Source organism: Bidens hawaiensis, unplaced genomic scaffold (genome assembly GCF_021521415.1).
Source record: "Bidens hawaiensis isolate Kalapana, Puna unplaced genomic scaffold, B.hawaiensis_p1.1 tig00031816_1, whole genome shotgun sequence".
NCBI classification, from domain to species: Eukaryota; Viridiplantae; Streptophyta; class Magnoliopsida; order Asterales; family Asteraceae; genus Bidens; species Bidens hawaiensis.
Genome location: NW_027495384.1, coordinates 1,796 through 145,974, shown reverse-complemented (window position 1 = coordinate 145,974; position 144,179 = coordinate 1,796). Strand labels below are relative to the sequence as shown.

The 144,179-nt window shown below is 35.4% G+C and overlaps 9 protein-coding genes and 2 pseudogenes across 13 annotated transcripts; 6 read left to right on the top strand and 5 right to left on the bottom strand.

The window, feature by feature from the left end:
* Positions 1-4,995: 4,995 nt before the first annotated feature.
* Positions 4,996-5,857, top strand: LOC143582627 (ASI1-immunoprecipitated protein 3 pseudogene; annotated as a pseudogene).
* Positions 5,858-53,714: 47,857 nt separating this feature from the next.
* Positions 53,715-55,412, bottom strand: LOC143582632 (anamorsin homolog). The gene is made up of 7 exons (XM_077065150.1): positions 55,242-55,412; positions 54,971-55,128; positions 54,799-54,885; positions 54,389-54,548; positions 54,153-54,289; positions 53,994-54,068; positions 53,715-53,904 (listed from the first exon to the last, which is right to left on the bottom strand). Exons 1-7 carry the CDS (start codon positions 55,378-55,380, stop codon positions 53,866-53,868), a joined length of 795 nt encoding a protein of 264 aa, XP_076921265.1. The 5' UTR covers positions 55,381-55,412; the 3' UTR covers positions 53,715-53,865.
* Positions 55,413-67,631: 12,219 nt separating this feature from the next.
* LOC143582625 (glutamate--cysteine ligase, chloroplastic-like) lies at positions 67,632-71,587 on the top strand (annotated as a pseudogene). The gene is made up of 16 exons (XR_013144007.1): positions 67,632-67,927; positions 68,024-68,174; positions 68,944-69,051; positions 69,151-69,243; positions 69,322-69,405; positions 69,510-69,578; positions 69,661-69,731; positions 69,828-69,896; positions 70,001-70,094; positions 70,181-70,270; positions 70,359-70,439; positions 70,549-70,641; positions 70,732-70,812; positions 70,902-70,971; positions 71,098-71,213; positions 71,302-71,587. The product of XR_013144007.1 is annotated as a glutamate--cysteine ligase, chloroplastic-like (transcript).
* Positions 71,588-78,406: 6,819 nt separating this feature from the next.
* Positions 78,407-80,117, top strand: LOC143582631 (tubulin beta-6 chain-like). Its single transcript, XM_077065148.1, has 3 exons — positions 78,407-78,824; positions 78,932-79,201; positions 79,286-80,117. The coding sequence occupies exons 1-3, from the start codon at positions 78,431-78,433 to the stop codon at positions 79,960-79,962; spliced, it is 1,341 nt and encodes a 446-aa protein (XP_076921263.1). The 5' UTR covers positions 78,407-78,430; the 3' UTR covers positions 79,963-80,117.
* Positions 80,118-80,719: 602 nt separating this feature from the next.
* Positions 80,720-83,497, bottom strand: LOC143582624 (serine/threonine-protein kinase BSK7-like). 2 transcript variants are annotated; one of them, XM_077065141.1, is made up of 10 exons: positions 83,378-83,497; positions 83,074-83,289; positions 82,747-82,878; positions 82,524-82,657; positions 82,336-82,441; positions 82,168-82,253; positions 81,881-82,069; positions 81,639-81,797; positions 81,454-81,567; positions 80,720-81,212 (listed from the first exon to the last, which is right to left on the bottom strand). In XM_077065141.1, the coding sequence occupies exons 1-10, from the start codon at positions 83,457-83,459 to the stop codon at positions 80,970-80,972; spliced, it is 1,461 nt and encodes a 486-aa protein (XP_076921256.1). In that variant the 5' UTR covers positions 83,460-83,497; the 3' UTR covers positions 80,720-80,969. The 2 variants fall into 2 exon arrangements, with proteins under 2 accessions (XP_076921256.1, XP_076921255.1); XM_077065140.1 differs by having other exon boundaries at positions 80,721-81,212; positions 83,074-83,292.
* Positions 83,498-97,777: 14,280 nt separating this feature from the next.
* LOC143582623 (lysine-specific demethylase JMJ17-like) lies at positions 97,778-106,980 on the top strand. The gene is made up of 33 exons (XM_077065139.1): positions 97,778-99,503; positions 99,625-99,682; positions 99,771-99,893; positions 100,014-100,071; positions 100,159-100,295; positions 100,668-100,826; positions 100,928-101,014; positions 101,112-101,288; positions 101,413-101,565; positions 101,661-101,852; positions 101,940-102,011; positions 102,091-102,186; positions 102,272-102,358; positions 102,452-102,568; positions 102,653-102,860; positions 102,947-103,011; positions 103,143-103,201; positions 103,323-103,454; positions 103,550-103,709; positions 103,796-104,131; positions 104,210-104,389; positions 104,473-104,534; positions 104,633-104,711; positions 104,787-104,936; positions 105,010-105,143; positions 105,225-105,330; positions 105,407-105,480; positions 105,552-105,696; positions 105,772-105,921; positions 105,993-106,088; positions 106,182-106,277; positions 106,373-106,602; positions 106,671-106,980. The coding sequence occupies exons 1-33, from the start codon at positions 98,161-98,163 to the stop codon at positions 106,888-106,890; spliced, it is 5,541 nt and encodes a 1,846-aa protein (XP_076921254.1). The 5' UTR covers positions 97,778-98,160; the 3' UTR covers positions 106,891-106,980.
* Positions 106,981-107,713: 733 nt separating this feature from the next.
* Positions 107,714-115,980, bottom strand: LOC143582622 (DExH-box ATP-dependent RNA helicase DExH12-like). Of its 2 annotated transcripts, none has more exons than XM_077065138.1 (5): positions 115,944-115,980; positions 112,211-115,225; positions 111,528-111,917; positions 107,989-111,209; positions 107,714-107,893 (listed from the first exon to the last, which is right to left on the bottom strand). In XM_077065138.1, the coding sequence occupies exons 2-4, from the start codon at positions 115,190-115,192 to the stop codon at positions 107,997-107,999; spliced, it is 6,585 nt and encodes a 2,194-aa protein (XP_076921253.1). In that variant the 5' UTR covers positions 115,193-115,225; positions 115,944-115,980; the 3' UTR covers positions 107,714-107,893; positions 107,989-107,996. The 2 variants fall into 2 exon arrangements, with proteins under 2 accessions (XP_076921253.1, XP_076921251.1); XM_077065136.1 differs by lacking the exon at positions 115,944-115,980 and adding an exon at positions 115,768-115,849.
* Positions 115,981-123,087: 7,107 nt separating this feature from the next.
* LOC143582630 (AT-hook motif nuclear-localized protein 5-like) lies at positions 123,088-126,633 on the top strand. The gene is made up of 5 exons (XM_077065147.1): positions 123,088-124,011; positions 124,464-124,531; positions 124,614-124,745; positions 125,448-125,609; positions 126,244-126,633. Exons 1-5 carry the CDS (start codon positions 123,627-123,629, stop codon positions 126,439-126,441), a joined length of 945 nt encoding a protein of 314 aa, XP_076921262.1. The 5' UTR covers positions 123,088-123,626; the 3' UTR covers positions 126,442-126,633.
* A 9,596-nt stretch (positions 126,634-136,229) lies between these two features.
* Positions 136,230-137,786, top strand: LOC143582629 (defensin-like protein 1). Its single transcript, XM_077065146.1, has 2 exons — positions 136,230-136,293; positions 137,583-137,786. The coding sequence occupies exons 1-2, from the start codon at positions 136,230-136,232 to the stop codon at positions 137,774-137,776; spliced, it is 258 nt and encodes an 85-aa protein (XP_076921261.1). The 3' UTR covers positions 137,777-137,786.
* Positions 137,787-138,312: 526 nt separating this feature from the next.
* Positions 138,313-140,068, bottom strand: LOC143582626 (putative phospholipid hydroperoxide glutathione peroxidase). The gene is made up of 6 exons (XM_077065142.1): positions 140,051-140,068; positions 139,864-139,956; positions 139,004-139,080; positions 138,855-138,916; positions 138,640-138,758; positions 138,313-138,558 (listed from the first exon to the last, which is right to left on the bottom strand). The coding sequence occupies exons 1-6, from the start codon at positions 140,066-140,068 to the stop codon at positions 138,346-138,348; spliced, it is 582 nt and encodes a 193-aa protein (XP_076921257.1). The 3' UTR covers positions 138,313-138,345.
* An 868-nt stretch (positions 140,069-140,936) lies between these two features.
* On the bottom strand, positions 140,937-143,674 carry LOC143582628 (tetraspanin-10-like). 2 transcript variants are annotated; one of them, XM_077065145.1, is made up of 11 exons: positions 143,614-143,674; positions 143,410-143,522; positions 142,855-142,909; positions 142,710-142,765; positions 142,052-142,099; positions 141,902-141,950; positions 141,725-141,808; positions 141,586-141,653; positions 141,379-141,504; positions 141,231-141,306; positions 140,937-141,126 (listed from the first exon to the last, which is right to left on the bottom strand). In XM_077065145.1, the coding sequence occupies exons 1-11, from the start codon at positions 143,668-143,670 to the stop codon at positions 141,061-141,063; spliced, it is 798 nt and encodes a 265-aa protein (XP_076921260.1). In that variant the 5' UTR covers positions 143,671-143,674; the 3' UTR covers positions 140,937-141,060. The 2 variants fall into 2 exon arrangements, with proteins under 2 accessions (XP_076921260.1, XP_076921259.1); XM_077065144.1 differs by having other exon boundaries at positions 140,937-141,306.
* Between the last annotated feature and the right edge of the window lie 505 nt (positions 143,675-144,179).

The following is a 144,179-nucleotide window of genomic DNA, read 5'->3' as shown; positions in this document are numbered from 1 at the left end:
AAACTCACTTGAAGTGCTTGGATTTCCATTCTGGACACCCCGGCATTCCAGACTTCCTGACAAGCCGTGACATGATTCTCGAACCTCGATAAGTATGCCATAGTCATGATACCCAACGTGACAATCAAGCGAAACTCCTACCTGTTGTGATAGTCTAGCTGTTGTGAAAAGTCTTAACAGCAAGAGAAATAAATGATTCATAAAGATTTTTAAACCTAATTTTTTTAACCCAAAAGGTATACTTCATATCTCATTAAACTCAAAACGATTACAATAACTTGTCAGGCAAACGGGAAACAAGTTGCGCCGCCACCCCTTTATGAATAGCAAAGCCAATCCTACTAAAAACGAAGCTTTGGACTTAGGAGCCGAACATATACCATGCAAGACATGTTGAACCATGCTAATAAAATTCACATTTTACGGCACCATAAAACCAAATGTATCAAAAGCAAATGGAGAAACACATGTTGATTTTCTAAACAAGTTTTCTCGTGTTTAACAACTTTGCTCGATTCAGCCTTCAACGCAGCTTGACCCACAACAAACCCATGGCCCATGAGCCCAATAAGAGGATACACTCCTGTAAGGTCCACACGAGCGTGTTTTTCCTGCCCACCCAAACACAAGAATATCAGTTGGCCGTAAAGTGGACCTCCCTTCAAGTGGACACGTAAGAAAGTTAACACGTGCCTCCTTTTTAGCAGAAATCCTTGCCCGTTTAAGAACATCACACATAACATCTCTAACCAAATCATGTATGTATTTAAAACCATGAATTATTTGATGTGCACTGCATGATCTCCAAAAGAATCCAAAATGACCTTGCAAAAAACTAGGCAAGGCTCATTAGTCGGGAACATATGGATCATTAGCCAGTAATTAAGGATAGCCCGGGACTCCAACCCCGACATATGTTGGCCCAATCCTTCAATGACAATGGTCGTTAGAAAATCCTGAGCCCGAGGAGCCCGAAGATATGCAAATACCGTCTTTTGGCGAGGGGATAGATCAAACTTCACTTCTAAATTCTAGACGATTCCACTAAATAAGGCACTCTCCATAGCATGTTGGGCGTTAGGGGGGGTGTCTTTATTAGAGAACCGCAAATATCAAAATCGGGGAGTGAAGTACGTAAACGATCCATCGCACACCCATAATCAGCGTCCAACCCATCAATATCACAGCCCCGAATAATGCGGTCCTGCAAATTCCATGATTGTGCTCTCGAAACCACAAAAGCATATGTAGATAGATACCTAATAAAAGAGAGAAACATTCTAACAAGGTTTGACCTTCAAACTAGACCCGAGAGGTATGGTATATCTAAATTACATCGATAGATCTAACATAAGCCTATGATTGATTATAAGTCAAAGAAACATATTCCTTTCCATGAAAATTGAATTCAAAGAAAACTACTTTCAGGTGAATACGTAACTCTTTTCAAACATGATTCAAAAATCAAACATAAGGCTTGAAGCGTTTTCAAAGCATTTAATGCGTAAAAGTAATCTATCGATAATGGCATTCAGACCATAAGTACACCTAGAGTTGGATCCAGGTTATACACATGCTACGCATGAACGGACAAAACGTGGCTAGTATGTGTTTAGTTATTAAAACTGAACGGAAATGCTAGTGTCTATTGTGGTTGTACTCTATGGTCAAACAGTCCTGATGAATGCATAGATGACACTAGAAGTTACTATTAAACAACTTTAGATTCATGCCATGATAAAGTATTTTATGTCTGTTAATGTTATTCACCGGTGATGTGTGTCTAAAGGGTGTTTCTTTCTACGGAACTCACAACTAAGCTTTAAATTTTTAAAACAGATTTTCCTAATAAAACCACACACAACCGGCAAGTGTACCGATCGTATGTAATATAGAACTAAGAAGTCCGAGTATCGAACACAAGGACACGTGAGAACGCCTATGATCACTAAACCCTAGACGAGACCTTCCTAAGAATAATATTTTTAATTAATTTTTAATAAATTAAACTACTTGACCTAGATTACTTACTAAATTAATTAACTTAACTTACTTAACTAGATTGACGAAACTGACAAACAAAAATTTCCTAACTTAGAAACAATGGAGAAAACGTCTACCTAGGCAAGAATCAAATTGATAGTCTAACAAGCTAATGAATTGAGTAATCAAATTGGTATCTAAATATGACACAACTAAGGTTCGCTCAAGAAAGCTAGATCACCTCTCGGTCTCACTAACAAACCCTAACTTACACTTAATTGATTTAAGAACAAACCGGAAAACGAATACTAAGGTGTTCTAATGTCGACTCTCCTCTCGGTCTCACCGACACACGACCCTAATGGAAACGAATACTACGCAAACAAGGATAGAGGAACAAGTTGTTTTAACTTAAACTAGACCAACTAATCGCTCACAAACCCAAACCTGACAAGAACCGAACCCGCTCTCGCGCAATCCTAATCCTAACAAGTAAAAGCTATGAGACAAATTTACTTCCTATCACCTCTCGGTCTCTAAGAAGGTGTTCACCCGCTGAATTATAATAATTAACAATCTCAACAAAACCCTACAAACTATAAACACAAAGTAAAGAATTGAACATGCAACTATCAATCAAAACCAATTCAATTAACCGAAGCACGAGATTATGAGATAAAACCAATAAAATCACAGCCACTAAACACAACCTAATTCATCATTAAACCAAACTTTCAATAGTAATTCAAGTCATATTGATCAAACAATCCATTTAGTTCATCAAAATCGTACAATAATCATCTAACTTAGGTAGAACAAAGAGGTTTAGCCAATCATAATCAATGAACGGTAGATAAAATAGATATAAATGATAAACATGTTTATATATATCTGATTACAAAAGGTTTGAATGATTAAAAACCAAAAACAAACTCACAAACGTTAAAATAGTCAAAACCGACAACCGAAGGATAAAAGATAGAACCGTAAGCTTGTCCTCCTTGGTTTCTCCTCTAGAGCAGGTGTGGTGGCTGGAAATATTATCTTCAATTCGTTCATAGGGTATTATCCCTATATATGTGTGTGTGTGTGTGTGTGTGTGTGTGTAAACACCTCCTTCCTAATATAAAATAGATTAAAACAAGCCCACAGGCCCACTAGAAGACAAAATAGACGGGGTAGCTGATTCCTGAACATTATTTGCAGCCTTTGGTACATGTGGGACGTCTCATAGTGCGGGCATGGATGCCTGACATGGTCGCGTAGAGCAGCCAGGTCCTGGGTGCTCGTTTATTCGTTTTCTAACTCGTTTATCTTCAAACGCGCATACCTGCTTTATCCGAATCTCGTTTGAGCTGATTCTTTCTTCATTAAACTCGTTTTTTCACTCTCTTCAACATGGGACCTATCTCATACACAAACATTTAATTTCATGCAAGAACAAGTTATATTCGTTAACGGTTTACGCACAAAACAACACAAAAACATGATAAAACGCTATGTGTTTTGCAACACATCAACCGGCTTTTCACTAACGTAAGTTTTCCAAAATGATTTCAAGTGATGAGTAACAAATATTAGTGATGATAGAGTATCAAGTAGATTGCTCATTAGAAGGATAAAAGAATTCGTTGCCTCATTTTGTTAAAAATGTAAAACAATGTTTTGGTAACAAGGGTATTTAAGTCCCTAATATATAAAAATAGTATTTTATTCAAACAAACTTCCACTACAACAAAATAAACTCAGATGTATTTATAAAACCTGTATCAACTACGATTACTCTCCTTGGTCCCTAAGGCTGGGTGTCAGAGCCACAGTTTTTGTGGATTAGATATCTGAAACTTATATGGGTTTTAACCGAAAAATTACAGATAAGATAGGTATGTATCTAGTAAATATTTAAGAGAGTGATAATGCATAGATAAGATAGGTATGTATCTAGTAAATATTTAAGAGAGTGATAATGCATGTCACTTAATACTCGCGTAAAGCATGTCAAAGAAAGAATACTCAAATATCAAAGTTCATGATGGATCCTTAAAGAATACAAGGGGAAGATTAAAGAAACAGTTAAAAACCAAGAAACAAATTCTATCCCTCCTTCAAATGATAAGGTTGTTTGAAAGGAGAAGATGCAACATGTGATTGCTAAAGGAATTGCCTTCTCTTTGTCTTCTTCTTCAACATCTAATAAAGTTATGTTAGAGGCATAAGCCTCCTCTTATTGGGGAAGTTTCAAATTCAATCCATGGACATAAAGTTAGTTTAGAATAAACTATGTTGTTAGGAGTAGTATAATTTATCGTTCCAAAGTAAAATAAATAAAGTTATACAACATATACAAGACTATAGAAATACGATAAACATATATGATGTGACATACACATGCATTTATACATATGTATGTATATAAATCCACATTGTTTTCTAATATGTTTTTAGGCCTAGATACGGTTTTGGAGTCTGGGTTTACCTAGAACAACCTTTCCATCCTTCTAGGATGGTTGGATGGTTTGCATACAATCTACCCTCCTAGGATGATCCTACCTATAGTTATGCTATGAGTGAAATTTTATAGGGTATGTATGTTATTGTTGCATACGGTTATATATAATATGTTAAATGCAACTTGTTATAAAAGATAACACTTTATAAAATAAAACATGTGACGAGAGATAATATGTTTCCCCATTTATAACATGTGATAGTGAGAATATATATGTTACATTTATGAAACATGTGATATACTATTTGCATACAACATATGATGACTATTGTATGTAACATGTGACTACAAAGAGATGCATATCATAGGTGAAAACATTAATACTATATAAATTCGACTCAAACCAGTCTTAAACATATAATTTGTTAAGAAAATAAAAGATAATAAGAAGTTCAAAAGGTTGTGTGTTCAAGAGCTATTAGAGACAATTTTAATCAAAGGTATGTGAGTTTTTGTCTACAAAAAATAGTGGATTTATTCTAACTTTCTAAAGTTTTTAGCAAATGGCAACGTTCAACAAGTTGTGTTCAACCGACATCACCAACGATAATGTAGCACAACCTGTCCAGGATGCTGCAAAGCCAACCGGAGGCGTACTTAAGATTTCTGGAGAGGGAAGTAACCTAAAGAATCGTTACAAAGAATTTGAATTCAATGGAGACACTAATGAGCTTGTGGGTTATATTTTCACAACTACCAAGTTTTTGATGTATTAATAGATACAATTACAAAAACTAGTGCTAATATTTATCTATACTTTTTTTTCCAAAATGTAGGGAGATATTGTTCTTTTAGCTCCTGATTCTCAAGGACAAATGGTGAAGCCGTATGTGGCTATAATAAAGGTATTTATTGTATGCTACATTAACGTCTTGATTGTCACATGTTGGTGCATATTTTGATTTATATGATACTATTGCTTAGCAAGAAACTTGTTGCTTATATGAGTTCTTAGGTAGCGGATTTTTGTGTGTACAGGATATCATGGCAAAGGAAAATAAAGAAATAATGTTGAATGCGCAATGGTTTTATCGGCCAGAGGAAGTAACACCAGGAAATGGTAAAAGTATGGAATCACTCGGTACAAGGGAATTATATTATAGTTTACACATGGATGAAGTTCATGCAGAGACTGTGATACACAAGTGTATTGCACACTTCATTACCGAACAAAATCATATCCCGTTGCGTAAAAAGTATCCTGGTTTTATTGTTATGAAGGTGCATAACCCTAGTTCTAATATGCTCACCACGCTCACCAATAGCTTTTTACACCCTACTAGACAACAAGAAATCGATGAGCTTGTTCGGACAACAATGTGTCATTTGAACATCCTTCCTGACATAGCGGATCGTGAAGATTGAGTAGACATCAGAACGCCTAAATAAAAAATCCTTTTTATTTTTGTTGAATGGTTTTGTTTTCATGAAATTTTATGTTCAATATATATATATATATGGTTGTTTCAATTTCAAATAAATATTGTAGTTCGTCTTGGATCTAGTTCAGTTGATATCAATGAAAAGTTTGCATGTTCTATACCAAAATTGTGCCTTGTATGTGAACAACTTCAAATATAAAAAAAGCGAAGAAACGTGTATAAAATAATATGTTGTCACAAGAGTTATATGTGAGATTTGCATACATTCTACCCTCTCAGATCCTGCCAATAACTATGCTATATGTGAGATTTTACTAATACATCTATTGTTGTTTATTTATAATATGGCACACGTAACTTGTGATAACAGGGAGTAGTTTATAACATAAAACATATGACGAGATATAATATATTTTACATATATAACATGTGTTAGTGAGATATATATGTTACATGTATGTAACATATGATATATTGTAAGCATTTAATATTTGACAACTATTGTATGTAACTTGTGACTAGGGAGATAAGTATTTTAGGTAAAAACTTTAATATTGTATAAATTTGACTCCAACAAGTCTAGAATTTAAATTATTTAAGAGGGTACAAGATTGTGTTCAAGGGATACTATAGATAATTATGCAAAAATGTATATGAGCTGTTTTTTTTTTCAAGAAGTAATGGATTATTCTAACTTTTAAATTTTTTTAGCAAATGGCAAAAAATTGATTATCAACAAGTGGCGTTTGGCCGATATTATCAGTGATGATATAGCACAACCTGCCGAGGATGTCGCGAAGCCAACTCGCGATGTAGTTAAGATTTCCAGAGAGGGAAGTCACCTGATGAATCTTACATAGCATTCAAACCAATGGGAACACTAACAAGCTTGCTGAGTTACATTTTTTACAAGTTTTTTTATGTATATATAGACACTCACAAAAATAAGTTATAGATTTTGTATATACATTATATTTTTAAACTACATGGAGACACTAGCGACACCAATATATACTAGACTTTCACTAAAAACTTAAAGAGAATGATTTAATTGATAAAGGGGTTTTTAAATAGTTATAATATAAAAATTTTAAATAAGAAAGAAAACTAAATCTAACACGCAAACTAGAAACGAGAAAACTGGTTTGTAATCAGATATGATAAAGACGAGCTATGGAATCCTAATTCTGATTACTGATTGAAGACCCGGCTCTAACTTAATAAACCTTCGGCTAAGGATAATAAAGAGTGTTTCAATCAACACCAATTCACATATAATCAAAATCAGTATCAAGGCATAAACATATAAATTATCATCAACCTAGTAGCTACAAACTGTTTTAGCTACTCATTATCAATAACGAAACAAAGACGCAAACAAAGCCACCGTGCATCATAAAAAGAAATAAAGATACATAAGTTACTAGTCTGCTTGCTTAAAATTAATTCACATGGTTGAGTATAGAGGTGGCAAATGGGTTGGGTTGGATTAAACGAGTCATGGGTTGAAATGAGTCATGGGTCAAAACGAGTATGAGTCAAAATGAGTTTGGGTCAAAACGGGTCAATTAAAAAAAGGGTTGTTTTGGTTTGGGTCGAAATATGTTAGGGTCGAACCGGGTTTTGAGTTTTTTTTTTTTTTTTTTTTTTTGTGAACGAGAATAACGGCGGAAACATTTTAGTTTTTTTAGATTTTTCGTTTTTTATTTATATTTTAAGTTATGATTTTTTTTAATTTTTTTTTTAGGGATTTTCTATTAAGATCAAAAACCCTCAAAAAAAATATTCAAAAATAATAATAAAAAAATTATAACTCAAAATATAAATCATAAACAAAATAAGTAAAAACACTAAAATGTTTCTTACGTTGTCCTCGTTCCATTAAAAAAACCACCTAGAATCGAACCGAAACCGAAAGAATCGACGAAAATGAAACAAAGAAACAAAAAGCCAAAACTGGACCACATCAATCGAAATCGAAAAAATCAATCAAAACGAAACTAAAAGAATTCAAACCGAACAAAAACGAGTCCAAAATCGACCAGAAAGAAACAAAAGAAACCAAAACCCAACACGTCACGGGTGAAAAGTCGTGTTGGCTTGAAACCTGAACCGAACCCGTTCAAATCTGAAACTCGTTTCATGCCGAAACCTGTCTTGTACGAAAACCCGTTCCGATCCAAAACATGTCACATTTCCTTATGACACTAACCCACATCGACCCATTTCTTTGAACTTGTCGACCCATTTTGCCCCGAAAATAAAATTATAGAATTTCAAATGACTCATTTTGACCCATTTAGTTAATACCTTTTACCCAAACCAACTCATTTAACTTTTAAAACAACTCAAATTGACTCATTTGAAAGGGTTTGGGTCAAGATTGCCACCCCTAAGTTGAGTAATAGCTTCCCTCACAACCGTCACAACTCCTCTCCTTCTAGAGGTGCACAAACCGGGTATTTTCAGGAACCGGAACCGGGTAGAAATAGGTTCCGGGTTAGTCAACAAAAGTCAAAACCGGGCCGGGTAGGAATCGGTTCCGGGTATAGTCGGGTATTTAACTTCTTTGTTACTAACAATTGTGTATCGATTCCTTTTTAATTTTTGCATGCATCAAACCGGTAAAAACAGATGTGAACCTTCCATTTAAATATATAAGATAAACAGAAAATAAGACACCAAACTTTTAGGATAACTAAAGTTTATTTGAAAGAATGTACAAGCTCGTATATTAATATATGATCGCTCCCGTAAAATGTTGCCGATGTTATAATATAATACTAATGAATGTAAAACTAAAACTAATCTATCTAATGTTCAAAACTAACATAAATATCATTAATATGCAGATTAAGTTATCATTAAATACGTTATGAGATCCACTACTTGTGGCCTAATGGGGTTATCCAGTGGAGACCCAACTTCAATCTCTACTTATGTCATTTTTGGTGGATTAAGACAATGAAGGATTTGAGATAGTCCTTGCGCAATGTTGTCAAGTCGAATCCCGAGCTCAATTGGGTTTTCGTCCCACTATGTGTTACGTTAGAGAGTTCTGTTCATGTGGTGACACAACGACGGTATGGTTTCCCGGGAAACGCCTAAGCCAAACTCTGAAGCTAGTGCGGACCCAGTTAAGACAATATAGTCTGGATATATTGAGGCAACGAGGCTCTCTAATTTGAGTGAAGTGGCCTATAAATAACATAAGAAATTCTTCATTCAAAAAACAAATTAAACGTTATGAGTTATAGTAGCCCACAATGACCCAACCTAGCAGCCCACTTATGGAGCCCAACAAGAGCCAGCTTGTTGTTGGGTTCTTATTTGTGTAATTTAGAATATTAATAAAAACCTATCAGATTTTATATCTATTTGTATTAGTTGTGAAATAATCATTCACAACAAAGTATCATTGATTAATATCGCATGAAGTTGTCGAATTAGTTTTATTTTTTTATAGACTTACTAGTTTTTATCCCCCGTATTACGGGGTTGTGTTTCTTTTTCGTGTTTAATATTCATATTATTTTGCATTTAATTTGATTTATTATAATAAAAGTTAATAATATACTTAGGGTTTGATGATAAAATAGTTTCACAAATAATTGACACGTTATATCCTGTTTAAAAACTATGGGTTTGGTGAGACACATGATCCGCTTATTTTTTTACTATAAAATTGTTTCTTATTATAAATAATATATTTTTCTTAAAAAATTGAATATTAATATTTAGTATATCCATATTTTATAGGATTCTCATATCAAATACTTGGTGAGACTTATTTTTAGAATAGTGAGATGTTATAACCCGTTTAAGTTTATCTGAGTATGGTGAGACCCATACCGTAAATTCGGGTAAAATGCATGAGAAGTCTTCATTTACAAATAAAACAATATGGTGGCTTGAGTAATGTAAGAAACAACCATAGAGCTTTTAAATGTTTTGTTTATTTACGGGGGTTGTTTTATATTATTTGTTTCTAATATTTATTTATTTTTTGAATTTTTATTATTTTTGTTGTATGAAAGTTAATAATATATATATGATTTGATGATAAATTGTTTCACAAATAAATGAGATGTTATAACCTGGTTTAAAAGCTATATTAGTTTGATGAGACCCAAGACCCATTTATATTTTTTTACTATAAAATTGGTTTTTTAATTATAAATAATATATATCTTTTTTAAATAAATCATATATTAATTTTTAGTATATCCCGATTTTTTAGGATTTTTATATCAAATATTTGGTGAAATTAGTTATTAATTTAATAAGATGTTATAACCCATTTAAGAAATATATGGGTTTGATTAGACCCATACCCATGAATTCGGATCAAATGCACGAGAAGCCTCCATTTAAAATCAAGGAAACCTGGTGACTCCAAAAAAAAGGGGAGCGACCACATCGCGACACGTAGGATTTTTATGTTTTCGTTTATATATATTATAGATATCAGAACAAGGTTACAACCTAAAATTTAGTAATAAACAAGTTAAAAACTCTCGCGTTGAGGTGGTTCAAACTTGATTCGCAAATGAATCCTAACGCCTACGGCGGTTACCTCGCCGGAAAATCCGATAGCATCCAAATCCTCTCTCTATAGATGCCTTAAACTGGCGGGTTGCAGTGGGGAGCGGGGACACGGTGGTAACTCGAGCCGGTTCGTTATAGTACCGTCAAAATAAAAGTTTGATGAACAAAGTTGAAATGCTAAAAGTCTTGTGTTAAAAATGTATTTGCGTGAAACTTAGGTGGCTAAAGTTTTAAAAGGTAACTTGGGTGCCCAAAGTTGAAACTTTAAACTTTTCAACTTTGTTTTTAACCTTTGGAGGCCAACTCAAAAAAATTTTAAACTTTTTTACTTTGCCTTTTAATATATAAAAGAAGTGGCGGACCTTGTTCACAACCATCCCCTTAACTTTTCAACAGTAATGCAATTTTTTTGTCGGTTTTCGTATTTCGATATTCCTGAAAAATATTATGTTGCCCTTATTTGTTTAAAGTCCAACGAATTTAAAATTTCAAATCAATTAAAGCCCAAACAAAGTTTAATGTTAAAGCAAATAAAACTCATTATCCATTTTTTTTCTTTTGTTCATGAACAAGAAACATCAAACAAAAGTGGGCCCAACAACCGCTAGCTTCCAGCCTTCCACGGCCACCACCAGTCACCCCCCGCCCCTAGCCCTTCTCCAATCACCGCCTCACCGGAACTCCACGCCGCAAACGAGTTGCCGAATCTCGACGGGCTCCTCTTCCAGGGTTCAACTTGTACCTGTTCAATTTTGGTATTCTTCTAGACTTCTACCTTTATCTAAAATCGTACTTGTTTATTTCTTTATATAAATTGTTCATTTGGAATTGTTTATGGACAATTGAATGATTGATTATGGTTTATTGGATAATGTAAATTGGAATTGATTTGGGATTTCGGATTTATGTCTAGATTGGAATTGATTAGGAATTTAGGGTTTATGTGTAAATTGAAATTCATTATGGGTTTATGGTTTAAGTTTTGTTTAGGATATGCAAAATTCAAGAACTTAGAAATAGATTAAGTGAGATCTCAACTAGTTTATTAGAGAATATGTTTGCTCAATTTAGGTATTCTTCTAGACTTATACTTTTATTTAAAATTGTAATTGTATATTTATTTATATAAAATTGTTCATTTGGAATTGGTTATGGACAATTGAATGATTGATTATGGTTTATTGGATAATGTAAATTGAAATTGATTTGAGATTAAGAATTTATGTCTAAATTGGAATTGATTAGGGATTTAGGGTTTATGTGTAAATTGGAATTCATTATGGATTTATGGTTTAAATTCTGTTTAGGATATGCAAAACTCAAAAACTTGGAAATATATTAAATGAGCTCTCAACTAGTTTATTAGAAAATATGTCTGGTCTCACCTTGGAAATAGATTTAGACGGATTTGCACAGTCGAATGGGTGATGAATATTTGAACAATGCTCTAATTTGTGCGGTCGGAAGAGAAACGTTTGGTAAAGTAAAAGAAGAGAATGAAATGTCTTGATTTCAAGCTTTCAAAAACCGAAGAGGAAAAATCTGCACCATATGTGTTTAAATATATTTATTATCGTGTTTTTATTTTTGTTTTGTTTACATTGTATGAAATACGGTCAAAAAATATTTTTTTTTGAAAGTTACCCCTAAAATTGATGTTTATATCCGCCGCTGATAACAAGTATTTCTATCCGCGCGTTACGCTGGGAATTCAATCAGTGTCAGTTCAATTTGTTATGGTAAAGGTTTTGTGGCAAAAGTTTCATTACCAAAAAAGTAAAGACGTAAGTAGGGGGTGAGTAGAATTAGGGTCGATCGAGAAACACCAAAAGAACCGGACATAAATTACCCAAACCCGGACTAACCCCTAATTTTACACATACTATTTCGGTCCTTATGATCCTGTTCTAATTGGTTTGGCCCGTGAAAACTTGGCAGAAACCCGAAGACCCGAGTTAAGTAAAAAAAACATTGTGGGCCATGACCTAAAATAACACGGATGCATGTCGGCCATTATGAACCAAAAACTTTCATAACTAATTCAACTGATTAGCTTTTACCTTCTATCATCGTTTTTGCTTCGATCGTGCTCTTGTTCCATCGTATCTTTGTTTCACCATGTATTAATTAAAGCTATTTTTTTAACAACAAATGAAGAGGTAGGTCCCAGCAGAGCCCAGTTGGACCCGCAAGACTCACCTTGAAAAGGGACGTCTGCGCAGAAACCAACTGGATCCGCAGGACCCACCATGCTCAGAGACGTGACGTCCTTACGCGCAGTACGCAAGCTGTTCCCGCAGGAAATGCCTCCCAATGGTGGACTCTGCCTGTTCCCGCAGCTGCGGATACAAGCCATCAGGGAAGGCCACCCGCGCAGCAAGGCTACACGCACAAGGCACTTAGCTCTCACTCAGTGTCACCTGAAGGAATGAGCAAAGCCGGGAACAATCCCGCACAAAGGCGGGAGGGGGAATACTCCCGCCCAAAAGCCAGTCCGTACGATACGGGAAGATCTTTTGTACTGTACCTGACGAGGTATGGGCAAAAGATCTGACTAAAGATACGACAGCTTATTGACAACAGTATGGCGAGCAGCATGCTCCTGTACTGTATGTCACTATTAGCCGCTGCCTACTCACCAACTCCTGTCATACCACGTGCATAGCCGGCAGTTGGTGGAAAAGGAATAGTACACAGCAGGCCTGGTCACTGTCAGCCGCTGCCTACCCACCAACTACCAGCAGGGCACGTGCGTAGGCCACAGTTGGTGGAACAGGAATACTATTCAGCCGGCCACACCTCCTTGGAAACCTACCTTCGGCTATAAATACCCCAAATGGTATGATCATCTCATCTTATCACATTATCATCATATTATACCTGATATCTGCTCTAGCAATCTCTTAATATACATTTATATTTAAAGAGCAATCTAGTCTGATTCTCACGCCGGAGGGTGGTCACAAGGAGGAACCCCCCCCCCCCCCCTTCTCAGTGACAAGCTCACGGTGTCTGTTTTGCAGGTTATCAGAAGAACCATCTTTACCGGGTCTAACCCCTCGTGGGAAACATCTATCTAACCCCCAGGTTACCCGTAATCTGCCCGGGGTCCGGTTAGTGTTTCTTCATTGGCGCCATCCGTGCATAAAAGCTAGAACTTCATTTCTTTTCAGTTTTTTCAAACTTCTGGAAAGATGGTTAAAGAAATTCCGGTAACCACAACCCCAGCTACTGGGGGGAATACCGACTACACAGTTTTTACAAACACTACCCCGGTTACCCAAGCGGGGGCAAGTGAAGTAAATTTTATGAAACTACCCCAGTTACCCAAGCTGGGGCAAGTGCAGTAAATAATCGCTCACTGGGATTCACCGATACCCAGTTAGAGAAACGAACAAGACTCCCCCGCCAAACACTCGATGAAGTTAAAGCATGGGCGGAGGCACGTCAGAGGGAATTCCAAGCTGAGTTGGACGAACGCTTGCGTTCCGTCCAACAGGCTGACGAATTCCAAGAATACTTGGACGATGACTCGGAGGAATCCGACACCGACGCGAACCCTCGCCATAGGGCAAAAGGGAAGCGTAAGGAAACGGACTCCCAACCGAGAAGGCGTTTTGGAGAAGCCTTCAAACCAAAAAACACAGGTGGAAGCCCACGTGACTTCTCCAAAACATTTAGACCAACTGTTGCAAATGCGGGAACGTCCAAATTTGCAAGGGACATTGCGGAAGCAATTGCCCCAAAAAGTGCCAAACAAATGTCCAACATAGGCACATATGATGGTATATCTGACCCAGATGATCATTTGAACAGATTCATAGCGGGGGCAACCGTCAGCAATTGGACGGAACCTACGTGGTGTTACAAGTTCCAAATGACGCTTGTTGGGCCAGCTAGAGCGTGGTTCGATCGTCTACCGGTCAACCACATCTATGACTGGGCAGACTTCCAACAGAAGTTTAGCCAACACTTCAGCCAACAACGAAAGTATACCGAGGAGCAATGGACAATCCTCAAATGCATTCGAGAGGAAGATGAATCTTTGCCAGACTTCATCACTCGCTTCAACTCAAAGAAGCTAAGTCTGGGTAATATCAGCGAAGATCTTGTTCGCGCTGCCTTCATCCAGGGCGCGAACGACCCAGAGCTCATCCGCACCTTAACAGGTAAAGATGGCATGCCATCCACATGGGATGCCATCATGACAGCAGCAAAACGCTTTGCGGAAACGGAGAAGCAACTGGGTAGAGATCTCCCACAGAGCACAAACCTCTACACCCAGAAAACAAGAGAAGACAACGTCCTTACCGCCCGATTAAACAAAAAGCGGAAGCTAGGCATTGGGCAGTCAAGGGTAAACTTTGACACCTCATCCGGCTTGCAACATCGGTTAGGCGGAAGGGATAACGTACGGTCGAACCAGAACTCCAGATGGACGCCACTCACCAAAAGCGTCACCGAGATATTCGCCACTGAGGAGCTCCCATGGCCAAAAGCTCCAATAATCCGACATCGTCCCAATGCTGATCGGAGCAAATACTGTGACTTTCACAGGACAAAAGGCCACAACACTGAAGAATGCACAGACGTAAAGGACATGGTCGAAGCATTTGTCAGAGATGGGACGCTCGCGCACCTCGTGGCGCAATGAACGCTGAGCAGGCTGATGCGAGTAGAACCCCAGCTGGGGAAAACACGAATAAAATTGCAGCTTCAATGTGGAGACAACATGCTGCGTAAAGAACGAGATCCCGAACCAGGTATCGGCTCGATGGCACTCCCATCCCAACAACATGGAAGGGAGCTCAATTACACAGTTTGCATGTAGATCAATTCCAAATTTGTAAAGAAAAGGCCCAGAGCCACTTCTAATGGAAATGATTCTCCTTAGAACATCGACGCTGATGATTTTACATTTATACTTTATGAACTATCAACACTGATGTCGGTTTTCACCGCATACATAAGTGTGAGTCGTTGCATGGGGAAGGCGGCAAAACCCGCATAAACCCAAAAAACGGCAAACCTTCACGCAGGTCAGTTGAAGGGGAAAAGTTCAGTCATCCCACTAAATGAAAGTGCCGGTCTATCCGCATGAATCATGAGAGGAAACTGAACACTAACCTATTAACAACCGCGCGTCGAACGGTTAATTTATTCAACACGGATATGCCGGTTTTCACCGCATAAATACGTGAAAAGTCGTTGCGTGGGGAAGGCGGCAAAACCCGCATAAACTCAAAAAACGGCAAACCTTCACGCAGGTCAGTTGAAGGGGAAAAGTTCAGTCATCCCACTAAATGAAAGTGCCGGTTTATCCGCATGAATCATGAGAGGAAACTGAACACTAACCTATTAACAACCGCGCGTCGAACGGTTAATTTATTCAACACGGATATGCCGGTTTTCACTGCATAAATACGTGGAAAGTCGTTGCGTGGGGAAGGCGGCAAAACCCGCATAAACCCAAAAAACGGCAAACCTTCACGCAGGTCAGTTGAAAGGGAAAAGTTCAGTCATCCCACTAAATGAAAGTGCCGGTCTATCCGCATGAATCATGAGAGGAAACTGAACACTAACCTATTAACAACCGCGCGTCGAACGGTTATTCAAAACAGAGAATTTCTAACAAAAGGATGAGGAAAACCTACACGCAGGTCAGATGTAGGTAAAGTTTAGCCATCCTACTAAGTGCAAGTGACGGTCCTACCCGCACAATCACGAAAGAGGAAGCAAAACTTCAACCTATTATCTACCACGTTCAAAGGTTAACTTATCCTAAACACTTAGAAATTTCAAAAAAGATGAGGAAAACCTCCACGCAGGTCAGATGTAGGTAAAGTTTAGCCATCCTACTAAGTGCAAGTGACGGTCCTACCCGCACAATCACGAAAGAGGAAGCAAAACTTCAACCTATTATCTACCACGTTCAAAGGTTAACTTATTCTACACTTGGAAAATTGCTAGTTTAAACTAAAGTATGCAAGTCATAACGTTTATAAAGCAAGGAATCCAGAGAAAGTAGCGGTCTTACCCGCACAAAGATTTATATTTCACAATGATTCATTACAAGAATGGCCGGGTAACTACCCGCCTACAAGAAAATAAATCTCTACAAGATAAATCTATCCTAGCAGTGGGAAGGGATCTTCAGGATCAGGCTTCAGGGCCACTTCCACTTGGACCCGCACCATCAGTAGAACGTGGCGGTCCAAGGAAAGCTTTAAGGATAGCTAGCCCATCATCAGCAGCAGCAACTTGGTTCACCTTCTCCACCACCGGATGCGGGAAGGCGGCATACTGATTCACTGCTTGGTCGTAAACAGCTTCAGTATCAACATTATACAAAGGGAAGTTGTAAGGCGGGATGCCTTTCTCAACGAACCCTAGACCAAGCAGGAAGCCGGCCTTTTCCCCATCCTCGTGAGAAGCGTTGAGGGCTGCACTCATAGCATCGTCATAAGACGTATCAGCAAAGACCCGATGCACAACCTACAAGAAAATATACAAGTATCAGAACCTTTTCTATTTACAAAGAAAAGCGTAAAGACATGAAAAGCATACCTGAGACAACGCTTCTCGAAGAAGCCATTCCTTGGCAACCAGAGCTTCTTGGAGGGCAGCTTGAGCTTCGTTACGGGCGCGTTCGGCTTCACTCTTGTTGAGGTTGGCAAGCAACACTTCTTTAGCCGCAGCCTCTTCGACGCCCTTTAGCTTCCGCTCAGTATGGTCAAGCACCCCCCTCTGGTCCAAGATCTCCTGGAGCTTTTTGGCGTCTTCCATCGCCAAGGCATCATGAGCCTGCTGGAGAGCCTCTAATTTGGCTTTAAGCTCTTCATTCTCCATGCGTAGAGGCTCAGCAACAGCTTCAGCCTTGGTGGCCCTCTCGGTTGCGTTCCTTGCAGTTTCCTTAGCCAGCCGAAGCTGTTCATTAACAGCTTGGGCAGCCTTGGAACGGGCCTCGAGCCGGGCCTGAACTTCAACCTCGAGGGCCTTGAAGGCCTTCTCCTTTTCCGCAGCAGCTGCGGTAAGCTTTACGTTCTCCTCCCGGACAGCCCGCGCCCGAGCTACTTCTTGAAGACGAGCTGCTTTTAACTTGTCGTTTTCACGACAAAGCAGCTCGACGCGCGGCTGCATCCGGGCCAGGAGAACCTGAAGCTCATTGGTTAGCCTACCCTCCTGGTAGCTAGCCATGGCTTCCCCCAACGCACCACTGGGAGCAGCGTGACGAGCCCACTCCACGCACTCCACAGGGGTGCGAAGGGTTGTTCCTCGGCGAATGTTCCATCGTGGAACATACACTTCATTGGAATCCGACACTGCAAAAAACATAAAGCAGTTAGGAAAAGATGATAAAAAAATATATAAAAAGGGCCAAAAGAACCCTACGCACCTGTAGGGTCAATAACAGGCCGATAGCCGCCAAACCCATCACCTGAACCCAAGGGAAATCCATCCAAAAGGTCAGGCAGATGGGAAGGAGGCAGAGGTTGGCGATAAGCCCCATGCATACCTGAAGGTTCGGCCGTCGTTGCCGATGACGGAGGCATGGTAACAGCCACCGCGGTCGCCGCCGCGGAATCCGCAGCAAAAGTAACCGCCGGCTCAGTGAAAGATGTGGTAAAAATGGCACTGACAGCCGGCGGTGACGTCATCACAGCTGGAACAGTCGGCTCAACGGAGTGAGCAACTAAACCAGTGGAAGCAGGCGCAGGCGCAGCCGCCTGGGTTGTCGCCTCAGGTAGGCTGACCGGGCCTACCGTCATTGGCGGGGAGGTACTCCTCTGCGCTCCACCCTGGAATGCGTCAACATCCACGCCTGCACAAAGAAGATAAGTGTTAATGATATTAAGCTATGAAGTTAAAGATAAAGCTTGTTTGTACTTACGGGTTTTCTTGAGCCTAAATGTACGGACAGGTGGGGATGAACCCGATGGAGCCGGCCTCTTCACGCCGCTCACCATTGTCATCCTGGGCTCTCCGGTGACAGTTGTCACAGCCTCCGGAATGGTGGTCTTATCACCACCGGGATTCCCCGCCACCTCTTCGCTCTCGGTCTCCGAATCAGACCGTGGCACCGGATCGGCAGTGGAGGCCACCTTCTCCTTCCCCTTCCCGCCGGCAGCCTTCTTCTTCCGCACCAACGGAAGACCATCTGCGGATTCCTCATCAGAACATACGATTAGAGGAATTCCAGCAGAGGTTTCAACATTGAGGGGTCGAGGGTCGAATAGCGCCTTACCTGGCCTCCTGGCGCTAAGGATCTCGTGGCCTAGCGAGTAGACCTCCACGAACCGATCCGCCGTTTGTTCTAGGATGGGCAACTCGTTCTCGTCTAGAGCGCGAGTACCCATCCGAGCGGGACCGTCAGCCTCCCGCGGGTACATGAGCGACTGCAAGTTGTTCCCCTCTGAAGTAAACAGGAAAGAAGTTAGAAGAAATTCTAAATTAACAAAAAGAAACAGAGCATACCGTAAGGAACAGAGTTCGAACCGTATTCAAGGACGATTGGGATCTTTTGCGCATCCGCATCCTTCCACACCCGGCTCATCCCCAGCATCACCATCCCGGACTCCGCAAACCGGTAAACCGGAGATTGGACTCGGGATATCTTCGAAAACCATTCCGCCTCCTGGTAGTTGGAGGCGTGAAGGCTGGGAAGTGCTTGCCCATTCTAAAATTTCATGGCAAGGGGGATGGCGCGAGCGGAAATGTAGAAGAACTCCCGCTTCCACGAGCGAAGACTGCGCTCGGTTGCGCAAATCTTCAAACCCTTAATCCGGGTTATCAGGGTATACCACCCCTGGATGCACCTCCAAGTATAGAAGGTCATCAGGCGGTCGACATAGGGCTCAATGCCCAGAATCCGGCACACCCACTCGAAGTGGCGAATCTTCGCAATCGCCATCGGGTGCACCTCGGTCAGGTGCACACCGTGCCTCTCCAGGACACGGTAAACAAACTTTGTCAATGGGAACCTAAGATTCCCATAGACAAAGAATGCAGCATAAACCCCGATCTTGCCTCTGGGGGCATCATACACCGTCTGGTGGGGTTCAGGAAACTCAGGCTCGAGAGACTCGAGCATGAACTTCCTGACGATGTACTGATACAGATCGACAGGCAGAGCACACTGGCACTCGCCAGCAGTACTCTTGTCATCGGCTGTAGATTCGAGATCACGTGAAGACATCTTGCAGATGAAAGAAGAAAACGATTTCAAGGGAATGCTCGACTGAAAAGATGAGTATTCGCCGGAAATCGTTTTGAAGATGAAGAGTGAAAGTGTGGATTACAAAGAACCCTCTCCCCCTTTATATACTAATCGCAATTAATGCGATGAATTTAATGCGGAAGAGAGAGAAATCGAAGGTGCAATGAAACTATGACACGTGGCAAAAAGCAAGCTGGCAACAGCTGTTGAAAGGACGCGTACCATTAATTTCGCGGCCACGCGCCCGAAAAATCGCACCCACGCGCCTGAAAAAGCGTCTGGAATGACCATGTACTGTCACGTCACCATAACTTCCTACACGTCCTGACACAGTCAGAAGAAACCGTCGCACGACGTTTCAGAAGTTTGGACTGTTCTTATCCTTTCACCAACTCTTCGAATTTCAAAAAAATTCAAAAAGATTCAAAAGTAAGCGGGAAAATACCCCTTACCTTGGCAACCAAGTAACCATAAGACGGGTGCGGGTACAGTGTTAAGGCAAAACCCTTCACATACTTAGCAACTGCAGGGAATTGAAGCCAAGAATACCTTGGCAACCAAGTAACCATAAGACGGGTGCGGGTACAGTGTAAAGGCAAAACCCTTCACATACCTAGCACCCGCAGGGAATTGAAGCCAAGAATACCTTGGCAACCAAGTAACCATAAGACGGGTGCGGGTACAGTGTAAAGGCAAAACCCTTCACATACCTAGCACCCGCAGGGAATTGACGCCAGGAATACCTTGGAAGTAAAGTAACCGTAAGACGAGCGCGGGTACAGTGTTAACGCAAAACCCTTCACATACCTAGCGCTCCACAGGGAATTGAAACCAAGAAGGTTCTTCTGGGCAATGCTTGTGGAAACGGAAATAACATCCCCGCATAGCGGGAACGTCGAGAACTACATTGTTTGAAGCTCCAGGATGGAATTGGTGGTTTTAACATAATTGATCACTATGTTCAAAACTACCAAAACCTCATGGAGAATCCACACAAGTGGGACTCAACGCTCCTGACTTGCGAGGAGGTTACAGACCTACCCGCATCATACCCAAAGATCAAGCAGGAAAGTCGGGAATTTCTGCAAGTGACAAGGACTTCCGCGGGAAGAATCCCCATGGAAAACCTTAAAACTAAACCCTTTTCAAAACCCTTTGCTTAAGTCCAAAAGTTCACCTCACTTTATTAAACATTCATGAGAAGAACATTGGACTGGGGGGACTTGAAGAGGTAGGTACCAGCAGAGCCCAGTTGGACCCGCAAGACTCACCTTGAAGAGGGACGTCTGCGCAGAAACCAACTGGATCCGCAGGACCCACCATGCTCAGAGACGTGACGTCCTTACGCGCAGTACGCAAGCTGTTCCCGCAGGAAATGCCTCCCAATGGTGGACTCTGCCTGTTCCCGCAGCTGCGGATACAAGCCATCAGGGAAGGCCACCCGCGCAGCAAGGCTACACGCACAAGGCACTTAGCTCTCACTCAGTGTCACCTGAAGGAATGAGCAAAGCCGGGAACAATCCCGCACAAAGGCGGGAGGGGGAATACTCCCGCCCAAAAGCCAGTCCGTACGATACGGGAAGATCTTCTGTACTGTACTTGACGAGGTATGGGCAAAAGATCTGACTAAAGATACGACAGCTTATTGACAACAGTATGGCGAGCAGCATGCTCCTGTACTGTATGTCACTATTAGCCGCTGCCTACTCACCAACTCCTGTCATACCACGTGCATAGCCGGCAGTTGGTGGAAAAGGAATAGTACACAGCAGGCCTGGTCACTGTCAGCCGCTGCCTACCCACCAACTACCAGCAGGGCACGTGCGTAGGCCACAGTTGGTGGAACAGGAATACTATTCAGCCGGCCACACCTCCTTGGAAACCTACCTTCGGCTATAAATACCCCAAATGGTATGATCATCTCATCTTATCACATTATCATCATATTATACCTGATATCTGCTCTAGCAATCTCTTAATATACATTTATATTTAAAGAGCAATCTAGTCTGATTCTCACGCCGGAGGGTGGTCACAAGGAGGAACCCCCCCCCCCCTTCTCAGTGACAAGCTCACGGTGTCTGTTTTGCAGGTTATCAGAAGAACCATCTTTACCGGGTCTAACCCCTCGTGGGAAACATCTATCTAACCCCCAGGTTACCCGTAATCTGCCCGGGGTCCGGTTAGTGTTTCTTCAACAAAGATTAATAAAAACTCACGGAGCTGGTTATAACAATATAACCAAGCAAACAAAAAACAAAGTTACATGAAAATAAGAGGGTTTTAGATCCACTTGGTCCGACTTATTTGTACCTTTATGTTCCTAGATACAGTGGCGAAGCTTGGACTGAGGCACCGAGGGGGCCAAGCTCAAAATGTATACAAAATTTCACAAACGAGGGGGGGCGGACTTAAATTTTCGGCCAAAAAAGGTTAAACTTACACTACGTAAAAATATTTTCGGCCGAAAACGGGTAAATTTACACTACTGCGCAAAAAACAGGGGGGCCGGGGCCACCCCTGGCCCCAATAAAGATTCGCCTCTGCCTAGATACAATCCAAAGAAACGAAAGATGTAAAATAGACTCGAAAATAAGCTCGGACTTCAAGTTGTTCGCTTCAAAAATCGTCTTATTTCTAGTCTTCCAAATAACCCACCACATAGTAAAAGAATTCCTTCCACCAACAATTTCTTCTTTTTCGGCATATGAATTTGATCCATCCAAGAATAAACCTTCTTAGATTCCATAGTGACTTTACTAAAGAAAGCTAAGATTTATAAAACAAATTCATTTGAAACAAAAGCATGACATATGGATGATACTGACTTTAATTTATATAAAAAAAATAACTCGTCAAACGCAGAAAACAGTAGTGACACTTTTAGCTTCATTACGGTACTAAAAAAATTAAATTAGTAAACGCCCAAAAATTCGTTACGATACTGGAATTAAAACAAAAGAAACTCATATAGCTTATGAGAAAAATGTAACATACTTAAAATGACGTTTACTCGGTCAGTAACACCTGATTATTACAGTGGCGAGTAGATGTCAATTCATTCGATTTTGGTTACGTTTGTTACATTATATATGATACAAAAAAGTAACATATCTAAAATGACGTTTATTTGGTCAGTAAACCGGGATAAGTTGGCGCAGTTTGATCGATTTTTGTTACGCTCATTACGGTCTATGATAAAAAAATATATTTAAAACAACGTTTATTTGGTTAGTAAAACTTGAGGGTTGCAGCAGCAAGTCAATGTGAATTCGTTTAATTTCAATTGCATTTATTACAGTAACGTACCTAAAGAAATTACATAATTAAAGGTAAAAATAACATTAAAACAATAAAATTGCCAAAAAGAGGAAATCCATTAAAATAATAATAAAAACATGTATGTGGTAGTGGGTGAGATAGAGAAATGCATGGTAGAACTTGTGACACACATGATACAACCTTTGAAGCACTGTATCTCCTGAAATTTTATATATATATATATATATATATATATATATATAATTCCTTCCCTTATAACCGTACTTGAGAGTTTCCTACCTCATACGGCTCGCCAGTCAACTCTTTTTGTATCCCATTATCCCATTTGAATCTACCGTATCTAACTGAATAAGATTTATCGTAGATCTATCCCATTTTTTCGGGTTAACTAAAAGAAGTTAATAAAATGAGTTTCAAACTTAAATCTTAAGTTTGGATTAAAAATCCGGTTTATCTTAGTTTTATCTTTTCTCCCACCTTCAGAAGAATAAAACATAGACATTTCGCCTATCATTAGAATTTTCTGAAAGGTAACTATCTCAGTTTCATATCATATAGAAATTTAGATTATATATATATATATATATACACTAGCATGAGAACCCGCGCTTTACGACGGGCATTTAGCAGCAACACTTTTGCACCCTTTTTGTATTTTGTAACCTGTATAAAATTTGAGTAAAAAACTATATTATTCAAGTATTAAGATAACTACCTTTAAATAAATAAAGTGGGGCACCGTCAGTATTTTTTTTTTATTAACCAAATAGACTCTTTAGAAACTACTAAACTAACAATTACAATATCAAACCCAACAATAATCTGGCTTCAGCAGCAAAATACATAGCATCAAAATTACATTTTAGCCTCACAGTACTATCCAACAGAAGTGAAGCCGTAACGCATGTCCGTGTGGGAACTTTTGAAGAAACCAAAAAGCAATGCACCATCAACGGGTTTTAATAAAGCGCCATGTGAATGTTACCCTGCGACCAAATGAGGCACCATGCGAAGTTTATATAACCAGCCTGCCTTATTAAATACAGTGACAATTTCTAAGATTTTCTTTATCAAGAAAAGCATATATGTGCATATAAATATATGAAAGCATGACACAAAATTTAACTGGAGTCGGTTTTGGTAGCCAAAGTCACATAGGCAAGCAACTTGCCACAACCTGCAACAAACTACAAAATCATAGGCAATGAGTCAGATTATTATATGTGCTGGTCAAACTACTAACGACCCGCTCTCGAGCCTTAACAGGTTCGGCTCGTTACTCTCTAAAGTAACACAAGTACACAATTAATATTAGTGAAGTATTTATGTTAATACATGGCGGAGGTTATTATATCAATTATCTGTACAGGAAATATGCATGGTTGTGCAAACAGGTAGAAAATCTATTTCTATTCCAAATCGAAACTAAACAAATAAAACAAAAAACCCAAAAAAACCGAAGTGAAACCAACAACGAAAAGGGCGTTACCGAAACAAAACCAAAACCCAAAAAACTTAAAACGAAACGACCCCCAGCTGAGCTCAAATTTTAAAAACTACGCACGACCCGCTCTCGAGCCTTAACGGGGTCGACTCGTTACTTTAAAGTAACACATGCTTCATTAGGTATTGTAATCCCATGTAATAATCTCATTTTAATTTAGTTGTTGCATACAATATTAACAAGGGAAAACACTATCAATGGAGGCGAGTACCGTGTTGCACACAGCCGAACGCGACCCGTTTTGTTAAAGGGTCATGGAACCTGACCATTGCCTGTTTATTCCCGGTTAGAAGCAGGTTTTGAATATTTAGATGTAAACTGGTTAACGGGCCAACCCATTTGTATGCAAACACTTAAACTCGAACCCGGGCTGTTTCTTAACGGGCCATGTAAGCTGGCCCGGAAGCTGTTTATTTTTTTGCTTTGGGGTTGGGTTGTGTTCCGGGCCTTGACGGAAGTAAAACCAAAAAACCAAAAACTTAAAACAAAACGACCCCAGCCGAGCTAAAATTTTAAAAACTACTCACGACCCGCTCTCGAACGTTAACGGAGTCGGCTCGTTACTCTAAAGTAACACATGTTTCATTGGGTCTTCTAATCCCATGTAACAATCTCGTTTTTATTTACATGTTGCAATTTGTTCCTTTACAATGTTAGTTTGGCAAAATTGATCGTTTATTTGTTATAGTGAAAAAATCTTGAAAATAATAGAGTTTTTGCAAACAAAATGGTTAACCGTTTTGAGAAATCAATAATATAAGCCGGTTCGTGTTGAAAAGAAACACGTTTAAAACAACGAAAAGGACGTTACACCATCCCTAAACATTCACACAAAATATTTAAATCTCACGTTCACTATAATAATCTCAAGGAAAGCCGATATCAAATTAGAAAATCGGAATTTACCTGAAAATGATTGTCGGGTCGGGCTTTGGTTTACCTAAAGTTATATAGAAATTGAGCAGTAGCTCCCTGCCAAAAGATTATTTTTATAATTTATAAAATTAAAAGAAAAAGCATTATGAATCACATACCTCATTATGCCATCATTTGAATGTTTGAAACATTTTTAAACAGCGAGTCGATCATCTCCACTTTGAGAGACTAAGTTCTTACAAAGGCTCAGTAGCGATGCGCTATCACCTGCGCGATATCAATAGTTTAACAAATTCAAAAAAGTTGTCTAAACATTATAAACATACACAAGAAAATTACTTTGATCATGTGTATTTTTAAGTTTTTGTAAATTGTCATAAAAAGGAGTAAGAAACAAATAATGGAAAAATACATTGAAATAAATTTTGGCATCTTTCATATTCTAACAGTATTGGACTCAAACGAAAACAGAATAGTAGGGTAAGCAGACATGCCTCTTTTCTTACCTGAACCGCATATGTGAAGGGTCATGAGAAAATTGAAAGTAAGATAAATCAAAACGTCTTAAAACGAAAAAAGACGATAAAACTACATAATGGTGCCTAGATAAGCAAATAAAAGTAAAAGCCAATAATACAACATTAGACTACAACCAAATAGAAAACTTGGGTAAACCCTAAATTACCAAATAATATAGAACCTTAGCTGAAGCAAATACAACGGACATCAGGGCAAATATAAACTGTTTGTAACCACAAAAACACAAAAAAATATGTTAATTAACAGAAAACTGAAATTAATGTGAAGTGGTTAAAAAAATTTGGACCATAAACAAAGCAAAACTGATCTGAAGTGGTTAACAGAAAACTGAGACTACCCAGAAGCACATAACAGAGAGGATATAAACAGAATTAACGAACGACATACAATATGCGGCGTCTCCAGAAAAAAATGATCAATTACCATTTTGTCCTCCTAATATGTTTTATATGTAATAATATAGTATAATATTATATATATATATATATATATATATATATATATATATATATATATATATATATGGTTTATTGCATTCCTTATTTGCTCAATTTCTCATGCATTCAATTTAGGGTTAATTTAATTTTAAGAGTTCATACCCATATCTAAAAGATTTAGGTATGCGGCCAAAAAGTAACCGATCAAATAAAGATCACATAACGATAATTAGGATAAATGTGCATGTGGTCTTTCTGTATATGAAAATTAGGGTTCTTTCAAAAGCAAAATCGGGTGGTCGGTAGAAGAAAACGTGGTGTAATGAGCAAAGAACCATACGGATTCGTGGGATTGGATGGGCATGGCGGTCAAGGACACCTGTGTTGCTCAATTTTAACATGCCATAACATTGTTGGTTTTTTTTGTTATACTAGTAGGCTGTAATTCATCGGGTACGTATTCCCATTTGTGATGATAATCCAATGTAGTTGGGGTTGTATTATTTCAGCACATGCTTATGTCACACCCCAACCAACGGCCGAAAAAGTCAGAGCGGACGTGGTTGTTCAAACTTCAAAGACTCATGATTGCTATTAAAGTTTCAACATATTATTTAAACCAGTTGAAAACGAGGAACAAACTGTCAACAAAGTAATAAACAAACATATTATTCCAGTTCTTTAATAACTAGGTCTAGAAGCCATGTCTTTGAAATAAAGCTCATGTGTTGTTACATAAACATGTTTAAATAAAGTATCAACTAAAAATATTTGGTGAGATTACATAGGCTTAACTCACAAACACAGTATGAAAGTTTGGCAAACAATTCACATGTCATATTTTTATCTAAAGCATATATACTTATGAAACACTTCTTGAGATCCGGGTGTACAATCAAACTAAGACCTATGTAAGGACGATGGGTCCAAAACAGGATTTATAAACGCCACCCTAGCCACATTCAGAACTTCACTTACTTGTTAGATGCGTACATACTTAACTTATAATACTATATGTATACTAGCTCAAAAGTTTGTAATAATTTGATGATTTATGAAAGTGTAGGGACTTAAAATGTAAATATAGTTTTGGATTAGTTTAGAAAATTTGGAAAGTTGGTGGTTATTTATGAATATACATGTGTTCAAAATAAATATGACAATATTCAAAAGTTAATAATTCATGATGACGAAGAAAAATGGATAATAAGATTTGTTCTTGCAAAATAACTTGGTTTGATATAAGTTTAGAAATTAAAGTGTTTATCATGAATATCCATGATCATTATGATTCTTAAAACCAAAATATAGATTTTATTCAAAGTAAAATCATAACAAAAGCTATAATAATACATGAAATTATAAATCTTGCTTGTTAGTGCTCTTATCTCGAGACTAAGAAATTGGGGTGTGAAATAATGGAGGATTAGTCCTCTTTTTATAATGAATTTGTAGAGTGGTTATGGTTATATAATTCATGGAATTAAATCATGTTTAACATAACTAAAACAAAAACTAAAAATGGTTTTGAGGTCCATGATTATTATCAATTAACAGTTTTTATCCGAAATAACTCATGTTAATGATTTAGGAGATAGTCCTTTAACGTTTTGATTTAGAATTAAACGAAAGAATTAAATGGTTTGACCACTTTAATAACATAAATTATATTTGTAGTCTTTATGTAATTTCAAAAAGGTTTATGTGCATAGTTTATTACAAAAAAGATGTATACATGTGTGGTTAAAAGTCTATATAAACGTATGAACATATAGTTAAATGGATTGCAGTTAGGTATACCGTAAACACATAACGGTATGCAATTAGATAGTTTTGTGGATATAAAAAAGAAAAATTTTAAATTGTGTTAGGGTGTGTAGTGGGCGATTAAAAGGGGCGACAGGGGCGATTTTGGAGAGAAACACCGCCCCTGGGCGATAATAGGGGGGGAGTGTTATTTGTCGCCTGCAGATTTGATAAAGTATTATTATTTATTGGTGTGTGATATATATATATATATATATATATATATATATATATATATGTATGTGTATGTGTATATGGGGCTACAACACCATTACACCTCAAAAAAAAAATTCACTCTTTGTTGCATGTGTGTCACGTGTCGTAATTCGCTCCAATTTGTAGCTCCTCCATTACACATAGCCTTAGTGTTTATATGCTTTACATAAATATAAGAGAAATTTTGGACCAGGTACATTACAGTTAAAATAAAAAGAAGAGGCAAATTAAGAAGATGAAAAGTCCCGGATATTATAGTTGATCATGTTTTTGTAACTGTTTGATCGATGAGTTTTTTTTTTTTTTCTTTTTTGCCGCTTTAGCTTTATTTATTAAGGGAACCCCCGTAAGGTCAAGAAGGAGATCCCGCCGCCACCACTACGGGGAACCCTAAGGGGATCCGGCCGCCGCCACTCTTCCCTCTCACCGGAAAACCCTCTCCTCCACCACACCTCAGCCACCCGCTACGACGATCCGGCCAACCGACTCTAATCTCCCACCTCAGCCACCACCCTCCACAGTCGCCACCAACCGACCCAGCCGGAAAACCGGCTCTCCTCCACCTCACCTCAGCCACCACCACATCTCACCGGGAAACCCTAATCTCCCACCTTCACTCTTCCCTCTCCTCCACCACACCTCAGCCTCCACACCTCCACAGTCGCCGCCAACCGACCCAGCCGGAAAACCGGAAAACCCTCCACAGTCGCCGGAAACCCCTCTCCACAGCCGCCACCACTCCACAGTCGCCGGAAAACCCTCTCCTCCACCTTCACTCTTCCCTCTCCACAGTCTCCGCCAACCGACCCAGCCGCCCAGCCTCCCACCCCGCTGCTTTGACCACGATCCACGGCGGCATGGATTCAGAAGAATGGGAACAACCACATAATCGGAAAGGGAAACGGAATGGTCATCAGGCTCAAGGTAATAACAAGGTTTTATCGAAGTTTTTTGTCTCAAATCTTCCCCCAAAGTGTTCTTCGCAAGACTTAAAAGATGTTATGGGTAGCTTTGGTCGTTACGAAGGTTCCTATATAGCTAGGAAGCTGGATAAATGGGGCAAGAGGTTTGCTTTCGTAACATTTTCCGAGGTAAAAGATGTCAAACGGTTGGGAGATGAGTTATCAGACGTATGGATCAGTTCGTATAAGTTGTTTATTGCGATTGCTCGGTTTGTGGATGGTGAGAATCTCCATAGACCCGATTCTGGTAATAGGAGGAAGACGGCTTCGGTTCCTGTTAATAGTCATGCAAAACCTAGTGGTCAAACAAACCCTAGTTCCGAAGGATCCGATAGGAATGGGGTTCCCTATGCATCAGTTGGTAATGGACGTTCCTTTGTTGATTCTTTGTTAAATCGGAACAAAGTAGATGAGATTAAGGTGGATGATTCGGTGGAACGGTTTTCTCATTGGAATGGATGTGCTCTTACGGGGAGGGTGGTGAATCTTCACACGTTAACTTCTCTGAAAAAGTTGGTTCGGAAGCATGGTTGGAGATCATTAGAGATTAAGTATCTGGGAGGGCTTTCAGTGGTGTTGGTATTCTACGTTAGTGGGGATAGGGATGCCTTCCTGAATGACAAAGACAAATGGTCAGACTGGTTTGAGTTTTTAGAACCTTGGTCTGATAGAACTAGAGTGGAGGAGGGTCGGATCGCCTGGCTCCAAGTTCATGGGGTTCCGGCTCAGTTGGTGTTAGACGAGGTATTCGATTTGATTGGAAGCAGATTTGGCAAGGTGGTTCAATCGGCTTCCTTATCAGGTGAAGAGAACAACTTATCGTATACTCTCATCGGTGTGTTGAGTAAAGAGTGCAAACGGATTGTGGATCGGGTGGACATTAATTGGAGGGGAAAAATTTTTAAAGTGTGGGTGGATGAAGATGTTGGGGAATGGATTCCGGAATGTGTAGTAGAGTATGAAGAGGATGATGGTTCCGTTTTACCGGAGGAGGATAAGTGTGATGATAATATCGTGCAGGATGAGTTCCATAATGTGCATCGTGAAGAGGGCGAATGTTCTCAAGCTAATGAGTTTTCTGTCAGGGAACATGCTGTTAATGGGTTGGATGGTTGTGTGAACGATAATTCTAACGTGACGGTCGGTGAGTTTTCGAACTCTTATGATCATTCTAATGAGGAGGCGGTCGAGAATGGTAACGTTGATAGTACTAATGTTTCTGTGTTGAAAGGCAAGACGGAAGTCTTTATTTTCTAATCGGAGTGGGGGTAGTGGTTCTAGGGAGCGTCCTAAGAAGAGACCAAGGGAGGATAAAGATATGTTTGATCTTGATAGGTTTATCGGTATTATGCACGTGCCTTCGGATGTTACTAGGGGTATCGAGACAGGTGTTGAAGGAGTGTTCTTAACACCGGATCTTAACAAAGGGATGTCTACTAATACGGAGGTGGTTCGAGACATCGAGGGAGAGACTGCGGAGCCCTCGATGATTGGTAGAGGTATTGATCCGGTGCAACACCAAGGTCCGATTGAGGTGGAGTTGTAGAAGGCCATTGAGTTGAGTAAGGCGTTAGGTGTTGAGAATTTGCAAGATTTTGTTTCTAATGTTAAAGAGGTTCTTGTTTCCGAAGGCTATCAAGAAACTGTTCAATGAATGTTTTTTCTCTGAACATTCGTGGGTTAGGGAATTCTAGCAAAGCCGATTGGATTCGAGGTCTTCGAGTCCATCATGAGGTTAGTTTTATTGTTTTACAAGAGTCGCAATTTGTTTCCTTGGATTCTGTGGATGTGGGACGGTTTTGGGGTTATGGTGAGTATTCTTTTGATTGGGTTCCTTCGTCTAGAAGGTCGGGTGGGTTATTATCGATCTGGGATTCCCAAGTCTTTCGTATGGAAAGGGTGGTCAAGAATAATAATTGGCTTCTAGTTTCGGGCACTGTGAAAGGAAAGAGTAGCTTGTTTCATATTCTCAATGTTTATTCTCCTCAAAATCTAGTTACTAAACGAGCACTTTGGGGGGAAATTCGTGATTTGATCGGGGAGGGTAATGGGAGGTGGATTGTGGCAAGAGATTTTAACTCGGTTCGGTGTGCCGAGGATAGGCAGAATTCTTTGTTTAATGTGGGTGAGGCCAATGAGTTTAACGATTTCATTGATGATTCGAATCTTCACGAGTACTCCTTGAAAGGGAGGCGTTTTACTTTTGTTGCAGGAAATAAATTAAGCCGTATTGACAGAATCTTCGTTAATTGGGATTTCTTTATGGAATGGCCGTGTGCGGAGTATATTGCCCTCGAAAGGAATAAGCCGGATCATAGTCCGTTGGTTTTGAAAATTGGTTCTTCCAAGAACTATGGTCCCAAACCGTTTAGGTTTTTCAATTCATGGCTTGGTAGAGAGGATTTTGGGACGTTGGTTAAGAAGACGCTTGTTGATGGCTCGTTTCATGGTTCTCCGGACGCGAGATTGCTGTATAAATTTAACGCTTTGCGTGATGCTATCACTAGATGGGCGATCGATTGTAAAGCCAAAGAAAAGGAGGAAAGGGTTTTATTGGAGCAAGAGTTGCGTGATTTGGACCAAACCATGGAGGTCCGGGATTTGTTGGAAGAAGAGACATGGTCTTTAAGCGAAATTAAAAGACGGCTAGGGGAGTTGGATAATCATTATTACCGGGATTTGAAGCAAAAGGCTCGGTGTAATTGGGCGATTCATGGAGACGAAAATTCTCGATTTTTTCACGGTTTTATTAATAAACGTAAAGCTTCAAATTATTTTCCGGGTTTGGAAGTGAATGGGGCGTGGGAAACAAACCCGGTTCTCATTAAAAAGGAAGTTTTGCGCTTCTTTGCTGGTAAGTTTAAAGAATCTATTACACATCGGCCTCGGTTGATTGGATATGGGTTTTCGGTCTTGTCTTCGGTGGAGGCGGATTTTTTGATCAGTGATTTTTCCGTGCATGAGATCAAGAAGGCGGTTTTTGAATGCGGTGGTGACAAAGCTCCTGGGCCGGATGGTTTTAATTTTAGGTTCATTCGGTTTTTTTGGGAGTTGTTCGAGAAGGATTTTGCGGATATTCTTGATCATTTTCATAGGGTTAAAAGTTTTTGCTCGGGGGTTGGTTCGTCTTTTATCACCTTAATTCCTAAGGTAAACAATCCGTCTTCTTTGGGGGATTTTAGACCAATAAGTCTCATTGGTTGTATTTTAAATATTGTGTCGAAGGTGTTAGTGAATCGACTCAAAACGGTTATGAATAAGATTGTCTCAGAGCATCAGTCGGCTTTCTTATCCGGGAGATATATTCTTGATGGCTTTTTGGTGGCTAATGAGGTTATTGCTTGGGCTAAGAAGAGGGAGGGAGAGAAGAATTTTTATGTTCAAGATTGACTTCGATAAAGCCTTTGATAATGTGAATTGGGAGTTCTTGTTGTCGGTTCTTTCTCAGATGGGTTTTCCTTCGGTCTGGTGCGATTGGATTAGTGGTATCTTGTTGGCGAGCAGATCGTCTGTTCTTGTTAATGGATCCCCTACATTCGAATTTGGGTGTCATAAAGGCATTCGTCAAGGTGACCCGCTATCGCCTTTTCTTTTTATTATTCTGATGGAGGCTTTTTCAGGTATGTTGAAACAAGCCTGTGATATAGGTGCGTTTCATGGTATTACTCTTCCTAATGAAGGTCCTACTTTATCCCATCTTTTTTATGCGGATGATGCTATAATTATGGGAGAGTGGTCTTCTTTTAATTTTGATAACTTGAAACGTATTCTTCGCATATTTTACTTGTGTTCGGGGCTAAAGATTAATCTCCATAAATCAGTGTTATTTGGAGTAGGTGTAGAAGATGGTGAGATCGATATCCAAGCTGGTTTCATGGGTTGTAAGCCGGGTAGAATCCCGTTTTCTTATCTAGGGATTATGGTTGGCGCTAACATGAATAGGGTGGTTAATTGGGAACCGGTTGTGTCCAAGTTCAAGAAGAGGCTATCTAAATGGAAAGTTAATTCGTTATCTATTGCCGGTCGGTTAACCCTTATTAAATCGGTGCTAGATAGTCTTCCCACTTATTATTTTCGCTTTTTAAGGCACCCAAGAAGGTTACCAATGATTTAGAAGCTTTGATGAGAAGGTTCTTATGGGGTGGTTCGGATGAAGTGAGGAAGATGTCATGGGTGGCTTGGGAGGTAGTCACCAAACCTATAAAAGAATGGGGTTTAGGTATCGCTCGTTTAGAGGTTAATAATCAAGCGCTGATTACTAAATGGCTTGGGAGATTTCTAAATGATCATCACGCGATGTGGAGAAGAGTAATGTTGTCTATTCACGGGTCCTCGCGCTGTTGGGGGCTTGCTCCGGTTAATAATGGGGTTCCCGGGGTTTGGAATAATTGTGTTATGTTTTGGAACAAATTTAAGGTTGATGGTGTGGGTTTTAATAGAGTGATCCGGGCCACAGTTGGGAATGGTCGCCAAGTTCGGTTTTGGACGGATTTGTGGTTGGGTTCGGCGCCGATTATGGACAAGTATCCGTCCTTATATGCGGTAGAAAAACATAAAAATGTCTTGTTAGCAGATCGGTTGGTGGTCACTGGATCTTCTCGTCGCATTGTGTGGGATTGGCTTAGAGCTCCTTGCTCCCAACAGGAGGTGATCGAGAAGCAAGAGTTGGAAGATCTCCTTCAAGGGGTGGTGATGGTTGACCGTGAAGATTCATGGTCTTGGGCGGTTGGTAGCTGCAAAGAGTTCGAGGTTTCGGTGATTAAAAGATGGATGGTGCGGTCCGTTGTGGATGCTGGGAGTTTCAGTTTCCAATGGAGCGATTGGGTCCCGAAAAAATGTAATATTTTTATGTGGAGGGCCGTTCTGGATAGTCTTCCAACCAAGCAGGCTTTAGCTAGACGTCATTTGCATTGTGATGATCATAGTTGCGCTTTATGTGAGAGTAATGAGGAATCGCTCGAGCACTTGTTAACCGGGTGTTTCATTTCTATGGCCGTTTGGAATGCGATTGGTTCATGGTGCAACATCCCTAGATCTTTTGTTTTTCATGTCAATGATTTGGTGGAAGTGCATAAGGTTTGTGGTGCGACGGGGAACAAGAGATTGATTATTCATGGAATTGTCATCATTACTTGTTGGAGGATTTGGCGGGCTAGGAATGAAAAGATTTTTTCGGGCAAGAACACTAAGGTGGCAGAAATGGTTGCGGATATAAAATCTTTGGGTTTTCTTTGGTACAAAAATAGATCTAAGATAGGGGTAGTGGATTGGAAAAGATGGTGTTTATTTGATGTAACGTGATTGTTGTTTTTGGTTTTTGGATTTCAGCGTCTTTCTCCGTCTTGGTGATAGTCGTTGGTTGTGTTTGTTTTTAATGAAAGTCAATTTTCAAAAAAAAATTTATTAAGGGAACCAAATATCCGAATCTAACAAGTAATATAAGATAATTAATAACTCTTATTTACTATAGTCAAATAAAAATTATTTAAGTTTTAGGGGGTGTTTGAATAAAATTTTAAATTTTGCTTATTTGATTTTTGAAATGCCAAAGCACTTTTAAAAAACTTTATTTTAAAGCTTTTGGAGTTGCTTTGTCAAACATCTTTTGCTTTTTAAAATCAAATAAACAAGTTTAAAAAGCTCACTCAAATACCCATTTAATAGGCTAACACTTATAGAAAAAAAGTTTTAAATTAAAGTCACCATTTTTTTTATCAAAATCATATGGGTTATAGTCTTAAAAATTCGGGTCAATCATATTTTAATAGTATATATAACATATAGAAAAACTATAGTATCATATATGTTATATGAATGTAGAATGTGGTGTGTTACATACATGTAACATGTGGTATACTATATGTGTAACATATGACTATATTGTATATAACATGTGATGATATAGTGTGTACATAGGAAATGTGTATAAATACAACTAGAGCATGTCTAAAAGTATATGAATTGTAAGAGAGTACAGTATAATTAGCATTATAAAAAAGTTGTGTGTTCAAGGGCTAGACATCAAAGGTATGGTATGATAGTTTTTGTCTTTTAAAAATATATCTTCTATTCTAATTTTAATATTTCCAGCAAATGGCAAAAAAAGTTATGTTTAACAAGTGGCTAGTCGAGGGCATTGCAAAGCCAATTGGCGAAGTAGTTAAAATTTCTGGAGAAGGGTCGCAACTGAAGAGTTATTACGATGCATTCGAATTTCTTGGGGACATTTACAAGCTTGTGAGTAAAATTTTACAACCAACGGGCTTCTTGATTCTTTGTTTATTCGTTTATTATGGCGTCGACATATATATTTAAAAATCATGATAGTTTTTACATTATCTATCTTTTTGTAATATGTAGGGGGATTTTGTGCTTGTTCAGCCTGATTCTCAAGAAAAGTCGGTGAAGCCTTATGTGGCTATTATAAAGGTATTTATACTTATTTTTAAAAGGGGTGGTTCACAATTAAGCACTTGCTTCCCTCTAGGATAGGTCCCATGTTCAAATCTTTCATCTTTGGTTCCTACCATGCGTAACAGCTTTTTGTATGTACAGGATATCATCGAAACCATAAATAAGGATATAATGTTGAACGTACAATGGTTCTATCGCCCAGAGGATGTACCGCCAAGAAAAGGTCAAGACATGGATTCGGTTGACACGAGGGACCTATTCTATAGTTTCCATAAGGACGAGGTTCCCGCTGAGGCTGTTATTCACAAGTGTAATGTACACTTTATAACTAAACCAAGTCATATCCAGACGCGAAAACAATATCCTGGTTTCATAGTTCAAAAATTATATGACCCTAATAAATCGACATGCTAGTTCAAATGACAATGCGTCATCTCAACATCCTTCCCGACAATTAGAGCATAGATCATGCACTTAACAAGGGGGGCATAGATGACGCGGCTAATCTTGAAGATGCATAGTAAATCGGCATGCCCAAATTAAGAATCTTGTTATTTTCATTAGTGGTTTTGCATTTCTGATTTTGTTTTCCATGTCATTTATATTTTGGTTAGTATCAATAAAATAATCTGCAAGTTCGATACATCCTTATATTGCATTTTGTTATATGAACAATTCACACACAAGAAATTTAATGTATATATTTTGGTTAGTATCAATAAAATAATCTGCAAGTTCGATACATCCTTATATTGCATTTTGTTATATGAACAATTCGATACATCCTTATTTTACGCCCTGCTTGCGGTGCGCACATATAATGTATATATGTGTGAACCCTTGGGTGGGCAAAAGTAAAATTGCACTAATTTTGACGTTATTTTACTAATCACGTGAAAATAACGTTAAAAGTGGCGGAAGGTTAATCAGGCATCATGTGGTGGCGTTGATAGCCGAAAGACAAGGGCACATGCACCAATCAGCCGGTGTCCCGATGATTGAGTGTTATGTGTCTTATGTCCAAGGCTTGATTCAAAACTACTATCGAGCCGGGGGTCTCACCGGAAGCAGCCTCTCTATCCCTATGGGATAGAGGTAAGGCTGTCTACATCTTACCCTCCTCAGACCATACCATAGCATTGCTATTGGTGGGATATACTGAGTACGATGATGATGACACACAAGAAATTTAAAAAAGGCAAAAAAAGTAAATATTCATATGAAGACAAAAGAGCCAGTTATTATTTAGGATGTCATTCTATATCGTATCATGTGATATTTATTGGAGTATATGGTTTGAAAATAGCAATTAATGAAAAGAGATTTAGCATTTAAAAAAATGATCATGCCATATCATGTGTGAAGATTCGGCGGCTACCGCGGCCCCCGCTTCTTCAGGCGGAACTTCAGGTTGAGGAGTTACTCGAAATGCTGCCAATATATCAGAATCCTAGGTTTCATATTCAGGAGCATAATAAGTCAATTTATAATCTTTAACATCGGCTTTGAATCCAACACTTGCTTTAGTCTCTGTTTGTGGTGATATAAATCCCTCCCTACAACTCATTAATTAATAATTCTCACAACAATAAGGTCTACTCGACATGAATTAGGCGTTAATGAAACCTTTTACAGGAACCTTTCACAAAATTCCCAACTAATAGTAAAATTATCAACTAGTCAGAATGTTTAATTATTAAACCATGGTATTTGATTCGACAAATACATCATTATTGTATACTTTTTCATATATATGGCGCAACCTAATTATTTTTTTTATTGAAATGCCTAAAATTCACTCAAATAATAAGAAATTCCGTACATATTTACATCGACAATTAGGCCCTCCATTGTAGAATAAGTGGAGAAACATGGTAAGCTAGTTGTGAAATGTAATGAGCTTATAGAGAGAATTTTGTAATGATATATTTTATTCTTCATGATGATCTTATGTTAGTCATCATACACACATTGAAAATTGAGGTTTGTAGAAGTTTCTAGTTCGCAAAATTAGGTTTTTTCAGTTCAATTAGTATGGATGTAAATACTTACTGAATTGTTAGGGTTTGTAAAGTTATAAAGGTAAACATGTAAAGGTAGACAACAACAAAGGGCAATAGCGTAAGCAACCTGAGCTTAACAACCTCTGAACTGAAAAGGACATTAGGTTATTATAGAAAGCCTATTCCTTAAACATGGTTAACTAGTTTAATTGGTTTTTGATGTTTAAGTCATAAATATGTTGATTCCAGCAGTCGTGCCATTTAAACTTGATACATTGACAAGTGATAGAATTTCTTAAAGTTTACTCACTATCACAGATATTCTTATTACTTGATATGGTAATATCATTCTCCACATAGAAAGAGGTCATGTTGACATTTTCATGTATATAGACTACCTTATTAGGTGAAACTTAATTCGAAGGTTTTGCGCGTGCATCGTTAAGGCATCGAAGATGTATTAATAAACTAGGGTTGTCATTAGATGAGGGTGTATCACATGTTTCGGAGTGACTGAGGAGTATGGATAGACACTAGGATATTGTTTAGGGTTGCCTTGTGCATTGTTTGTCTAAAATACAAATATTGAATTTTACGTTGACGAAATATCTAACTAGTGTTTCTGCATGTTTATCTTGGTACCGAATATTTGATGATATAAATTATTATTGAAATAGATGCTCAGCGTATCGATATAATTACGACTTGCTAGCGTATTTTTAGTGTTTTACATTAGGTTTGGTGTAAGGTTTGCTCCATTTGAATGTTTCTTCAAAAATTTATTGTAATTACTAGGATTGGTATTTATCTTTATGAGGTGTAACTTTCCATATTTTCGTTAGATACCTTAATAAGGCACAGCTTGCGGATGGTGGGCTTGCAATTGATTGCATGCGAATGGTCCAACGGGCCATGCGGATGCATTTAGTCTTATACGGAAGGTTCGGGTTATGCGGATGGGCCGGGTTATGAGGATGCGGATGGCTCTTGGTCCATCTAGTGTAAGCTTACGGATACGACTATAGGCCGAGGTATACAGGCTTGTGTTGTGGATGGGCTTACTTATGTGGACGAGTCTTGCCCATTTGCAATTTTAGCATAGCCTTGTAGTTAAGTGTGGGCTACATCAAAACGTTTGAGCCCATAAGACTTTAGCTTGGTTAGGCCTATAGTTATCCTCTTAAGCCTAGTTAGTTAGATTAATTAGTTTAGTTAGAACGTTTAACCCTGTAAGTAGGGCTGCAAACGAACTGAACAAATAAGAACAAGTTCTTGTTCATGTTCGTTTGTTAAGGAAATAATGTATTTACAAACGGGTCACAAATGTCACACCTCGACTTAGGGCCTAGACGTGTGACCAATAGTTGGTATATGTTTTGTAAATATAGCAGAGTTGCGGGTTATTTAACGGAAGTATTTATCTATAAATAAAATATTAATTTATTTGGAAAGCTTCTCGGCTATTAATTTCCCGAGTGTTTGATTTATAAACCTCGTTCAATCTTGTTTGCAATATTTTAATAATTAAAAACTCAGTCATCTTTACCTTATGAGCATCTAACTCCATGAATGGTTATAATTCTTTGCTACATGTACTAATATGTTTCCCTGAAATGTGAGGAAAAATACTTCAACGATATGCTGGTGAATCGTTGACTCTAAAAACATTTAATAAATCTTTGACTGACTGACAAGATAGTTTTCTTGAACAATCTTAGCAGAAACGTCTCTTATTTCTGGGATTTGTACCACTTTCCATACACACACAATTACGGTTCTCTGGAAACTGATGCCCATTAGAGAACTTATATTATGATTTCTAGTCTGCGGCCACATAGCCTTGATTGATAGACTAGACAAATTACGTTTGGATCCAGACACATGTGTACTCGGTTTGAGTTGCTTTTATTTTCTATCTTGTATATAATAGAGATCATGTAATCCCTTAAATTTTTGTATATTAGAGATCATATAATCTCATATAAACATTTGACTGACTTGTTAAGATAAACAACCCGTTTATTTTAATGACTGATTTTAAAAGGTTTGACTCACTGACTTTAATGATCCAAGAAACACAAAACCTAATGGTATGCCTACCACAATCAATCAACACACAAAGTATTAACCGAAACATGCAATTAACGCCTACAATAAACTAATTCATACAATAATAAACCACAAGGGCACATGCAACCTGAGATACATCTATGGTAGCGGGTAAACACGGCATAATATAAAAAAATATGAAATTTACAATAGATAAACAATCAACCACTTGTTAAGCACCCTAAACTAGTTAATATAAATCGTTAAACATCAAACCTAGGAGATTCAAACAAGTCTAGCCAACCATTATGGATGAACAACAAATAATTATCATAAATAAGTTCAAAGCATCCATTATAAACTAAATGGAACTTGTTTCAATGTTTAAAACACAAAACTGAACTTTAAAACGTTAAAACAACCAAATAACGAACCGGTTGATAAAGTAACGTACCAGCTGCTTCTCCCCCTTGGAATTTCATCTAGAACTGATCTAGGGCTGGCTGGAATGGTGTCTCTTTCGTTCATCGGGTTTATATTCTATATATGCATGTGTTAAACTTGTAAAACAAGCAAAAACCATAATTTCTGGTCGGACCATGTCCATATAGAACAAAATAATCGGGCTAAAGCATTTTGTGAAGTGGGCAGCCCCTAGGCACGCCGCGTAGTGTGGTCTAGGGTCTAATGGTGGTCGCGCGACGGCTGGAGGACTCGTGGGCCCGTTTTTTTCGTTTTCAGCCTCGTTTGTCTTCGTGTGCGCGTTTCATCCCTTCTCGAACTTCGTATGGACTTTGTTCCTCTTCTTAGACCTCGTTATCCACTCCTCTCATCCATGGAACCTACATCAATAATGGATATGTAATTTCATGCAAGAACAATCTATATTCGTTAAACATTTAAACACAAAACAATCACGATTCGGGATAATTCTCTATATATTTGCCTCACATGAGTAGCAGACCATTAAAATATATGTGTATGTTATGGTTGAGGACCCTTATAGTATCTGTGTATGTTGGAGTGGCAGACTCTATATATTGACATTTGTGCATGTTAGAATGACAGACCGTTATAGTATCTGTGCATGTTAGGGTGGGAAACCCTTATAATATCTACACTCGAATATATTTTAAGTGCGCTAAGTATGTTAATGAAAGTATGTACGTGTATGTGTAAGAAGAACATGTCAAGTATGGTATGTGTATCTTCATGTATGAATGTGAACCATGGACGGCCCCGGGGTATGCAAGCCGCCCCCCGGCCGGGGCACGTAAGTTTCGGGGCCCGAACTTTTTTTATACATATATATGTTTAATATATAAAAGTTTTTGAGTTAGACGGCATCGTCAATTGGTCGGATCAGTCGTTAATTTTGGTGTTTAAAAGTCACCGGAAAAATATGTTCACCGGATAACTTTGCCAGAAAGTCTTGGTGGAGAAGATGACAACAAAATCAAGTTTCAAGTAACGCTCTTTATTTCATAATTAAATCTATTATTTTTATATACCATTTCAAATCCTTCAAACAATTTTGAAAATTTGATTATATATTAAAATAACTATATTAAGTTTAATACATTTTGTATTAGTAACTCGTATAAACATTAAGTTTTAGGGTTTCGAAAATTTGGGTATTACATTCATGTCATATTTTTGTTATATTTATTGTTATAACATTAACGTCGTTTATAAAATTTAGCTTATATATTTCGTTATTCTTAAAGGCTTACAGGCCTTTTTATTTTGGCTTGGCCGGGGTATTTAAATCCTAGGATACGGCCCTGATGTGAACGTATGTGTATTTATAACATGTTTCATACATTCATGTATAATTGTTAATGTTCATTTATGTACGTTCGTTTATGTTTGTTCATTTATGGTCATTTATTTATGTTAGTTTATGTTCATATTTATATAAACTTTGGGTGAATCACTTACTTAATATTTTATATTTTTTCGTTTGTGTTCATTCATGTGTGTTCATTTATGTTCATTATGTTTGTTTGTGTTCATTTACGTTCGCTCATGTATATTCATTTATGTTCGTTTATCTTTGTTTAGTTATGCTCATTTATGTTCGTTTAGATTATAAATAAATGAACATAAACGAACACAAATGTTTAAGTTTTTAAACGAACGAACATGAACATAAATATTTGTTTGATTAAGCGTTTGTACGTATTTTTGTTCGTTTAAAGTAAAATGAAATAACATGAACATGTCATTGTTCGTGTTCGTACGATTCGTTTATAGGCCCATGGGCTCGAGACTTCACTTCTAAAGCAACGACAACCCATTTTCTCACCCACAACCCAACTTGTATCTAGCTTTAGCAATCTATCCGTTCAAGTCCAGCCCACAATCTCATTTTGTCACAATAAATTTCCTCACAAAAAATATAAAATTAAGAAGTGTCACAAACTTAATAGATTACTAACCCTAACAATAATCTTTTTGAACATTAATTTTGTAAATCTAACTAAGTGGTTACAATATTTCGACAAAATTCCTAAGCATAGCTTGAAATCGATGAATGAAAATGAATCTAATCTTGAGTTAACACTAAACGAAAAAGCGAAAACATGAAATATGAATTCTCAGCAAAGCAAAATGATTTAGCTTTTGAAACGTTTGATTTTTAGTTCATAACTACGTCTAAACTTTATAATTCGTCAGTTTATTGCATTTTGATCAATTTCTTAGGCATTCAGTTTAGGGCTTAATTGGGTTTAAAAGATAAATGAAATGCCCATATCCAAAAGATTTAGGTATGAGGTCAAGAAAGCATGAGAAAACATAAAGATCACATAACGATAATGAGGAAATAATGTGCAGGCTAGGGTTTTTTATATAAGCAAAATTAGGTGGTCGGTAGAAGAAAGTGTGTAGCAAAGAACCATATAGAATCGTCAGATTAGAAAGGCATACGATAAAAACTTTTATTTTAGGGTTAGGCTAAATGTACTCTCCCCTCTACTTGTCATACCCTCTTCCCTATACTTTCAATTCATTTAACAGTTTTGTTTGACATAACTGGGGCCCTAAAAATAAACTATAAATATTCTAGGTCGTTACGTCTAACCACCTATCTTATAGTCACGGCTCTGATATCAATCTAAAACCCAACACAAACCCAATATACCCAAAGCCAACCCAACCAAAAAAAGCCCTGCACGGAACACATAGCCTTGGTATAGCTCGTTTATACGTCACCACTCAATCGCCTCACAATATCGAAATACTTCCCACGACCCATTACTCAACCATTTACCACACCTTATGTTTTATCATATGCTCATGTTGCGAGCCTATTACATTATATTAACCCAAACACACCAACAATGCTCATGAACGCCTAACTTGTGTTTTGCCATGTGGTACCCTAAACCGCATTCTCTGACCACTTGAAGCTCACTCTTATCCTTGCGCCAATACTTGGTCCCTTCCTGCTCATCAAACATACCAATTTTTTTTAAACCACACATGTTTCTCCGCATTCATTTTTTTATGAACACATTACACTTATAATTTCAAATCCTCGACTATTTTAAAATAGCTAATTCACAAGTATTTAATTAAGTTGATTTTCTAAAAAAAAACTTTAAGTCAAATCAAATGGTTTATAATAATAATAATAATAATATTTATTATTATTATATTATTATTATATTTATTATTATTATTATTATTACTACTCTAATTATTATTATTATTATTATTATTATTATTATTATTACTATTATCATTATTATTCTTTTTATATATAATATTTTTTCAAGGTTAAATGAAATCTTTAAATAAAATCTTTTGTTTCAAACAAGTCCTAAGCTCATGAGGTTATTATATTATCATCATAACATTTCTATCAAAACGAGTCATTTTATTTGGCAATTCTCTCTAAAGTTTTCATAGGACACCGCCAAAAAGGAATCCTTTTTTTACATAAAAAATTTCATAAAGTTCGCAAGCCTTAGTACTAATTAAGGACTTTCATTTATCATAAAGAAATTATAACTTTGAATTATAAAAATATCACATTTTGCAACCGATTTTCACGAATTAAAAATGAATGTTAAAAAATCATTTTTCTTCCCCCTTCCTCAACGTCAACGAGTTTCAGTTAACAAATCATGGCACCGCCCTCACCCTAGCCTTCATACCTCAAATCCACCTACCTTCGAGAAGACAATATCGCAAGCTTCATTTTGTTTTTCTTTAACTTCTTCTTCATGCATTTTTTATGTTTTTCATGCATGTTATATATAAAAATGAAGCAGACCTGAACCTAGGTTTTCTAAAACCCGATTTATGCACCTCTAGTCACACATCCAAGCTTACATGTGAAACTCTACAAAACTACATCGTTTTGTCTGAATGAACATTAAAACTATGTCATTTTAATTAAAAGTAATTAAAAATTAAATTTCACAAATAAAAATTACCTAAGTTAATTGATATTGTTTCCTAAATTATCCTGTCTTCCTCAATTCATTCACCCGGTTTCATATGCAATTTGTGGCAGTGGGTACATCATTGCGTATTGCATATGTACTCAAATTCAGTTTTTGGTTTTGGCGATACACATAACTAATTATTTTAAAATGTGAAGTTATACACAAAAACGTATGTGCTCCGATTCAAATGTAAATTACAGATTCCAGATTACAAGATGATTTCGTCTTGGTGAAAAGAGGTGTAGGTTTGAAAAAGATGAACAAAGATGAGATAACTTAGGAAACACTTTTATAAAATTTAATTTTTAAATATATTTGATCAAAACGACGTAGTTTTGAAGAGTTTCACATGTAAGTTTGCATGCGTGACACCTCATATTCACTTTCCAGTTTCCTCATCTATACTATTTAATAAATAAAGCTTTCTAAATGCCACATGTCATCACTATATTCATTCTTACAAAATTTTCTCTCGTCTCTCTCATATTAAATGCATTTCTTTTTTTTATATTTCATTTTCAATTTTTAATAATTTCATCCTAACTTAAAAGAATTAATACCATCATAAATATGTTAATTTGTTTAATATGAAATATATTGCATTAGTTATTAATATTAGATTTTTATAAGTAACCAATACGAAACGGGTGGGTATCTAAGATTGTTCATGTCAAAATAGTTTAATATTAAAATGAGTTTTGGTCCACGAGTTGGTTTAAAAAAGTAGTCATTTACACCTAAGTTTTGATATAGAAAAAAACAAATAAACAATTTTGATTTATGAATTTTCTAACAACTTTTTATTTCCAAATTACATAATATTTAATTTTTTTACCGTATAATATATCTTTATATATGTGATACCTTTTTTTGTATTTCACATTATGTTATTATTTAAAAAAAATACTTATTTTAACCCGTATGCTACACGGGTAACTAACCTAGTATATAATATAACTATAAATCCATATAGGTGGTTGGATTTAGGTTTTTTTTGGTGGGGTTTTGTGGGGTAGGGTTGTTGGGATTAGAGGTGCACAAACCGGTTTTTTTAAAAAAACCGGTTCGGTTATTAACCGGACCGGTTTTTTTTGGCCCGGAAAAAAACCGGTTCGGTTAATAACCGGTTTTTTGTTGTCAAAACCCTAACCGGTCTAATCGGTTAGAACCGGTTTAGAAACCGGTTAGAACCGGTTAATAAACCGGTTTTTTTATTAACCGGTTTTTTTTATTAACCGGTTTTTTTTTTTTTTTTAAATTTCGCGGTTTCAAATACGAATATTTGTTTTTTATATTTTGTACTTAATGAAGACCATTATTTTTTCACAGTATAAACAAACCGGTAACTACAAGACAAAACGGTAACTACAAGGCAAAACGGACTGACCGAAAACTAACAATAACGAAATAATTAAAACACCAAATCAAGTGTAAAACGAGCACCAACGGCTCAGATACCACTTGTTGGACCCCGTATCAATAATCACGAACAATAACAAATTTCAGATCTATGAATATCCGATTAGTACTATTAAGGACTCGCTCATAATTAACCGATTCAGTGTTATAAGTACGTATATATATTATCAATATATTAGATGAATAATGTTAAGGTGAAGCTTCAGAGAGAGCAATTGGTTAATTAACACTCAAAAGCTCTTTTTCAAAGACTTACATTAAAGTGAACAGGTATTCACTCTATATTGAAGGGGATCTGGTTCGCAAACATCCCCTAGCGAACCAGCTTCCCCTTCGTTACATAAATTAACATAACGAACCATCCCCTGATTCGTTAACATCTCCAAACGAATCAGGAGGGAATACATTATAATGTCTTAGTTCGCTAACATCCCTAGCGAACTAGACTTAACCTTAACGAACTAGTTAATAATAAACATTAATTATTACATTAAGTAATAAATAAAACATTAACGATAAATACAAAGACTTTAGACGCAAAACCGTGCACTAACAAATGAGAATATTGAAAGTAGCTCAAACGATCTGATTCTCCTTATTACATGCATACTAAGTAAACAATGAAATAACCAACTATATACACCACTAACTTTTTTTTCACTCAATACATAATAATTAAAACATTGAATCTCTAACTTTTTTTTACATTGAAAATAAACATAATACTTAATACTTCCTATTGATTAGTACTAAAACAATTACATGAACAATGCTTAGACACGATTAGACACGATTACATGAACAACTTGCTGTTTCTTACTCATGATTTGCCTCCATGTTTGCTGTTTCTTTAACTAATTTTCTTCGCTACCCGATCCCGTGCTATTTCTTAGGTAATCGTCGTACGCGGCTTCTTCATCGGTCATTGGTTGAGTGTGTCCTTCATTGACCTCGTCTTCATACAAGCCCGCTTCATACTCCATTTCCCCCTCGAGTGAGCGTTGATGTTGTGCCATATCTAAAGAGTCCAAGTAATCCTTGTAGCAAATCGACATCTCTATAGCTCGAGTCCTCCTAATCGATATAACCCTGCCAGAAACAGAAAAAGCAGACTCCGAAGCTACCGTGGAAGCTTGGACCGTTAGTAAATCTTTGGCCATGGCGGCGAGGATCGGAAACTCATCCTCCTTACCTCTCCACCAAGCCAGCAAATCAAGACTTCTAAATTCATCCGGAGTCATGTGTTTCACAAAGTTGGTACCACCATACCTTCCAAGTTCACTGCTTGGGGTGTTTACCTTTTGACGTTTACCGGCGTCTTCCCAAATCATGTAGTACATCCCCATTTCAAGGTCGGTTTGGGATTGGGATTGGGCAACAGCTCTTAACGAGTCATGAATTTGGGAAGACGACCCATATTTTGTAAGGTAGACATCATACATGTTTGACAAGGTGGTGTTGAAATCATTCTTTAAAGTTTGGCTATAATAGGGGTTTTGATCGTCGTTTAACCCTAGCTCATCACAAATTTTTTCTATTAAAGCTTCAACACCACCAACATAGATGCAAGGGTTTAACGCAGCAGCACATGTCAAAACAGCGAGTAGTTCTTGAAAATATTTTCTAAATTTTTCTTTCATTTTTACACCCATATCAAAATAAGGTGCACCCCTACAATGAAGTTCACTCAACTTTGTGCACATGACAGCAATTTTTGGTAAAGCAATGGGGCTTGTTGGATAGTAAACCCCGGATAAACTAGTTGTGCAAGATTTAAAAATTTGAAGGACCTCCGTAACGATCTCAATCAATAACCAGTTTCTAGGATCGTACAGTGCACATTTACCCCTACTTGACAAAATTTGATGAAACGCAATTAATGATACTTTTTGTTGGATGGCTTTCTCAAACATATTACAAGTCGAGTTCCATCTTGTTGGACAATCCCAATTTGGCCCCAACCATTGACAATTAGCTTCTACACAAAATTTTTTGTATCTTGAAAATGTTTTATTGTTGCTAAAAACATCTCGTAACATTCTTTTAAAATTGTTTCTTTGCGTTTCGATCACGTTTAACCCATCTTGCACGGCCAAGTTGATAATATGGGCAATGCATCGGCTATGAAAAAACGCTCCATCACAAATAGGTTTATACTTTAATTTTAAATGGCCAACCGCGGCCGTATTGTTGGACGCGTTATCAAACGAAATTGAAAAGATTTTATGTTCAATCTTGTATTGTCGAATGACTTTATCCAAGATTTGAAAAATATTTCTACCCGTGTGCGGGTAATCAAACAATTGAAACACAACGGTTCGTTTCATCATTTGCCACGACTCGGGGTCAACCCAATGAGCCGTCACACAAATGTATGAGTCGGGCGAACCATGAGGTACCGACCACACATCCGTTGTTAAGTTTACACCAGTTTGTAAGTTTGAAAAGTATGAAATTAGTTCGGATTTAGCGTTTTTCCATGCTTTAAGACAATCTCTTCTAAGGGTCGAACGACTTACGTGTTGGTAGCGTGGTTGAACATAGTTTTGCATCATCTCCGTGAATTGAGGGTTGTCGAAGTGGTTGAAAGGAAGTGTTTGTTGAATCACAAAGTTTGAAAACTGTTGACGTACCGCTTCAACGTCGTACGTAAACACCGCTCCTTGATTCGTCATCTCCGGCTGCGAACTACTTCCCGATTCGTCCTTCAAGGCCTTGCAAAAGGGCCTTTGTACATGCGCTTTTAAAGTGGAGTTTGCATCTTTGCCATAAAACTTCAAACAATGTTTGCATCGAGCTTTTTGGCTACCGTTAGACATTTCGCATAGGTCGAAATGTTGCCAAACATCATGGTTTCGTTTCGTGGGGATGACCCGAACGACCGTTTCTCCCGTGTTCGAGGCACCCATGTTGGCGGATGAAGCAGCACTTTGGGAGGCCATAATAATCGACTACGAAATAAGAGTGGTATACTCGAGTATGAAATAAACGACTACGAAATAAGAGCGTATGGAGTGGTAATGTGGTATAATTGAGCGTGAGATAACAAAATAATCGCGTATGAAATAAACGTTTAGAGCGTTTGGAGTTGTATAATCGAGTGTGATCTAACCAATACCCAACCTAAACTATATATAGATGTTTGTGGGGGTAAAATGGTAAAAAAAAAAACGGTCCAAAAACAAAAAAAACGGTCATATAGCCGTTATAAACCGGTTTTTTTTATAAACCGGTTAACCGGTTTTTCCATAACCGGTTAATAAAAAAAACCGGTTTTTTTATAAACCGGTTAACCGGTTTTTCCATAACCGGTTAATAAAAAAAACCGGTTTTTCCATTAACCGGTTCGTTAACCGGTTTTGGATCTAGAACTTGTAACCGAAAGGCGAACCGGCGGTTTCTAAACCGGTCAAACCGGTTTTTAAAAAACCGGTTTTCGTAAAAACCGGTTTCCGGTTTAAACCGGTAAACCGGTTCCCCAACCGGTTTTTTTGGCCATCTCTAGTTGGGATCGGGCTTGGGGTTGGAGATTTAGTTTTTTCTTCTGTTTTTGGGGGGTAGGAGGTTTATTTTATTGGGTTTTTTTGGTTTGGTTAGATATGTGAGATGTACATAATCAAAGAACACAAATGATACACCATAAAAATTAAAAGGATGCTTAAGATTTAGTTTCTAGTTCCTCTTTTTTTGAAGTTTCATTTAAACTCATCCCTATATAAATAAATAAACAAATAAATAAATAAATATACATATATTTGAATTTGAGGCCCAAAGGTATAGGCCCAAACCAATATATTACATTTTCACGAAAGTGGGCCTTGGTGGGTGGTTTTAGTAAAATTTTGGATTAGGGTTACACGGACTTTCTATATAAACAAGTGAAACCCTATTTCTATTGTCATCGTATACTCGCCGCTCAATTCTCGCCCATCAAGATGCCGCTCCCAAAGACCACATCTCTTAGTCAATGGCAATGTAAGCACTTTTATTTATATTTTACCTAATCTTATTTGCCTCATAATCATTCTTTAAATGTTTCAAATTCATAACTTGTTTTCAACATAATGGGTCAAGAAATTTTAATTTGGTATTTTTATGGACATATATCAATTGATTTTGTTGGTGTTAATATAACATATTTGCTTTTGTCTAGAAAATGAAGTAAATCGATATTGGATGCATTTTCTTGAACATTTAGTGAATGTTTTACTACATGCATGTTATGACATAGATCGCAAACAAATCAAGAATGATTAATTTCTAGTGGAGATATCTTTTTTATTTTATATTTGGTATGTTTAAAGTATCGGGGGATTTAATTAATTTCTACTTGTTTTGTCCATTATAAATGTTAGGTGTGACGCTATCCATCTCACGTTACACAGATTTGGCTAATCAACTTCAAGAAAAATACAACATGTTGATTGTTCATAGGGTCTTGATGGTTCTTAAGGTAAACTCTAAAGCAACTTAAACTACTTTGGAAAATGGTAATTGCAAAAAAAAAAAAAAAAGTAGGATGTATGAGTAGGGGTGTTCATCGGATCGGATAACGAGTTATTCGGGTTATTCGAATTTGAAAATTTTTGGACCTTCTCTGAATCCGATCCAATCCGAATTAGGAATATTCCTATCCGATCCGAATCTATTCGAATTCAATTCGGATCGGATTCGTATTATATCGAATAATCCGATATTATCCGAATAATCAAAAATAAAACTAAAACAATTGGTATATTTTAACGTCCATGTGTTAAAACTGAGTTGGAAAAGGTTAACAAATGGCATACCACTCTCTTCATTGGTAAAGGGGGTTAAATGCAAGGTGGGTTAGAATGTTAACGGTCTTTAAAATCTTCCACACGTACACACAATAAAATAATAATCAATTTTATATTAAATAAATAGAGGTTAAACAATTTACTTAGGGTGAGGTGGAATGAAATGGGGTAAAGTAGGTGATATGGTGCTTACGTGGTGTTATGGAGCGTGAATATATACCCAATGACATGGGGTATACATTTACGCTCTTTAACTCCACGTAGACACCACATCACCTATTTTACCTTATTTTATTCCCAACTCACCCTAAAGAAATTGTTTAACCCTCTTCACCTCTCTTTATTTAATGTAAAATTGATTCTTAAATTATCGTATGTGTGTGTAAACGATTTTAGAGTTCGTTAATATTTTAACTCACCTTGCATTTAACACCCATTAATAGAGTGGTATGTTACTCATTAACACTTGCTAACTCAGCTTTAACGTCTAGATGTTAAGGTATACCCTTAAACCTTAGGAAATCTACACGTAATAGCAAATATGGAAGTCTCATAAATTAAATCCTTATTTAATTTGTGCAACAAAAACTATTCCATATAAGTATATGTATGTAACTTGTGATGATAAGAATATTTATAACTTAAATCATGTGATGAGAGAGAATATTTTACAAGTATATGTAGTGTGCTATGGAGAATATATATATATAGTGACAGGTTTAAAAGAGAACTATAAAAAAACTAAAGAACCATGTCTTTTATATTTAAAAAATAATAAAAAAATTTATTTTTACATATATAAAATACATTTTTATATAATCATTTTAGAGCTTTTACATATAATAAGAGAAATAAAGGTTGTGTGTTTAAGGGCTACTTATAAAAGGTATGATAGTTTTTGTCTTTCAAAAATTAATCTCCTATTCTAACTTTTAATTTATTTATTTTATTACTAACTCATTTAACCTATACAAAAAAAATTTACACAAATCGCAATTGTTAAAAAATAATTGTTTAAATGTAGTTCTTACACAAACTTCATCATGTGTATGTATAACATGATTAACATTTAACAACATAATAAATCATACATGAAAAGATAATACCACTCTAGTATTAAACACCCACATTATACGATAAAGTAAAAAACGTGAAAATCATAATAAACTGTAGGAAAAGCAATACAAAATGCATACGTATCTTTATGTTTTAAACTTAAAACAAGATTAAGAATTATAAAAAGTAAAAATATAATAACCATGTAACGCTACTTTGTTTTTCACACATAATTTTATAATAAAAACAAAAACAATATAATTAACATTTAAACCATCTTGACATATTTAATTAAGAGGAAATATACTAATAACAAAAAAACAAATTTTAATACTATCCTTAACTAATTAATTCATAATTTCATACATTAAATGTTCTGTTTAATTACAAATATGTCACTATTAATTTTAACCATTGATTAAAGTAATCTATTGATTGAGATCTTTTCTCGCATTTCTCGTACTAAGATCATTTCTCACATTGATGCAGTGTGTAACATACATGTGACATACTATTATGTGTGTAACATATGATCATATTGTATGTAACATGTGATTTTGGAGTGTGTATCATAGGAAACGTGTATAAATACAACTGAAGCATGTGTATAAGATATATATCGTTACGAGACTACAAGATAACAAGCATTAAGAAAAGGTTGTGTGTTTAAAGGATCCTAATCAAAGGTATGATAGCTAGGGGTGTGCACGGTTCGGTTCGGTTCGGTTCGGTTATTAGCATTAACCCAACCTAACCGATCGGTTATCGGTTCGGTTCGGTTAATTTCGGTTAATAAGCGGAATCAAATTTGGGCTAAAATTTTGCTTAAAACTACATGAAATGAATGTTTAAATACATAAAATGAAGAGTTCGGTTCGGTTAATTCGGTTTTCGGTTATATCGGTTCGGTTTCGTCGGTTTTCGGTTCGGTTTCGGTTACCGATTCGGTTATTGCTCACCCCTAATGATAGCTTTATATTTCAAAAATAATCTTTAATCTAACTTTTAATATTTTTTAGCAAATGGAAAGAGTGGTGCTTATCAAGTTGTGTGACGCAAGTTCTAGCCGTGATGATGTCCCACGGCATGTTGAGGACATCGCAAAGCCAATTGGTGATGTTGTTAGGATTTCTGGAGAGGGGTCCCGGCTAAGGAATCATTACAGCGCATTCAAATTTCATGAAGACACAAGCTTGTGAGTTAAATGTTTACAACTACTGGGTTTCTTGATTCTTAATTTGTTAATTCATTTGTTATTTTGTCGACAAATATATCAAAAAAATATTGTTACATTATCTGACTTTGTATATTATGCAGGGGGACTTTTTGCTTCTTGATCCAGAACCTCAAAGGAAGTTGGTGAGGCCGTAAAAGGTCAGGCAATGGATTCGGTTGATACAAGGGAACTATTCTATAGTTTCCACAAGGATGAGGTTCCCGCTGAGGCTGTCGCCCACAAGTGTAAAGTACACTTTGTAACTAAACCAAGTCATATCCCGGCACGTAAAGAATATCCGGGTTTTATAGTTCAGAAGTATAACCCTACTAATAAGAGGTTCAACAAGCTCACCGACAATAACTTTTTACCTGATGCCCAACAAGAAATTGACATGCTTGTTCAGATGACAATGCGTAATTTGAACATCCTTCCCGACAACGAGAGCATAGATCATGCAGCAAGCATTGAGAGCATCGATCGTGCAGCTAATAATGAAGATGTCTAGAAATCTGCATACCCAAATTAAGAATCTTTTTTTTGTCGTTAGTGTCTTCGCATTTCATGATTATGTTCAATGTTATCTCAGTTTCGATTCATTTTAATAAAGCAATTTACAAGTTTTATCCATCCTTAAACTACATCTTAGTATGTGAACAATTTCACACATCAGTATTTTGAAAAGGGCAAAAAATTAAATATCATATGAATAGACAACGGCCGATTATTTTTTGAGATGTCATTCTATATCATAGATCATGTGATATTTGTTGGGACATATTGTTTGAAAATAGTAACTAATGAAAAATATATTTAGCATTTAATGAAATGATCATGTCATATCCTGTGTGCACATGATATCCAACATTTTATTACTATGCGAAACCATTACACGTGCATCGTTAAGGCATCGGTGACATATAGCTAACCGTGGGGTTGTGATCAGACGAGGGTGTATCACGTGTCATATATGATTTGCTTCGATGAATGACTGTTATATATTTTGAGACGTATAGATAGGTCCTAGGATATAAAGGGGTAAATCTTTCCACAGAAATTTCCTTATAATATGTTCTACCTTTGCATAAGAAAAAGTCCACCAAAACAAGTCAAGAGCATTGGTATGAACCACAAAACTGATGTAAAATCCACATAACATATAGATTATAAAAAACAAATAACATAACATGCACCATGGCTTGTCAAACCTAGATGTCGGCAGCAAGGAAGTTTTCAGATAAGGTCACCTGCAAGAAAAAACCATCACATTGTTACTCAAACTATGTAATGTTTACTGATCCGAAAAATAATAACTTTTAAAAACCGATTTCCGTACCTTCTGGCCCAGCTGAAAAGGAGGGAGACCCTTATAAGGGCAGGTGCCACATCGAAACGCATCACCTAATCCACACTGCATTTCAACAAGATAACAATCATGAATATTGTCATAATTACAAATGTTATGTAGTGTTTATATGCCATTAAAAGGACTTACACTGCCACAAGCTGACTTAGGGTTTTCCAACTGGTCCATTGTAACTCCAAGCTTTTGCACTTTCTCCTCTTCTTCAGCACGCCCACATGTGCAATTTTTACAAGCTTTCCTCGTGCTTCCAACTTCACAATCACCAACTGCAAACCACCACATTTCAATTCCAAATTGCCACATTTAGAAAAACTAGCCCATTTTAATCTTTTTATAGAAAAGGAAGTAAATTTTAAGGCGTTCACCAGGTGGGAGCTGCGGTTTCTTCAAGTCCTCTTCAGATAGAAGGCTATCCTCATCAATAAGATCCATATCATCAGCAATCTGGACTTTTGGTAAGCTTTTAACTGGCTTCTTAAGGGAGAATGATGAACCGATCTTCCAAGTAGGTTTCTTACCCTTAATCTATTAACAAGATTAATTTAAGTAAGTGATTATTAATGTGAAATAATCAGAGCATCAAATACTTTGCTGTAACAAAACGTGCTACAACGAATGGTGTTTGGGCGTGCTTTGGTATATCATAACAAGATAATCACAAGTTTGTTACATCTAATCCTATATACAATTAAATTCACTATAGCCACATACTAGAAACAGATCATCTATAAACTTAAAAATAACTCATCAATGCAGCTAGAAACTATAAACTTACCCCAAGAGATTGTAGTTCGGCTGTCTGAACCAACTGTATATCTGAAAACCCTAAAACCAATAGCTTGCGTTCAAGAGAAGATTTTGCCTGCAAAATGATCAAAAAAACAAGATTATAATACTCAAATATGTTATGGTCATAATTTTAAATTCTATAAAATCAAATGCATTACCGTCTCCTTGACGGCATCAGAAGTTTGATGGATAAAGATCTCTCCACCGGGCTTCAAAACTCGTGAACATTCCTCAAACAACTTATCACCAGAAAAATCTGATGACTTGCTAATAAATATCACGATATCAATAGACGATGAATCCATGGGCAAAGAACCTGCCACGTGTCAACGTATAATATAAGACAATGAAAGTAAGTTTATTGAATCAAACTATTAACATATAAAACAACAATTAAACTTTCATAAAACGGTTGAGACAGAAAGGTACTTAGAGATGAAGCTTGAGTGATAATCAAAGGATTAGTCTCTTCAACACCCTCCTGCTTGACCAATCTCACAACATTCAGAACTTCATTGAGTGACACTACTACGTTGTCAGTGACCGCCAATACACTGCCTTGCATCATTTTTGCTACCAACAAATATAGTAAACCATGAATATATGTGTAAATCTCAGTGTTGGAAAAATCAGGACTAGTCAAATCATTAATCGGTAATCGGCCACTGACTGATTAATTTGGGTAATCAACAAGAAAATCAGTAGTCAGACTGTCAAACTTAATCGGTCCTGGTTGGGCCTTAATTCCAGGAAATTTCCGGTGATCCCGTATATATATACATAAAAATGTGTTTATATATAAAAACGTGCATATATATAAAATATTACATGTAAAAATGTGTGTGTGTGTGCGTATGAATTCCATTCCGATGAATCCTGATTAATCGCCAATCCTCATATCACTTCCAACTAGCTATGCAGTCGATATCGGTGATATATCGGTTATCGATTAAAATATCGGTCAGAATATCGGTACTGATAATATCGCCTATATTGACCGATATATCACCTATATTCCCGATATCAGTATTTTAAGTCTTAGTTACCAATTTTTAGCGTTAAATGTTAGTGTTTTAAGTCTTAATAAGTTCCTACTTGCTATGATTGTTAGTCTTTTGCAAGTTGCAAAAGGTTAATTTGTTAATGGTAGGAGAGTATACCAAATTATTAGTGTTAAATTGCTCTGCTATATATATGGATTTTACATGATGTTAAAATTATCCCACCGCGATAACCAATATCTCAGATATCGGTTGTTGACCGATATCCGATATTTTTCCGCATTAACTGCTTAGCCGACTAGAGGTGCACAAACCGGTTTTAAACCCTAAACCGGTCCAGGTTGAAACTGGTTTGGTTTGGTCAACAAAAGTAAAAACCGGTTTATGATCGGTTTCGGTTTCAGTTAACTGGTTTGAAACCGGGGTTTAAATCTGTTTGTATACTGAAATGAATAACATGGTAATACAAATTAGGGTTTTATTTGTTTTTAACAATTAAAGCAGCCTCAAGGCTGAAAGTATAGTATGTAGGCCTAATTCAATAGAAGCAATTGAGTTGATCATCCAATTGCATGCAATTAATATAACAAAAGAATAGAAATTAAAATTAGGGTTTAAAGTGGGAAGTCACCTTGATTTGATTGATAGATATCTTGTGAGTAAATTAGAGTCTGCAAATAATATACACAGATAGATAACGAGTTAAACGAATAATATATACAGTATATTATTAGAATTAAAAGGAATTTGATTTACCCTAATTTGGACGGCCAACGGCGGAGACGACGGCGGCGACGGTGGGATTTGACGGGAATAATAATAAAACGCGTAATTGTAGAAATATATATTTGGTCCGACCCGAGTCGGCCCACCCTCCATTTCTTTATATTCTATTCCCATTGTTGCTCACATTTATTCGGTTAATAAGGTGTTATGGCGGTTAGTCGATGTGAATTCGGTTAATATCAATAAAGTTTGTTAAGGTACTGAAACTAAACTTATATAATAAAGTTGTAAAAAGTTAACATATCTAAAAAAAGACATTTATTCGGTCAATATAGGCCGAGCGGTGGGATGACGAGTCGACACGAATTCGGTTGGTGTTAATTAGGTTCGTTATGGTAGGGTTTACAGTATTGAAAACAAAAGCAAATAGCAAGACATGCACGCAAACTGATTTAGGTAGTGTTTTCCATATTGAAAGGTTGAAAGTTGAAACATAATTATATTTATACATGGAAAGATAAATGCACACATTAACACTAAGACCGTTGGTTAGGGTGTTTATCTTGAAATATTTTGGTTATGATTTAATTCAACATGGAAATTGAGATGGAATTGTAACATTCGTCATTTTCGGTTTAACTTATATTTATATTTGTATCAAAAACCCGACCCGTTTTGATCTTTCGGATCTGTCGTTATTAATGAAATATTGGGTTTAACTTATATTTGTTTGTTTACACCTTATTTGACCAACTTAAACCATCCAAATGCATGAAACTTCTAAAAAGCAACACTATGGCCAATCATTCACTATTTTCCTATATAAACAAGGCCAATGAATCCCATTTGGGTTTGCCCTTTCACCTCAAACTCTCCCCAACCTAGATCTAAGTATTCTCTCCAAACTATTGATAGTTGGACTTCTCAAGGTTAAACTAATGCTAATTTTTTCTTCTAACTAATTCTTGTTAATTAATGCTTGTTATTATAACTTGTTTAAAACATACTCCCCTTGTTCCCTTGGCTCTCCCTTCTCCGTCCATGTTGGTTTAGGTGTATTGCTAGGCAAGGCTTCATGGATGACTATTATAGTCTTTGTTAAACACTTTAATTTATGCAAACTTACTAATGTTGTTTAGTTTCTAATTACTTTAGTTTCCAAATCATTTTAATGAGTTCTATGGTATTGGGTATGTGGTCACCATTCTCGGTTTCATCCTGAGTCAAGAGTCGAACCAAAACTGAACTTTTGTTTTAATACTTTATTGTTAACATATTGTATGTAAAACTTGAGTATTATTATTTTTAAGTTTATTTTAATGAGTTATATGGTATTGGCTATGTGGCAACCATCCTCGGTTTATTCTGAGTCAAGGACCGGACCGAAACCGAACCATTGTTTAAACACTTTATTTTAACATGTTGTAAGTAAACTTGAGTATTGTCATTTCTAAATTATTTTAATAAAGTTCTATGGTATTGGATATGTGGAAACCATTATCGGTTTTATTCTGAGTCAATGACCGAACCAAGACCGAACTAAACCGAGTTCACTCGCTTAAGACACACAAGTGTGTTTTGGGCCATCGAATCTCATTTTCTTCAAAAATTATATTATGATTTCGTATTTCGGAACAAATTTGAGTCTTCAAACAACTTAATTATGATTTCGTATTTCAAAACAAATATGAATTTATAACTTTCGCTTTGATTTGAATACTAGGTAATGTATATGTGTCTTACACGGGCTGGACAACTTAAATTTTGTAAGTGATAACTTTTGATAAATAAAGTTAAGTAATATATTAAGTACGAAATTAAATTATAACTACTACTCACAAACTTAAAAATAAATCATAAATCTCTAAATACTTCTTTCGATACAACATTAGATAGTACACTAAAAATACAGTAGCAACTAAAGTAAAATAGTATTAAGAGAACATAAACGGTACAATCAAATCAATACGAACCAACAATCAATAGAAGAAAATGTTCGATTAGTTGAAGAATGTACATTTAAGGAGAATCAATAATGTTTTGATCGACGTAATATTGATAGAAAGAAATATATTACGGTTACAGGTGAAAAGAAGGCGGATCGGGTTCAATTAAAGATCCACGTGTTTTTAACAATGATCTCGTTGAATAATGAAAATGTTCGGTTTATAAAAATGTTTTATAAATAAATCTAACGTTTTTAAAAAAAATATAAAATACGTTTTGTAAAAGCAATTAGAGAAAATATTGAACAAAAAATATATAAAAAGAACTTTAAAAAGTATATATAATTAATAGGAGAGAGAGGCGGAAAGAAATAATAAGAATGCATAAGAGAATAACATGTAGCATGAGAAAACTTTTATTTATTATATAGTATAGATTTAAATTCAGACTTTATATATGAGCTGATTTTGTTTATATAAAAATACATTAAAACTCGTGTATTATACGAGGTGGAAAATATTAATACAAAAAATTGTTAAAATTTTTATTTACAACTTATAAGTGAAAAATGTATCACATATATTAATATTAATGATTTTAAAAAGAAAAAAAAATCAAACATGTATAAAAATTAATATATAACTATGTTTTGAAAATACATTAATTACTATCTAATATAATCTGATCTCTTTAGTACTTGATTTGGAAAAAAGTTATATAATTAAAGGGTGTTGCTACATGTACCCCCGTTCTATACGATTTTAACTAAATGTCCGCTTAACATTATTAATACACATATTAGTTCTTCAACATTTTGTTTCACTTAATAGTCTCCACAAAATATATCAAATTAAAATATGTTTTGTTATTATTAATTATTTGTATTATTATCATTGTAAATATTATTAATATTTTTTTTATTTTAAATTGTATCAATATTACTATCAGTCTTTTACACACACACATAAATATAATAATGCATCGACAATGATAATAATAAATATTTTCATGACCAATGTCAATAAAAAAATAGAGAAATAAAAAAAAATAAAATTAAACATTATAGAAATAAAAATAAAACTTTTAAAGAGGGACTATAAAATTTTAAAAATGTTAGAGGGTGGTAATATGTCAAATAAAGTATTTGAAGGAAGTCAAAGTTCAATGAAAAAGTATAACAAGGGAGGGGTACATTTAACGTAGCTCATAATCAAAGTTCAAAGATTTGTTTTTAATTAAAGACACTTAAAATAAGTATGTTTTATTAGTATAATTACTATTTTCTTTACAAATAAATCATTGTTAAGAAATAAGATGTGTATTTAATAAAAGAGAGAGACAGCTAACCGGAGAGAAATGATAAGATGACATTCGAATTTCTTTTTTTGTAATAAACCATATATATATATTGTGCTATGTATTAAAGGATGTCTTCAAAATCCGTGCCACACTATTTGCATGTTGTACCCCCGTAAATTTCGTTTTTAACCCCACAACTTTTTACTAAGGTCATTTTCTAGTTTTGTTAATTGTACAATTGACCCCATGAATATCACGTCACAACTTTCATTTAGTTAAACGATTAACCCAAAAATTTTTATACAACAACTCTTAAGTTTCATTAATTACATAATTAACCTCACAACTTTTTAATATAGTAACTCTTAAGCTCCATTAAGCCACACACACAACTCCACACGTTTTTAATATGGTCACCAGCCTACCAACCAAAGTCAGACCTCATCCCACATGGTTTTTTTCACTCTATATATAAAGGTTCTCATCGCAACCGTAGGGACGCAAACCCGTTTGATGTGTTAGTACTCAACAACAATAACATAAATCAATATGAATGCTTTGTTTTTCTATCATTATTACTTTTTCATATATTCTCCAAATTAACTTGTTTTATAATGATGACATTTTATTTATTTAAGTAACTCAATAACAGTATTATAAACGTTTTGTTCTTTTATCATTATTATTATTATTATTATTATTATTATTATTATTATTATTATTATTATTATTGCTGTTGCTCTCGCTGCCGCTGCCGCTTTTTTTCCATGTATTCTTAAAATTAGCTTGCTTTTCAATGATGGCATTTGATTTATTTGAGTAACTCAATAACAATGCCATAAGCGTTTTGTTTTTCTGTTAATATGTTACTTTTCCATATATTCTTCAGATTAGCTTGTTTTTTAATGATGACATGGGACCAATATGATTCTAGCATTTTCATATCACACGGAATTAGTATTTTATAGTTAACTTTATAATTAGTAGCTGGCTTAACTTTTTTCTTACACTTTACTTCATTATTTCAGTTCAATAGGTTACATATCTTTACTTCATTATTTCAGTTCAATATGTTGCATTACTAAACCACCACCCCTAAAGTTTGACTCGGGCTTTGAGAACTTAATAAGTTGTAAGAACTTTAAGAACTCAATTTTGGACCACACATTTAATTAAATGAGTTTGAATATGTGGCTGAGATTAAATTTGATTAAAAAATAAATCAGCAGAGAGAATAAGTATTTTTGATAATTACACAAGTTTAAATGTTAGTTACACATGTGTAATAAGTCGATTAAGTGTGTAAAAAAATACTGTAATTTTTTATACATTACTTACATTTACGTATTACGCATGTGTAAAAAAAATTTAAAAAAAAAAATTGTTACGTTTAGTTCTTTCGAGTTCTTAAAGCTCAAAGCGATTCTCAAAAGAAATCAATCTTACATGTCATTAACATACTAATCACACAGCACTATTGATTTGATGTTACACGACCATTTAAAAGGTGAAACCAAGAGTTCAACATTTTACCATTTGTTTACATGGTTATGTGGCTGTTTAACTTTCCAAAACTAAATGTACATTTAAAAGTTACAACAATGACGGGCATAAAAGTCTTCCAACACGATAAAAAATTAAAAACACCCTACATTATTCTTTTTGGTATAGTTGGATCACTGTCATCTATGAAAAATGTCGAAGTTGGTCTGTTAACTAAAGAGAAAAAAAACCCAATAATTCCAACGACATGATTGTTGCATCGAACAAAAGTCCGTTATTTTAATATAGCATTTAACACTTGGCAATATATTTTTGGTGTACTAGATTTTTTCTTAAAATATTTCAATATTGAAATTTAAGGGAGTTATTTGGTTCAAAGAATGTTTAACTGGGATAACTTTATACAATAATAACCAAGATTCACTATTGTTTAAATAAAACCATTAAGTGAAACTTGAATGACTGAATCATGACAAAAAAAACGTTAGTGACATAATTAGAACAGTGGTTAAACTTGATTCACTACAAACAAAATGTCATTTAGTGGCACACATTTTTAATGGCATTTAGCTTTTATGCCACTAATTAAACTTTTAATGACACTTTGTGTATGCATTGTTGCTTATATCAAATTTTTAGTGGCACTTAGTTTTAATGCCACTAATGTATGATTTTAGTGGCACTTTGTGTATGCCACGAAAAATCTAGTGTCACACGTTTTTTATGGCATTTAGCCTTTGTGCCACTGATTTTGGTTTTTAATGGCACTTGTGTATGCCATATTTGCTTCGCACAAAATTTTAGTGACACTTAGTTTTAGTGCCACTAATTTATAATTTTAGTAGCATTTTATGTATGCCACTAAAAATCTTATGGCACACGTTTTAATGACATTTAGCTTTTGTGCCACTAATTAAACTTTTAATGGCACTTTGCGTATGCCATTGTTGCTCATATCACATTTTTTGGGCACTTAGTTTTAATGCCACTAATGTATGATTTTAGTGGCACTTTGTTTATGCCATTAAGTATAGTGTCACACGTTTTAATGACACTTTGCGTATGCCACTAAAAATCTTATGGTACACGATTTAATGGCATTTAGCTTTTGTGCCACTAATTTAGGTTTTTAGTGGCACTTTGCGTATGCGCTTATATTCTTATAACATATTTTAGTGCCACCATTTTATTATAATTTGAGTGGCACAAATCCTTTTTTAGGCATTTAACTTTTATGTCATTAAATTTGGATGAAGACAATTAAACTTTGATGAAGGACCTCCAACTGAAGTAATAAATTGTGGAGACAGACATCGCTTGACCGCCGGTGAAGGACCTCCAACCGATTTCCGTTTTCCTATTTGCTTCTGCTCCTTCATCGCTCCTTTCGCGGTATGTTAATAGCCATTTGTTCAATTGTATGCTTGATTAGAAATTAGGTTTTCATTTGGATTTTTTGCTGCTAGATTATATATGTAGTTTATTCCAGGGATCCACACATTTGCATTAGGTTAGTGTTTGATTAAATGTGTTTTTGATTTGATTATTTATTTGATCAGTTTATGGTTGAATAATTGGAGATTCTAGGAATGATTGGGCTAGGGTTATGAAGATAGTTGGACTTGATATGATTATGTAATGATATTATTGATTTATAAAAGTAACAATGATGCATTTGAGCTTGTGCTTTGAACTATATATACTATGAATAAATTAGTAACATTCTATTGCTTCTGATATAATTGTCTGGGGAGTAGGTATATGGAACGCTTAAAGATATTATTAATGTTTACACTAATTATTAAGAAACTATTAGGTTTTCAGAGTATGAAACAGCACAATTTCCAAAGCGTTAAATGCCTATTAGACCTTAGATTGCTGTTTTACCCCAAATGTATACCCATTACTTTTATATTTTAGATCAGGAAAAAGTGATGACTATGATACACATCCATGTTCCAATTTAAAAAAAAGTTTAGTGTTCACAATGAGGTTAATCGTCTTTCATGAACTGGATTACGTGTCTCGTTGCCTTTTTTTGTTGCAGATGATACAATAATTGCACGTTCTTAGTAGCGATGCCTTTCTTTTTCTTTTCGCAGGTTCTTTACAGGTTCATCTCTGATCATTGTTACCTTCGCCGTTCCTCTTAAACTGTAGGTGTGATTTTCTTTTTGTTTTTCCTTCTTATTTTGTGCCTTTTGGACTGCGTTCATTTCTTTGTCTTCATATTTTCCAAGCGCGTGTGTTTGTTCTTATGAAATTAGTCTTTTAGTTTTACTGTGTGTGCATTACTAATTCTCTGTTCAGGAAAAACTTCAACTGAAATAACATCGTGGACGACCAAAGTCAATGAGAATTAGAAGAAGCGGGGCGATGTTAAAAAGATACTTACGGTTACATCAATGTTGGTAGCCCAATAATTTGGTACGATAATGTGCTTACCTACACAAGTAGACGTGCCTACCTCTATGGCAACCTACTGTGGTCACTTTTCTTATGGGGCATTTAAGAAACAACTCCATAATGTAAGAAATGGCTTTTTTATATGTTGCTTTGTATTTCAAAGTTCAAACTATAAACTATATTTTACAAGTTTCTTTCAAATTTTAAGGAAACTCATATGGAATGAAGGTGTAAGAATCTCGGGTTCGTGGGTGAGCATTGGGAATGACCAATGTGTGGTCAAGGGCTTTGGAGGCTGCCAAATGTATATGTAAAGTTGTACCGTATAACTACGTACACCTGATATAGAACGTGAACTAGATGCCGGAAAAAGGATGATGACTCTTTTTTAATTACTCATTGATATTATAAATTTGTAAGCATTCTCTTTGAGATACTTAAATTGCTTTTTTATTTTTGTTTTTTTTTGTATATTATTTTAATGTTATGTGATAAATATTGATATTTATATTACATGTTTTTGATAGATAGTTTGGGTTGAAGAAAAATTTGAAGACAATGAGGCATTTGAAAGTGCGAAACCCAAGTGATAATGCCAGTGAATACTAGGTGGTCAATCTGATTCTCCATAATATCTGTCTACAAATGAACAAGGTACTGATCTAACCTTATTTGACTGTTTAAATCTCTATACACTTCTTGTTGCTTTAATTCATTATTTCAAACCGCCCATGTGCATTTCTTGATCTGCAATCTAAAATTAAACGCAATTCACAATATTTACAAATATACCCTTTTGTTTAGCTATTTCTGCTTGTAAGAATTGGCCCATTAATAAACTGAATCTCAGCACGTTTTTAACACCAATCCGACCCGTTCAGCTGCAGCAGTTAATTTGGTTTATTTTGCCAAAACACAATCTGACCAGTAATGACATTTCCAGAAATACCCTTGATGTTGATGACGTGCACCAACAATTTGACCAGAATGCCCTTTTTATGCTAATTTCGTAATGTGATACGGATCTAAAAATACCTTTAAACCCATAAATTTGCTGCATATCATTTTATTTTAACAGTTTAATCCGTTTGATGCGATTTACTCAAAGAGAGTTGAAAACTGACCCGTATATAAGATACCCTCCTAACTGCTAAATTTGGCATGTTAGTTACTAGAAACATAGGTAATACCTGACTAAATTGACCCGTAATCAAACTATTGCACCCAACATGTAGCTTCAACTTTTGTAGACATGATACTTTTTTTTATTTCTCACCAACTTTATGCAAGGATCTGCACATATTGTCCATGCTGACACTCATCTTTGACTACTTTTACCTCATTCCTAATAATGTTCATATTGTGTGCATATGAAAAGTCTTTATTTTTTTATTAGGTACATCACATTAAGATTGAAGATCGTGAATGAAGGTCATGAAGGCGAGAAGTTAAGAGTTATTAGATATTTGTTAGTTTTCCTTTTTATATGTTTGATATTTAGACTTAACTTGAGTATTGTATTACTATTGTTAGGGTTTTATTTTTATTAGATATTGTAAATAAATATTGATTTTAATTAATCAAAGCTACACTGAAAGTTTATACATTTGTAGTTAATGACAAAATAAGTACCACTAAAAGACCAAAAATTTGTAATGGCAGAAGAAAAAAGTGCCACTAAAAATTCGAAAGTTGTGATGACAAATGAAAAAAGTGTCAATAAAAGCCCATAAAGTTGTAGTGACAAATGAAGAAAGTGCCACTGATACTCCAAAAGTTTGTAGTGGCAGACGAAAGGAGTGCCATTAATAGGTTTTAGTGGTAGAGCTTCTAGTGGCACTTTTTTTGTGTGTCGCTCATTCCAACTAGGTTCTTTAATGACACTTTTTGTAGTGGTAGATGAAAAAAGTGCCACTAAAAGCCCAAAAAGTTGTAGTGGCAAACAAAAAAAATGTCACTAAAACTCCAAAAGTTTGTAGTGGCAGACGAACAAAGTGCCACTAAAAGGCTTTAGTGGTAGCGCTTCTAGTTGCACTTTTGTTGTGTGCCGCACATTCCAACAAGGTTCTTTAATAACACTGTTTTGGCTTTTTGTGGCACTTTTTGTATGTCACAAAATGGTTTTTTGTTTGTAGTGATTGTTATTATTATATGAAGTTTTTTTTGTAATAGAAAGTATAAAAGGAATTGAAATTCTATTTTTTTTTCAATAAAATTTGATAAGATGTTTCATTGGAAGTTTTAGAAAAATAATTAGCAAGTAAAAGATGCTTAATTACAAAAACCCTTCAAAGAAAACAATCTTACTTTCCCACCCACCCCTTTATATTTCTTTTAATAAACATTTTCTCTGACCATTCCAGAATACACTAACTAATTTTTAGGCTAGTTTTTGGTCGAATTTCAAAGCCTGAGTCAAACTTTACGGGTGGTGGTTTAGTTATTTGGTCGCTTATCGAAATATGAATCGGAGTTTGTAAAGGCTAGTTATTTTGTCACAACTGAATGAGCCTTAATCATAATTGAGTTTTGATAGCGTGACTCTTCATTAAAACTATTGGTGTTATTTAGTCGTACCAAGGCTTCCCATTTAAAGTGTAAGGGGTGGAGTGTTATTCGGCTATACGTCCCTTCCCTTTGCAATCGACACAATGGTGATCATGGAGGCCGCTTCGTGTGGAGCCATTGTGCAGTATGACTGTCTCTTCTATAAAGTTATTGTAATCGTACATTTTGTACATGTGGCGTCACCCAATTGTGCTATCTAGCGTTGTATAGTTTTGTTTGGTACTATCATAGTGGTCCCGCGCATACCTTCTATCTAGGGGACGCTTCTTTGGTGTTTTCCTTTCAACGACTTCGGCCCTTATTTCGGTTTAGAATTGTTGTATCCACCCGAATCCATGTCCATCTCTCTTAAACATGAAAAAAATGACAAGTTTTCGAAACGTAGGTAAACAAATAGAACTAGTGTTAAACTTAAAGTAAAACACAATGACATCACTCCCTATGTCACCCATCATAGTCATTAAAACCTTTAAAACCCGAATATATTTCTTTCCCGGGTGGGTGGGTCATAAATCTGATTTAAACCCATTTCCAATTGATAGTAATAATAATAATAATAAACCCTAATTTATCACCACTCACTGTCCACCGTCGTCATAATTACAATACAATCTCATCCATCTCGCCGTCCGGTTGCCGCCTTCTGCCACCGTAAGCCACTTAAGTTATCATGTTTTTATTATTTCTTGGCTTCAATTTTACAATTTGCTGACTCAATTAAACTTGATTTAGGGTTTTGTTACACATGTATATTTGTGCTTTTTTAACTCTGCTGGTTGTATTTGTATCCACAATTGTTCACTAGTAATTCACTATTAACTTATTATTATTATTGGTATGTAATATGTATGCTGTGTGTGTGTGTGACATACTTTGTTGCAACTTATAGATTATTATGAACTTTAATGTGATTAGTGTTGCATGAATTAGTCGAACAGCTTACGACTGGTTATCGGTCAAGGTAAAAATGCAATCTTGATATTAATAATAATAATAATAATGGTTTTTGTGTGTACAAAGATTAGTTGCTGATTTATGTATGTTTTGCAGGGATTGGAAAATGGTATTAAATTATCATTTTTTTGATTATTTTTGGTCTTATTTTTTCAATTTAGTGACTCAATTGAATTATTATCACTACATGTATATTTGAGCTTTTTAAATTGTGGTGGTATTAGTCACAATTGTTGACTAGTAATTGACTATTAACTTAATATTATTATTATAGGTATGCATGCTGTGTGTGACATACTTTCTTGCATATATTGTGATTAGTGTTGAATGAATAAGTTGAACAGCTGACGACTGATTACCGGTAAAGATAAAAATACAATCGTGATATTAATAATGATTTTTGAATATTATGTTTTGTAGGGATTAGAAAATGGTAATAATGTCTCAGACGAGTCCATCACACGGTATTCGTACCGATACTTTTCGATATAAATCGGGATATGCATCACTTTTTAGTGGAAGAAACGACACAAATGCATTTAGACGTAAGAGTTCAAGCATCGCGTTTAGTGGAAAATTGCAAAGGGGCAGTAAAGTGATTGTTGCTGCTAGTCCTCCCATGGAGGACGCAGTGGTTGCTACCGAGCCACTTACGAAAGAAGATCTTGTTGGATACCTTGCATCTGGCTGCAAGTCTAAGGAAAAATGGAGGTTTAGCTTCTACTTAATATTGTCTGATAATTTTGTGTCATTCGTTTAGATTAATATTCGTTGTTAGTGATTGGTCTTGTTGTATTGTTTTGACAGAATAGGAACTGAACATGAAAAATTCGGGTTTGATCTTAAAACATTGCGTCCTATGACGTATGAACAAATTTCTCATCTGCTAAATGCTATTTCTGAGAGATTTGATTGGGATAAAGTCATGGAAGGTGACAATATAATTGGACTCCAACAGGTAATCTGCATATTTATTTTTAAGTTTTACTGATTCAATAGAATGTTTTTTTTGGAAGTTTAAGCTCGTTTGGTGAAGGTTTGTAATGTACAAGTTTTCAGAAATCAATAAAAAAAAGATACAGAAATTTGTAGTAGGCAACTATGAATTGTAAATTTTACATTGCCGTTGTCGCTATTGACAAAAAATGCGTGTTCATCTATTTTACTTTAATAAAATTTAGCTTTTAGTCTTTTAGGCAAACTAAAAATAAGTTCTAGTTTTGGATTCTGTTTTCTATCTTATACTTTCTGAAAGGGAAACGGCAAAACACTATTTTCATTTCTTTTGTTAAAACAGAAATCATAACTCTGTTTATGTTACCAAAAAAATGTTAATAGAAAAACAGAAGGGATAATTTCATATATCCCCCCCTCAAAACTTGATAAAATATCATATTTACCAAACAAAAAATAATATCAAGTTCACTCTTTCAAAATTTTGGCATTTATACCCTCCTATTCAAACTTGCAGTGGGATATGAGAATTTGGAGTGTAAGGAGAAAGTGAAGGTTATGATGGTCATATTATAAAATGTACTTAATAATATGGACAAATATGAAACTTTCAAGTATTTTAAATGAGTATATCTGATATTAATGTTTGTGTATTGTATAGGTGGATATGGTATTATGCAAGTTTTATTGGTATCTTGTTTACAAAACAAAACCTAAGATGTTTCTTTTATGTACCTTACTAAAATATTGTACATTCTATTATTTTTGTTTAGGGGAAACAAAGTATATCTTTGGAACCTGGTGGTCAATTTGAGCTTAGTGGCGCTCCTCTTGAAACTCTGCATCAAACTTGTGCAGAAGTTAATTCACATCTTTACCAGGTTTGTATATATAACCTGTACATTTAAATGTGAAATATGATATTTTTTAATTATTTGCACCTTGTTCATAGTTTTTTGACATACGGGCTTACCTTACAGGTTAAAGCTGTTGCTGAAGAGATGGGAATTGGATTTATAGGAATCGGTTTCCAGCCAAAATGGGAACGGAAAGATATACCAATAATGCCCAAGGTAAATATATATTTAATACTTAACTGTTTTTTGATAAACTATATCTCAATAATTAGTAAAAATAAAATTTGCTCACAGGGAAGATATGAGATTATGAGGAATTACATGCCTAAAGTTGGTTCTCTTGGACTTGACATGATGTTCAGGACATGTACTGTTCAGGTGAGTTGATTTATTTAAACTAAATGCAATTATTGTTTTAAGTATATCTTCATTTTGTTTATTTTTTAACACGGAGGTAAGTGAGTGTATGTGATTATTAACAGGTTAATTTGGACTTCTCTTCTGAAGCTGACATGATAAGAAAATTCCGTGCTGGTCTTGCTTTACAACCCGTGAGAAAATTACCTGCTTTGCCCATTATGCCCCTGTAGAATTTATGATGATATGTGTATCTCATGGTTTAACGTTCATCAGATCGCTACAGCACTGTTTGCTAATTCACCATTTACAGAAGGGAAACCGAATGGTTATCTCAGTATGAGGAGGTGATTTTCTATTATATTTTGCGTCACTAATATTTATTTATTAATTACATTATACATATGGGAATGTATAGTGACGGTGCTAAATTCTTTTATCAGCCAAATATGGACAGACACCGATAATAATCGCTCTGGAATGCTTCCTTTTGTCTTTGATGATTCTTTTTGGTAATTTTTCTATGATTTAATGGACTATATATTTTTCTCTGTTTTTACAAGAAGGTTTATACAGTATGCTAATATGCTGAATATGCTCTGTTTGATGACATCAGATTTGAGCAATATGTTGAATATGCTCTCGATGTGCCAATGTATTTTGTATATCGGAAGAAAAAGTACATCGACTGTGCTGGATTGTCCTTCAGGGTTTGACACTTTTACTAAAAGCCTAATAGTCAACTTAACTATGTTTAACTAAGCAGTTTGTGAGAATAACTGTCATAAACTTACAGGACTTCCTTGCGGGGAAACTCCCTTCACTTCCAGGAGAATATCCAACTATCAATGATTGGGAGAATCACCTCACAACAATATTTCCCGAGGCATGATAAGAACACAATAAAGTCGAATTTCTTCGGTTTTATTAGTTTTAATTTAATGTAGTTATAACACCGTTTGTTGATTATCTAGGTGAGACTTAAAAGATATTTGGAAATGAGGGGTGCTGATGGTGGACCATGGAGGAGGTTATGTGCATTGCCTGCTTTATGGGTATGTTTTTTGAAAATTAAATCATCAAGGTGTTGTCTTTTCTTTTATTTTTTTATGTTTTTTTTTGTTTTTTGTTTTGGATTTCAATTGTGCTGCAACTGAACTGCAGGTGGGCTTATTGTATGATGACATTTCTCTGCAAAATGTTTTGGACATGACGGTGGATTGGACTCGAGAAGAAAGACAGATGTTAAGAAATAAGGTAATATGACAGTATAATAATTAAATTTCTTGTTTATGGGTTTGTTTTTCTCACTGTAACGTCGACATGTCGTAACATAATGTTTTTCAGGTGCCTGTAACTGGTCTGAAAACTCCATTCCATGATGGATTGCTGAAACATGTTGCTGAAGAAGTTTTGACATTTGCAAAGGTGATTATAATTTATAAAACTGTTTGATACTCTCGTGTCATGTTGTTAAATCCAGTAAAAGTGTCTTTTAACAAGCACCTTTTGTTCAGGATGGCCTGGAGAGACGAGGATATAAAGAAACAGGTTTCTTAAATGAAGTAGCAGAGATGGTTCGAACAGGTGAACTGTGCTTCTTTTATCTTCTCTTTATTAATTTTGTAAATACTATTTAATATAATACTTTCAACCTGTTTGACCCGTTACCAATTTAGCTAAAATTATTTTTTTTTTCTCCATGCGCTGCAGGTTTAACGCCAGCAGAGAAGCTTCTGGAACTGTATCACGGGAAATGGGGACAAAACGTGGACCCTGTATTTGAAGAACTACTCTACTAAGACACTCAAGTTCTTGTCCATATTTTTGTATGTATGTATCTATAGTCGATATCTATAGACTATAGGTTTCTTATCACTTTTTTGCGCTTAACAATCTGCACACGTTATTTTGTAGGAATAAGTTGTGTTTCGCGTGCATGAAGTGATCACGGAATTGGTTGCTGGTGTGATCATCAATGCAGCAAGAAACATTTATGAGCTATAATAGTATAATACCATTCAAGACCTCCAATTGCAGGCTCCTTAGTTGACCTGCAGATTTACTTAAAATAAAAATAATCTTTGTATTTGTATTTATTTCCTTCAAGACAACCATTCTTCTGTTTAATTATCAAATATCATTAAGCAGGATGTAGACATTATGTTTTCTTAGATATCACAATCACAATATGCATTGTGTTGAGTTGTTTTCATAGGTGTTACAAGGTCTCAGGTTCGAATCTATTTTTTGCAAACTACTTGATCTCAGTATTAGTGGGACCCACGGCAAATATTATATTTTTAGCTAGATATTAGCTAGGATCATGATGTTTAACACTGTAGCAATTTTGTCTTCAACAACATGAATATTGGACTATGAAATTATTTGTGGGGAGCCATTCTGCATCTGAAAACTTGTTCATGTGTAAGCTGACATGAACCCATGTGACCCTCATGCTGTCCATGACCTACCATGTTACTTGTTTACTAATATACTTTATTTTTATTTGATTTTTTTGTTTGTTCTTTTGTATTTATGTGAAAATGATCTTGTAACTACCTCATACAATAATGAAAACATACTTATTGCCATGATCTATGACTTGTAATCACCATTAATAGTTTGTTAATTCAACTCATTTAGCTACAATCAAAGATAGGGTTGTCACTTTTACCTGAAACCCAACCCCAAAAAACCCAACTCGAAGAACCTGAACCCGAGGAAAGAGTAACCCGAATTTGGGTTGGTTCTCGGGTTTGATTTATAAGATTTGGGTCAACCCGAATAAACTTTTAGTTTTGAATTAAATATATTTTTATATATAATAGGCTAAGTCTTAGCCACTAAAGTTATCAGACTCTGGCTCTAATCGACTGTTGTCATTTTAGCTATTATGGATCGATTTCTTATTATTAGTTTATGTTTTCCATTTATTACTAATAGCAACCGTAATCAAACAACCAATTATGCCTATTAAACCGTGATTCTAGCATAGTTTGTTATGATTTGATTTCCATAGTTATCTCTTTCTATTGTAGTCTATATTCTTGATTGTAACTCTTATGAATTATTCAATAGCAATTACCAATAACAATCTCCTGTTGATATGGTATCAAGAGCCAGAATCAACTCCTAAAATGTTCCCTAACCCTAATCGGCATTCATCTGCCTCTCCTCAAATTTTCCAGCCGACGCAATCTCCGGCCTAATTCTCTGCTTCAATGGCGGCTATTCTTAGTTTTTCTCACCAAGAGAAGACAACCCACAATTCCCACAAATTTCCCTTCACTCTCAAACCCACAAATTACGGCTACTGGCGCTCCATGCTTGAATCGTTTCTCACATCTCATAACCTATTTGGTTATATTGATGGTACCGTCCCCTGTCCAGATCAAAAAGTACAAGTTGGCGAGGCTACAACGGACAATCCCAGCTATACTCCTTGGATTTCGAATGACGCTCATATTCGAACTCTCCTTATCTCAACCGTCTCTGAAGAATCATACCAACACATTCAAGGAAAAACCTACCGTGCCGTCTGGCAGTCTCTAGAACGGGCCTATGCGCCTAGCACCGCCTCACACGAATTTTTTCTCAAGAGCCAGCTCCTTCGCATCACCATGAAGGGTGATGAAAAACCAATTGACTACCTATGCAGGGCTCAAGAATATGCCACTGCACTCGCTAACATTGGAAAACTGGTACTGGACAGCGATCTCGTTATGCACACTCTTGCGGGGCTTCGTGAAGAATACAACGCCTTAAAAGGCAACGTGCTAGGAAGAAACCCTCCCATCTCGTTCAACGAGATCTACTCCCTGCTGTCCGACCATGACTATACAGTCAATAAAACTTTCAGCCCCAATCCCTCGGCCTTTCTGGCCACGACTCAATAACCCAGCCAGCCCTCGGCTGTCCCAAACCCCCGAAACCTGGAACAGTTGCAACATCAGCTTCAAAACCTTCAACTAGCCGCTTCTCAACTAAGCTATCAACTGCAGCCCATCCCCTCACAACCTCAGGCCTATTTTGGATCTCGATCCTCCAATAATAACCGAACTGGCCGAAACAATAGGGGTCGGGGTAATTCTCGTGGTTCTTTCAATCCACGCTCTAGAGACAATGGTGGCACAAGGCAGTTCTCTTGGGCTTCAACTCAAAACACCGTCTATGGCCATTACAATCGGTGTGGAATAGCCCATTTACCATCTCAGTGTCCGAATCAACACAATCAACAGCCACGGTCTGCTCCTCAGGCCAATTTCACTGCTTTTTCGGATGTTGCTTCTTCTTCCGGAAGTGCTTGGAAACCCGACACTGGTGCCACACATCACGCCACACCAGACTTATCGAACCTGGACAATTCTGAGGCATATTATGGTAACGATTCCTTACTTATTGGCAATGGTTCCTCTATACCAATTTTTCGTATCGGATCCTCAAAAATCTACTCGTCTAATAAAACCTTTAATCTTTCTGATATTCTTCATGTTCCCAAACTTAAACAAAATCTTTTATCTGTTCAAAAATTTTGCCTTGACAATGATGTCTTTTTTGAATTTCATTCATCTTATTTTCTTGTGAAGGACGAGTCTACCCGAACTACCCTCCTCACGGGCCTCAGTGAGCAAGGCTTGTACTCTATCCGCCTTCCTCAACTCAAGAATCTACCCAAGGTTGCTTTTACTGCTGTCAAGGCTTCATCGGATGTTTGGCATCAACGCTTAGGACATCCACATGCTCAAGTTTTTAATTCCATTGTTTCCCATTGTTCTTTACCCGTTTCTAATAAATTGTCAAAACAGTTATGTTCTTCTTGTCAAATGGGTAAGTCATCAAAATTACACTTATCTGAATCAAATTTTCGTAGTAATAATATTTTGGATCTTATATATTGTGATGTTTGGGGCCCTACCCCGTCACCATCTATTGACGGCCACCGTTATTTCTTGGTATGTGTTGACCATCATACTCGTTACATGTGGCTTTACCCCTTATCTCAAAAATCTGATGTCTATGCCATCTTGACCAATTTCATCACCATGGTTGAACGCCAATTTAACACAAAGTTAAAATGCATCCAATCGGATTGGGGTGGTGAGTTTCGTCCACTTGCTACTCTCTGCCGCAACCTTGGGATTCTTCACCGTCGTTCTTGTCCTCACATAAGTGAGCAGAAGGTTTTGTGGAACGTAGACATCGACATGTTGTAGAAACGGGTCTTTCTCTCATGGCCCAGTCTCACCTCCCTCAGCGGTTTTGGCATTTTTCTTTTGAAACCGCGGTCTATCTAATTAACCGCATGCCCTCCCGTGTGTCCTCAAACAAATCTCCGTTTGAGCACACTTATGGCCAGAAACCAGATTACTCCTTCCTACGGGTGTTTGGTTCTCAGTGTTTCCCATATCTTCGTCCCTACAACCACCACAAAATCAAATTTCGTTCCACGCCTTGCGTGTTTCTCGGCTATAGCCATTCCCATCACGGCTATCGGTGTTTCGATCCTCTCACCGAGCGCACTTACATTGCTCGCCATGTTCGTTTTAACGAATAACTCTTTCCATATGCTCCATCGCCTAAGTCACCCTCACCACCACCCTCTTCCCCTTATGTTTCCATCTACCCTAACCCACCTCCTGGTTTTGGTTTTCCGACTGATCCCATCACTCCACCACAATCTACACCTAACAGCCCCTCTCCTACACCCTCGGCCCAACCCATCTTCAACAACACCACCACTAACCCATCCACAGCCCAATCCACCTCCACATCAGCTCACTCTCCCACACCCACGGCCCAATCCACCCCCATTCCGCCCCAATCCTTGGCTGCCCCAAGCAGCCATTCTTCTCCAGCAGCCAACCGTCCCCGGCCTGCACATCTTCGGCAGCAACCAAAACAACCGGATCGGTACAATCCGGCTGCATACACCGCTACCGCCTCGTCTCTCTCTATCGAACCTCCTACCTTTACCATTGCCAACAAGTACCCTGAATGGAACCATGCTATGTCCGAAGAATTGGACGCACTCTATAAGAATGGTACATGGACTCTTGTTCCACCTGTCCCAAATTCTAATGTGGTTGATTGCAAATGGGTTTACAAGTTAAAAACTGATGAAAATGGGAAAATCAGCAGGTACAAGGCACGCTTGGTTGCAAAGGGTTTTCATCAACAGCATGGGGTTGATTATCATGAAACTTTCAGCCCCGTTATAAAACCGGTCACCATTCGGACAGTTTTGTCCCTGGCAGTTACAAACCGGTGGCCCTTACGGCAGTTGGATATTCAGACGGCATTCCTACATGGTAATCTGGAAGAAAATGCGGCAACCGCCAGGCTTTATTGACCCCAACAAACCGGATCATGTCTGTTTGCTCCATAAAGCCCTTTATGGCCTTAAGCAGGCACCTTGTGCCTGGTTCAACAAATTGTCTACCGTCCTTCTTCAGCTGGGGTTTCATGGGTCCAAAACAGATCCTTCATTGTTCATTATTAACTCCTCGGGCTTACTTGTTTACCTTCTAGTCTATGTTGATGATATAATTATCACGGGAAATGACTCGAATGTCGTCTCCAACATCATTGAGCGCCTTGACTCACTTTTTGCTCTAAAAGACTTGGGTCAATTGCATTATTTTCTTGGAGTAGAGTTCATCCAGAAGAATTCGGATCTTGTCTTGTCACAACGAAAGTATATTAATGACATTTTGCACCGTGCCGGTTTGACAAATTGCAAACCCATCTCCACTCCCATGGGCACTTCTCATGTGCTCCTTCCTGATGATAGCCCTTTACTTGATGACCCTTCTCGTTACAGACAAATTGTCGGGGCTCTTCAATATGCCACTCTTTCTCGACCCGACATTGCTTTTGCTGTCAGTCGGGTTTGTCAGTTCATGCATGCTCCTACGGATAATCACTGGTCCGCTGTCAAACGTATACTACGCTACCTGAATGGCACAATCAACATGGGCCTGGATTCGTCACAACACAAGGTATCGATTACAGGCCTTCTCTGACTCTCATTGGCAAGCTGACCTACGGGCCTTTTCCGACTCTGATTGGGCAGGCTGCCCTATCGACCGTCGCTCCACGGGGGGATTTGCCATCTATCTAGGCTCTATTCTTGTCTCTTGGTCGGCTAAAAAGCAGAAAACGGTCTCTCGCTCTTCAACTGAATCGGAATATAAAGCCATCGGCGACACTGTTGCAGAACTGATTTGGCTAAAATCACTCCTTCAAGAACTTGGTTTGGACAGTGGAGCTCCCACTCTTTGGTGTGACAATCTTGGTGCTACTTATCTCACTGCTAATCCAGTTTTTCATGCCCGCACCAAACATGTGGAAGTCGATTACAATTTTGTTCGCGAACAGGTCTCACAGGACAATCTTAGCGTAAAGTTTATCTCAACAAAGGAACAAATTGCTGACATCTTCACCAAGCCACTGCCCTCACAAAAGTTTGATTTCTTACGGTCCAAGTTACAGATTGCTGACCGCCCTGAACTTGTGGGGGAATATTAAACCGTGATTCTGGCATAGTTTGTTATGATTTGATTTCCATAGTTATCTTTAGTTTCCATTGTTATCTCTTTCTATTGTAGTCTATATATTCTTGATTGTAACTCTTATGAATTATTCAATAACAATTACCAATTACAATCTCCTGTTGATAATGCCTGATGGAATACGATTTTGGTTCGAGTTAGCTTTGCTCTTATTTTGAATTGTTTTATCAAGTCAGTTAATTTTTATTATTTGATTATCTGTGTTACAAGCAAAGAAGAATACGTTGTTTTAAATTTAGCATTGTAGTTAAAAAAAATGGTTTTTTTGTTTTTTTTAGGATACTCGAAACCCGATTAACCCAACACGAAAAAACCCGAACCCGAAAAACGTAGTTATTAAAAAAAAATTGGTTTTGTGTTTTTTTCTAGGATACTCGAAACCCGATTAACCCAATCCGAAAAAACACGAACCCGAAAAACCTGTGAGAGATTTGGGTTGGGTTTCGAGTCAAGATTTGAAACTTTGAAACCCAAAAAATCCGAAACTCGAAGAACACCCTAATCAAAGGGTTTAACAAGGTATTTTTGTAATTACCATGGTCATGGTTAGAACCAATTTTAAATAGAGAACTGTTCTCATGGTTACGGTTAAGAGTAACGAGTTGAGATATTTGTTTTTGAATCTAAAAGAGATTACCTAAAGTAATGTGAATGAAGTGAAAGAACACCTAAGAAATGTGAGATGATAATATAGTTAGGAGGAAGACAACTTAACCTCTTAATTACATTGCTTTAGATGTTAATAAACTTTAACTTAATTAATTACTTGACAAAATCATTACAACCATACCAACTTGGTGTTGTGAATGTTCATGATGTGACTTAAAATGACTAGAGTTCCTAATATGGTTTAGTTTTCTAGTTAGGTAGCAAAAGTCATCATTACAAGATAATATTATTGTCAAAGTATTGGATTATGGGTTAATGACAACCATCAAAGTTGTCATCCTAGACCTAACAATCACGCGGACCGTTGATCTAATGTTGACCATAGACCGAGGTTACTATAATGATGATCTAATGTGTTTCGAGATTAAAAAAAAACCGATACGGAAACATGAAGATGCAGTGAGTTGACGTGGATATTCGTCGTTTAAGTGTTAAATAAAAAAAATAAATTATTGCAAAAAAAAAAAAAAACATTGGATACTTCAATGGTATGCAAGTGACTGCCAACATGACAGGTAGAACAATTTGCATTTGATTTTTAGCTCCATAATGTAGTGTAGTATATTCTACTCTTATTATTATTATTTCTTATACACAAAACAAAAACACACCACATGGAAATGACTTATTATTTAATATCATCACTAGTTATATTATTCATTTTTCAAATATAAAAGAATTAAAAATATCATTGTCACCATCAAAATCTAACTACAAAACCCCTCATTTCTCATTCATTTTTCATTGACACCTTGCTTTATTTTTTTTTAAAGTAACATCCCAAACATTTTATTCAAAAAAAAATGAGAGAAATTCTACATGTTCAAGCGGGACAATGCGGTAACCAGATCGGTGGCAAGTTTTGGGAGGTCGTTTGTGACGAGCATGGTATCGACGCAACGGGCAAATACATTGGTAACAGTCAAGTCCAGTTAGAAAGGGTCAATGTGTACTATAATGAGGCTAGTGGTGGAAGATATGTACCTAGGGCCGTGTTAGTGGACCTTGAGCCCGGTACTATGGATAGTCTACGTACCGGCCCATATGGTAACATATTTAGGCCCGATAACTTTATTTTTGGACAAAATGGTGCGGGTAACAATTGGGCTAAAGGGCATTACACCGAAGGCGCCGAGTTAGTTGACACGGTTCTCGATGTCGTTCGTAAAGAAGCCGAGAATTGTGATTGTTTGCAAGGTAAAAACAAATTTACTTTTTATAAAAAAAACAGCATAATGTAAAATGATATTATATGATATGATATGATGTTATAAGTTAAAAAATAATATATTATTATGTGACAGGTTTTCAAGTATGCCACTCACTTGGAGGTGGGACCGGGTCAGGTATGGGTACTTTATTAATATCCAAGATCCGTGAAGAATATCCGGACCGGATGATGTTGACTTTTTCGGTCTTCCCATCACCTAGAGTGTCCGACACGGTCGTCGAGCCTTACAACGCCACTCTTTCCGTCCACCAGCTCGTCGAAAACGCCGACGAGTGCATGGTTCTCGATAACGAAGCATTGTACGACATTTGTTTCCGCACACTCAAGCTCACAAACCCGAGTTGTAAGTCAACTAACCAATAAGCTGAATAACCCGTATATAAAAAAATAATAAAAGTTTAAAATTTAAATATATTTTTATATGCAGTTGGGGACTTAAACCACTTGATCTCCACAACAATGAGTGGGGTCACTTGTTGCCTCCGGTTTCCGGGTCAACTGAACTCTGACCTTCGCAAACTCGCGGTGAACTTGATCCCGTTCCCTAGGTTACACTTCTTCATGGTTGGGTTCGCACCATTAACTTCAAGAGGATCACAACAATACCGCGCTTTAACAATCCCGGAGCTAACTCAACAAATGTGGGATGCTAAAAACATGATGTGTGCAGCCGACCCACGCCACGGGCGTTACTTGACCGCCTCGGCCATGTTTCGTGGCAAAATGTCAACGAAAGAAGTCGACGAACAAATGATTAATGTACAAAACAAGAACAGTTCTTATTTTGTTGAGTGGATTCCTAATAATGTGAAGTCTAGTGTGTGTGACATTCCACCGACTGGGCTGTCGATGTCTTCGACGTTTATGGGGAATTCGACGTCGATTCAGGAGATGTTTAGGCGAGTGTCGGAGCAGTTTACGGTTATGTTTAGGCGGAAGGCGTTTCTGCATTGGTATACTGGTGAAGGAATGGATGAGATGGAGTTTACGGAGGCCGAAAGTAATATGAATGATTTGGTGTCCGAGTATCAGCAGTATCAAGATGCTGTGACTGATGAAGTTGAAGAGGAGGAGTATGATGATGAAGATGTTGAAGAAAATTGAAAGTCAACTATTCTTGAAAGTCAAAGTCAAAGTCAACTGTGTGTAGTGGTGTTTTGAGGGAGTTGATTTGTGTGTATTTTATTGTTCTGGTGTTGAATTTGGATTTGTTATATTCCATTGTTTTATTGCCAATAAAGTATTCCATTTAAGAACAATGATCTCTTTAAAGTAGGGGTATGCGTAGTGCGGTTCGTACGGTTTTGGGCTAATAACGCACCGGAAGCCAATGTTTCGGTTTTTTTTATTTGGTTTTGGTTTTTTCGGTTCTGCTAATCGAGTTTTGAGTTTTTGGGCCAAAGAAATTTGACCCATGTTATTTTGAAATTGCGCCTAATATTTTTTAAAAAAAGATAACTAGTATAATATTTGCACATTTTGGCTTAAAATATTAATAGTTAATAAAAGATACTTACATTTAAAACGATTTGATATCATCCAAATCGATAATTGATTAACGTTAAAAATAAAACAAATATACAAGTTTATAAACCATAAACGATCCAACGAAAAAGTAATTCACAAATCGGCTTTTTTGGTTCAGTTTTTTCGGTTTTTTACATAACACAAAACCGAACCAAAACCGATATTTCGGTTTTTACTAAAAGCCAAAACCAAACCATCAGCTCCTAATTTGGTTTGTTTTTTTCGGTTTTTCCGGTTTCGTGCTCGCCCCTACTTTAAAGATAACTTACCTAATACCAAGGGTAAATATGTCATTTCACCACCTTTGAAAATTGGTCCTTAGGAATCAACTTGCTCAATATAATGCTTCAAGAAAGCAACAAAAGTTATACAAACAAAGCAAAGCTACGAGCTTTATGCATTACAAATTACAATCACACCCTTTTCTGTGATCAAGATTCACTATTCACATAAAAATGACAACTTTTATGTCAAAAAGCCAGTTTCTTGGACACCCTTTTGATGGTTTCTTGAATGCTGCAAAGGATAAGAAGATCAAGGGATATTTTCATTTTTTTTATATTTTCTTTTGTTGCTTGGAACGATTAAGTGACGGGTCTTTTCTCTTCAAGAACCGACCCTTCTTTGAGTGCGGTTTGTGCTTCGTTTTCCCTTCCCAAAGCAAAAAGAGCAGCCGCTTGTAAATAAGAAGCAATATGCCAAACCGGGGTTATAACTTGCGCTTGAACTGCATCATTAAGCGCCTCTTGTGGATTATCATTCATGAGATGTGATAGGCTTCGGCGTGCATAGACCGTTGGCGAGACCATGGTTCCTACATCAATGAACTGCAAAAAGAAATAAAAACAAAAAACTCTGTTTAAACTAATCAATGTTTTCATAACCAGACTGGTCATACCGGTTTCAACAATCAGATGACGTCATAAATAACTTAAAAAATAATATGAAACTATTTTATCTTCCGGTTAGAGCCGCTCCCGTTTGCCTTATGTTACGAAACACTGCTTTATAATTAAATGAAAAATTATAGAGAATTTAATATACTTGACATAATAATCATAATATAACCTGTGTATAGTATTCTATTGCGGTTTTAAATTCTTTATGGCGAAAAGCCACATCCCCTTTTTTCTTGGAGTTTAATGTGTCCTGCATCTGATTTGTCCACATATGGAATGAAAGCTGCAAACCATTAAAAAAATCAAGTTTCACGCTTGTTGACTTTGAAACGAAAAAGTCAAACCAAAACAAACCTCTGTTGCTGTTCCCTCATCATCTTTGTAGCCTAAACTTTCCAACATTTCATGTATGGCTGTAAAGTCCTTTCTTAAACACGCATCACCAAGTGGGGTCATCGACATAGCGGGCCCACCACCACCTTGCGGTATACTCATTAATACACGAGAAGGCACCTGTGAATCGATATTCACATTCTTAAAATCTTAACACAACAATAAACAAAAAAAAACATAAATTACAATCGTTAAATCATTACCTCGGTTTCCTTTTGAAGAGGAAGTAAAGCAGTAACCAATAAAGTTGGATTTGGGCGTTCACGTGGCTCGTATTCTAAGCATCTTGAAGCCAACCGAACCAGTTCGGTCCCGTCTTCATTAGAAAACTGTCCTTCTAAACAAGAATCCGTAAGCATTTGAAGGTTTCTGTCTCTTATTAAGTCAAGAGCCTGTTATATACACATAATATGATTATAATCATAAATTCATAATAACATTTTTTTTACAAAATAAGTATAAGCACAAAAACATATATAATGATACATACATGGCTAGGAGGAATATGTTTTCCACTTAAAAGGTCAAGCAAAAGTGCGCCAAAGCTATACATCACACTTTCTGGTGTTACTCTCCCTATAAGTTAATAAAAACAAGTGTCACAACTCAATAAAAATAAATAAATAAAGTGCACATTTATAGTTAAGAAAGTCTATACCGGTCCTTAGATACTCGGGAGGGGTGAACGCCAAATTTGTACTATAACTCTTTCCATCTCTACTGTTCTTCATCAATCCAAAGCACGAGAGTCTTGGATTAGCATCCTGCAACATATGCGATATTAACTATCAAGAATCAAATAATAGTACCATAATAAAGGTATTAACAAAAAGCGTAAAAATGTACATCATCGAAGAGTATTCTATAGGCGTGAAGATCATGGTAAAGAGCACGGCCTTGACTTGTACAATATTCTAGAGCCTCTGCAAGATGTAACGCCACCCGTAATCGCATTGCCCATTTCATAGGTTGTGTTTCCCCTAGATCAAGATAGATATATTATCATTCATAATATAGACCAACTTTACATGATAAAGATACCTATTTTTTTCTTTAAAATATTACTTACAATGAAACAAGTGCTTTGCAAGTGTTTCATGTGGCATAAACTCGGCAACTAGTAGTCTTTCATCACCTTCACAACAACATCCAATTAGATTAGCCAATCTTGGGTTCCTAAGCTGACCGACTGCTCTTGCTTCTTCCTGTGATAGCATGATAAAAATGTGATCTTTTTAACGTTGAGGTTTAGTGATTCACAATATTAAACTATAAAGATCACCGATGAGTATAAAGCAGTCGACTTTTTGTACAAACCATTTGACTGTTCAATGTAATGTTGTAAACAGACTATGTATCTTTCTTGTGAAAACACAAAATATATAAGAAAGAGTACTTGCCAAGAACTGTCCCGAATCGGGCCATGCGGATCTATCAAACCGTTTGATGGCAACCCGTTTTTGGTTCTGCAACTCACCTTTATAAACCACATTAGGGGCTTTATCCCCGTGTTCCGAGACAATATTTTCCACCGAAAAACTCGATGTAGCCGTCTTAAGTTGGTCAATGGAGAACACACGAAATGAAGGCAAATCGCTTCCGTCACCTGTCTCTTCTTTTTATGTAATAAATCATACTTTGGTTAAACAATCCGTCAACGGTGATATAAAGGGATATGCGATTTAATAATATTAACGTACCGACATTATGGGATTCGGCAATCACTCCATTTGTTTGTGTAACACAGCAACATGAGCAGAGTCTTGAAAACTCACACCCCATTGTTAAGTTGTCTTTAAGCTTCAAAATCAAAAGTTTAAATTACTTTTGAGATCAAGCTTTTACAAATAGTAAATCAAATCCAAATTTACTTTGAAAATATGCATATTTAGGACTTATTTTTAAACATGTAAATTATAAATTATAAAAAATAAAAAAATTTTAAAAGGGTCATCTACTCAAAACTTATCTTTTCTTGTCTTATATATTTGTTTACAAAAATGATGGTTTGTTTGCTAGAAAAAAGCCAACACCATGATCACAAAATGAAGTGATTGACTTTTTGAACAATTTTAAAACAATTAAAAACCATTTTCCAAAAAAAAAAAAGACTTTTAAGAACAAGAAAGTTAAGACAAAAATTGCAGGCAACATAAATTTGTATCTACATGATCACAACTGATATTATCCTATGTAATTCATTTCTTTGATTATAATTTTCAATATTCAAAACCAGTGTCTTTTTAATATTCTAACATCTACAGATTGCATTAATATTTAGTAATTAATCAAGAAACAGCAGCAGTTGTATGTACCTTATTAGGGCTTCAATAAAACCTCATCCTCCAATCAAACAAGCAAAAAGAAACTCCTTTTAGCTGAACCAAAAGCATAACACATAAGGGGTTATGATCAAGAACATCAAGAAAATGATAAAAACAATAAAAGTTTGAAACTTTTTGCTTCAAACACCTGCAACTGATGGACCCATTTGAGTAAACTTATAAAAAGATAAAAACTTGAAGTGGGACTTGAAATCTTGAATGAATAATATTATTAATAATATTAATAATAATAATTTTTTCTAGTTTGCACTTGATTACTGTCTTTGATTTTCCAAATTCCACCGACAACAATCTTGTTTTTAACTTTTTGCCTGCCTGTGATTGTCTTGTCTCATCATTACCCTCCAAAAAACACACACACCATCACTACACTAATTACACTAGTTGTTAAAAACTACTATTATTAACAGTTGTGTTATTGTTTATTACATATTATTATTATATGTTGTGTTGGAGAAAAATGATGGTTTGTGTTGTGTTATCCATGTCTATATTGCATGTAACCAGGAAGCTGAATACATGGGCACACACGTGGTCATAAGATATATGTTGTTGCTTGTAAATATATATTAACTTTTAACTATGATTCTATGAACTAAGTATACATACTTGATTGTCACAATCTCACAAGTTGTTAATGTGAGGGATGTGTTACACGGTTACACCCCGGCTAACGGTAAGGGAGTACGTGACGGATTGATAGTATTTCTTAAAACGATGGAAAAGTAATAGGTTTCGTTACGATAAGTTTAAAAGTACAACCATAAATAATGTAATAATAAGGTTTTTTAAGAAAGTTATACACCATGATTTAATGCCACTAAGTTAGGCCTTTAAAATATCCATCCATCCCTATCAAATCCCATATTTTAGTTCTTAACGCTTACTTGAGAGCATGCTTTATATACGTACTAGCTTTAGAGCACAAGTAATACACGAAAATATATAAATAGATTTAAGTAATAAATAGATAATGTATATGAAAAAAATGTATTATATACATATTTCTATTTATTCTATGTATACAAACAAAATTTGCATTTACAATTTACAAAAAATTCATCTTGTATATATTGTATTTATAGTTTTTCTATTTATATTAATACCTTAAGATACTGATTCCATAAAGCATTTTTAACAATACCTTCAGACATTATGCATTTTAGTTATCTAGGTTGACCCATTGACTAATTTTTTGTGACCCATAACCCAGTGACTAAGTTAAGGTGATCCAAATGAACATGTATGCATTTTAGTTATGCTCAAATTAACCCATTATTTGAACAATGTGTCAAGAATTGAGCGGCATAACAAAAAAAATAGTCCTACATCGGGCCCGCCCACTCTTATGTTTCAGTTTATACGGTCTTTATCATCATCATCATCATCATCGTACTCAGTATATCCCACCAATAGCAAAGCTATGGTAGGGTCTGAGGAGGGTAAGATGTAGACAGTCTTACCTCTACCCCATAAGGATAGAGAGGCTGCTTCCGGTGAGACCCCCGGCTCGATAGTAGTTTTGCATCAAGCCTTGGACATAAGGCACATAGCACTCAATCATCGGGACCGGCTGATCGGTGCATGTACCCTTGTCTTTCGGCTATCAACGCCACTACATGATGCCTGATTAACCGTCCGTCACTTTTAACGTTATTTTCACGATATTAGTAAAATAACGTCAAAATTAGTGCAATTTCACTTTTGCCCACCCGAGGGTTCACACATATATACATCATATGTGCACACCGCAAGCAGGGCTAATTATACGGTCTTTACTATAAGTTTAATCTACGCCCGTGTGTGACTTCAAAATAACTTTATTAAAAAGAATTGAAATATAAGGAGACCATAGATTTTTTTTTGAACAGCCAATTTATTAAATAACAAGGACTAGCAAGCAGCTAGCACTCAAAAAAGTGAACACAACCAAGATTACATCACCACAAAATTTAGTTCTCACCTATGTTGATTAGTATACCAATACATATAAAAAAGAACACGATGAAAATATATCAAAATGTTATAAATATATATATTATTATGGTTATCAATAACTAATATAGATTAGGTTTTTTCTCCAAGTTATCTTTTCCTATATATACATATCATTGTGTCTTATTGTAATACACACCTAATTAATGAAATCTCCATCTTCCTCCATACATCTCTCTTTCACATGTTTAGCTATTAGGCTTGTTTTACAACACGTTATCAGCACGAGTCTCTCGATTATTAATGTTAATCCTCCACTGCCGCTCTCAATATTCAAGACATCGTCATTGGCCCTTGTAGGTAATCATCGAATCAGGTTAGCAAATCTAATCTCTCTCATTACAAGCAAATCGGTTAAACTTTAATATAATGATTTGGGTTTAATGTTATTGATTTCTAAACAGAAAAACTAGATTCTTGATATTTTGATTATGCAGACTTCTTTTGTTTAGAAAACACCTTACTATGGGTACCTTCTAGTTAGCCCAACTTTTATCTAGTCTCATAATTCATAACGGATATAAACATAATTGACCATAATCTTTGTTTTATTGGTTTTCTTTTCTTTGAGATGTAATCAAACAAACAAAAAAAATTTATTGATTACTACTAATCCTTCATTATTATTCAACGGATATTGACTGACGGCTAGGGTTGAAAATTATTAAACTCTAAAAGAAAATAGAGTGTATTTACTTTTAATAGAAAGTGTTATTCTCATTGTAATATCTTGTTTATATTTCTACTAGAATAAATGAGTAGAATCGAGATAATAGCTTGTTTATATTTGGACAGCAATTGCATCTTTTTTATATGTTCTACTAAAATATTAGTAAATCAAAGTTGATCTATAACAAGACTTAATAATTCGTTTTCATGCCTATACGTGCATTTAATTCAAGGTCTTGTTAAAGTTAAATTATTGATTATTTGCTACAACATGATTTATTTGCTTATTTGATGATATCATGTATCTTTAATATGGGTAAAGTTAAAATACAAAGGACAACAAAAATGAGAAGGGTGAGAAGGAATCTTGTCCATTGATAAAGATTTGAATGGCTAAGATTAATTAAATAAATAAAAATTGATGGAAAGGACATGAAGGTAATAACCCACCTTTGTTGACTTTCTCTCTCCACATGCAAGGCACATGCTAATTCCCCCATCATTTTAAAATGTTCATAACTTTTTCACGACGTTATTTTAAAAAAAAAAATTCACCATAATAATAGGCGTTTTTTTAGCTTAAATATGAGTATCATATTGTTATATAAAAATAAAAATAAAATAATGGGTTTTTTAATTGTGTTTTTTTGTTGTTCATTGTGTTATTGTGTAATATGTTGTTTCCATTATGTTTTACGTTTCAAGTCATTATATTCACCATTGTGTCTTACGTTTTAGGCCATTGTGTTATATGTATTCACCAATGTGTCTTACGTTTTAGGTCATTGTGTTACACGTATTCATCATTGTTTTTTACGTTTTAGGTCGTTGTGTTATACGTATTCACCGTTGTGTTTTACGTTTCAAGTTAAAGACACAATGGTGTGCGAAAAGACACAATGACGAAAAAAGACATAATGATAAGAGAAAAGACACAATGGTGTGCGAAAAGACACAATGACGAAAAAAGACATAATGATAAGAGAAAAGACACAATGACAAAAAAAAGACACAATGGCGAAAAAAGACACAATGATAAGCTAACTGACACAATGACGAAAAAAACACAATGGCGAAAAAAGACACAATGATAAGCGAAAAGACACAATGACGAAAAAAGACACAATGATAAGCGAAAAGACACAATGGTGGAAAAAACACAATGACGAAAAAAGACACAATGATAAGCGAAAAGACACAATGGTGTGCGAAAAAACACAATGACGAAAAAAGACACAATGATAAACGAAAAGACACAATGGTGTGCAGAAAGACACAATGGTGTGCGAAAAGACACAATGATGAAAAAAGACACAATGATAAGCGAAAAGACACAATGGTGTGCGAAAAAACACAATGACGAAAAAAGACACAATGATAAGCGAAAAGACACAATGGTGTGCGAAAAGACACAATGACGAAAAAAGACACAATGACGTGATTTTTGTTTTAAATTTTATAAAACAAAATCATACTCGTATTAAAGATAAAAAAACGCTTGTTATTATGATGATTTTTTTTTTTTAAAAAAAATATCATACGAAAAAGTTATAAACGTTCTAAAATGAAAGGGGTATTAGCATGTGGAGAGAGAAAATGTGTACAATTACATTTATATCGTTTTTCCTTTGTTCCCTCACTTGACACATGTCAATTATTTATGGTTTATCACCCTTCTTATTTTTATTACCCTTTGCAGAATAACTTGACCCTTACTTGTATTAGGATTTATGATAATTTTTTATTGTCTTTTAAATATAAGATAATTAATATTGAAAAATATCATTTACGAGTTACGATGGAAATTAGAAGGAAACCAAATCCTCAATATTTTTTATTTTATTATTTAAAGATATTGATGATGGTTAAACAATTTTGTCTAAAAATAAATGGTACAGTTTTGAATGTTTATTGTTATTGGTATTGGAACTTGGATGAAGGTCATGTTTATTTATAGCTATTATCCATACTTGATCTAATCTTTATGACTATGATTAAAATTTTAAATATTATATAGTTTATAATCAAAACAGATTATATGGTCGAGATTAAAGTTGCCGCGTCCATTAGTTATCGTATTGTGAATTATTTTACTTATTATCATTCTTTCATTGAAAAAAAATCATAAAAGTATTTAAAAAAAAATCTCGATACTATATAGACATTTATCACATAAAAATTGAGTAATTTACAAGTAGGTTGCATGACAATATCGATGTTCGCAGTTTCTTTTTACTTGGTTGATTGTAGTATTTATGTCCTTTTTAATTTTAAATTTCTAAGCATTTTGTTTATCTAAAAATATAAATAAAATTGAAAGCTACTTTTACTTAAAGAAAAATCATAACTATATGTTATATATGGGATTTGACAGCATGATTTGTGTATGAATTCTATATGCATACATATATAAGTGTAATTTATTATTTTAGATATATGAATTCATAGTATCTTTATATATTAGTCTTATCCAATAATCTGAATAACAACTGTGATAGTATTCGTTATCTTTGATCACACTTTTAAATTATTTTCATGGATTTGAACTTGCGTATTTTAAAATTCATAAGCAAATAAATGTAAATAATATAAAAGATAACTTAAAGTCTATTATAAGTTGTTTTATAATGGCATGTGTACTATTTAGTATTGTGTGTTATCTATTAGATAGTATTGAATAGAACTACACCAAGTTATGGTTTATTATGATCAATCTCAAGAAAAAATAAAAATATGCTTAGATATGACATCTAAAATGTCATTCTCCCTATATCTCATTATTGAAAGTTATAAAATATTAGCATGATAAATCTTCTTACATGACTCATTCATGTAATTACTTTCTCAGTACTTGTTATATAAAGAGAATATTAATTATGAGGAAAGACATGGATTAACCATTTTTCATTTATCAAACCTCAAATATGCTCTTGAAATTGCATATCATTAAAAGGTATGAAACGTTTGAAGTGATTTAATATTCATGTTGGAGAAAATTATGAATAACCCATGGAAATGGTTTGGTTTGGTTTTATACCGTTCCATGAAGTGCATGTGACAATGTATTGATCAATGCAATGGTTGATATAATTAAGAAATTTGTAACAATGATTATATTAATAATGAGATCAACCATCAGAAGTGGCAAAGGGATTAATCATATATGAGAACAAAATCTGGAAATACAAAAGTGAAATCACATGATCGTTTGAAACAATAATACAATGTTCAATCATATTTACAATCTTGTACTAAAGAAGCATCATACATATACGTGATGTGCTGAACGGTCTATTAAAACCTAACCTAACTTAGACACTCTAGTTTTAAATTTATAAATCTAGACTCTCCTAATGCTAGACCACTAGACAGGTAAGTGTACCTATCGACTGTAGTAAAGCCTAACGAAGTCCGTATATCGAACTCACAGGACACTAGCGACACCTAAACTAGACTCTGACTAATAACTTAAATAAATAGATTTAATTGATTTTTTTGTCTTTTTTAATTATTAACTATAAATTAAATAATATTTAAACTAAAACTGACACGAAAACTAGACACAGACAAATCGGACTGGAACTCAAATATGGGGAACAACTACCTAGGCAAGGAATCCTACTAGTCAACTCGTAAACTCTCGGAATTGTATTAATGAATGGTACCGTATTCTAAAAATATGAAATTAAGGAATAACTAAAGTATGTTAGATCTCCTCCCGGTCTCCCCAACAATACCTAAGAACCTTAAATATCATGTAAGCTCAACGGTTTAATGGTTCGGATCACCTCCCGGTCTCACCTTACCTAACTATGCTAAGGTACCCAAAGATAAAATTACCTCTCGGTCTCTCTAATCACAAAACACCCTAAGGCGTAAATGAGTGTTTTTATTGAATTCGGTTATAACTTGGATCTGTAAGAATCTAAAGGAATCTAGGGTAACTCACTCCCGTGCAATCACTACCCAAAACCGCAAAAAACCAAAACAGACGACACTTAATTACCTCACGGTCTCTCAAGTGGCAGAATAAAAGGTATCTCTAAACTCTCAATTACCGTTCCTATGGAATACGTTAACTATAAACCATAAACTAGTTATAAACACACAATAAGTAACCTAATATGCATCCATACATGAAAGACATTCACAAAGACGCATATGGAGCAAAAATTGATAATAAATTAATACCAAATACGCATATGCATCACAACTAAATAATATAAAAACTTTACCAAAGCATGAACCAATCAATAAATAATCCAAAACCAAAAATAAAACGAGTTTAAAAAGTATTCATCCAAGCCCAGACTGCATAACAAGTTTAGCCAACCATAATAATAGATGAAACAAAGATAAAATAGATAATATGGTTCATCAAATAATAAAGTTAAATTGACCTGCTTCAATGATTTTTTTTCTTCGTCTTCGGACTGTAGCATCAAACAAAAAGAGGCGGGCCCCCTTGACTTTGTGACTCTCAGTTTGCGTAAGGTACCTCTTCGGTGGCTTTGTCTTGCAATATATATATATATATATATATATATATATATATATATATTATAGAGATGATCAAAAAAACCGGTTCCGAACCGGAACCGGTGGAACCGAACCGGACCCGAACCGGTTCCTAACCGTTTGATTCAACCCGATTTTTGTAGGAACCGGACCCTATCTGATTCAACCCGATGATCCGTGACCGGTTCTTGCATTTCTGAGTGGGGGCGGGTAGGAACCGGAACCGGTTCTGGAACCGGAACCGGTTCCTAACCGTTTTTTTTGGCCGTTTTTTGACCGTTGGGGTCAAAAATAGCCGTTTTTTGACCGGTTACGGTACAGGAACCGGTAAGAACCGGTTAGATAGGTTAGGGGTCCGAGGGTGGGAGAACCGGTTCGGTTCCCTAACCGGTTCGAGCCTGGAACCGGTTTAAAAGTGGGTTTTGAATATAGGAACCGGTTAGGAACCGGTTCCGGTTCCTAATCCTAAACCGTTTTGAACATCTCTATATATATATGAACCTTCCAACCTAAATCCCCTTCACCGACCTCACATAATCCATAACTTTTTCGGCCCTTTCGTTTACTTCCTTTTTGCTCCCTTATCAACATAACAAAACCCCACGTGCAACTCATCTATAAATATGTTATTTATTATATAAATGCACATAACCCATAATATCTTAACATGTATATCGTACATTTGAATTAAATCAGATTCTTATATTATATTATATATTTAACTTTGAAAGAGTAATCCAATAATTATATTCAGTTTATTTGTTAATTAGTTTATCCGTTTCAAGTTTAATTTGACTACACCATTTATGCTTGTTGTCTTGAAACCATTAAATATTTAAATATAAGCCAAAAAAAAATATATTTAATAAAAACATGGCTCAAAATACTTGAAAGTATAGGAAATATTTATATAATAAAATGTATATTTTAGACCACATCAATACGATCATAAACTTGAAGTTTATGGATCATGAGTATCTTATGGCGTGACCGGTTAGACCACACCGAGTCAATGATGTGAAATTTATTGAGGAACCAAAAGATTCTTCATTATACATGTAATATTACTCTCAAGGGAAATCATTTATTTACCAACTGAAGGAGGGTGTGAATCCCTCGATGTTATAGAATTGAGAAAAGGATACACATATCCTAACATTTAGTGTTTTGAAAATCGATGCATCGTCTAAATGGTTATCAAGATTGCAACTTCATGTTTGCATGATCTATGGCTTAGCTAATAAGTTAGCATGCATATTATTCCATATTGGTATATTATATTCGGTTTAATAATGAATTTGATTTCCAAGTTAATAATGATCATTGGAATAAGTGTTGAACTTCATAACAGAGTATGCTATTTCATAAATTGTTTTGTTAAAAACACTTACTCAGCGTCTATAATTAGTTGCAAAGGCACTTATCACAAGAACAAAGGTTCATGTTTGTATTTGAGTACATATGATTTTACATGTCTTTAAAACTAATTCGCATCAAGCCAAGAAGTTATGATACTTCCTCCCCGTTGTAATTGGTTTTGGTCAGTAACCAAGTATTTCTCATCTAATGTGTGTTATATATTGAAGTTAATTCACCACAAGACACAAATATGAGGCCACAAAGGAAGTTGGGAATTTTATGTCGATATCTAAGATTATATACTTGGAGACGTTAATGTAATTTTTGTTTATAGCTCTTTAGTTTTCACTTCAGTGAATCAGCATTCCCAACATTAGGGGGATAAATAAAGCAGTTGGAAAACGAATTTAGTTGAAATGAATTATCATTGATCCTCATACTAGATTATATGAACTAAAAGTTCAAAGGATAATTCATGTATAAAGATTAGCGAATCAATTACCGGACGATTCACTGACCAAAAGAGAGTGTCTAGCTAAGACACCTATACAAACTGCTAATGCTTCAATTAATAAATGTCCCAGAAGGACAAACGCATATTGATAATAAGTTTAATGCACGCGTATGGCATGGTAGACCGGTCGGTTCTAAAGGTAAAATTTCCTCGAAAATTGGAGCAAGTAATAAAGATGGTCAAGTCGAGGTGTAGTAAAGGTCTCTTGAAAGACATTAGACATGATGTTTAGTAAAGAACCTCAGGTACCTGAAAATAAAGATCTCTCAGTAAATTATATTTTATCATGTCTACAAGATATATTGAATCGAAATAAAGTCGACGTCTTTATAATTATAGCGCTTGAAAATGATGAGGATCAAGATTTAAGATCTGAATATGAAACATAATTGGCCAAAGTGGAAAGACGCAAACATGCATAGTTGAATTCTCTAAATAACGGAAAGTTTGTTGGACCAGCAGTCCGTACAACTAAAGTTGTAAAACGTATTAAATACAAACGGGTATTTTATATAAGTTATAAATATTCAATTAAGTGATATAAGACAAAACTGGTGGCACAGGGATTTTGCAAAGACCCATGATTGATTATAAGGAGACACATTCTCCAATGGTGGAATAATTGATTTTCCGATACATAAATAGTCTGGTAATATAAAGAGAGAATTTATATGCATTTAATATAATATTTTGATTCAGTTGATACTGAAAGTTTACAATAAAGTCTCTGAAGGATTTGAATTATCTAATCATGTAAAGTAAGTTCTTGAGAGCACAATGATTGTTGTGTATAGAGTCATATTTGAATACGTTACATAAATGGAACTCCTGAAGAGTTTCCTAAGGTAGTTGAATACTTGAAAGGTTAACTGATACATCTTTATGATGGAATTCTTGTGCATCAATAAGCATACACATAGAAGGGAATATACATGATGAGTACAATATCTTAATAAACAAAGAAATTATACAATATGGATTTTGATATGTGATACAAAATTATGTGTTAATGAGCAAGTTTACGCAACAAAGATCCTAGAAAAGTTAACGTGTATGCATAATTCGTCAAGTTGAAAGAGGCCCATGATGTATTAGTAAATTCATGGATTTATGCTTATTACGTATGGACTGAGTTATTTGGATTGAGCTTGACACAACTCAAGAGATATTTTGATAAAGAGGGAGATAAGTTGGGTATAATTAGCCATATTTTTATCAAAATTTCACTCTTAAAAGTTCATTACGATGATAGATCACAGAGAGAAACTTATGAGCTTTTAAAGAGAAAATTCTTTTTGAAAGACCTTGACAATGTGTGATTATTACTTGACTTATAGTTCGAGTATATGTGTAATTATATATTTATATGTTTATAAATCCATCAAAGGTCTATGAAATGTTGAGACATTTTACCATTGACAAATTTAATTATTTTAGCACGTTAAAGGATGTCACACAATGACTCTTTATCATTTCCTATATAAATATGAAATATTATTGGTTCGAAAATACTATAATTAAATGCATATATGCATTATGTTGTACTGTTAGCTATACATGATTATTATTTTATTTATTTATGTTTTGCTAGGAGACATCATAATGGGTTAAAACATGTATTTCGGGTATGAAAGCTATATGTTTATATTTTACTAACCCATCAAAATAAGTTTGGTTCGTCTTGTTGATGCAGAGAAACACAACATAATCATAGTATTTACCAGATAAAGCAATAGAAGTTTTCACGTGAAGATCATACAACATTATTCAACTTAAAGATTCAAATGTCAAGGGACGAAGACGCAAATGATTGACTAAAAAAGTTTTGGGTAACTTTCACAGAAGATCGATATTTATCATTTTAAATGATATATAAATCAGGGGGAGACAATACGCGCTGCAGTCTTTTTCCCTTAGCTATGGTTTTGTCCCACTGGGTTTTTCTATCAAGGTTTTTAATGAGGCAACATATCAAAGCGTATTGAGTTGATAACCAAGGAGGAATGTTATAAATATATATTATTATGGTTATCAATACCTAATATAGATTAGGCTTTTTCTCCAAGTTATCTTTTCCTATATATACATATCATTGTATCTTATTGTAATACACACCTAATTAATGAAATCTCCATCTTCCTCCATACATCTCTCTTTCACATGTTTAGCTATTAGGTTTGTTTTATAACACAAAATTTAATTTAAAAAGTATGACTCTATGAGTGTGATAACTGGTAAGTGTGTCCCTTAACAAAAGGGCCCATTTTTCAACATATAAACCATGAACAAATCCTCCTAGAGATCCAAGCAAAAAAAACTTTTGAAATTTTGAAGTCCCATAACACTTGTATAAGTAACACCACATCTTAAATATATATAAACGAAAACCTTCTATTTTCTCTCAGACCACTAGATTGTTTTATTTATAAATAGTGATTTGACCTGAATTCACGGGTATGGGTCTCACTAAACCCAGATAGCCATTAAACGGGTTATAACATCTTATTATATTAAAAATTAATCTCACCAAATATTTGATATGAAAATCCTATAAAATGGGGATATACTAAAAATTAGTATTCTATTTTTTTTAAAGATACTATTTATAATTATGAAACAATTTTATAGTAAAAAAAATAAGCGGATCACGGATCTCATCAAACTCAGATAGCTTTTAAACGGTTTATAACATCTCATTTATTTGTGAAACTCTTATTTGAGAATAAAATAATCTGTTTTTAAGCAAATTAGCAGTTGGTTATTCCATTTTATCATATAAAAAGCGGTAACAAGCATTTTTGCGTGATTTAAATGTTATGTTAAAATGAATTTCTTTTTGAATGCCCTTCTTTAAAAGACGTTTGAAACCATATGTTGTGACAAAGGTTATGTGCTATACTGGTTGGTTGCAGACTTATAAAGAGGATTCATGTGTGCTTTGAGAATGTAATGCCATCGAGGTGTAATGAAGAGTTGAATTAAAAAGAATGATCAACTAAAGACCGAGACTAAAGCTATATTAGGTTTCTCTTCGGCGTGGATGTTAAAGAGACTCGTGAAGGAGATACAATTGAAGTCGACTATTTATATTTATCCATTCTCCATCAATTTCATCTAAATAACGTTAATGGAAAAACTTATTAAAACATAACTACTGTTCTTCATGAAACCAAAGACTTTAAATCAATTACATGGGAGTGTTACAAATCATTAGTTAAAAACCACTTTTCATACTTTCATTCACCTTCATTTTGTGGGATTAATGTGTGATTTATTTCCCTTCAAAGCTCTCAAACACACACCACTATAATTCTACACAAATAGAGAAGTGAATTAAACACTTCTCTTGGATTTAAAGTTGTCCAAACATCGTTATAAACCTAGAACCAAAACTTATCTATGTAACTAAAGTCATAGAACCCTTAGTTAGAATCTTAATTTCTAATAACACTCCCAAATCGAAAACAAAAAATATGTTATTAAGTTGATACTAAAAACTAGCAATACACATGAAAAATTTTCATTGTTCCGACGCTAATTATTAAAAGACAAGCAGGAAAGTTTAAATCTTTTAACTTTGGCCACTAAAGTTTAATGGTCAAAGTTGAAAAGTTTTAAACTTCAACTTTGACCATCAAAGTTATTTCTCTTTCAAACATTAGCGACCTAAGTTTTGCACATTACACTTTTGACATAAATCTAACATTTCAACTTTTGTAGTATCGTAACAAACTGAATCGATACCAATTTAGTTACCTCTATGTGCTTGTCGTAACGCGCCCGTTTAAAGCTACTATAGAGATAAGAGATGATTTGGATCATTTCGGGTTTCTGCTGAGACAACTGCCATAGGCGTTACAAATTCTCTTTGGAAATCAAGTTTGAGCCGGTACAACACGTGGGGTTTTCAACTTGTTAAAATGTCATATTACAATGTATATATCATTTATTCTATTGGGCCAAGGGGCGGTCGGCTATTGACCACGTCAACGTTGTTTTTTTAGTTTTGGTATCGTAACAAACGTAATTAAAGTCGATCAAATTTGCATCAACTCACTGCCACAATGCCCGATATCAATAACGCTCGGGTTTCACCGAATCACCGTCACAACATCTAAGACCGAAAACGCTCGAGTTTTGCCAACAATTTTGTTTTAGTTCTGGTATCATCACGAACGTAACCGAGACTAACCGAATTCAAGTCGACAATGCTCATCGCCGCAACGTCTAGGACCAACAACGCTCGGGTATTACCGATTCATCACCGCCACGCCCAGGACCGACAACCCTCAAATTTACCAGCGTGCGGGTTCAACTGATCGAATAAACGTTATTTTAATATATTTTTTTGTATTATGTTCATTTGACGAACTTAATTTAGAACGCTTTTATTTTACCAACGTCGTTTATTCAATTATACTGTACATTAACGAACGAACCAGACACTTTTCAAATCTGCGTTGACTCACCGCCACAATGACTGGGATCTTCAAAACTCATTTTTTACCAACCGCCAAATTTTACCGATCGAATAAATGTTGATTTAAATACTTTATTTGTTTATATGTTAGGGTGTCGAATATATTTTTCAAGTTTTAACACTTGAGTTTTACCAACGTTCATTACGATATACACTCGGGTCCCAAACACCCCCTACGACGCATACCGTACTAACAAACCGCACCTAGGAAAACACAATACAAATGCACCCAATGGCAGTTTCGTAAATTATTTCAACTCCAAGCCTTAATCTCAAAACCGTCAGTTTACCGCAAACAAACCTACACCCAACCTGCAAACTGCCGATCCATCGATCAATAACCATAACCCATCACACATACACACACCCAACCATCATTATTCATCATCTGCAACACTCATTCTCAAGTCTTGAACAGAACCCACAAAGGTAAAGTCTTTATCTTCCAAAATAATCTTGAAATTTGACCCAATTCAATACCCATGTCAAGAACCCATTTTTATTCCGATTTCAATCATATAACTTGATTGTTACTCATAAAGTTAACTAATTTAAGCTTACCCAGTTGTTAATTTTGTGTTTAATTGCTTCAAGATTCATTAAATGGGTAAAACTAGACCTAGGGCTGCAGAAAAGAGGGTTTTAGGTCAAGGTTCTATTGTATTAACTTCAGATTCATTGTTATCAATCCCACCTGCACCTGTTTATTACCCTAGTGAAGACGAGTTTAACGACCCGTTAGCGTATATTTATAAGATCCGGCCCGAAGCCGAAAAATTCGGGATTTGTAAGATTATTCCGCCGAAAAACTGGAAGCCTCCGTTTGCGTTGGATTTGGATACGTTTACGTTTCCGACGAAGACGCAGGCGATACACCAGTTGCAGGCGCGCCCGCCCGCGTGTAACTCGAAGACGTTTGAGTTGGAGTATAAGAGGTTTTTGGAGGAGCATTTTGGGAAGAAGGTGGTGAAGAAGAAGGTGGTGTTTGAAGGGAAGGAGTTGGATTTGTGTAAGTTGTTTAATGGTGTGAAGCGGTTTGGCGGGTATGATAATGTTGTGAAGGAGAAGAAGTGGGGGGAGGTTTTTCGGTTTGTAAGGTCGGGTGGGAAGATTTCGGAGTGTTCGAAGTATGTGTTGTCGCAGTTGTATTATGATAGTTTGTATGAGTATGAAAGTTATTATAATAAGTTGGATCGGGTGAAAGAGAAGACTTGTAAGCGAGGGTTGTCGGATGAGAAAAAGGCGGTACAACAAAGTTGTAAACGGATTCGAGTTAACGAAGATGAGAAAGTTAATGTTAATGTTAATGTTAATCTGCGTAAAGTAGCTGATGAAGACTCGTACAATCAGATATGTGAACAGTGCAGAAGCGGGCTGCATGCGGAAGTAATGCTTTTATGTGACAGGTGTAATAAAGGGTGGCATATTTATTGTTTATCACCGCCGTTGAAACGGGTCCCACCTGGTAACTGGTATTGCTCCGAGTGCTTCAACTCTGAGAAAGAAAGCTTCGGTTTTGTTCCTGGGAAACAGCTGTCATTGGAAGCTTTTAGGCGTGTGGCTGATCATGCTAAGAAGAAATGGTTTGGTGCAACGTCTGCGTCAAGGGTAGAATTGGAAAAGAAGTTTTGGGAGATAGTGGAAGGATCTGTTGGTGAAGTTGATGTTATTTATGGTAGTGATTTGGATACGTCTGTTTGTGGAAGCGGTTTTCCTCGTGTGAATGATAAAAGACCGTCATCGATAGATGTTAATGAATGGGAAGAGTATTGTTCTAGCCCGTGGAATCTTAATAACTTGCCAAAGTTACAAGGGTCAATGCTTCGTGCTGTTCATCATAATATTGCTGGTGTTATGGTACCTTGGCTTTACATTGGGATGCTATTTTCGTCTTTTTGTTGGCACTTTGAAGACCACTGCTTCTATTCTATGAATTATCATCACTGGTAAATAAGTTGTTGGAATCTTAATATAGTTCCAAAGTGCATTTATGGCTTATACAAATAGTTCAATTATATATTATCTCGAATTGTGACGTTAATGTTTTTTTATATTATATACTTTTAGGGGAGAGCCCAAATGTTGGTACAGTGTTCCCGGTAGTGAAGCCAGTGCTTTTGAGAAGGTAGCTTGACTTGCAATTTATTCTTGACATTAAAGTTTTAACCAAGTCAAAGTGAAAGTTTGACCTTGAGGATTGATTTGATATGCAGGTTATGCGAAACAACCTTCCTGATTTGTTTGATGCACAACCCGACTTGCTTTTTCAGTTGGTAACCATGTTGAATCCATCCGTACTTCAAGAAAACAATGTTCCAGTATACAGCGTATTACAGGTTTGATATGCAAAATCAATAACCTAATGAATACCGATTCATTATTTTAATATTTTTTGGTAATTGTATATTAAAAACCTGTGTTGTATCTAACTTTCCTTTATTCTACGCCTTTTCCAGGAACCTGGGAATTTTGTCATTACTTTCCCTAGATCTTATCACGGAGGGTTCAACTTTGGTGAGCATAATACATACTCTTAAGTTTATTTATTAATAAATTTTATAACTCTTATTTGTTTTATAAATTATCTTGTGGTTGTGGCAGGTTTAAATTGTGCGGAAGCTGTGAATTTTGCACCGGCTGATTGGTTACCATACGGTGGTTTTGGAGCGGAGCTTTATCAGCATTATCGCAGACCTGCTGTTTTGTCTCATGAAGAGCTGCTTTGTGTGGTAGTCAAGGTCTACATTTTTGTATTTGCTTTATTTAGTGTTTTATACAAAACTATATATTTAGTGTTTTATTTTTAAAATTAAATATTACAAGTTATTTAAGAAAAATTAATTTCTGTGTTTATATAGATTTTGAAAAAAAGATAAGGAAATCATTTTTACTAATTTGAAAGTCGTACGCCCCTCAGCGACTTTAACCAAAGTCGTTTTCCACCCCTGCAAGGCTGCAACTTACCGAGCTTTACTATTATGTTCATCAATCACCTTACAAATTCATGTTTTTTTAAAACCATTTATAAATGTAAAAAAGTTTATCTTCAAGATCATGTGGCCATGTTCCAATGCTCATTATTATTATTAAATTTTGCCTACTATTTACAGAATGATTATGATAGCAATGCTGTACCTTACTTGAAAAATGAGTTGCTTCGCGTATACAATAAAGAAAAGAGTTGGAGAGAAAAGCTTTGGAAAAATGGCATTATTCGTTCTTCTCCTATGGCACCTCGAAAGCAGCCAAATTATGTTGGTGTTGAAGAGGTAATTTTCTTTTTTCCTTTATATATATATATATATATATATATATATATATATTTTAACATTCTCAAATTTTAATGAAAATTGGGGACAATGTTTTGCAGGATCCAACATGCATCATATGCCAGCAATTCTTGTATCTCTCAGCTGTTGGTTGCAGCTGCAGGCCTTCTGCTTTTGTCTGTCTGGAGGTAAAGTGATTAAAAGTATTCCAAATAAGATAATGTAGTTTATCATGTGTCCGTTAAATCTGTTTTCTTGTCTTAACTAATTAAATTATAAATGCAGCATTGGGAAAACCTATGTGAATGCAAGCCCCGCAAACGCCATTTTCTTTACCGTCACACGCTTGCAGAATTAAATAATATAATTGTTACGATGGAGACACAAGATTCTGAGGAAACGGTCCAAAAAAGAAACGCAAGAAAGCTGACTTGCACCAATGAGACGCCCTTATCAAAGAAGGTTTTCAAATCATGAAGATTATAACTCATATATAGTTTTCAAACTTCTTTTTATATTGCAATATTGATGAATCATTATTGAATAATGCTATTTTCTAATTTACTTACTTTAATATGATATATAGGTTAAAGGTGTAAATGTTACAATTACACAACTGGCTCAAGAATGGCTTCTGCGATCTTGTAAAACTCTGCAAATGCCATATTCAAATGACGCATATGTCCTTGCCTTGAAAGAAGCTGAACAGTTTCTTTGGGCTGGTTCTGAAATGGATTCAGTAAGATTAAAGTGTCTGATTAATTTCCCGTTTATTTATTTTTGTTAAAGAATATGCATATTTATAATTTTATATCACACTGTGAATGTTAATAGGTCAGAGAACTGGTAAAGAACTTGGTTGAAGCTCAAATTTGGGCAGAAGGTGTTAGAAACTGTCTTTCAAAAATCGAATTGTGGCCATCTCATCATAACTGTGAAATGGAGAGGGTAAAGATGGAAGATTTGACCACTTTGCTTAACGTCAGCCCGGTGCCATGTAATGAACCTGGACATCTAAAGTTAAAGGTGAATAATATTTAATATTTTATGTAATAAAATGTCTGTTTAGTATCTGATGCCTGAACATGTTTTTTTTTTCTTTTTTTTTCATAGGGTTATGAAGAAGAAGCAAAAGAGCTTATTCAAGAAATCTCTAAAGCTCTATCAACATCCTCCAATGTTTCTGTAAATCATCTTAAACAAATTAAATCCTAATTATTATTTTTAATTTTTTGTTTGTTACTTATCTTGGCCATGCTTTCAGGTTGTTGATTTGGAAACCTTGTACTCCAAAGCTTGTGATTCTGCTATATATGTAAACGAAAGCGAGGAGTTATTGACCAAATTGACAGATGTCAAGGTTAGTTTAGTCTTTTGACTTATATATTGCCAATCTTAGATGTTTTATTGTTTTCTGATATATAAATTTTTATTTATCAACTTAGCTCTGGTTACGCACTGTACGAAACTGCATTTCCGAGAAATCTCATGGTATTATCGAGATTAGCACCATCAATAACTTGAAGTCAAAGGTAGCTATGATGCTATAAAATAATGTTTTCCACCTGCATTTTTTTTCTATTTTTAAATTGGCATTTATCGGTTTATGCTATTTTACTTATCAGATTGTGGAACTAGAACTCCAAGTTCCTGAAGTCCCATTGTTTTTGGATTTTGCAAAGAAAGTTGAATTATGTCAAACTCGGTGTACTGAGATGCTAAGAGGTTCTATAACGTCAAAGGTTGGTAATTTAGCTAATTTATTATATAATTATTAACTTTCAGTGATATTTTATCTAATACAGAACATGACATATGATGTGCAGAACCTTGAAGTGCTCGTTCAAGAATACGATGGTTTTACTGTTAATGTTCCCGAGCTAAAACTTTTGAAGCAGTATCATAGTGATGCGTTTGACTGGATTTCAAAATTCAATAACCTTTTGAAGGACATTCATGAACGGGAGGATCAACAAAATGTTGTTAATGAGCTGATTCGCCTCGAGAAAGACGGATCACTGTTGAAAGTTCAAGGTTTGCATCATGCATAATACACATGCTTTATAGTTTATATAATACATATAGTTTTGTTAACATATCTGAAAATTTATGTGATGTAGTGGATGAGTTGCTTCTTGTTGATGTGGAGTTAAAGAAGGCTTATTGCAGGGTAGAAGCTTGGAAGGTATCAATTTTATTTCAATAATAATCTAGTGTTTTGGAGATATGATTTAAGACCTTTTATGCTTAAAATAATGCACTTTTGACTCAGTTGATGTATTTTAATTAGTAATTTTTTTACTTACACTTTTATAGGTGCTCGGTAGTAAATTGCCTTTGGAATCTATTCAACAAGTAATGACTGTAGCCACCGAGTAAGAATTCTTGGCATGATTCTTTGTAGAATATCTGCTTTAATTGTTAGTTTGTTACATTTATTATTATTATTATTATTATTATCTGTAGTAGTAGTAAATGATTTCTGATGTCATGTAGACTGCAAATCGAGAACGAGAAGGTGTTCAAGAAAATTTCTGATGTTATTGCACAAGCTGTGCGTTTGGAAGAAAAAGCAAAACATATTCTCAGTTATGAGGTTCAAATGTCTGACTTTGAAGACGTTGTAAGGTAAGCCGCACGCATTACACGTGCAGTGGCTCATCTGTAAATATTGGTGCATTTATTGCTTGAACTATAAAAGCTGCTAATCGGTTTAATTTCAGGATGTCAGAGGATATTTGTGCAATTTTTCCGTCTCTTGATGGTGTCAAGAAAGCTTTATCAATTGCGAAGTCGTGGTTAATGAAATCTAAACCTTACTTAGTTTCGGATCCCTCTGTGATGGCGGATACGAGTTCTTTGCTTAAAGTTGAAGACTTGAAGGTTTTAAGTTTTAACCATGACTGTTTACAAGGGTTATTTTAGGTATTTATACCGAACATTTTTTAAAACGCAATGCAATTTTGTAGGAGTTGGTTTCGGAATCAAAGTTACTGAAGATGTATTTGGAAGAGCGGGCTTTGCTTGAAGACGTTCTGAAGAAGTATTTGCAGTGGGAGCATAATGCGTTTTCTGCTCTAAACGATGCTGAGTCGCTTTTGAATATTCTTGATGCGGTTGATGAGATTCCGTCTGATATAATCTCGACAATTAAAGACCATATTGCCAAGATGGAATCCATAATGAAAAACGAGTTATCACTTCGTTTTGACTCCATTGTATTTTCAAAACTACAAGAAACCAGTGCGTTTCTTGGTTGGTGTTCTAAAGCCCTTCTTTTTCGTGCTGGTGTTCCCACGCTCAAGGTGACGCTTTGTACACGTGAGGTGATTTTTTTATATTTAATAATATTATTTATAATAATATTTAATATTCTTTTTTAGGAAGTTGAATTGTTGTTGGAGGATGCCAGGTGTCACCGTGTTACATATGCAGAACGTTCTTTTTCGAGATCATTGGTTGATGCGGTTAATTGGCTTAAGCAAGCTGTTGAAATTCTTGGTTCGAGTAACGTTAAAAGATTTAATCTGAGTGATGTTGAAGAAGCTTTGAGGCAATCTAAGGTAATATTTTTTTTTATTGTTTTATACTTTTATTATTTCTATTTCTTTTTCGTGTATTTACTAACGACATTTAATAATGGCAGATGATTAAAATATCTTTTCCATCGATTGTTGGCCGACTACATGATGCTATTAAGAGACACAAGTGAGAGTTTCATTAGTTATCATATATTGTTCTCTATATGTGTACTAAATTTCAGTGGTAATCATCTTAATAATAATTTAATAACCGACGCTTTTCAGTTTATGGATGGATGAAGTGAAAGCATTTTTCAACTGCAGCACTGGAGACCGATCATGGTCCTTGTTACTGAAACTCGAGGTCGTATAATATTTCTCAAATCGTGTTCATCATAACTTTCAAATTGTTAATAATAATATTACTTGATCCATGCAGGGTTCTGGCAACACTAATGCTTTCAATTGCATGGAAATTAACACGGTTTTATCTGAAGTGCAACGGGTCAAAGAGTGGAAACAACGAGCTGCGAATATTGTTGGAGTTAAAGCCGGTGATGATAATCTGCTACTTGATGGTCTATCTCAGGTACAGCTTACCACATCAACCATCATAAAGTTATCGTTGCTTAATATTCAAGATAACTTTTTTTTTTATGCAGATATTAAATTCTTTAGACAGATCTTTATGTGCGTACGACAAGCGTGTTGACCACAGTCAAACTTGTTTGTGTATGTTCTGCTTAAATGACTCTCAAACTCAAGAAATATTAACTTGTTCCGTGTGCATGGATTGGTAAGTTGTCGTGTTTAATATTAATTAATAATAAAGCTTAATATAATGTTGAATCGTTCTTCTTGGTTATTTTGCTTGCAGCTACCATATGCATTGTGTAAAACCAACTGGAGGCGGTACAAGTCATTCAGCATCTCACACATGTCCTTATTGCCACGTCATCGAGTCTGGCAAAACCTCTCGGCTGGTATAATTTAGTTACTTCTTTGAGATTCAAAATTTTTTATTTTTTACTTGACTTCAGTTTTCGTCTTCTTTTTCAGAAAATTGATGCAAAACGTCCCGAATTGGATATGTTTTTGGAGCTTTTGTCTAACGCCGATAACCTATGTGTGGAGTAAGTGCTTAATGATGCAGTTTGGTTAAGTAAAATACATTAAATTGTTACTGATAATTTGCTTCGTACAGGATCGAGGAAAAGACGATAATACATCAAATCATTGAGAAATCTCAAGCACACAAAGCTTGCTTAACTAAAATTGTGGAATTTTCATTGGCTTCTATTGGCGAAGACTTGAGTGCGGTTGTTAGGAAACTGTCAACCGCTTTAAAGGTGACTAATTTTTTATTTTTTATTTTATTTTAGCTCGTCTTGTGTAACAAGAGTCTATGATTTTATTATTCACAGGCAGTAGAAATTGCTGGAGTGTACGATTGTGAAAGTAACTGCAAATTTGAGCTTGCCTTAGCAACAAATTCATGGAGAGTTCGAGCATATAAGCTATTAAACGGTTCACAAAGACCTTCAATCTACCAGGTCCAACGGATACTGAAAGAGGTAATCGCAAAATAGTGATAATATTTTTCATACTTTGCCTTATTATTTAATAAAATTTATTATATTTGCAGGGTCACGCTATAAATATTGTTTCGGAAGATTATTTTTATCATAAATTTGAGACAATGAAGCAAGTTGGCTTGCAATGGGCAGCGAAAGCCAGAAAGGTCTTTGTTTTTTTTATTTATTTATTATATTTGTTAACAAAACGTATGTTGACCAAGTCAACTAATATCTTTTTATACTACTTACTATCACAGGTTTCAGCAGATTCTGGTGCACTTGAATTGCATAAAGTTTTTGAACTTATAGGTGAAGGTGAAACTATTTCGGTGCACTTTGATAAGGAACTTAAGGTAACAAAAACATAATATACAAACACCATTTCTTGGCTTTGTTATTTTTGTTTTTTATTATTATTTTAACTTATTATGGTGCTGGTTACTTGCAGTTATTGAGAGAACGCAGTATGCTTTATTGCATATGTAGAAAACCGTATGATCAAAGGCCAATGATTGCTTGTGATAAATGCGATGAATGGTATCATTTTGATTGTATTCGATTATCATGGGCACCAAAAGATTATCTTTGTCCTGCATGTAAGGTCGATACATTAGAGGACATTAAATGCACTTCGTCGTCAATCGTACAAGAAAGGCAAGCACACCCTTTTAAATTTAAGTTTTAAACCCGTATATTGACTTTGACCGGTACGTATCTAACAAAGTCATATGTTTGACTTTGACCAGGTCAAATGGCGAATGTGAAGAGCCTCAGACACCGTCTCCGAGACCAATGGAGTTGAGAAGGGAAGCGGAAAGCAATGATAATGTTAGTAGCAAGAAACGAAGTGGGATTGAGCGTCTTTTGTGGAGAAACCGGAAGCCGTTCAGAAGAGCAGCTAAAAAACGAGTAGAGCTTGATGTTTTTTCTCCGTTTTTTCATGTACATGATCAATTAAGTTTGTAATGTTGGGTTAAATGGAAATTTGATCATTTAATTCATTTGATTAATTCTAGGTTTTACATCTTGATGTGGCTTTTTTGGTGAATACTTATTTCTAGGCTTTAAGTGACTGAACTAATTTTTTAAATCTCAAAAGTCTTATGTTACTTTTTTGTAATGCTTTTTTAACATTGTTATTTAACCTAGAAGTGTAATGAACCAATTGCTTTCTGCCTGAGTTGCATTCTATATATATAGTATTTTGGTAAATATGGATTGTAAAACATAATAAAAGATAACTAGCTATTATATATAAGACGCCTATGCAGCTAAAAAATAAAATAGCCGGAACAATAGTTGTAATGTTGGAGATGAAAAACAATATGTTTCTATAGATGGCTTCGAGAAGCAATTTTCCAGTGATCAGGACAAGAGTAATTGGTTTCGAGAAAGGAAATATGATTTGAGGCAACACGCTAAAGCGCAAGCCCGAGAGTAATTGTTAAATATCATCTTGTTCGTTTATGAATCCGTAAAGGTACCTTTGTAGAAAAGTTGAGTGAGGAGATCATTAAAGTTGTAGCATCTTCGGGGTTTGTGGTGTTTAAGAGGGAAATACATAATTAAGTTAAGATTAGAGGCAAATGGAGTTAATTTGCATAATTAACTCAAACTCGTCTAGCCTAAGTTGTTGATTCGGGTGAATTAAGAATTCCGGGTTGGCAAAGGGCCAGAACCACACATAACTCGTATTCGAAAGAAGCGTGTATTAGAATATTTAACATGGAAATGAAAGTAACTTTCTATTTTTTAATAAAACTCAAGATTTAATAAGCACGCATACTTGAATGATGATCTTAACAAAAATCCAACGGATCATAATATCTGAAACTAAGGTTTTTAAACCACAAACTAAGTTTAATGTTCTCAAAACAAAATAGTCATACATTATATAATGAAGACAGCATCAACTCCATCCAGTAAAGTAATCTTGGAATCCGTAACCGCAAACTCCCACAAAAGCTGGCTGCATAATTTAAAACCAAAACAGATTCAGTAACACCACTGCACACAAAACAGATAGATGCTTAAAAGAATAATGTTACATAACATATTACTTACAACTCATTCTACTCTTCCATGGCGTCACCGGGTTTAGCATCGCCGGGTTTAACATCAACAGTGAAGCTGTACTCCTGGTCACACCCCATGTAAGAATCACACATGAAATACAAAGTCAAATTTTTCTTCCCGGGCTCACTCGGAGCAGTGATATTATCAAGCTTAACCTTTGCCTTCCTCTGCAACGAAACCCTCTTAATCGCAAGCAACTGGTTACTTTTAGTATCACCAACAACCAGCCACCATCCTTCTTCTTTACTTTTCGGGTACCTCGGTGCATCCACTGGCCCCACCTCGGTCCTACCCTCCAAATCCCGTTCGAGTGTAACCACCACAGTCATATCTTCCCCAGCTATAATATTCTCACTGTCCAAAACATCGTATGACAAATCAATGTTCGGGAAACGGTTACAAAACTTTGCAATATCCATCAACTGAGAATCTGACATCTGTAACAACTCCCGTCTTTCATCATCTTCCATTTCAACCAAATCAAACACGGTTTCGATGCTCCTTCCCGGGTTTTCTTGGCACCGCTTGGCTAACTCTTTAGTGAAATGAGGAAGCTGCAAAAGAACCGAATCCCGTTCCCACATTCCTTGTGTCAACATCTGGCTAACTTCCATTGCAAGTAAAGCCAAACTTAACCATCCATTGCTTGAAATAACATCCACCAACGCTTGGAGCAACCGACCAGCAGATAAAAGCACCTCATTCTGATCAGACCCGAGATTCCCGCCAACCAATTGTCTTGAAAAGTGAGCTTGTAGCAGCACGTTAGCCTTCACATGTGGGTCCTCGTATCTCGGGTTTTCAAACGAAAACCGTTGATGATTAATCAGCTTTCGGATCAAATCCTCCTCGCCGGGTCGAACCGGAAGCAACTCGTACTCAGAAGCTGAAGATAAAATCTCCAAAAGACCCTTCAATCTTGTCTTACTGGTTATAGAGGAGCTAAACCGTTCGATCGTCGTGTAACTGATGTAATAATATGCAGCAATCATACCCAGATTGAGAGGAGAAAGGTCATAATCGTCCACGATTTCAATACATTTACTTGATTCCAAATCATTCAACGTGTTCTCCACAAGTTCAGATAAATGGTCAGATAAATGCCTTTGACTTACACCTTGCAGATTGTAGTAATTAGGGTTTTGAGTCAACCTTCGGTAGATAAACGCCCATGTCAGATAATCAATACATTCTTGTTTGTTTGTAATCACTCCAGCCACCAACTCAGCATTCAAATTATCATGTAGATGATGATGAAAATGGCTCTCAACCGGAATCGCTTCTTGTAAAAACTTTATATAATAATCCTTACGTGGAGCATGGCAAAAGATGACACATTTCCCCGTGTTATCAACAAGCGGTCGGCTCGCGTGGCCCATCATTTGAAGAAGATCTGTTACCGGATAATCAGTGTGAGCGTTTTCCCGCCCGTCATAATATTGTGTTCCCATAACCACCACCAAATGTGCACGGAGAGAAACCCCCCAACACATAGTCCCACTGATTACACACACTTGAATACAACCGGTTTCAAACAGTGTCTTGACAATATCTTGGTCAGTTGTGGTCAAACCCTCATGTAGATATCCCACCCCATATTTTAGTGTTTCCTTCAACATGGGTTCTCGGATCCGATCAATAAACGGGCCCAGCTCGGCTTGAGATTGAAGTAAGAACAAAGGTGTGTCTCGATTCTCAGCACCCGGGTATTTACTCTCCGCGATCGAGTATGTCATGAGATCGACAGCTGTCAGACGGGTGTGTTTTCTGGTAGGAACAAACACAATGGCTGGTTTTTTATTCTTGGCATGCTTCACAATAGCAGTGTAAGTCGGTTTGCTCATTGCTTGCATTCGAGCCTCAAAATTAGCTATATCAATGCCGTTCACAATAAGCTCGAGAGGAACGGGCCGAACGGTTGGGGGGAAATTGAAAAGCCCTATTGATGTGGCACCGATCCATTCACCCAAGTCTTTAGCATTTGCAAGTGAAGAAGATAACGCCACTATTCGAATCTTCTGACAATGATTTGCAATGTACCTCATCCTGGACACTATAGCCTCCAAAACCGGACCATTTTGCCCTCCAATCAAATGCAACTCATCAACAATAAAAAGACTGACTTGTTGAACATGTTTTCGTTGTTTCCAACGACGTGATAACGCATCCCACTTATCAGGAGTGCTGATTATCACCTGTCCTTTTTCAAGTAACTTCAAATCAGTTGCGGTTTCCCCGGTCAACTCACAAACCCTCAACCCAAGCCCCTCTCCAAATTTCTTTTTCCATTCATTATATCTTTCTTTAGCAAGTGCTTCAACAGGAGCAATATAAACAGCCCGCATAACATTATCCGGCCCTTGCTGGTGATTTCTTAAAACTGCAAACTCTGCACATATCGTTTTCCCGCTACCTGTCGGTGCAGCCACTAACACGTTGTCATCAGTGGTATACAGCACAGTAAAAACTTGAGTTTGAATGGGATTAAAGTGTTTGAAATCTTGATAAAGGGCTTCATATAACGGGTTTCTCAAAGCAGTAACAGGAAGTGGCTGCAAATCTAGCAATTCGGTTGGTGGTGGGTACTTTTCGGGTAAGATTAAGAGGCGAAATGAAACAGGTAAAACAGATATCGAACCGAGCCATCTGTCTGAGATAACCTTAATAAAATACTGAGGTGGTAACGGTTCATGTATCGGGACGGTGAAACTCAGAGTGTGATCATCGTCAATATACTGTTTTTTCAGCAAGAAATACTCGTTATGAAGTATGGATTCCCCATCATTATCTTCTACAATCACCCAAAACGGTTCAACATAACCATGAATCTTGTCTTCCCATTGAAAGTCTGGAGTGATAGTTAGTTCAACCCTTAATATGGTCCTGGTGATTGGTTGAATATGTGCAGCTAGGTTAAGTTTTGGGAACTGATGAATGCATTTGTGAAGAGTTCTGCCCAACTTTGGGGCGCGAATGAGCTCTCCTAGCTCCTGTGATGACAAATCATAATACCTTTCCCATGCTAAATCTTTTTTCTCCAGTTTCATTAATATGTCATTTTTAATCCCGTGAAATTGGCGTAGAGGAGTTTGTACACTCCAGATCCTCTTATTTACCATCTTGCATAAGTTTAAAGCTTTCTCAGCTAACTGAGCCCACCCTCTTTTCAGCACAATCTCAAAAAGAGCACGCATTAAACGCCCTGCGCTCTGCAAACCAGAAAAAACAAAATTCAATAACTAAAAGTATATAATCTGTCAAAATAAGAAGGCTTTTTTGGCATAATATTCCAATGTACTTTCAGTTTGTCTAGTTTTAATCACCGTACTTCTTTAAACAGTTGGTTCATTAGAAGATTACATCAAGTCTACATTGAAGCAGACATACAAAAAAGATTTTAAGGAAAAAAAAGCCACATTTTAACAGCTAGACTGTATAAAGAAGTACAGATAACATTGGTATTTTATGCAGAGAAAATAGAAGGCACAAATGGGAAGTATTATAGAACATAAATGTATAAAACCAACCTGAGTTATGAAGACCATGTCAGAAGTCAATGAAAGACCTTCAAGCTTTAGTTGAGAAATATATGCTTGGAGTAGAACATTTATCTTTGCACTTGGCTCTTCTAAATTTTCCTTAATTGGAATAGGAACACGGTCCAACAGCTTTACAAGTTCCATTTTTTCATCTTGTCTTACTGTCACGTATTTAAACTCCTCACTGAGTGAAAACACTCTGCAAAGCTCAATATCACTCATAGTGGGCTTCAAATGCTCAATATATGTAGCAATGGTTCCATGAGTAATGTAATAGTAACTTGCAATTCGACCCAAATCCGACACCTGAAAATACCCACTTTTTCTATCATACTTTACCAAGCCGCTCTTGTCAAGTATTGTGGCAGCAGTATGGACCTGCAAGAAACAGTAACTAACATTAGTCAAAATTATATTTGCTAACCTTTTACCAAACCACTATATTAAATCTAAAGTAAAAATAGTTGTAGAAAGCACTTAATTTGTGGCACTTCATGATCAAGGCACTAAAGACGCAATCTTTTTTAAAATGGTGAAATTGATTTTGATTGAAGATTCTCAAAAATTAAAAACCCAAAGACAATTTTGGGTTTTTTTCCATTTTTGTGATGAAATCAAATTAGTGACTAGAAAAAAAAAATAATAAAAAAATACAGAAGTTGAAAACTCACCAGATCAGCTCTCCTACTCTCAAGTAGCGGGTCTCTCTTCAAAGCATCAGAAGACAAACCATAAAGTTCAGGATTCCTCACCATACGAATGTATAAGTAAGTGTAACTAAGCCAATTGAGAGCTTCCTTGGCGTTTTGAACCGTTCCAAGAACGATTTCAGCATTCAATTGATCAGCCAATTTAGACACAAATTGACTTTCAATTGGGAGCTGCTGATTCATCAGTGAAAGATAATATTGCAGCTCACTATGTCCAGTTATAATGATTCCTTCACCATAAGTATCAAACTGGGGCCTACCAGCACGACCCAACATCTGCATAACATCCAAAGGACTAAGCTCAGTCCACGCACCTTTTTCAGGATTATAAATTTGGGTTCCTTTAATTATCACAGTGTGAGCTGGTAAGTTCACACCCCATGCCAGAGTGGCAGTTGAAACCAATACTTGAATGTGTCCAGCAGAAAATAAATCCTCAACAATTGTACGATCAGCCCTAGCCATGCCAGCATTATGAATTGCCAAACCGTAAGGCAAAAGATCTTTAAGATCATTGCTTTTCACCAGCTCTCTATGCACCTGAAGAATTTCACGACTTGCGCTGTCTTCTTTTAAAAAGATCCCTAACGTGTCATTAGCAAGAGCAGTCTCTCTAATTGCACGAGCAGTTTTTGTTGTTTCTTTCCTTGAATGCACAAATATAAGCACCTGATGCTTTCCCGCCGAAGCGAGTACCTTCTCGTAACAAATATCATTCATCAACTGGAATCTCTGCAATGGCTTCTTTACTGTGATTCCAATATACTGTTGAGCAAGCGGGCAAGGTCTGTAACTATTGTCAAAATAAAATAGACCTTTCTTTAAATCAACTCGCAAAAATAGTGCCACGTCATCATAGTTTGGAAGTGTGGCAGATAACCCAACTAGCCGAATATGTTCTTTTGTTGTTTCGATTTGTCTAACAGTCCTTGCGACAAGACTTTCAAGAACAGGTCCTCGGTTATCATGCAAGAGATGAATTTCATCGATAATTAGAAGCTTCACGAGCTGGGTATAGGTACGGTCTCCTGATTTTCTGGTTATGATATCCCATTTCTCTGGAGTGGTGACAATAATTTGTGTTTCTTCAATCTGTTGACGAGTCAAAGACTGGTCTCCACTCAGCTCCATTACATTGACACCATAGTGCTTCAAACGATTAGACAAATTCCCTACCACTTCAGCCACCAAAGCTTTCATTGGTGCCACATAGACTATCTTGTAATCACTGTGGTTAAATGAACCATCTTCATTCATATGCAAACCAATCTGTTGAAGAATGGTGAGCATGGCAACATTGGTTTTCCCAGCTCCGGTGGGAGCACACAGTAATATATTGTCTGCTTTGAACAAAGCAGTCTCATAAACTCGACTTTGAACCCTATTTAATTGAGTCATTTCCGCAAAAGCCGGTTGGGCCCAACTTGGCATGTCTGAAATCTTTACAAATGTTTCACCATCAGCAAGAGGTTTGGGCTTCAATGCAGGCACATGAACTTCTTCATATCCTTTACTGTGGTTCCTATAAGAACCTAAAGGAAGCTCACACTTCTTGTTTGCCATCAAAAGACCACCTTTCTGAAATGAAATGTCCTCAAGATCAAGCAACTGTCTTTGACCGTTTAACCAACCGTTTTCAGCATCACGATCAACAGTTTCTCTTTGACCACGATCAAATCCACCGTCACTTTCATCTTTCAAGCCACTTCCATCCTTTAACCGCCTTGCTTCTTCTCTTATACTTTTCTCCAAGTTCTTTTGTCTCTCTTTTGCAGTTGCCCGTGTGGCATGCAATTGTTCCAGTATAGCAGCCAAATCAGGCCCCAGCTCCATCATTTTTTCTTCAATTTGCTTCCTCTGTTCTTGGTCTTCAGCTCTTGCTAAACGGGTACACCACACAATCTTCAAACGGTTCCTTAAGAGAAGCTTTATAAGTTTGAATTTTTCAAACTCCAAAAGCACCAGTAGCTTAGTTTCAACTTCACGGTCATCACCTTCTTCAAGAATCTGTAGTACTTCTTCAGCAAGCTTCTGGCTCTGTTGTGGATCAATCTGCTGTCCATAAGCTTGAGAGATATTCCTTTGAAGCCAATAAGCATCAATGTCTTGCACGTTAAGTGGCTTACCGTCATTAGCTTCTTGTGAATCTTCATCATCCATACCACCACCCATTTGCATAGCATTACTCCCACCTCTGTCTAAAACATCATCTTCTTCCTCCGCATAATCTTGTACAATATCAAGATCACTCTCTTCATCATCTTCCTCATTCTCTTCAAACTCAACAGCCACACCAACATCATCATCAAGAGCATCTTCACCATTTGCAGCATTAAACCCAGCCCCATCACCACTTGCATCCTGAAAATCTGTTATAAGCCTCCCAATAGAAACCAACTGATCAAACACCTGGTTCGGTATAGGGTTCAACAGCTTCTCAATATCCTTCTTTTTGTCAGGATTCTTTAACGTACCATTCTTAAGCACAGCCAAAATCTCATCCGCAGCACCACTAACAATATTCAAAGGCTGACCACCCAACTGCTGCTGAATCACACTAAGCATAGCCTCATACGCAGCTCGAGTTTCTTTCGTTTTGGGCTGGTAAACCCCTTCTTCTGTTGATGTAAGAACACTCTCTTCTTGAAGACGCCTTCTTTTACTCTGTCGGTTATTTGCAGCTTCAGAAGGAAGCGACGGGTCACGTTCCTTCTTCTTCTTAGATTTGTTAATTTTCTCATCCAACTCCGCCGGTCTTCCTCTAGAAGCACGATCACCAAAATTTTTAGGGTCAATCTTCCCAAACAAAGATTCCGGCTCCCCAGTCGGCTCATGTGTATCTCGTGTCCGAGAATCCGTCGTTAGCACGAGACTAGAGTTAGCTCTGTACTCATACTGTTTAAATCGGGCATGTGCCTCAGCACCACCGCCCAAATTCGCCATCTCAACCAACCGCCGTCAGATTCAGTATAAACCCTGCAATCACCAAAATCAATCCAATCAAAAACAACAACAATAACAAACCTACACACCAAAAATCAATCAAAATATTTATTAACTACTACAAGATATCAAAACCTGGTTCAATAAACCCTAATAATCACCAAAACCAATCCAATCAATAACAATAACAAACCTACACTCCAGATATCAATCAAAAAACTGGTTCAATAAACCCTAACAATCAACAAAATCAATCCAATCAATAAAAATAACACTAACAACAGAACCTAAAGACAAAATATCAATCAAAGCATGCATTACTCACTACGAGATAAACGAATAAGTACTCCATTTCAATAAACCCTAACACTCACCAAAATCAATCCAATCAATAACAATAACAATAACACTAACAACAGAACCTACACACCAAATATCAGTCAAAACATGTATTAACCACTACGAGAATAGCATAACCTGGTTCAATAAACCATAACAATCAATAACAACAGAACCTACACTAAAAACATCAATCAAAACACGTATTCATTACCACGAGACAAACGAGCACGTACTCTGGTTCAATAAACCCTAGAAATCAACACGCGTATGTAGAAATAAGGTCTCTGTTCCATTAAACCTGGAATTACGATGGTGAATAAGAGCTAGGGTTTTAAGTCTAAATCTAATTGAACTGAAACACATAATAATAATGAGTATATATAAGTAACGATAAACACATAACACGTACCGTATTTGGATATCAAATCGTTGAACGGCGATAATATTATTATGATTATGAGAGTGAAAGAGATGAAGAAGATGTATAAATAAATATGAAGCAGATGTGTGGCGAGGCGGTTATTAGTGCGATTTAGTAGTCACCGACTAGGTTTTCAAGATATTATTAATACGGGTCGCGTTTGACCCGATTTTATGACCCACCCGTTTAACATGTAATATATCTGACCTGGATTTGGATAACTGCGGGTCGGGTAAACTAGTCGATTCGAGTTGAGCCAGAGTGTGCTCGAGCTCGAACTTAATCGAGCTTTATCGAGCTCGGCTCGTTTAAAGCTCGAGTCTGGCTCCTTTAGTTTTTTTTTATTTTATATTTTACAAATTTTGATATATAAAAGACAAAAAAATATACCTTTTAACATACATCTCATATAAAATTTATAAACTAGAGAATTTCCAACTTTATATGTTTTATTTTAGTTATTCTTTTATAAGGTTTTAGGTATCGAATGACATAATATATGTATAATTTTTATTTATTTATTTCTCGGTTTGTTATTATTATATATAGATATCAAAATTTAGGGTTTAATCTAAACGAGCCAACGAGTCGAGCTAAGACCGAGCCACGAGCCGAGCTGACCCTGGCTCAAGCTCGGCTCGTTTAGAAATCTAGTCGAGCTCATATAGAAACGAGCTTTTTTGAGCTGGACTATTTTTGAGCGAGCTTCAACGAGTGGAAGTCGCGGGCTTTTTGAACAACCCTAGTTGAAACGAGTTTTATTACTCGAGCTCTACGTCAGGTATGTGTCTGTAAAACTGATTAACATCCTTTTGCTTGTTAGTTATTAAAGACATCGTTGTTACGGGACAATATATGAAAACGTAAACGCTTGTCAAAACAAAAATGAAAAAGAAAATATATAATCAAAGTAAAAAGTCATTACACGGTGTTTTTCAAGTAATGGGATTTGAAATACTTGTGGCTCAGGCAAACACCGCAACACCACCATAGCATCACCGCCTAATTATAAGTTGTCTCGTGTTATTAATTTGAAAGTTTTGAGTAAGTTGTCATGCATGAGGTTTAATAAGCTCTTGAATGAACTTGAGACTATTCACCATATAGAATTTCTTAGCTTTTATAAGTGTTTAGTTTGAGTTTGAACAAAAAATAAATGAGGTTATTGTAACATACCGAATTTGACAAGATACTAAACATGGTTATTTTTTATTTGAAGTTAACAAGGAACTAGTATAAATGTAAGGATTTAAGTGTTGAATGTCAATTTTGAGGTGATAACCATAACAAAACGATATATTAGGGACCGGCGTTGTTAAGACATGTATCGTTTATCTTTTCATTGTAAGGTTCATGAGAAATCACCATCCATAAACGAAAAGAAAACAATGTGAGTGTTTTATTAACTTAAAAACTTGTGTTATATTGGTTTTATATATGTTTTTGATGATAAAATACGAGGATTATTGTTATCTGGTTGATTAAAGACTTGAGTGGCTAATGGAATTATAACTTATAAAACTCCATAGAAGGTGATGAACATGTTTTGAGTAAATTTGTGGGTTTACGGTACAGTATATATATTTAATGGGTGAACTTATGACTTATGAGTATAATTGAGTTAAATACGTCTCAGTTGATAAATAATAATTATGGAATATAGCTGCCGATGCATTTCTTGGTCAAGACTTATTTATATGTGTCATTGGTGAAGTTTAACCCAAATAGGGATTTTAACTAAAACCATATTTTAATCTTGGCAGTCGATGAGAATAAACCAAAATCACAAATAAAATTTGTACTCGGATAAAAAATATTTGGTTCAATAAAAAATTGTCGACTTCTAACGAAAATAGTTTTTTATTTTATTTTTATGTCAACTTATATTCAAAATGCCAATTTTGATTTGGCAAGGTTGATTGACGTGTTAACAGATTAAATGTTGTTTAAATGTGTTTTGGGGGTGTTTAAGCTTCGTTGGTAAACAATAAAAAGGAATTCTACAGGCTTTTACCCAAACATGTTAAAAAATAAGGGTCCACATTCAACATTAAGTGATTAGTTTAAACTTTAAATAAAGATGAATTACAACATTTATGTGTGTATAATCAAAGTATGTTTAGTGATAAAAGTGATGATATTGATCAAATGTTAACAAGTCATGCATTGTACTTAAGAAGTACACTAATTAACAAGTTGGTATTTAGGGAGCCAACAAGATGTGGCAAACAACTTACATGTATTTACTTTCATAGACAAAGGTGGATTCACACTACTTGTGTGTCACACCCAAAAGCTAGGTGCACGACCAGCCGGACCTGAGGATTCAAGTATCTTATACGAACATAAACTAAGGTTCGGATTATATAAACAAAATTTTTTAAACGAGAATTAAAATTACCGCAATAGACATAGCAAAATCATCGTATTCGTATTGAGACGGCATACTGTAATAGCTAGCCGATGATTCGTGAAGTTTACGTAGCATTTTTTATAACAAGTTTTATTGTTATTATTGTTGTGTATTTTTAATTAAGGTTCATGGACCAATTTTTTTATTGGGCTCAACCAATAGTTATGAGGCTTTAGTTTTCTTTTTATCAAAAGATGGCCCAATAAGTTTTTAAGGTTTTAGTTTTTATATGAAGGCCCAGTACCTTTTCGATTTAATGTTTTAGAAAATATATATCTTGTGCCCACGGAAAACCATACCCTTGCCGGGTGTCAGGCTTGCCCGTGATTGAAGCCGGGTATGTGCGCGATGTTAGGATTTACACGTCACATAGAACGGCTAAACCTTCAAACGAAATCCACAACTTACAATAAATCAAATAATAATACATATTATTTATGGCGTTTGAGAATTGTAAGTGTAAACATGTCTACTAAATAATATAAACAATTATAGTATTTTGACCTTCCGATTAACAAATTAAATATACATACATAATGATTGCCTAATAAATTCGAAAAGTTATATTGTCGGAAAGTCAAATGATCAACAAACCAAATAATCAAGATTCAATTGAACAGAATGATTCAAATATTTTATATAACACAAAGCGAGCTATATATGGATAATGGATAAATGAGCAACAAGCTGCGTCGCTATCCCCTTTTGAATCGCAAAGCCTATCCTACTAAATATAAATCATTGGTTCCTCGGGCTCTGCGAGTCACTGTGGACCACCTTCTGCACTCGCTCCAAGAAGCGAACCGCCTCGGGAGCTAGGGATCCAAATGTATCGAAGGCAAAGGGAATGAACACGTGCTGATTCTCCAAACACGCTGCCTCATGCTTAGCAACCTTTCTAGATTCCGCTCTCAAAACCGCCTGTCCCGATACGAAGCCGCTGTCTCTCAGCCCCACCAACGGGGACACCCCAGTGAGATCAACACACGCATGCTTACCCCCTGCCCAACCAAACACAAGAACGTCCGCAGGACGCAAGGTAGATCTTCCCTCTCGCGGATCAGTCAGAAAGTTAACAGGTGCCTCTTTCTTGGCACCTGTTAAATTCACGAACCTATTATCTAAGTGAGAGTTTTTGTGCTCAAGTCTTTCAGATGATATAAAAGCGTATTAAAGTTAAAAAAAATATAAAACAAAATTTTTTTTTAAAGACCAACAAATCTTAATAAATAAACTCAAACCTAAACCACCGGGCCAACCCCCAGCGTAAAAGTTGAAGGCCTTTTAATCCTCCCACGATACACTGAGCATCTTTGATTGATTTTTTATCCCCTAAAAAACGTGTTACATATACCTTGTTCACCAAATCGACTAACTAAATTGATACCCCTTCACGTACCACCACAATTCGAGTCTTCTACAAACTTCAAATTGTGATTAAGATGATTGCATAGAATATTTTAGGCTTCTTTCTTGGCAAAGTGAAGTATTTATACATTTTGAGTAATTAAGACGGTTTATGTATGATTAGATTGCTAGTTCATTGGTGATTGTAACATTTTAGTTACCTTTGAATAAAAATATAAATTGCACTGTTTACAGTTATAAAATTATGAAAATAAATAAATATATTAAAATCTCACATGATATTAGTATTGTATTTGTTCACAGGGGCAGCCAATTAATTTTACGCCTAAACAAATTTCATTAGTTAGTTTTTAACCAAAACCAACCCGTTTTGAACGGGTCATGTTAGTCAATCCAAAACTTTTTTTTTCATATGACTTCGGGTCGTGTTTCGGGTCATGTCAACAATGCCGCTCCTAATCCATATTAATAAAAATGTTCACATTATATAATGAAACATTTGTTATGAATCACCGACAATATTTGTATGACACCATTTGTCAACCTAATTATATAAGTTTGTCCCCGAAATAGTGCTTCTAAATAGTTGTTTTGGTATTATAAATACCATGTATGTATAACGAGTAATTTGCATCCAGTAAATTCACATTCTCAATTTTTCCTTATTCTCTTGTTTCTTTGTTCAAATATTACTTCAATAATCTTGTTAAAATTAGGGCTAATATTATAAAAACATTTGAGTATTTTGCATATATCTATTTATGTTATATTTGTCTAATACTTTGTTAGTCGGACCCATCACTACCTGAGGGATAAAAGTAGTGTGGTACCAAATGACAGAAACTAATATCATAAGATTTATCCTTTCATGATATAAGTTCTATAGTTCTTTGCTTGTTTTACATGTTTATTTTATTTAGCTTGGTTTCTTTTTTGCGTTTATCTTTTGATCAAGTAGTTACGATCAAGTAGTTACGTTAAAATTAAGCATTTATTTCTATCCAACATCCCTTGGGTTGAGTACACTAGTTACGAGCTCAAACATTACATTATAAGACTATGTGTTTCGGGTGTTAGGCCGCTGCCAGGGGGTGTCCCTTTTTCATATTTATCGTTAACCCACTACCATCATTTAGGGATGAGCTCGGTGCCGAAAGTATCGAACCCAAAAATCGCTAAAAATGGGTACCAGGACAAGTGCTGAAAGTGTTCGGTACGATACCAGCATGGTACAATATATGAAGGAAAATCAACTCAAAATACTGGTATTGTAAGTCTGTAACCGAAAATACCAATATCGAAAAACGCAAAAAGTAGGTGCCAAATTGGTACCATTTCCTCATCCTTCCGCTCGGGCTAATTTTACTCATTCTTGGTGTAAAAACTTCTTGGGAATCCGGGATTTTAACATGTATACAACAAAATAAAGTGACAAACAACCGACCCGTATGCTTTAGTATAAACGTTGCATAAAGTCATAAAAAGTATTGACACCGGATATCATCAAGCTCCTTGCAGCCATCTCCACTTTGGTGGGATGGTAAAGGCTTTGGCCTTTGGGTGAGAGGTCCAGGGTTCGATTCTTGGCAATGATGGTATATTGTAAATAGTAGGAGGAAAGCATTAAAATTCAAAAAAAAAAAAAAAAAATCAAGCTCCTTGCAAATGGCCTTTAAGGAGGATTAAAACTGATTAATTCCTTTTCTTAAATATAAATATGAATATAAATAACAAATTTTTTAAAAAAGAAAAAAAAAGGACAAAAGCAGAAGCCACCGACCTTTCACTTTCACTTTTACACTTTGCTTGTTTGTTTCAAAAACAAATTTGACTTTTGCTGTCCCCACTTACAAGTACATGATTCATCCATCCCCCATCACAAGATGAACCTTTAGTAGGGGTCTATACACTCCTTAGACAAAAGACTAGGGGTACCATTACTATTATTATTATTTGGTATCCAATATTTTCAAACCTACCACCAGTCCACCACATATGATTGAATAATTACATCAAACTAAAATAAAAACGGACTCTCAATCGTTCATATTGATTTTAACTATCAATAACAAAAACCAACCGGTATGGAAAATGGAAATGCCTTATTACATTAGGTTTTGAACATGAGATCATAAAGATCCCAAATCTTAATATATAACTTAGTAATCATATTTAACTAAAGGTTGGTATATGAGTTGCATGATGATGCGAGATATGAAAACTTCATATAAACATAAGCAAATTGAATTTAATTAATTAGAAATTTAAACTTAACATGTTAAAAACTTGAACTTATTGCTAAGTTAATTCCTACTTCGTAACTCAAATAATCATCATAATTTCACTCGATTTCGATCACATATACAACTATGAGTGAAATGGGAAAAGTAAGTGTAAGCAACTAAGCATACTAGGACATAATGTTTTCACACACTAGGGCATACTCTAATAAAAGCTTTATTGTCTGCAACTATAGTTTATAATTGACTGAATTAAATTTATCATTATCAAAGTTGATTACCAGGATATACTGGTTTCACATACACGAGTCAGCAGAAGTCAACCATCATATCTTAAATTAAAACAAAAACAAAAACAGATGGTTTATTCAAGATATTTAAAATAATACAATGACCATATGAAAAACATTAAATAATTTATTGTTCATGTCATGACCTGGAACGATAAGGATTAGATTTGAAGTTTAAAATCTGATTCAAGAATAGTGATGGTAATGGGTCGGTTTAGGTATTTTTAAACTCACACCCGAGGTTAGTAAAGCCCATCTCAAACCCATCAGATCTTTGTCGTGCAATTACCTGTCGGGTATCTACCCATTAGTTGATTAAGAATACCGGTTAGATTTCTATCGAATTTCACTCTCAATTTGACATGATAAACTAATTATAGATATATATATATAACATGTTGGGTTACTCGGATATATAATTAGGTAAGTGGGGTAATGTTATCGGGTATATTAGATATCCTATACCCACGAAAAATTTCAAAACTAATCCTAAACCCATCCAAATTATGTTGGTTATTCCCATCAGGTTGCATTGTCATCTCTGTTAAAAAAAAATCTTATAGTGATGAGTTAGACATGGGGCATCAAAATTTGTATGGACAAATAACATCGTGTTTCTAGAAGACATACTCGGGTATTGGGATGACTCCGAAAAACAAATATTAAAAAATAAGTATTAGCAAAAACAATTATTTCCTAATAAATAATCATTACTTTTAGAATAAAAAATGCATTCTTGAATTCTTTAAACAACTAAAGCTATTTTAAAATTATTATTATTATTATTATTATTATTATTACACTTTTGTCACTACCCTCTTCCACTCTCTATCCTCTCTCTTTCTTTTCTTTCTCAAAACCCCTTTCTCTTCTTCATTTCATTTCATTTCATTTCATCTTCACTTCAATTTCAATCTAGGGTTTCTCATTACCCCCTTTATATCATCATTATATGGGGGTAATATTTCATCTTCAAAACCTTCTTTCTCTCTTTAACCTTCAAGTTTCACCCCAAAGCTTGAATCTTGCAGCATAAAGACTCAATTTTTATCTTGATTTCCTTCATTTCATGAACTGAATCAATTTTTTAACCTTGTAATTGAAAAACCCTTCATAAAGCTTCCAACTTTTTGCTTATTTCATCTTCAAATTTCACACTTTCACCCCAAAGCTTGAATCTTGCAGCATAAAGATTCAATTTTTATCTTGATTTTGTTTCATTTCATGAACTTGAATCAATTTTTTAAGCTTGCAATTGTAAAACCCTTGATAAAGTTTGCAACTTTTTGCTTATTTCATCTTCAATTTGATTTTTAAGTTCATAATCTTTAAAAAAATTGTTATTACTTTGGGTAAATGAATGGATGTAAGGGAGGGAATGTCATCATTTTATCTCAACAGAGGAGTTAGTGGGTCGGATCCTCATTCCGGGTCGGGTCCACCCGGGTTCAACAACTTGAGGGTGGGTCCCACTGGCTCATCTTACCCTGTTGAACATAACCCATCACCCAATTTTCCTCATGACATGAACTTGAGTGGTGGTGTTGGTGGTAGTGGTGGGTCCGAGTCCATTGTTAAGAAAAAGAGAGGTAGGCCTAGGAAATATGCGGACGGGTCGCATATGGCGCTAGCGCTTGTGCCCGCACCGTCTGCGGGTGGGTCTCCGGGTTCGGGTACACCCGTGGATAAAAAGAACCGAGGGAGGCCTCCGGGTAGTGGTAGGAAGCAAAGGCTGGCAAATGTTGGTATGTTTAGTTACCGAATAACTTGGTTTAATGACTTTAATTATTAGTTGTTATTTAATTCGTATGCTTTGTTGTAGCCGTCGATTCGTTGTAATTAATTAAGTGGACTTTATGAATTTTGTTAATTGAATCAAAACCGAATCGGTTTATTTGTTAGTCGTAGCGAATTATTCATGGGATTAAGTTATGTATAGTTTGGACTATAGTCAATATATTATTAGATGTTGGTTTTTATGTTTTATACTTTTATGTGCTTACATATCATATAATTTTATAGAAAATGTTGAAGCAAATCTATGATCTTGATTTGATGCAACGAGAAATCAATACGAGGCATAGTAAATGAAAATGAAACGATTCTTTATACGAGAAAATCAATGTAGCGTGATCTTCTCTCAAACCATATTACTTATTAAACATATAAAGAAAGTTTGTGTTTCTTTTTACATCAGGCGAGTGGATGAGCGCTTCGGCGGGATTGGCTTTTACACCGCACATCATCCATGTTGGAATTGGAGAGGTACTTGGTATCCTATTATAAACAACATTATTAAATTTGTTTTGGTGAGTAAGTTTAAGCTATATAAGGTTAAATGTTTCAGGACGTTGCAGCAAAGATACAATCATTTGCACAACAAAGGCCAAGGGCTCTATGCATAATGTCAGCCAATGGTTCGGTTTCTGCGGTGCAACTACGACAATTTGCATCTTCTGGTGGCACCGTCACTTATGAGGTTAGAATTTGCATCTTCTCGTGTTCAGTTAAAATCTTTATTATTGTTGTTTGGTTGCGTTACTTGCGTATATTATTACTTTTTAGGTTTTAATTTCTCAAACATTGTTTGTAGTAGGGGTGCGATTTGGTGCGGTTTTCGGCTAAAACCACACCGAAAACCAAAACTTCGTTTTTTGGAGTTTTTGAAACTGTTCAGTTTCAGTTTTCGTTTTGGTTTCGGTTTTCGCCATTTGAGCTTGAAAAGTTTCGGTCTAAAAAAAGTTGGCAAAAAATAATGAATTTAGGTATAAATAATTTTGTTAATTGTAAAATAATAGAATATTATACATTTGACCAAAAATATTTGAGTTACATATTTATTAAATTCTTATATATTACTTAATATAAAATATAAAAAAACCAATATTTAAGAATTATTATATGCAAAACAAAAATCGAACCGTTAGTTCAGTTTTTACAGAAACATAACACCAAACCTTCGGCTTTTGTTTCGGTTCGGTTATTTCGGTTTGGATTTTTTGGTTTTTTCGGTTTCTTGCACACCCCTAGTTTGTAGCCTAAACGTTTCAAGCCACTCATAAATCACTTGAAATAATAACCACGTCCTTTGGGGCTGTCGCGTTAAATGTACATGTTTTGTTAGGGTATTTTAGATGTTTTATACTTTTATTCTTACTAGGTTTGGTTAATCTTTTTCTAGGGTCGTTTCGAGATACTATCTTTATCAGGTTCTTATCTGCTCCCTGAATCTGGTGCACTCAACCACCGAACCGGGGGTCTCAGTATATCAATTTGCAGCCCTGATGGTCATGTTATTGGTGGCGCAATAGGTGGCAGGCTCATTGCATCCAGCCTTGTCCAGGTATCTTTCTTGCACCCTTATCAGGTTTCAAACTTATAAATATTCATAAAAACGTCATTTTTTATAGAAACCCATAAAGTTTCAATCTTGAACGGTAAAAAGTTTTTCGCTTTTAAAGACCCGTTACAATCTTGAAAGAAACCATTTACAATTCATTCATCTTAAAAAGTTTCAGTCTGGAACGAACTGCAAAAGTTTTAATTTTTAAAGATCCCATAACAAGTTTGCACCTCTCCAAGTTTCAATCTTAACAAAATCTTTAAAAGTTTACATTTTTAAAGAACCGTTAGTCCGTTACAAGCTACAATCTTGAAATAACCCATTAAAACATTCATTTTTCTTAAGAAGTTCCAGTCTTGAAAGAAACCCGTAAACGTTTTAATCGTTAAAGATCCCGTAAAACTTTTTCATCTTTAAAGACCCGTTACAAGTTACAATTATAATAACCCGATAAACATTTCATTCTTTAAAAGTTTCAATCTTGAAAGAAACCCGTAAAAGTTTTAATCTTTAAAAGGTCACGTAACAACTTTACGCCTGTAAAGAACCCGTAAAAATTTGAATCTTTAAAGAACTGGTAACAAGCTGCAATCTTTAAAGAACATGTATGTTCATAATTTGTATCGTCTTTCAGGTGGTGGCATGCAGTTTTCTGTATGGTGGTAACAATTCTAAAAGGACCAAAACCGACACACCCTCAGCAGAAGAAAAGAGTCCACGTGTTCAGCTGAATGAGACTAGCCCGGTTCCCAGCCAAGCGATTGCATGGCCACAAGATTCACGGGCTGAACCGAGAAACTCTCATACTGAGATTGACCTGACCCGTGGATAATAGGCGTGTTGTTGTAAATGACCCTGTGGAAAGCAGAGATTTGATGTTCTTTTAAGAGTATTATTATTGTTAGCCTAACGTATTTGTAACGACATTAGTCTGAGCATTTATTATTATGAACTAGGTTTAGGGAAGTTTATTTGGGAATTGGTGGTAATGTTGATCTGAAATGAATGCACTATGATTTGCCTATTTGTGGCTGATTAATATTTATTTCATTAGAATGCATTCATGTTAATCAGAGTTCAGTTTGTTTCTGTTAATCGCAGCACACCGATACATATTGGCCCTGGGGTCCGATCCTGACCATTTTCGGCTCGCTTGTTTAGCAAAACGTAAAACATTTTCTTAGAATGGACGGGAAAGAGTACGTTAGTTAATGGTCAAAATATTCGTTGATGATCACAAATTACAATTGTAATCGACGAATGAAGTTATCAATTATTATTTGCTTTTAACTTGATAAGTTAAGACGGGTGAACATGAAGTTAATTACGAGGGAGAAGTGACGGGCTTTTGACATTTAAAAGCAGATAGTTGGTTTTTATTTATTTAGGTGGTATTTTCCCTTTGTGAGGATTTTTCTGTTGGTTGATTTTTTTGGCGGTGTTGTTCATTTTGGTTGGTGCTAGCGTCTTGCCTTTCCAATCGTTGTTAATATAAGTTTTTTTGGTCGTTAAGAAAAAGAAATAGCAAAACTGAAGAGAAAGTAGTTTTAGCAAAGTCATTTTTTAAAAGGCAAATATCATAACAAAATCAATATACATAATATGTTTTTTTTCCACATAAGCATTTTTAACATTTTTTTAGGTCTATTGTCTTATAATACTCTCAACTTTCTCTCGTTGGTAGATTACACTCTCAACTTTCACTTTGTCTCCCACTACTCCCAACTTTCAACCTATTTTTATATCATTCCACCGTTAAGTTAAGGCTAACGTCGTTAACTGAGACGTTGACGTGGCTTTGTTTATAATATTTTGTTATTTTACTTAGCTGATGTGTCAGCTTACGTGACGTGCCAACGTGGAAATTGTTTTTTTTTTTGTTTTTTTAGCAAACATCAATTAAAACACAACACTTATTATAAACAAAGCCAACCACCAACCACCACCGTCCACCACCATCGTCCGCCACCGCTGTCCACCACTGCCTTTTACCACCACCACCACCGTCCACCACCACCTACCGTCCGCCACCACCATCCACCACCCACCCACTGTCCGCCACCACCACCGTCCACCATCACCACCCGCTGTTCGCCACCCCCACCACCAATGTCCGCCACCACCATCGTCCACCAACCTCCACCATTGTCCGTCGGACCGCCACCACCATCGTCCACCAACCACCACCACCACCGTCCACCACCACCACCACCCGCCGTTCGCCTCCACCACCATCCACCCCCACCACCACCATCGTCCACCAACCTCCACCATTGTCCGCCGGACCGCCACCACCATCGTCCACCAACCACCACCACTGCATTTTACCACCACCACCTACCGTCCGTCACCACCATCCACTTAATAAGTGTTGTGTTTTAATTGATGTTTGCTAAAAAAAAAATTCCATGTTGGCACGCCACGTAAGCTGACATATCAGCTGAGTAAAATAACAAATATTATAAACAAAGTCACATCAGCGTCTCAGTTAACGGCGTTAACCTTAACTTAACGGAGGAGTGATAAAAACAAATAGGTTGAAAGTTGGAAGAAGTGGGAGACAAAGTGAAAGTTGGGAGTGTTATCTACCAACGAGAGGAAGTCGAGAGTATAATAAACCAATAGGTTTTTTTTATAATAAAATCCATCTCCATGGTACATTTGAATAAAAGTGAGATGTGTTATAAATATATATTATTGTGGTTATCAATACCTAATATAGATTAAGCTTTTTCTCCAAGTTATCTTCTCCTATATATACATCTTATTGTAACTCATTGTAATACACACAATTAATGGAATCTCTCCTTTTATCTCTATATGTCTTTGTCATGTTGTTTTAGCTATTAGGCTTGTTTCACAACACGTTATCAGCACGAAGTTCTTTTGTAGTTGGATTGGCAGTATCGTAGCATCCGCTATCGTGAAGACAAGATCCAACATCAAAACACTGATTTGATCTCAGGTAAGTTTTTCAAAACATATTTCTTTGATATGGTTATCATAATCCCCGCACGTTTTAATTAAAAAATTTTGTTTGTATGAACCTGAAACGATTTTCATGGTCTATTCGACGGTTTCTTCTTGACCGTACTCTTAAATTATGTTGACTTTTCAAAGTTAACAATTATCAAATTAATTTGGCATCTTAATTTCTCCGACAATCACATATATAATATTTAGTTATACTCTTTCTGTTTTGCAAATTATTACAAATTAGAATTCCGTTAAAAAAAATAAATATATATAAATTAGAATTAAATAAAGTTAAAACATGTTTTATGGTGCACAACAAAGACATTATGACAAGTCTTTACGTTTTAAAATATTATATATTTTGAAAATAAAAATAATTTTGAAGCAATCCATGTATGTTAAAGTGAAGGATCAATGCACCGAATTCGTTTCCAATGTACATGATTTGGAAATTAAATAAAACATATTCTATATTTAGACGAAATTTATTGCCTTTATATATTTATATATTGTTTAGTGTTTTCTATAAGCGAATTATATATGAACTATACATGGAAATTATTGTTCAAGTATTTGTTATACTTGCAATGCGATTTTTCCTTTTTGTAAGTAGTGCATAGTTATATTTATTTTATTCAAATAAGGTATATATATTATTTTTATTTAATATGTAATATAAGTTTTAAAATATATTACAATATAAATTTGTGATTTAAAGTAATTGTAGATATTCTCTGTATAAGTTATATTTAATCTTGGTCTTTCACAAACTTATTACTCCGTATTATTTATGTAAACGGATACATGGGTAGTTATTAATTATGACTTATTCCTTATGACTTATATCATACATCTACTAGATAGTTATTTTTGTATGCATATTGAGAAAAACTAGATTGCTTGATTGTATGATACCGAGTAGATATACGTTGGTAATATTAATGGTTTCTACTTTATATTACAATTATTATTTTGCTATAATTTATGGGTTCTCTAAATTGCAATTTTTATCTCGGTTATTATATGATGTAGCTAGATTATGATATAGCTAGTCGTTTCTTTAGAAACTATGGTTATGTTAGTCAAGTAAATTGATGAGTTAATATGATGTCAAAAGATACTACATATAGAATACTGGTTTTCGTTCTCAAAAGATATATATATAATTCGGTTAGTGTTTGTGTTCTATTTTTGGGTGGCTTAGTAGTTAGTACATTAGTTTTAACAAAATAAATTCATAAGCAAATAAATATTTGACCACTTGCATATGTCAATGAATATTACCTTGTTAAAGGTAATTAATATAAAAGATAACTTAAAGTTATTATAGTTTGTTTTATAATGACATGAATACTATTTAGTATTGTGTGTAATTTATTAGATAGTATTGAATAGAACAAGTACACCAAGTTATGGTTTATTATCAATCTCATGGAAAAATAAAAATATGTTTAGATATGACACTTAAAATGTCATTCTCCTTAGATCTCATTATTGAAGGTTGTAAAATATTAGCATGATAAATCTTACATGACTCATTCATGTAATTACTTTCTCAATACTTGTTATATAAAGAGAAGATTAATTATGAGGAAAAACATGGATAAGGCCATTTTTCATTTGTCAAACCTCAAATATGCTTCTGAAGTAGCATATCATTAAAACGTATGAAACGTGTGAAGTGATTTAGTATCCGTGCTGGAGAAAGTTATGAAAAAACCATGGAAATGGTTTGGTTTTATACCATTCCTGAAGTGAATTTGACAACGTATTGATTATTGCAATCATGAACATAATTGAGAAAATTGTAATTGTGATTACATTAATAATGAGATCAATCATGAATATATAATGAAGCCCATGCTAATAATGAGATTGACCACCACATGTGGCAAAGAGATTGATCATATATGAGAACAAAATTTGGAAATACAAATGTGAAATCAGATGATCGCTTGAAGCGATAATACAATGTTCTCTCATATTTATAATATTGTATTAAATAAGAGTAATACATATACAATCATAAACCTGTAGTTTATGGATCATAATTATCTAATGGCATGACCGGTTAGACCACACCGAGTCAATGATGTGAAATTTATTGAAGAACCAAAAGATTAAACCTAATTTATACATGTAATATTGCTCTCAAGAGGAATTGTTTATATACCAACCGAGAAAGGGTGTAAATCCCTAAATATTATGGAATTGAGAAAATGATACACATATGCTCACATGATACCATTTAGTGTTTTCAAAATCGATGCATCGTCTAAATGGTTATCAAGATCGCAACTTCATGTTTGCATGATCTATGGCTTAGCTAATAAGATAGCAAGCATATTATTTCAGATTGGTATATTTACATTCGGTTATAATAATGAATTTGATTCCCAAGTTAATAATGATCATTGGAATAAGTGTTGAACTTCATAACATATTATGTTCTTACATAAACTGTTTTGTTAAAGACGATTACTCAATGTCTGTAATTGGTTGCAAAGGCAATTATCACAAGAACAAAGGTTCATGTTTGTATTTGAGTACATATGATTTTACATGTCTTTAAACTAATTCACATCAAGCCAACAAGTTATGATACTTCATCCCCATTGCAATTGGTTTTTTGTCAGTAACCAAGTATTTCTCATCTAATGTGTGTTATTTACTGAAATTAATCCACCACAAGACACAAAGATGAGACCACAAAGGAAGTTAGGAATTTATGTCGGTATTGAGATGTTTGTTTATGGCTCATTGGTTTTCACTTTAGTGAATCGATATTCCCAACATCAGGGGGAAATATAAGGCAGTTGGAAAATGAATTTAGTTGGAATGAATTATCATTGATCCTCAAATTAAATTATATAAACTGAAAATTTAAAGGATAATTCATGTATACAACTTAACGAATCAATTATCAGATAATTCACTGACCAAAATAAAGTGTCTATCTAAGACACATATACCAACTGCTAATGCTCCAATTAAAGTTGTCTAAGAAGGACAAACACATATTGATAATGAGTCTAATACACAAATGTAACATGGTAGACCAATCGATTCCAAAGGTAAAATTTCCTCGAAAATTGGAGCAAGTAATAAAGATGGTCAAGTCGAGGTACAATAAAAAGGTCTCTTGAAAGAGATTAGACATGATGGTTCTTGAAGAATCTTAGGTACCTGAAAACAAAGAGCTCTCAATAAATTATGTTGTATCATGTCTACAAAGATATATGGAATCGAAATAAAGTCGACGTCACTATACTTTATATATATGTATAATTAGCGCTTGAAATGATGATGATGAGGATCAAGATTCTAAATCTGCCTATAAAAATGATTGGCCAAAGTGGAAATATGCAAACAAGGCAGAGTTGTATTCTCTAAATAACGGAAAGTTTGTTGGACTAGCAGTCCGTACAACTGAAGTTGTAAAATGTGTTAGATACAAACGGGTATTGTATATGAGTTATGAAAATTCATCAAGTGATATGATGTGCGAATATATATATATAAATAAAACACGAATCACAACTAAGCTTTAAAAACCAAACAATCTATCCTAGTTCACACAAACGGCGGTAGGTCGCGTATAGCAAAGATAAGGAAAGTCTGGATATCGAACTCGAAGACACGTGAGAACGGCTCAAATAATAGACCCTAATCCAAGTCCTACCCTAATAATATTTGTAATTGATTTTATTATTATTTTTTATTTTATTTTAATTAATTTAAAACTAACTTACTTAACTTAACGAAACTAACAAGAAAACTTAACGGCACTTACGGAGCTTTTAACAAATATGGAGAAACGACTACCTAGGCAAGAATTTTATTGACAGTTCAACGGTTAACGTAATTAACTAATCACACGACACCGGGATCTTAAAATAATTAACCAAGACTTATTAAAGTTCGCTAGATCACCTCTCGGTCTCACCAACTAACCCTCACAAATCTAAGAAAATTTAATAAATGCACCGGTAAAAAGATTACTAAGGTATCCTACTGACGCATCTCCTCTCGGACTCAACGACACAAAACCCGCTTAAAATTGGTACTAGCAATTATAGGGATAAAGGGGTAACAATATTTAACTAAATCTAAGACACATATTTGCACGCAAAACTAAACCGGATAAGACCAAAACTCGCTCTCGCGCAATTCTAACCTAACCGAATAAAGACACGAGACAAACTGACTCCCTATTACCTCTCGGTCGCAAGGAATGTGAAACTATTGAAATTTAATAATTAATTTCACTTAAGATTCTTATAGTCGCGCTAACCACAAACAGATCAAAAACACCAAGTCTAAGACATAAACGTAGAACCCTAACCGAACGACACACAATCAATCAATCAAAGTAATACGCTGAATCAATAAGCAATAATTATATAAAGACAATATTTAACACATCAAAGATTAAATTATATAAAGCTTTCAATAATAATACGTCGTGTAACTAGTCAAAACTAAATAAACCGTCAAACAAAATCAATATTCGTCTCAACCTAGGTAGTACTAACGAGTTTAGCCTAACATGATTTTTGGACAGCCGGTATATCTTATTATAAACATCATAAAAATCAACATAAACATAATAAAACTCATTCAAGATTCAAGAACAATCAAGCACAAGTCAAACGTCAAATCAATTGCAAAACTATTCAAGTAAAATATCAAGTTCAACTAGTTATGTATCTTGAATAAAAACACAAAGTTTATGATGTTTTACTACCAATTAGGGCTGAGATTAATGATGAATACCAACCCGAGCTGTTGTCCAAAGATTTCCTTAACGAGCCTCTTCTTTTCCTAGCTGCCAACTAGCTTGAACAACACTTTTTTTTTACCTTTTTCCCTGCTGTTGTTGCGATTGGACCAGGTGGGGGTTCTTTGTGATGTTTGCTTTTGATTTAATAATATTCTTCCAAAAAAAACTTCCTGGTCGACCAATATTAAATCAACAAAGAGTTGATTTAATTTCTTTTGGATGCCCACTTGCACACAAATGCCTCACGTGAATTATTAACCAAAACACAAATTTTGGTGTCCCTTCAACCAAACAGCCGACCACCACCAATATAACAAACTTATATTCTTTCTTTTGTTCCTCCGATCCGGAATTAGTGAAGCTGCCTAGGGTTTTTAATATTTTTTGTGTTTTAATATATAATAACTATGTAAAGCTTTCTTCTAGCGGGCTTGGGTCGGGCCTTGAGCTTGTTCTTGTTAACTTGATCATAAAGGCCTCCAATGTCTTCAAAAAAAAACTGAACATTTTCTTCTTTAAAATTCGTCACCTACACAAAATAATAAACATTGTAAGATCAAATTAAAACGAAATAAAAAACATGATTTATTATATAAATTAGTAATAAAAAGATGATAAAAAGGTATGGAAAATAGGTGTGTTTTACAACACATCATGATATAAGGCAAAATTTGATGGTACAAGAATTTTTGCAAAGACCCATGATTAATTATGAGGAGACACATTCTCCAATGGTGGAAGCAATGACTTTCCGATAACTAAACAATCTGGTAATATAAAGAGAGAATTGATATGTGTCCAATAAATATTGTTATTCAGTTGATACCGAGAGTTTACAAGAAAATCTATGAAGGATTTGAATTATCAAATCATGTAAAGTAAGTTCTCGAGAACATAATGATTGTTGTGTATAAAGTCATATTTGAATACTTTACAATTATTGTATGTGTAGAACATAAATGGAACTCATGAAGAGTTTCCTGAGGTGATTGAATACTTGAAAGGTTAATTGATACATCTTAATGATTGAATTCTTGTGCATCCATAAGGATACACATAAAAGAGAATGTACATGATGAGTACAATATCTCAATAAATAAATAAATTATACAATATGGATTTTTGATATGTGATACAAAATGATGTGTTAATGATCAAGTTTATGCAGCAAAAAATCATGGAAAAGTGAATGCGTATGCATAATTTGTCAAGTTGAAAAGAAGTCCATGATTGATTAGTAAATGTATGGACTTATGCTTATTACGTATGGATTAAATTATTCGGATTGAGCTTGGCACAAATTAAGAGATATTTTGATAAAGATGGAGATAAGTGGATATAATTAGCCACACTTTTATCAAAATTTCACTCTTAAAAGTTCATTATAATAATACAGTGATTATGTACGCATCATCAAGAGAAACTCATGAGGTTTTAAAGAGAAAATTCTTTTTGAAAGACCTTGACAAGTGATTATTGCTCGACTTATAGTTTGAGTATATGTGTAATTATATGTTTATAAATCCATCAAAGATCTAGGAAATGTTGAGACATTTTACCATGGACAAATTTAATTCTTTTAGCACGTTAAAGGATGTCACACAATGACTCTATATCATATCCTATCTAAATATGAAATATTATTGGTTCGAAAATAACATAATTAAATGCATATATGCATTATGTTGTACTGTTAGCTATGTACGATTATTATTTTCTTTATTTATATTTATCGGCATGTGTCTTGCTAGGAGACATCAAAATGGGTTAAAACATGTATTTCAGGTATGAAAGATATGTGTTTATATTTTACTAACACATCAAAACAAGTTTGGTTAGTCTTTTTGATGCAGATAAACACAACAGGATCATAGTGTTTACCAAATGAAGCAATAGAAGTTTTCACATGAAGATCATACAACATTATTCAACTTATAGATTCAAATGTCAAGGGATGAAGACGCAAATGATTGACTACAAAAGTTTTGGGTAACTTTCATAGAAAATCGATATTTACCATTTTAAAGGATATATAAATCAGGGGGGGGGGGGGAAATACGCGCTGCACTCTTTTTCCCTTAACTATGATTTTGTCCCACTGGGTTTTTCTAGCAAGGTTTTTAATGAGGCAGCATGTCCAAGCGTATTGAGTTGATAACCAAGGGGGAGTGTTATAAACATATATTGTTGTGGTTATCAATACCTAATATAGATTAGGCTTTTTCTCCAAGTTATCTTCTCCTATATATACATCTCATTGTAACTCATTGTAATACACACAATTAATGGAATCTCTCCTTTTATCTCTATATGTCTTTGTCATGTTGTTTTAGCTATTAGGCTTGTTTCACAACAAGATGAAATTTATTTATAGGTTGTTATGTGGCCTCCGTAATATGATAAGATTTAAGTAAGTGGTGCAATATACTTTCAATATATATATTTTTTTTGTCGGTGACCTTTTTGATACCTCTTAAATTTCTCGACGAAGTATAGTTGCAGTGCAAGAATCTTTTTTATTCTTATTCATTTTATGTATCGGGCATCAACTACTACTGAACAAAACATTTTTAGCATGCGTTACCCTCGTATTTTCTTCTAGATCCATCATCGGTTTTAAGAATTTGAAATTTATAGAAAAGGAAATTGAAAATATTAAAGCAAATGGTTAAAGTTTCGAGTATTGTTGTGACATAGGAAAGTGAAATGTGTAGGGATTGCATGGGTTACAAGTGTCAAGACATACACATGTAACACATACACGTACACCACATGGCTAGCTTCTTGATGCATGTCATTATAAATCCAACATCTACACAATAGCTTACACACATCACACCAATTAATATAATATATTATTAATGGCGAAAACTAGCAGCATCCATGGCGTCTTCCTCATCCTTCTCTTGATCCTCTTAGTTCCGTGTAAGTAACTACTTATAGTAATATATATGTCTCTTCTTGCATGCAAGCTAAACTCAAATGGAATGATGATGGTCAGGAATGTTGACTTGTCTTGGAGAATTTATATACCTTAGTCGCCGAAATAAAAAGACCGTACGAAGACCCAAACGATTGAATAAATATATAAGCTATTTTTCTAAAATAATTTTGACGTTATAAAAGCATTCTCAACCCATCCCTTAAAATTATGCCGGGAAACTTGCAAATTATATGGTGGGGTTCTGAGTCTAAATTATAGAGTGAGAGAAAAAACGTAGTGATTTTTTTTAATTTTGAAGAAACTTGGTTGGTTTGCTTTTATTTTTTTTAATATTTGTTGAATTTGTTGTTAGTAGATGAGATAAAAATCTGCAATGATAAATGTATAAAAAAATATTAAAAAAACATTAATTTAATTAAACATGAGAGATCTATAATGTTTTTTAGTCTAATTATAGAAATAAGTCCCAATAGCATCTCCGTATCCTTCTCACCCACTCACAACCACATACGATAAATAAGTAAAAAATTATAGAGGGTGAACCATATTTTGCTCATGAATAAAAGTTTCTCTATCTTATCCACTCACAACTTCTATTTAATATAGATAATTCACTCAAAATAATATAAAGACTCGCTCGCTAAGAATGCTTAACAAGAAATATACAAAATTATAGTAATAAAATCAAATACAATAATAGTTCATGGCTAACCGATGGTTCATGAAGCTCTCTAAGCATTCTTTACCAAATGAATTTTGGTTTGGGCTTAATAACCTAAACTTTACTAAATGAATGAATTATAATATAAAAGGAATAAGAACATATAACTTGGAGTTAAGAAACTATGTGAGCCTATCTAAGGAAATATTTAGCCAAAACATATATCCTAGAAACTATTTCGTATTTTGGAAACTACTAATCACAATCATATTCTAGATGTAAGAGCCTAGATCTATTCTTACTTTTTCTAGAAAACTATATTTTTTACTTTAACCTATTTATATATATAATGAATATCGGAAATCTTGAAAACTAACGCTTTTTATAAAAAAATGTGTATGTTAATGTTATTTAAGTGTAGTTTTATCAATTTTTTATATCTATATTTACGATTTTAATTTTGAAAATTATTTTTATATCTATATCATTTTTGGCTCCGTGTCTTGAGCTGAGGGTGCGGTTTGCACACCTCAAGAATCGGCCTTGATGATGATGTCGATTGAGTTGGAAAGTATATATATTTATATTATTATTAACAATTATTTGCAGTTGAAGAAGAAAATAGATGTGGAAAGATGATGATGGTGGTGGAGGCGAGGACATGCGAGTCACAAAGCCACAAATTTCATGGGACATGTGTAAGGGACAATAACTGCGCTCTTGTTTGCAAAAATGAAGGCTTTTCCGGTGGCAAATGCCGTGGTTTTCAGAGACGATGCTTTTGCACTAAGACTTGTATTTAGTTCATTCGATTCCTACGATCGAGTACTTAATACATTAAGTACCGGACAGTGCATGCATGAACTCTTTTATTTGCTTGTAAAATAAAAAGTTTGCTTGATTCTATGGAATTAATTAATTTGGTTTTCATACACCATTCATTGTATGAGCGGTCGTATGAGATGGTGTTCGCCAAATCATGTGACATGTAATGTTATGTTCGACCGCCACATAAATGGTTAATGTGATCGTTTACAAATTCATATGACGTACTTGATTTAACATCATACAACTCATGTAACATAACACGCCCCGTAAATGTGAAGGCATGTTGATGTATACAATATAGAATACAAATGAGTACAAACTTACTTTACTACATGCTTAAAAGTTTATAATATCAAATTAATACAAGAGTGAAGTTTTGTTTGCATAAATACAAGAGTAAAGTATTGTTTGCGTCCTCGTGTTAAATGGGTAGCAACAACTTGTGACCCTCGGTCTGTTAAACAATAAAATGACTCATGAAACAGCAGCTAAGCAATATTAAGCAGCTTCTTTATATCCTTCTGCATTCAACAATAAAATGTTTTTATATTTTCAACACAAAAAGATTACAACACAAAGCATAATTTACCTCGATGCTTAAAGGACTGGTCGTGGGTGCATAACGGTCAACAACCTCCCCCTCACCGTCAACTAAAAACTTCGTAAAGTTCCATTTTATAGCGTCCCCAAGAAACCCTCCTTTGCTCGATTTCAAGAATTTGTACAAAGGATCCGCATCTTTCCCATTCACATTCACCTACAAATCATGTCGTTGTCAAAGGTTGTTTTTATACTTTTATTCATTTTAATGATGCTTTTAAAGTACAAAAACACAAACCTTACTAAAGACAGGGTATTCGGCTTTAAAACGCGTGCAAGCAAACTCTTGGATTTGTTCATTGGATCCGGGTTCTTGCGAGCCAAACTGGTTGCAAGGGAACGCAAGAATCTCAAAACCTGTAACAATTAATAAACACGTGTCACATGTTAGAGTGAGTTGAAAATATTATAGGATGAATTAAAAGGCGGGTCAGAGAAAGATTAAAAACCAACCTTGATCCTTGTACTTCAAGTACAAGGTTGTTAACTCGGAATAATTAGAATTAGTAAACCCACTGTAGTTTACAAAAAGAAACAAACGACCGAAAGAGTGAATAAGATTCGTGTCGAATAATTGATAAAAATCAAATCTTTGAGCATACCATTGTGAAGCAACATTGACAATTAGCAAGACTTTTCCCTTGTACATGTTAAGTGAAACATCTTGTCCTTTAGCATCCTGGTTGCAAAAAACCGAATATCATAGCATATGAAAATCTGTCTAAAGGGTTTGCGCTAAACATACCACACCCTATCTTATATATTTGTTATATGTCCGTATAACTAGGGTCGTTCCTGAGAATATAAAACATATTCAGGGCCTGGGACATGTAAAACAACGGACCGAAAATGCAAACTTAATAACGCGTATATATATAATTAAAATTAATCGTAATAACATGAAAACAAACAAAAATATTTTAGCAAAATGATATAATTAAAATACTTAAACGAAACGTGAAGCTCTTGTAGCATTTTTGGAAGCAAAGCATTCGATCAACTCTTTGTAATCCACGGTCTCTAACATTTCATTCACAACAACAATAATTGTCAATCCGTTAAATCTTCCTTGGGATATTAGGTGGGCTGGTGGACGAACGGAGGTGGGCGTCTGAGCGGCCTTATGGCTTCCGAGGCCGGTTCTCTATTTTTTTTAAATTGTTAAATGTTAATGGGTATCGGACTATTGGGTTTAAATCATTCAATGAGCCTTATTTTATCATACTCAAAGTGTGTTTAACTTTATAAATGGGCCTAACGGAAAACCGGGGCGATCGCCTTCTTTGACCTCTCTATGGGCCGGCCTTGTGTATAAGAATAACATGTATATATGGGTACAAATGACAAAACTAAAATCAAGAAAAGATGCGAATTTGACAACCATTTATAGAATATGTAATCATAAAACTTGTTAACAAAATCCGAATTTAACCGTAAATGAAAGCATTAATATTGATCAAACCTTAACGGTGATGTCATGCAATGTTTTGGCCATGTTAAAATCTGATTCAAACACAACAGGTGGTATCTTTTGCAATTGATTGTTTAACAAAACCTGTTCCAAAAATGGTTCATTCAATTTATATCAATGGATATAAATTATAGGCCAAAATAAATATTAATTACTGGAAACAATTTTTTTTTTTTGCCTTTTTGGGTTTCGACATGTTTCATTTGTCCACTGATTAAGATTTTGCTAGCTTCAATGGAAGACATTGTCAATTATAATAATAGTAATAATGAAATATTACATTTTAATCCCTTAACTTATAAACGGGTAGTCTTTACATCTGAATAGAAGACAAATGGGTAACAAGATGTCAAGATGTGTCGCTAGCCCAGTGGTGAAGCCACATACACTTCACCGGGTTCGGCTGAACCTTGTCAATTTTTAGTTTTATTTATAACGTATAGGTACATTATAACGAGTGAACCAAATATCATATTAAAATAATATTTGAACCAATAATGAAAAATTTAGTTAAAATATGTTTTAGTAATGAATATTTTTTTAATAAAATATAAAAAGTTTAAAGAAAAATTGAAAAACTATAAAAGTTAGTAACAAACATTACATATGGGCCGGGCCATTAATAATCCATATATGATATTAGATTATAAAAAACGACGGGGTTAATAAGCCCAACCCAATTAACATTAAACATAATACCTAAATAAAAGTTAAATTAAAAAAAAAGGCAAAAACAACGACCGACCAATTTCCTTTCTATCAACCAGGTCCAGACAGCCCCTTTCACCAGTTTGGGCCAGAAAACGACAATATACTTTTTCTTATGATAGTGATATTGGGTTTTATTTATTTGGCCAAATGACCGACCCGACCCATCCGGGCCTGAAAATTTTGACGCCGGAAAAAGTCGAGCACCGAAAAATTCCGAACCCGTAGGAGAATATTTCTGGTTCCGCCACTGCTCTAGCCCTTTTTGTAATATTGATACAAAAATGTTTCGTGTGTCAGTTGACCCGACTCATTTTAATCATCATTAATGAACAATCAGTTTCCACAGACCACAATGACACGTTTTGACTCGTTAAACAACCCGCTAATATTTCCATCAGTTCTACCCAATAAAGAAATCCCATGAAATAATAAACAACTAAACATTCAAAATATTTGAAATAAGCTTTCAGTAATCTTTTAAACTTTTGAGTTCATCCTGGCAGCATTTCGTCTCGCACAACATCCCACGAAATAGATCATCAACTGCAATCAAGCAAAAATGTCACGAATTCAAGATCCCGTGAACAAAAATATTTAATCTTGCAACTACCACTAGATATAATCATCGATAGTTGAAAGTGAATTACCAAGATCACGAACAAGATAACGTTAAAGATTGCAACCACCCGCCACTCGGTTTTTATATATTGTGCAACTCCAGCCCTATAAACAACATAATCATAAGTGACATATTAACATAGAATGTTAATGTGTGCAAATGAAATGATAATTTACTTGCAGGAATCACAGTTATAGCACTTGATCAATTTAGAGTTCTTGTAAAGTTTGCAGTCCTTGTTACCGCTCACCGGATGAAAGCTTAAATCATAGTAAGATGCATTAACCGCAGGATAACCACACCTAATACACGGTTCACACTTTAAGCCCATTTTTAAATGGTAAACGAGTCGAAAAACCACATCTGAGTTAAAAGAGGCTTACTGAGATGGCGGTCTGCAACAACCAGCTTCAATGGGAGTTAATTCTGCCAGTCTGTATTGTTTGAGAGTCTGCAATAAACACAACTTGATAACCTTATAATACATTACATATGGAATATAGTTAGAAATGAAACACATACTTTGTATCTTTTTGGCAGGCTGTTACAAACCGCGGTTTTCACGAAACAACTTTGAAGGTGTTTCCAGTTACGTGTGTCGTTTAACTGAACATTAATACATGAAATAAACTTAGATGGTTTATATATTTATATGAACTCGATAAATTTTTAACTCGTGTTTAAAGGAAATAAACTTACTTTTTTAATAAACCAAGAACCGTAATCTTGGAGTTCATACTCCTTGTATCTAATCATAAAAACAGATTAATGGATAGCGCGCTTTATCGTTTGTATTAGTTCAAACTAAAAAGATAAAATTAACATACAGAATTGTGACTTTGATCTTACCTCAAACCTGCAGCATTGTGACCAGAAGCGTTATTCGTTACAATAAACCTAACAACAATATAAGTTAGTAGATATCTCATCTAGGAGTGCAAACGGTCCGAGCTGCTAGCAAGCTACTCGAGTTCGAATTGATAAAAAGCTAGAAACGAGTTGAGCTTTTTCGAGCTCAAGTTGAGCCCGAGCTTCAAATAAAACGCGTTAGTTATCGAGCCCAAGCTCAAGTCTAGTATGGGAAGCTCATTTAGGCTCGTCGAACCGAGCTCGAGTCGCGCTTGGCTAAGATTTGGCTCGTTTAAGGTACTACACTTAGGCTTGTCAAGCCTTAACGGGCCTTCTGTATTTTTTATTTTGATTTCTTTGGACTTCTACATATTAATTTCATACTGTACCGCCGAGCTTAGGCTCGTTAAAAGTTTTTTCTCAAAATATATAAAAATAATAAAAAAACGTATATAAATTAAAAAATAATAAAAGAGTCGAGCCCGAGCTTAAAAACAACTCACGAGCTGAGCTCGAGCTTTAGAAAAAGAGCTCATAACGAGCCACGCTCGAGCATTTCGTAAGTCAAAATGAGCCAAGCTCAGGCTCAGGTCGGCTCGTTTACACCCCTAATCTAAACATAAAATCTCTATGTATATAATCAACCAAGTACACTTACACCAAGACCGTAAAGACAAGTATCCCAACCAAAACCAAAAACAGCATGACCAAATACTGCAATTAAGTTAAAAATATCACGAAAAACTAACAAAACTGTAACAAAATCATAAGAATATTATAACAACTTCGGTACATGAATATACCATCCATAACAATATAGAGTTGTTCTTTAGTGCTCCCAAAAACCCGATGACCGAACTGGAAAATGTAAACACAAATATTTAATAACTTTGAGATCAACCATCAAACAGAGAAACTAGTCTTTGATTGAAAGATAACAGGTAGGGGTGCAAACGAGCCGAGCTAATTGAGATCGGCTCGTTTAAAAACTCGATCGAGCCCGAGCTCGAGTCTAAAAGTAAGCTCGTTTAATAAACAAGCCTGAGCTTCACTTATCGAGCCTGTCATTTATATAATTTTTTAAAAATATATATTTAATAGTTACTAATTAATTAATATAATGTTATGAAAAAATAACTAAATAATATATATTATTTTATACATAAAATTACAATAGAAAAAAATATTATAATTATAATTATATAGAAAATATTTGATAAACAGTAAACGAGCCGAGCTCGAGCTTGAAAATCTACTCACAAGCCGACTAGCCGAGCTTGAACTCGAGCTCTAGGTAAGTTAAACAAGCCAAGACTCGGCTGGGCTCGTTTGCACTCCTAACAGGACAACTAACTTACATTATAAAGATTAAGAAGCCGAGTGTCGTAACCGGTATCGTAAGGAACTTATAACAACCATCATGATGACTCCTCATCCACACTCCAAATCCTATAACCACCACACCTACTAGCTAAAATGTGAAGTTGTATTCAGTCAAGCATTTCATCAAACACTTGATGTGCATTCAAGCTAAAAGACAAAACTAAAAGATAGAGACATACCATGAACAAGAAATTAACCCATCTGATAACAAATGTGCTTGTTCCTGTAGTACTCATGTTCTTATTAATCAGACCTAACTAAGAAACATGAGTGTGATGGGTTTTGTCTTGGAAGTGTGGAACCCACAAAATCCAACAAGATAAAAATGGTTTTTTTTTTAATTAAAGAAGACTCCAAAAATGAGTCAAAACTCAAAAAGTGGCGATCAGGCCACTTGGCGGCACCGTATTGTCGTTGTCATTTTGTTTTTTTTAATTCCGGGTACCGTAACAAATATAACATAAACCGACTGAATTTGCGTAGTCTCACAACTCAACGCCCAGGACTTGGCGGCACCGTAGTATCCACGCCCAAGTTTACCAACGCCACCCCATTGGTCCAACTCGATTTTTATATTATATTCCATTTTTTTAGCTCCGATACTATGACAAAAGCAAACGAAACCGATATGTTACTATGACGATTTTTTTTGGGTTTTAACGATCAGGTTTTACCAACAATGTCTATAACGTAACGAGTGTAACCGACAGTGTCCATATTCACGTCGACTCACCGCCTCAATGAC

Excerpts from the sequence above, each read along its gene's own strand:
- LOC143582632 (XM_077065150.1), bottom strand. The coding sequence starts at position 55,380 with ATGATGCAAGGCAGTGTATTGGCGGTCACTGACAACGTAGTAGTGTCA. Across the intron at positions 54,886-54,970 it reads CTGATGCCGTCAAGGAGACG|GCAAAATCTTCTCTTGAACG; the intron begins GTAATGCATTTG and ends ATCATTTTGCAG. Across the intron at positions 54,069-54,152 it reads CTAAGTCAGCTTGTGGCAGT|TGTGGATTAGGTGATGCGTT; the intron begins GTAAGTCCTTTT and ends GTTGAAATGCAG.
- LOC143582631 (XM_077065148.1), top strand. The coding sequence starts at position 78,431 with ATGAGAGAAATTCTACATGTTCAAGCGGGACAATGCGGTAACCAGATC. Across the intron at positions 78,825-78,931 it reads GAATTGTGATTGTTTGCAAG|GTTTTCAAGTATGCCACTCA; the intron begins GTAAAAACAAAT and ends ATTATGTGACAG. Across the intron at positions 79,202-79,285 it reads CAAGCTCACAAACCCGAGTT|TTGGGGACTTAAACCACTTG; the intron begins GTAAGTCAACTA and ends TTTTATATGCAG.
- LOC143582624 (XM_077065140.1), bottom strand. The coding sequence starts at position 83,459 with ATGGGGTGTGAGTTTTCAAGACTCTGCTCATGTTGCTGTGTTACACAA. Across the intron at positions 81,798-81,880 it reads CTCTTCAAAAGGAAACCGAG|GTGCCTTCTCGTGTATTAAT; the intron begins GTAATGATTTAA and ends ATCGATTCACAG. Across the intron at positions 81,213-81,453 it reads CAATAGAATACTATACACAG|TTCATTGATGTAGGAACCAT; the intron begins GTTATATTATGA and ends TTCTTTTTGCAG.
- LOC143582623 (XM_077065139.1), top strand. The coding sequence starts at position 98,161 with ATGGGTAAAACTAGACCTAGGGCTGCAGAAAAGAGGGTTTTAGGTCAA. Across the intron at positions 102,359-102,451 it reads TCAATAACTTGAAGTCAAAG|ATTGTGGAACTAGAACTCCA; the intron begins GTAGCTATGATG and ends TTTACTTATCAG. Across the intron at positions 104,390-104,472 it reads AAGCTTTGAGGCAATCTAAG|ATGATTAAAATATCTTTTCC; the intron begins GTAATATTTTTT and ends TAATAATGGCAG.
- LOC143582622 (XM_077065138.1), bottom strand. The coding sequence starts at position 115,192 with ATGGCGAATTTGGGCGGTGGTGCTGAGGCACATGCCCGATTTAAACAG. Across the intron at positions 111,918-112,210 it reads AGAGTAGGAGAGCTGATCTG|GTCCATACTGCTGCCACAAT; the intron begins GTGAGTTTTCAA and ends TGTTTCTTGCAG. Across the intron at positions 111,210-111,527 it reads ACATGGTCTTCATAACTCAG|AGCGCAGGGCGTTTAATGCG; the intron begins GTTGGTTTTATA and ends TCTGGTTTGCAG.
- LOC143582630 (XM_077065147.1), top strand. The coding sequence starts at position 123,627 with ATGGATGTAAGGGAGGGAATGTCATCATTTTATCTCAACAGAGGAGTT. Across the intron at positions 124,532-124,613 it reads TCCATGTTGGAATTGGAGAG|GACGTTGCAGCAAAGATACA; the intron begins GTACTTGGTATC and ends TAAATGTTTCAG. Across the intron at positions 124,746-125,447 it reads GTGGCACCGTCACTTATGAG|GGTCGTTTCGAGATACTATC; the intron begins GTTAGAATTTGC and ends ATCTTTTTCTAG.
- LOC143582629 (XM_077065146.1), top strand. The coding sequence starts at position 136,230 with ATGGCGAAAACTAGCAGCATCCATGGCGTCTTCCTCATCCTTCTCTTG. Across the intron at positions 136,294-137,582 it reads CTTGATCCTCTTAGTTCCGT|TTGAAGAAGAAAATAGATGT; the intron begins GTAAGTAACTAC and ends AATTATTTGCAG.
- LOC143582626 (XM_077065142.1), bottom strand. Across the intron at positions 139,081-139,863 it reads TGCATGACATCACCGTTAAG|GATGCTAAAGGACAAGATGT; the intron begins GTTTGATCAATA and ends TTTTGCAACCAG. Across the intron at positions 138,759-138,854 it reads CTTGAAGTACAAGGATCAAG|GTTTTGAGATTCTTGCGTTC; the intron begins GTTGGTTTTTAA and ends TAATTGTTACAG.
- LOC143582628 (XM_077065144.1), bottom strand. The coding sequence starts at position 143,670 with ATGAGTACTACAGGAACAAGCACATTTGTTATCAGATGGGTTAATTTC. Across the intron at positions 142,100-142,709 it reads CTTGTCTTTACGGTCTTGGT|GTTTATTGTAACGAATAACG; the intron begins GTAAGTGTACTT and ends TATTGTTGTTAG. Across the intron at positions 141,307-141,378 it reads TATAACTGTGATTCCTGCAA|GGCTGGAGTTGCACAATATA; the intron begins GTAAATTATCAT and ends TGTTGTTTATAG.